The sequence below is a fragment of the Myotis yumanensis genome, unplaced genomic scaffold, assembly GCF_028538775.1.
Source record: "Myotis yumanensis isolate MYYU_CA2020_CCGP unplaced genomic scaffold, mMyoYum1.0.hap1 SCAF_20, whole genome shotgun sequence".
In the NCBI taxonomy this organism is placed as follows: domain Eukaryota; kingdom Metazoa; phylum Chordata; class Mammalia; order Chiroptera; family Vespertilionidae; genus Myotis; species Myotis yumanensis.
The window spans coordinates 691,723-807,566 of record NW_027223771.1 but is presented as its reverse complement, the minus strand read 5'-3'; the positions used below and the strand labels follow the sequence as shown (position 1 = coordinate 807,566).

The 115,844-nt window shown below is 48.7% G+C and overlaps 1 protein-coding gene across 1 annotated transcript; it reads left to right on the top strand.

The window, feature by feature from the left end:
- The first annotated feature begins 16,282 nt into the window (after nt 1-16,282).
- Nucleotides 16,283-115,092, top strand: PDE8A (phosphodiesterase 8A). The gene is made up of 23 exons (XM_070400581.1): nt 16,283-16,944; nt 72,022-72,078; nt 75,111-75,301; nt 77,146-77,202; nt 78,175-78,226; nt 84,345-84,433; nt 85,555-85,633; nt 87,321-87,458; nt 90,993-91,075; nt 92,454-92,505; nt 92,602-92,644; nt 96,326-96,403; nt 100,082-100,152; nt 100,408-100,572; nt 101,688-101,736; nt 101,921-102,056; nt 103,458-103,656; nt 104,510-104,727; nt 108,643-108,775; nt 109,358-109,525; nt 111,085-111,214; nt 111,970-112,081; nt 114,814-115,092. Coding segments are annotated over exons 1-23 (2,490 nt in total). The 5' UTR covers nt 16,283-16,755; the 3' UTR covers nt 114,815-115,092.
- Nucleotides 115,093-115,844: the final 752 nt, after the last annotated feature.

Here is a 115,844-nt window from a genome sequence, read left to right as displayed (position 1 = left end):
GAAATAATTTCTTTCTTTTTTAGTCCTCACCTGAGGAAATTTTTCTATTGATTTTTAGAGAGAGTGGAAGAGAGAGGGAAAGACAGAGAGAAACATCGATGTGAGAGAAACACATCGATTGGTTGCCTCCTACAGGCGCCCCGACCAGGGCCTGGGCCAGGGAGGAGCCTGTAACTGAGGTGCGTGCCCTTGACCAGAATCGAACCCAGGACCTCTTGGTCCACAGGCCGATGCTCTATCCACTGAGCAAAACCGGCCAGGGCAGCAATGCATCATTTATCAGAAACGAGAGCCATTTAGCACCGATCTCCTTTCTGTGTAGAGGGAGAGAAGGCAGCAGAGTGGGGGGCCCGGCTCTGCCACACACCCATGGTGTGACCGTGGACAATTCCTCTCCGGCCCAGAGTCGGTTTTCTTCTTTGAAAAGAGACGTCGAGTCACAAAATATTAGAGGTCAGGTGGCCTCGTATGTAAGGTAGAATGCTCTTGGCTGCAGATAACAGAAGATCTAACTAAACAGAGCTCAGCCCGGCCGGCGTGGCTCAGTGGTTGAGCATCGACCTATGGACCAGGAGGTCAGGGTTCGATTCCCAGTCAGGGCACGTGCCCGAGTTGTGGGCTCGATCCCCAGTTCGGGGCCTGCAGGAGGCAGCCGATCCCTGATTCTCTCTCATCATTGATGTTCCTCTCTCTCCCTCTCCCTTCCTCTCTGAAAGAAAAAGAAATATATTTTAAAAAATAAAAAGAGCCAAAACCGGTTTGGCTCAGTGGATAGAGCGTCGGCCTGCGGACTGAAGGGTCCCAGGTTCGATTCCGGTCAAGGGCATGTGCCTTGGTTGCGGGCACATCCCTAGTGGGAGGTGTGCAGGAGGCAGCTGATCGATGTTTCTCTCTCATCGATGTTTCTAACTCTCTATCCCTCTCCCTTCCTCTCTGTAAGAAATCAATAAAATATATTAAATAAATAAATAGATAAAAATAAAAAAGGAAAAGGACTTTAAAAAAATAAAATAAAATAAAAAGAGCTTAAACAACAGAGTATTCACCGCGTAACAAGGAGTTCAGCTGTTGGGTGGTCCCGGGTGGGTTAATTCAGCAGCTCTGTGGTTACACTCGAGGCAACAATGGTGCGGGTTCATCTTCCCGCTGTGCACCCTCACTGCTTGCGGTGGTCTGGGCTGAGCACACAACACCCCCGAGGTGCACCTATGCCACCCAGCGATCAGGACGCTGTGTGCACACTCCAGGAGCCCACACGCCTCATTGCTGAGCTGCTGGAGGTGCTGCCTTTCAGCCCAACCCGTGAAACTGCTGCCAACAGCCCCCCAGGGATGCTGCCAGAGCCGTAGTGGCCTTTCCCTTCCTGCAGCCTCTAGATCAGCCGTGGGCACACTACGGCCCGCGGGCCGGATCCGGCCCGTTTGAAATGAATAAAACTAAAAAAAAAAAAAAAGACCGTACCCCCTTTTATGTAATGATGTTTACTTTGAATTTATATTAGTTCACACAAACACTCCATCCATGCTTTTGTTCCGGCCCTCCGGTCCAGTTTAAGAACCCATTGTGGCCCTCGAGTCAAAAAGTTTGCCCACGGCTGGTCTAGTCTCTAAGGTGCCTCCCTGCCTGACCCTTTAGGAACCAGCTGGTTAGAGCTGCGGGTGGAAGGGGATGGACGGAGGCCCCAACAGGTCTCGTGTGGAACAGAACTCACAAGATGAAGATTAACAGCACGGGTTTCAGAATCAGGGAGGCCTGGGTTATGTCCTTACTCCCTGACCTTGGGCCGGTCACCTCTGTGTGAGATTTAGTTACCTCACCTGTCAAATAGGAGTGCTAACCCACCTATCTCGGAGTATTTTTGTGAAGGTTCAAAAGGAAGTTATTAGATAGCCCTGGCTGGTGTGGCTCCATTGGTTGGGCATCGTCTGGGCACCGGGAGGTTGCTGGTTTGATTCCCGGTCAGGGCACATGCCCGGGTTTCGGGCTCCATCCCCGGTGGGAGGTGTGCAGGAGGCAGGCAATTGATGTTTCATGCTTACAGCAATGTTTCTCTCTCTCTCTCTCTCTCTCTCTCTTCATTTCCCTTCCTCTCTCTCTCAAAATAAATAAAAAACCTTTTTTTTAAAAAAAGAGAATTATTATAAAGAGCTTTTAACACAGTGGCCAGTTTAGCACAGTGGCCAGCAGCTTAGAAGAGGCTCAATTTCTGCACATCCACCCTCCATCCTGTCACTCTAGGGCCTTTGTTCTCTGCACTTTCTCTTACATCTGCCTGAACGTTCTGTCCTATATTTCTTATCTCATTGCTTCTGACTCATTCTCCTAGTTCAGCCAGGACAGTTTTGGTTGCAAGAAACCGAAAACTAGAACCAAAGAGGCTTAAGCAAAAGGAAGTTATTTGTTATTAAAGCTGAAGAGTTCAAGCGTAGTCTTGCTTCAGGTGAGGCTTGCTCCAGGCTCAGCCAGTGCCATCAACACTCATTAACTGACTCCACCGGCGTGGCTCAGTGGTTGAGCATCGACCTATGAACCAGGAGGTCACGGTTTGATTCCAAGTCAGGGCACATGCCCAGGTTGAGGGCTCCATCCCCAGCAGGGGGCATGCAGGAGGCAGCTGATCTATGATTCTCTCTCATCATTGATGTTTCTATCTCTCCCTCTCCCTTCCTCCCTGAAATCAATAAAAATATCTTTAAAAAAAAATCAGCCCTAACCGGTTTGGCTCAGTGGATAGAGCGTCGGCCTGCGGACTGAAGGGTCCCAGGTTCGATTCCGGTCAAGGGCATGTACCTTGGTTGCGGGCACATCCCCAGTAGGGAGTGTGCAGGAGGCAGCTGATCGATGTTTCTCTCTCATCGATGTTTCTAACTCTCTATCCCTCTCCCTTCCTCTCTGTAAAAAAATCAATAAACTATATTTAAAAAAAATCACTCATTAACTCTGGGCTGGTTCACGTGCCCATCTCTCAATCAATGCCTGTGGCCAGGGAAGGGGCGCAGGCTAAACAGGGAAGGGGCACAGTTCCGCCCAGATCATCGGAGCTGATGCGAGGGGTGTCTGTGCTTCCCCAGGGGCAGGGCTGGCGAGGTTATAAGAAGGATGAACGAGCGCTGGGCAGGACAAACAGCGGTGGACGCAGATTTTAGGTCAGGACCGAGCTGCCTGACGCTCACTCTCTTCTGTCCAAGATGAAGTCATTTCCTCCTGACACGCTCGGGGCTCCTCGTACGTCACCACCCTCATGGGCCTGTAATTACACGCCTGTCTCCCGCCCCACATGCTGGGCCCCTGGGGCTATTTCTGTCATCCTCGTATCTTCAGGGCCCAGCCCAGCGCCTACACACACTACACACTCAGCAGAGTCTGACGTGAAGGGATGACTCTGGGGCCCTGGTTATGACCTGGCCCAGCCCGCTACCCTGACTTTTCCAGCCACACAGCCACTGAGGTCAGAATTCACACCCCCATGTCTTCTCCCCCTGCAAACAGACTTGGGGACACTTACCCAGGACGCGCTCCCCAGAGAAGAAATCGAGAACGAGAATTTCCCCGGGGGCGGCCTGTGACCCAGAATGTTGGGCAGAAATGACGTGATGAATGAGGAGAGGGGGGCGGGGTGGGGTGATAGGAGTTGGGGTTAAGCGCTTTAAGAGGAGTGATTCATGACCACTGCGGCCGGCAGCCAAAAAGCCCCGCGGGCTTTCGGTAACCGGGGTGCCGCTCGCATTTGGCACCACGTTGGTCCCGGGAATGAAGCAGCCCTCAGTGGCGCTGGTGTGCGTCCTATTTCACGTGCTGCTTCACCAGCCCCAGTGGAGTTTGGCCCCTCGGTTCCCTGTATGTAACTCGTGATTGCCAAAGCGTCTTTTCCTGTGAAAGCGGATTTTCATTTATTTCCCAGAAAAGCTCTTTCTCGCCGTTTCCTTTTGAGCCTTCACAACAATACTCCGAGGCAGGTGAGCTATCACTCCCATTTGACAGATGAGGAGACTAAATCTCACACAAAGGTGCCGGGCCCAAGGTCATGGAGCAGTGGTTCTCAACCTCCTGGCCCTTTTAAATATAGTTCCTCATGTGGTGACCCCCAACCATAACATTATTTTCGTGGCTACTTCATAGCTGTCATGTTGCTACTGTGATGAATCGTCATGTCAATATCTGATATGCAGGATGGTCTCAGGCGACCCCTGTGAAAGGGTTGTTCGACCCCCAGAGGGGTCTCGACCCACAGGTTGAGAACCGCTGTCCTAGAGTAAGGACACAAACCCAGGCCTCCCTCCCTGACTCTGTATGTAAGTCGTTTGCACAGTAGAGATGGGCTGGGCTTTGGTGTGGGATAGGGCACAGTTTGCAACCTGGTTCTGCTTCCTGTGTGATGTCGGGCAAGTTGCTTAACCTCTCTGAGCCTCCACTTTCTCTCCAGTAAAGTGGGGATCATCATGCCAACCTTGCAGGGCTTTAGGGGTCAGAAGGGGATGTTTCTGTGTAGCGGGAGCTCCAGGTTTCAGCTAACCTTTGGAAGGAGTGTGTTGTGTGGGGGAGGAGCATGGGGAAGTCCCAGGGCTGTGTTCTCTCTCAGCTCCGCCCAGAGGTGGGCGTGAGTCGGAGCCCCCAAGAGAAAGTCTATGTACAGAAGCTGGAAGGACTCCTTGCCCAGACGTTAACCCTGTAAGACGTAGTGTACAAACAGCGTGGCTTCGGGGCCTGGAGACAATGTAGGTACAGGGGTCCTCAAACTACGGCCCGCGGGCCACATGCAAATACAAATATTGTATTTGTTCCCGTTTTGTTTTTTTACTTCAAAATAAGATATGTGCAGTGTGCATAGGAATTTGTTCATAGTTTTTTTTTAAACTATGGTCCGGCCCTCCAACGGTCTGAGGGACAGTGAACTGGCCCCCTGTTTAAAAAGTTTGAGGACCCCTGATGTAGGATATCCTGTGTGTGTGTGTGTATGTGTGTGTGTGTATGTGTGTGTGTGTGTGTGAGATGAAGTATGTGTAGGGCAAGCGTGTCAAACTCAAAGGCTAACACGGGCCAAATAAACAAGGTTTAAGTGCATGTGGCCACAAAAGAATAAAAGCTTCAATTTTCATAGAAACGTAGGTTTATTTTGATAGAGACATGCTGAATGCAAAGGGCTGAAATAAATGAGTGGTCGTCAACATAAAATAATAGAACATTTTAATAAAAATTAATATTTTTCTTGAACATTAGCTTACCAGACATTGAATAACTGGACAAATTCATAAGCGTCACGCAAATAAACCTATTTTCCTTCTTCTCTGAAAGCAAAATATTTCCTGTCGCGCCCACCAAACAAGTCAGTGCAAGGCTAATGACGTGGAAATCGGCTGCTGAAATATTCGCTGCTGGTATTAGTGGAGAGAAATGGTGCGCCTGCGCATAAGGCGTGTAAGGGAAATGAATGCAACACGACGATAGTAATCCGTCATTAGGGAACGTTGTAGTTTGTTATTAATAACTAGGGGCCCAGTGCACGAATTTGTACACCTTGGGAGGAACTGTGGGCCGCAAGGCTGTGCTAGGCACAGGGGCGGGTCTCGCCCATCCCCCGCGCCCCCTCAGTGGAGAGAGCAGGTGCAAGTACTGGGCAGACTGCAGCGTGCAGGAGCAAAGAATTTTCAGTAACCACCAGAGGCTCACCCCAATGACAGTGACTGGTGCCTGGCCTTGGTCAGGCACCCCTGTTCACCTGCTCCACCATCCCGCCATGACCCATGACCACCATGTTCCGCACATGCCCCCTGGTGGTCAGCGCACATCATAGCGACCGGTTGTTCGGTTGTTTGGTTGTTCTGCTGTTTGGTCTATTTGCATATTAGCCTTTTATTATACAGTGGGGCCTTGACTTACGAGTGTCCCGACTAACAAGTTTTTTGAAATACCAGCTGTCTCTCGGCCGATTTTTTGCATTGAGTTGATAGAGTAATTTGAGTTAACGAGCTTCTTAATGAGCTCGGTCTCGGAACGAATTAAACTCGTAAGTCAAGGCCCCACTGTATAGGATTATGTATAACAGGATATTGTAAAAATTAAGTTAAGGAAATTTTATTAAAACGTTTTTTACATACCGTCATATTGGCTGGACTACAAAAATATTCGTTGTGGACTGCATGCAGCCCAGGGGCCGCGAGTTTGACATGCTTGCTGTAAAACATGGAAACATAGGTTTATTTCGATAGAGACATGCTGAACACAAAGGGCTGAAATAAGCCCCAAAATTTGGCTTCAGGGCCTGGAGACAATGTAGGAAGGATATCATGTGTGTGCATATGTGTGTGTGTGCATGTGTGCGTGCGTGCGTGCGTGTGTGTGTGTGTGTGTGTGTGATGAAGGATGTGTAGGGTGACCAACCAGCCTGGTTTGCCTGGAACTGAAGACTTTTAGGGTAAAAACCGGGAGAGACTTGGGCAAACAGAGACACGGTTGGCCACCCTGTAAGTGCGTCTTTTCCCACTGGGGCCTGGAGCCCAGAGGAGCTCCTGCACCCTGAGGACACCAGGGCCCCAGGAGTCAGGGCCAGGAGCCCAGCAACAGGGCCACGGAGGGTGACCTCACCTCCTCGCCTCACACCCACCTTCAGACACTCCCACAGTGATGGGGTGAAGCGCTGCAGGAGGCTGAAGGCTTGTCTTGGTAGAGGGGGGAAGAGTCAGCAAAATGTGGGTTATGGCTGCCATGGGGACCCCAGGCAAGGCCTGGGGAGACTTGGCTTCCATATAAGGGCCCACCCAGCGCCGGGCACTCGGGGTCACTTTTGTCATTGGCTTTCCTAACTGGTCATGGGTAGTCCGCACCAATACTTCTTTTTTTTTTTTTTTTTAACTTTGAATCTGAACACTTTAAAGAAATATTTCATCTTCATAACTTGGGAGTTGATTTAAAGCAGTGGTTCTCAACCTTCCTAATGCCGCGACCCTTTCATACAGTTCCTCATGTGGTGGTGACCCCCAACCATAAAATTATTTTTGTTGCTAGTTCATAACTGTAATGTTGTTACTGTTATGAATCATCATGTAAACATCTGATATGCAGGATGTATTTTCATTGTTACAAATTGAACATCATTAAAGCATAGTGATGAATCACAAAAACAATATGTAATCATATATGTGTTTTCTGATGGTCTTAGGCGACCCCTGTGAAAGGGTCGTTCGAGCCCCAAAGGGGGCGCGACCCACAGGTTGAGAAATGCTGATTTAAAGCATCTTGGACACAATGCTATGTTACCTGATACATTTTATCTCCAGTTCCATTCAGAACCTCTAGATCAGCGGTTCCCAGTGTGGGGCACACGCCCAACAGGGGGGCAACTTGATGTTTAAGGGGGGCAATTCGAGAATGAGTTATTAACAGTGAAATTTTTTTGCATTTCTTATGGTTCTAGGGGCCTCATATACAGTCTATAAATATATATTGTGACATATTTATGTATTTCAGGTCTCTATTATGTTTTGAAACTTTATTTGCTATTTTTTCATATCACTTCATATTAATATTTTTTAAAATATATTTTATTGATTTTTTACAGAGAGGAAGAGAGAGGGATAGAGAATTAGAAACATCGATGGGAGAGAAACACCGATCAGCTGCCTCCTGCACACTCCCTACTGGGGATGTGCCCGCAACCCAGGTACATGCCCTTGACCGGAATCGAACCTGGGACCCCTGAGTCCGCAGGCTGACTCTCCATCCACTGAGCCAAACCGGTCAGGGCCATATTATTATTTTTTGTAACAGTTTCTTAGTGATTTCTTCCTCAGTGTTCCACTCTCCTTTCGTTCTTTTATTTTTCTCTTTCATGGATGCCATGTTCTTTGGAAGCTTGTTTAGACCAAGTTCATGGCCTTTGAGGCTTCCTCCACGTGAATAGGAGTTCGCTTTAAAAAAAAAAATATATATATATATATATATATATATATATATATTTTATTGATTTTTTACAGAGAGGAAGGGAGAGGGATAGAGAGTTAGAAACATCGATGAGAGAGAAACATCGATCAGCTGCCTCCTGCACACCCCCTACTGGGGATGTGCCTGCAATCAAGGTAGATGGCCTTGGCCGGAATCGAACCTGGGACCATTCAGTCTGCAGGCCGACGCTCTATCCACTGAGCCAAACCGGTTAGGGCAGGAGTTCGCTTTTTGAATAATAAGAATGATATGTCACGGGGGGTGCATCAGGATGTTAAAGATGCTTAGGTGGGGTGTGGCCACATAAAGGTTGGGAACCACTGATCTAGACAATGCTAGAACAGCAGGGACGAGGCTGCTCTACATCTTACCTCTGATTCCCTTAGTTATGTTCCGTCAAGTGCTCCTTGGTCGTGGGGAACTCCTTAGAAGTGGCCTTGCTCGGTCCCAGCCCTTGGGTTGTAGTGCTTCCGGATTACATTTCTAGGAAGCTCTTAGTTGGAAATAAAAATGCTTCCTTGAATTAAAGAAGCACCCTTCTATTTTTTTTAATATTTCTTGCTGGTTTCCATTTAGTTTACATTTTTTCTTTTTTTTTAAAAAAAGATATTTTTTATTGATTTCAGAGAGGAAGGGAGAGGGAAAGAGAGAGCTAGAAACATCAATGATGAGAGAGAACCATTGATCGGCTGCCTCCTGCACACCCCACCCTGGGGATCAAGCTGGCATGCTGGGTATGTGCCCTGACCGGGAATCGAACCGCAACCTCCTGGTTTATAGGTGGACACTCAACCACTAAGCCATGCCGGCCGGGCGAAGCACCCTTCTATTTCTAAAAGTCTTTCTCTTAAATCTTTTTTATTGATTTTTTACAGAGAGGAAGGGAGAGGGACAGAGAGCTAGAAACATCAATGAGAGAGAAACATCCATCAGCTGCCTCCTGCACCGCCCCCCCCCCCCCCCCACTGGGATGTGCCCGCAACCAAGGTACGTGCCCTTGACCAGAATCGAACCTGAGACCCAACGCTCTATCCACCGAGCCAAACCGGTTAGGTCTAAGAGAGTCTTTATAAGGGATGGGGATTGGGTTTTATTAAAGCCCTGCATCAGCCCTGGTTCCCAAAACACCTCAGTGTTTTCATCTGCAAAATGGGGGCAGGGGTGGAGGAGCGGAGGATCACAGTACCCACTTCAGGGACTGTTATGGGGGACAAGTGAGCTCACACCCGTGTAGTGAGTAGCAGAGACCCCAACAGTCAGGCTGGCCGGTGTCATCGCTGCCACCTCCGAGCCCTCCTGACACACTGCTCTCATCCTCCAGACCAGGAGACCCCGTGTGGCTCCCCTGCTCAAGGAGGGGTGGCCGGCAGTACCCCTGGCCCCCCAGACGCCAGATGCTCTTTTCCGGTGTCAATTGGCTGAAAGCCACAGGCTGAGCGGTCCGGTCCGAGGGAAGGGCCAGGAGCTGGAGGGCCTCGGGGTCCTGGCCCTGCCCCACCCAGCGGGGTGATCTCAGCGCTTGGTGGGAAGGGGAGGAGCCTGAGGTTACAGGAATTAATAAGGTCTTTTAAAAAAAATAGATGTTTTATTGATTTTTTACAGAGAGGACGGGAGAGAGATAGCTAGAAACATCGATGAGAGAGAAACATCGATCAGCTGCCTCTTGCACGCCCCCTACTGGGGATGTGCCCGCAACCCAGGTACACGCCCTTGACCGGAATCGAACCTGGGACCCTTCAGTCCGCAGGCAGAGGCTCTATCCACTGAGCCACACCGGTTACGGCTTAATCAGGTCGTTTTGAGGAAGGGAGTCCACACTGGATTGTCCATCCCAGGCTCCAGGTGAACCACAAGTACCCAGGTCTGGAGACAAACAGAGGAGAGAAATGCAGTGCACACCTGAATTCTGGGCGTGGTCACAGGGGCTTGCTGACTCCGCCACCGTTCTGGCCTCTAGGGGGCGCTGCTCTCTCCTTACAGGTCTGGCCTAAGGGGGATCACCCAGTCCCTTCCGCATCAGCGAGAGACTGGGATATACAAGCCCACTTCACTAAAGGCTTGTGAGCACCAAGAGGAATAAAGATAAGGAGGGCCAGCCCTAGCTGGTTTGGCTCAGTGGATAGAGCATCGGCCTGCGGACTGAAAGGTCCTGGGTTCTAGTCCCAGCCAGGGCATGTGCCCAGGTTGTGAACTCGATCCCCAGTAGGATGCGTGCAGGAGGCAATCAATCCTTGATTCTCTCTCATCATTGATGTATCTATCTCTCCCTCTCCCTTCCTCTCTGAAATCAATAAAAATATTTTTTTTAAATGTTGAGTCCTAGCCAGTTTGGCTCAGGGGATAGAGCATCAGCCTGCGGACTGAAGGGTCCAGGGTTCCATTCAGGTCAAGGGCACATGCCCATGTTGCGGGCGAAATCCCCAGCAGGGGGCGTGCAGGAGGCAGCTGATCAACGATTCTCTCTTATTGATGTTTCTCTCTCTCCCTCTTCTTTCCTGCCCGAAAGCAGTACAAATATATTTTTTTAAATGTTGAAAGACTAATAAGTCTGCAGACTTATCCCTTTTCTAAAAACTAAATAAAAAAAAAGATAAGGAGGCCCATGAATATGGAGATGATCAACAGAGGCTTTGCATCTGGGGCTGGTTAGATCCCCCTCATCCAGGGCCAGAGGGGGAGTCCAGGGAGTCGGTCTCAGACCCTCAGCCAGGCTCTCTCTATGCCTTCATTTCCTCTCATCCCGCCTGGAGCAGGGGTGGGGGAGGGAGGGGTGGGGTTGGGGTGGAGTACACACTTTTAGACAAAGCAATTCAACTTTTAGGAGTCTACCCTATAGAAAAAAGTGTAATCAAGGATGTTGACTGCAGGCCTGTTTGTGATATTGCAATAGGTGTGTGTGTGTGTGTGTGTGTGTGTGTGTGTGTGATATGTTTAACACAGACATAGGTCTGAAAGCATATGGTCCAAACAATAGTTACCTCCATAGAAGGAAGGGAGTGGAAGTGGAAGAGAAACTTTCTTTTGCTTCTGCTCACTTTATATATTTCTGCTTTGATTTTTTTTTACTATTCCCAGCACATACTCATGTGTAAATTATAGAATGTGTAATTTAAAAACGACACATCTGCCCCAGCCAGCTTGGCTCAGTGGATAGAGTGTCGGCCTGCGAACCAAAGGGTCCCGGGTTTGATTCTAATGAAGGGCACGTACCTCGGTTGCAGGCTCCTCCCCAGCCCAGGCCCTTGTACGGGCTCATTCAGGAGGCAACCAATCAATGTGTTTCTCTCACATTGGTGCTTCTCTCTGTCTCTCCCTCTCTCTTCCACTCTCTCTAAAAATGGGAAAATATCCTCGGGTGAGGATTTAAAATCAATCAATCAATAAAATAAAAACAACACATCTTACAGAGTTTTGAATGAACAGGATGAAGCCTAATTCCAGACATTGGTAGGGTAATTGATCCTCATGACAGTTTCCCCGTCCCCAGTGTTCCCCAGCCATCCGGGGGCGGGCCCGGGGAAAGCCATGTGGAATGGACCCAGGAGAAGGTGGTGATCTAAGGTGCCAGGGCTCAGCAGTTATGCTAGGCATTTGACACCCATTCGCCCATTTAATCCCTGTGAGGTAGACATCACTAACCCTAGATTTACCAGGAGGAAATCTGCTCAGAGAGAAGACGACCGGAGGGCTGGGTTTCAGACCTCGGGATGCAGGCCCTCTCCCCCTTTCGGCTGCTTCCAGCTACTTCCGTGGGGGGGAGTAGGAAACAGTGCCAGGCGCACCATCGTTGAATGCTAACCCCGAGGTGGAGGAGAAGTGAAGCCAGGAAGGAGAACGATTGTTTAAAAGACTGGCTTAGCCCTAGCCGGTTTGGCTCAGTGGAGAGAGCATCGGCCTTACAGACTGAAGGGTCCTGGTTTCAATTCCAGTCAAGGGCACATGCCCGGGTTGTGGGCTCGATCCCCAGCAGGGGGCGTGCAGGAGGCAGCCAATCAATGATTCTCATCATTGATGTTTCTATCTCTCTTCCCCTCTCTCTTCCTCTCTGAAATCAATAAAAATATACGGGGGGCGGATGGGAAACAAGGACCAGCTTAGGTGGAAGAGGTGTAGAATCCGACAAGGTTTTGATTTTATTTTATTTTATTTTTTTTAAATATATTTTATTGATTTTTTACAGAGAGGAAGGGAGAGGGAGAGGCAGTTAGAAACATCGATGAGAGAGAAACATCGATCAGCTGCCTCCTACGCACCCCCTACTGGGGATGTGCCCCCAACCAAGATACATGCCCTTGACCGGAATCGAACCTGGGACCCTTGAGTCCACAGGCCGACGCTCTATCCACTGAGCCAAATCGGTTAGGGCAAGGTTTTGATTTTAGATGCACAAGGCTGTGTGGTACCGTGCATTTTCATGTCTCTGGTAAACTGGTGAGGAGGGCTTCGAGGGCTGAGGAGTCCCCTGGGAATGGACTGGGCAGTGGGGTGGGGGGCTGGGCACAAGCTGGCATCTGTTCCTTTGTTTGGCTCCTTTCCCAGCCCCACTGACCTCAGACTAAGTCCTAGGAGTAAGAACTGCAAGCCCACATTTAACTGTGACTCTGAGCCATGTGGGGGTCAAGCCGTTCAGTTTGGGGGTCCCCACAACCAAGGGGAATGGACTGGAGGAGTGGGGGTATGTTCTGTGTGCCACAGAGCTTTGAGGTGCCCACATGGCTGGCATAAAGGGGGTTCCCCCCCTCCAGCAGGACTGGCGCCATTGAGCCCCCCGAGACACCGCCAAGTGGTGGGATTCTGCATGGGGGCCTGAGAGTCTTGGTGAGCTGGTGGGTGGCATATGGGTGACTTTAATCAGTGTACACTCTTTTTCATATATATATATATATATACTGATTTCAGAGAGGAAGGGAGATGGAGAGAGAGAGAAACATCAATGATGGGAGAGAATCATTGATCGGCTGCCTCCCGCACGCCTCCTACTGGGGATCAAGGCCGCAATGCGGGCATGTGCCCCCGACCAGGCATCAAATAGTGACCTCCTGGTTCATAGGTGGATGCTCAACCACTGAACCACGCCGGCTAGGCCAATGTGAACTCTTTTGTGTCCACTGTCGCTGAGGCTCTGGGACTGGTATTCAGGGACCTCAAGGTGCAGGTTACGGCCAGGCCAGGGAAGGGGGGGGGGGGGGAGGTGGAGTGGAATTGATGTCAAGGGGTTGAAGCTGAGATGGGGGCCTGTGACTTCTGCAGTGTCCCAGGCTGGGTTCCTGAGTGTGAAAAAGTGTGCGTGTGAGGGATGGCTCTCTGTGACTCCAGAAGCTGGCAGCTGACGTCTACCCTTCCTGTCTGCTCCTGTGTCGTTCTTAGCCTTAGGTCTCTGCGTCCAGGGCCCTGAGTTGCCCACGTCAATGGGGAGGAGTAGGAAACTGGGTGCCAGGGGCACAGTCTTTGATCGCTAACCCCTGGATTTCCAAATCAGTCACTGCTGCTATCCAGCAGTTCTCTGGGCACAGAGAGGGTAACTGACCAGTTTGGGGTGGCACAGGGAGGCCCAGAAGGTCAGCGAGGTGGGGGCGGGGAAAAGCTCCCTCACCGCCCACATGAGCTCAGGCTCAAGGATTTCCAAGGGGAGCCAGGGCCCTGTGAGGGGAGGGCCCAGAGGCTGCAGCAGCCTGGAGCCCCAGGGGAGGCAAGGTCAGTGGAAATCATCAAGGCCAGACTTGTCAGAAGGCGGGGAGGGGAGGAAAGAGGGCGCATGGTCTACTGCCATGCACTCTGATGGTTCAAAGCATTTTCTTCCTGAATTCCTCTTTATTTTTTATTTTGTTTTTTTAAGTCCTCACCCAAGGATAGTTTTCCATTGGTTTTTAGAGAGAGTGGGAGAGAGAGGGGAAGACAGAGAAATATCGATGTGTCGATTGGTTACCTCCTGCAGGAGCCCAGCCCAGGGTACAGGGCTGGGAAGGGGCCTTGCAACCAAGGTGAGTGCCCTTGACTGGAATCGAACCCGGGACCCTTTGGTCCACAGGCCGACATTCCATCCACTAGGGCAATTCCTCTTTATTTAAGAGTCCAGATTCTGCCTGGAAAAATTACCTTCTAAAATCTGCCCAGAGCCCTCACCGGTTTGGCTCAGTGGATAGAGTGTCAGCCTGTGGACTGAAGAGTCACGGGTTGATTCTGGTCAAGGGCACATGCCTGGGTTGCGGGCTCGATCCCTCAAAGGCAAGGTGCAGGAGGCGACCGATCGATGATTCTCTCTCATCGTTGATGTTTCTATCTCTCTCTTCTTCTCCCTTCCTCTCTGAAATCAATAAAGATATATTTTTAAAAAATAAAATATAATAAAACCTGCCGCAAACAAAGGCAGAAAACACCCTACAAAGTAGGTGGAATAACGAGTGATGTAAAAAATCCTCTCCTAAATTTTTCCAGACCTCTTCTTTGATCGGCTGCTACTTTAATAAGGCCCAGAGGCATAAACATGACTATTGTTCAAAGTGCTTAAGCCTGATAGTGGATGGAGTCAGGGCGCTGGTGGTCCCGGCCCGGCTCAGCTAGTCATGAACGTGAATAGCACAGGCTGCTCTTGGGTTCCGGGCCTTCCTGCTGTGCCACTGTCGGGGAACCACTGCTGTTGGGGAACCGCCTGGTGCACACCTCCCACCTCAGCTGGAAGATTGAGGCTCGAGGGGCCCTGGGCTGCGGATCTTAGGGGTCCCCGGAGCCTGAGCCACCACCGGAGCCCCAGCCCCTGAGCTGTGCAAGCAGTCCCAGCGCTGCAGCAGAGACACCAGCCCTGAGCAGCCTCCGGGTCCAGGGCTACGTTAGGAAAGGCGAGAACTGCGGGGGTGGGGGTGGGGGTGGGGTGGGGGGTGGTGAAGTGGGGGATGGGGGAGAGGTCAGGGGCAAGCTCTGCGGGGGTCTTTGTGAACCCACAGTCGCAGGGAGGGCAGGGGCGGGGGTGGGTCCGAGGTGGGCCGCTCTGGGGTGCCACCCCATGGACACTCAGGGTTGGGGCGGGGGGGGGGGGGGCAGGCACAGGTTCAGTGACTCGCCCAAGGTCACACGGCAAGTTGGTCGAGGGGTGCATGAGGGTACAGTCTGGAGTCTTCACAGGCCTCTCCCTGCACAGCAGAGGCCTGGCTCTGCTCCCACAAGCAGGAAGCCCATGCGGTCTCCAGCGCCTGGAGCAACCCGTCCTTCGGTTAACTCCTTTCGTACCGCTCACGAGTTTTCTCGTGTTGCGCGTGCCACCTGTTGAGGACCGCTCACGAGTTTTCTCGTTTTTCACGCCCATGGAAAAAGGAGCGAATCTAGATACTTATGTAAATTTTGTTTGGTCCCTCTTCATAGAGGAAAATGTTTTACGCAGTAACATACGTTTAAAAAGTACTAGGAACTTTTATGGTTTAATTGTTTTTGTAAATAAAAATGTTATAATTATTGAAAAACGACACCTAAAGTGCATTATGATGATTTAAATAAAGGGCAGTTTGCCCGAAAACGTGCGGTCCCTGGTGTATGTTTTAGAGATTTCTATGCGGCACGAAAGTTAAAATGCGAGGAAGAGGGAGTGGGAGGGGGGCGTGGCCTCCCGCTAAGGCAGCTGCTTAGCCCCGCAGCCTCCCGGTGGCAGGTGCAGCCTGGCCTGGTGCTCCAGGACTTGGCTTGAGGGTTCGAGCGGCACCCTCGTGGCCCTCTCTTCGCCTCCCCCCATTCCCCCCCGCAAACGGGGGTCCTTCCAGGGCCTCTCTGGCTCCGAGGTCGTGGCCGGATTGAGGTCATGCCGCTGCGAAGGTGCAGAGCTGGGATCTGAACCCCTGCTGGTCTGCGTGCCAGACTCCCCAACATCCGAGTTCTGCGTGAGGGAAGGTTTATGGGTGGAGGAGGCGCCAAGAACGGGGGAGCCCTGGGCGTTCCTCCCACCCCACCTTCCAGGACAGACCGGGCTCAGGCTTCTCTTGGGTCCGGGCGAGGGGAGCATGGGAGGGGGGCAGCTTCGTAAAACTCCAAGGAACAAGATGGAGTCTCCCGGTGGCCATCGGGGTTTCGGGGGCTCGAGGTCACCGCCCTCCGCGCGGCTGATGTCCTTGGGCGTCCCTGCTCCCCGCTCCCCGCCGCGCCCGCGCCCCCCCTGCCCCTCGGGCCGCGCATGCGCAGTGCGGCGCGCGGGAGGCGGCGGCGGCGGCGCCCCAGGTGCTGCGCTCAGACGCCGGCCCCGGAGGCTGCCGCTCGGCGCGGGGCGTGGCGCTGCCTCCAAACCCGCGGAGCCCGAGCCGGAGCCCGCAGCTCCCGGGGGCGCGCCGTGTCTGCGGTTCTCGACGGCGCGGGCCGGGCCGCCCGGATCCGCGCTCCCTGCCTTTCAGCGGGCGGCCGCCCGACGGGCTCCCCTCAGCCCCGGGCCTCCAGGGCGGGCGCGGCGAGGCCGCCGGGGCGCTTCTCTCGGGGGTCGGAGCCGCGAGGTGTCGGGCGCCGCGGGGCTCCCGGCGGGGGGAGCGCGAATCTCCTCCCCGGAGTTTCCCGGAAGCGCGGCCGGCGAGTGGGCGATGTGAGGGCGGCCGGGCGCCCGGGGAGGGCATGTTCGGCGGGGCGTCCGCGGCGCCCCCGCCCCAGCGCCCCCTCCGCGCCGCCGCCCCGTGATAAAAGCGGCGGCCGCGCTTCCTGACGTGAGACCCGCGCTCCCGCCGTCCGCCCGCCCGCCCGCGCGCCCGGGCGGCGATGACACGGCGCTGGCGGTGGCCGCGAGGCGCCGGGCGGGCCGTTTGCTGACCGTTTTGCTGACCGTTTGGTGACCGGAGAGCGGCCGCCGCCAGCATGGGCTGCGCCCCGAGCATCCACATTTCCGAGACCCAGACCGTGTACCCGGGCGCCCCGGAGGCCGAGGACGCGCAGGACCCCGCGGTGCTGCTGCCCGCGCTGGCCGGGCCGGGCGCCCTGCTCCGTCTGGAGTCCGAAGCCTTGGCCACCACCAGCGGCGCCCTCCCCGAGGACCCCGACTTGAAGGTAAGGGCGCCGGGCGGGCGGGAGCTCTCCCTCCGGGCCGGGCGGGGCCGCCCCCGGGCCGCGGTGCCCAGGCCGGGCTCCGGGTGACGGACGGACGGACGCCCGCAGCCTGTCCCGCCGGGCAGCGACCGGGCCCCGATGGAGGGTGTTGTGGGGTGAGGACGCTGTGAACTTGTCGAAGGCGCTGGAGGCCGTTCCCTCCCCCCCCGAGCGGGACGGGGAGCCCCCGGAGCCGGGTCGGGGTGTACTTGGTTCCCGGTGGAGGGAAGGGAAGGGAAGGGAAGGGGGCGCTGCGGGGCCCGCGCGCTGCACCCGCCGTCCTGCCGGGCGCCCTCTGCGTGGGGACCACCCCCCGCGGCGCGTGCATTTGAGGTTCACGTCTCTCCGCAGACGTGTGTGTGCAAAGCGCATGGAATTACAGAGCCCGACCAGGAACGCCGGCTTTGAAACATTCATCAGAACAAAGTTAATTTTTTTAAATTAAGCAGTCTGACTGGTGGAACACATCTGTGACTTTATTGTCTTTTTTTTTTTTTTTTTTAAATAATTGAACGTCTTCTCCAACGTGTATTGCCTTGGCTATGTTTTGTCAAAGTTTCTGGGCCTTAATCTTTGCTAAGTTTTTTTTTTTTTTTTTTTAAAGAATGATCATCTTTTCTTTTCTTTTTTTTTTAAAGGGGAAATAAAGTTCAGTAGGGCACACAGCAGCAGTGTTCCGGGGCTCTGACTGGAACTGTCACAGCTGGAATGTATGCGTTGTTGATGTTTTACTAAACGAGGGGAGGCAGGTTGGTGCGAATGGTCACAGGTGGTTGAAGAGCAGCGTCCCTCTCTCCGCAGCTGCTCAGAGTCGAGTCGTTTGCAAACGTAACCTGCTTTTCTGTGCAAACGTAACCTGCTTTTCTTTTCAACTGAGGGCTGGGAGACCTCCGGAGCTTGAGGGCTGTAGCTGGGTTCGCTTTCTGTCTTAAATTTGCATCAGTAGTCATATTTTTTTTTCTATAACAGGTGGAGGTGGTTTTCCCCACCCCTCCCGTACATCACGTGAGAACTCACCTTGTTCTCGTTATCAGAAGGTGCGCGCGCTCTGGGTAGATTCTTCAAAGACACACACACACCAGCAGTGGTTTTAGCCAGTGGTTCTCAACCTTCCTCATGCCGCGACCCTTGAATACAGTTCCTCATGTTGTGGTGACCCCCAACCATAAAATTATTTCCGTGGCTACTTCATCACTGTCATGTTGCTCCTGTTATGAATCGTCATGTAAATATCTGATAGGCAGGATGTATTTTCATGGTTACAAATTGAACATAGTTACAGCATAGCGATTAATCACAAAAACAATATGTGATGATAGATGTGTTTTCCGATGGTCTTAGGCGACCCCTGTGAAAGGGTCGTTTGACCCCCAAAGGGGTCGCGACCCGCAGGTTGAGAACCGCTGTTTTAGACTGTTGACCCAAGCTGCTCCGCATATCCGCATAATGATTATCCATTAAGCCTACCTAACTGGCTTTTCTTTTCTTTTTTTTCTTTTCTTTTTTTTTTTTTTTAAAGCATTACAACAAGTGACGTTGAATCTGGAAACTTTTAACAGCTTTCAAGTTTTTTTGGCCCGAGTCTAATCTCGGTTTGTCTTGCATTAACTGATATTAAGCTTTTAGGCCATGACAGTAGCCTTTTTAGCGAGAGGCCTTTCTGTCTTAGTGGCCTTTCTGTGGCGGTGTGGCTGTCTTGAAATGCCCCTGGTGTCTTGTAAGCCTCTCCAGTGCAGCAGCTTAGTCTAAGTCTGTTATCCACAGGGCCCCGATGTTCCCTGACTTTCCAAGAGCCTTAAATTTTCTGTCCTGCTGTCAGACCATTGTCTTGATTTGGGTCCCACAAAAGTACCTTTACCATGACAGTGCTTAATCCAGTGGCATGTGTATAGTAGGTGTTAAATAAATGTTGACCGGGTTTGTATGTTGTTGTTTTTTATTGGTAACTGAATGTTGAAACATTTTCAGTCACTGGAATTTGATTCTGTAAAACCTCCAACATAGGCTTTAAGACTATATTATATTGCCCTCGCCAGTTTGGCTCAGTGGATAGAGCGTTGGCCTGTGGACTGAAGGGTCCCAGGTTCGATTCCGGCCAAGGGCACATGCCTGGGTTGTGGGCTTGATCCCCAGTAGGGGGCGTGCAGGAGGCAGCCGATCAATGATTCTCTCTCATCATTGATGTTTCTATCTCTCTCTCCCTCTTCCTTCCTCTCTGAAATCAATAAAGAAATATGGAAAAAATATATTATTATATCCAGGGGAGGGATCAAATTGTAAGTAACAACATCACAACCACAGACATACTATAGTCTCATGCTTGTGACTCACAAACTGTACTTGTTGATACCACATCTCAGTTACAGGTCTTTATAATTAGACATTTCCGGTAATAGGGCAGAGGTAAATATTGGCCTTTTTGGTTCAATATTGTTTCTTTAAGGGAATATATTAAATACACTCTGGAAATATAAAAATGCATGCTTAGAGAGGATAAACTGCCAGCAATTTAGCAAAATCGCATTATTTTACAATTAATTTGAATCCTTTTTATTAACATATCAAGATCCAATTTCTGTTCATTAAAATTTTTCTTCTTAAAAAATACAGTAAGCCAGCATATTGTTGAGTGATTTTCAGTAAGAAACTCATTGAGGGAAGTTTTTATATTCATATAGCATGGAGTAAACACCAGTTCATCAGCACATGCTTGGGAGAGTGGTAATTAATTGCATTTTCAGATTAATTATTAAGCAGTGTATTCCCTACACTGTAGTGTATCCCACATGTGTTCCCTGAAGCAAGTTGTGTACTCTTAATAAGTATTAAATAAAAAAATGGTTCACGGTCAAATAAATTTGGGAAATACTGGCTCAGACTAAGTCCTGCAGAATTCTTTCATGCCGGATTGGTCATAAAACTGAATTTCCAAAAACACACTGTGGCTCCCCAAATCGTTCCCCAAACTTGCAACATTCCCCAAACTTGTTTTGATTACGGAGCCCTCCTATCGAGGTGTATCTTAGAGGCAGGCCAGGCCACACATTAGAACAGGAGTCTTCAAAGTACAAGAAATACACTTAACAGTAAAGCTCAATAAACACAATATGCTCCTTAAAGATTCCAAAGGTACTTTAGGATCTTGTAATACACTAGGCTGGGTCATCTTTATGAACTTTATTTAAATATCCTCGGGTGAGGATTAACAAGAATAACAACAAAAAAAGAAGTTTAAATAGCCAAGTTTTTTTCATTTGCCCAATAAGATTCTAGGGGAAAAGAGAGTAGATCTAGAAATGAATGTCCTAAATAGCCAATGAACTGAAAAAAAACAACACAAATGTATGAAGAAATTACCCAGAATGCAGCATAGGAGCAAAACATGAAAAGCAGGTTAAGAGACGTGGAGAGTAGATTGATTAGCTCCAGGAAGAGTATAAATGAAGCTCCAGAAGAAGAAAAAGAATAATAAAGAGTCAAGATTTGAAGAAATAAGGAATTTTTTTTTCAGAATTAATGAAAGCCAAACCTGCTAAAGCCCTCATACAATTCCAGAGCAAGTTTAGAAGTGACTAACTTCAGAATTAATTGGAGCTAATACATACACTACAATTTCCAAGTTCCCCCCTGAAAGAATAGACACATAGATATTACATCTCAAAACAGGAGAGAGAGAAAATGGAATCAAGGCAAGAATGGGGGGAGGGAGAATCTCAGTTTAAAAGAAGGCAAGAAATGAAAACAGGACGACCTGTGCTCAGCTAAATTCATACTTAATCGTTATTTAATTAAATTCATTTTTAATTCTGTATTTATTGGTTATGATCAAAAACAGATATTTACCAACAAGTAACTAGGCTATGTTTTTGCAGGACAGATGTTGTTTTATTAGTGTTTTTACCCCAAGTATTTTTTAAAGCCTTTAATGAGATGAACTTTATTTAAATATAACCAAAAGTACTCTGTGACTGTTGATTCATTTCGGGAGTTCCTGCCTGTGTGGTTACCGATGCTGAATGCTGTGTTCCGTTTTGTTTTGTTTCCAATTGGGGTGAGCGTTAACTGTAACATTTCAGTGTCTTCTGTCAGTTTGGGGATTTCCCCTGATTTCCCTTTCCTTAGCTGGGACTTGGGTGGCCCCGAAAAGAGCTGAGTGTGTGGGGGAGGGTGTCAGAGGGGACCCTATATGCTCACCCTCCCTCCCTTTTAGCAAACACCCAAAGCACTGCCGTGACGGATGCCCTCCCCACCCTGTGTCGCTCGCCAGCTCTGTGGGGTGGCAGTCATGTCTGTTTCGTTCACTGCTGTACCCCACAAGCTCCCACAGGCCTTCACAGCCATTGTTAACGTGGAGACTTGAGTGCACCAGGCTGCCAAGTGGGCAACCCACCCAGCCCGTGAAAAAGGAGAAATAGAAACCAGCGCGGAGGCTGTAGAACTTGGATTTGATTTTGAGGAAATCTCTGGTTATTTGTACCCAGGGAACAATCTGTTTTCACCTTGGGGAGCAGAGTAGATTTTCCTATAAAGACTGAAGGGTCGGTGTAGTTCGGTGATGGCGAACCTATGACACGCGTGTCAGAGGGGACACGCGAACTCATTTTTTTGGTTGATTTTTCTTTGTTAAGTGGCATTTAAATATATAAAATAAATATCAAAAATAGAAGTCTTTGTTTTACTATGGTTGCAAATATCAACAAATTTCTGTACGTGACACGGCACCAGAGTTAACACATTTCGTACCGCATAGAAATCTCTAAGATATACGCCAGGGACCGCACGTTTTTGGGCAAGCTGCATGTTATTTAAATCATCATAACTACAGATCATAATGCACTTTAGGTGTTGTTTTTCAATAATTATAACATTTTTATTTACAAAAACAATTAAACAATTAAAGTTCCTAGTACTTTTTTAACGTATGGTACTGTGTAAAACATTTTCTAAAAGCGCCAGGAACTTGAAGACGAAGACTATTCGAATGACCAAAATACAATGTAACTGCATTGCTTTATGGGTTCGTGCAATTATATAGTTTTTCATAGATTGACACAGTTTCCACCAATGAGATCGCTTCATTTGATGTGGACAAGACAGTGTGTTGACATCTAAGGTCCATAACAGATGGCGCGCGAAACACGAGAAAGCTCGTGAGCGGTACGAAAGGTGTTAAGTTAGGGTTTTTCAAAATGCTGACACGCTGAGCTCAAAAGGTTGGCCATCACTGGTGTAGTTGGATGAACAGGGCACAGCAGGTGACAGAGAGTAGCCTAGCCACACACTGACCGAGGGCCACTGCCTCCAGCACCCGGAATCCTCTCAGATGGATTTCTGTTTTGGCCATGTCCAGTCTTCACTTCGTCTTTCTCTTTTCCTCACCTCCTATTCGCTCTCTCTTTTTCCCTGATTGCTTTCCCCCCCACTAGAGGTCATTGATCCTTGGTAGATTATATGCAAGTATAGAAAATTTCCCTCTGGAAATATAATTGAGAAAATGAGACACCCACCTCCCCTTTCTGTTTCTGAAATAAGTGACTGTAATTTATCTCTGGCGCTCCTGGGCTGTGAGCTCTCTCATTATCCTGCACTTACACCTTTCGGTATATAGAATCTTATTATTTTGCCAGGCCTCTTATAGAGATTTGGCTTTTTATATTTTCTCCAATATCTATTCTATGTATACAAAAATCTGCATTTGTACTGCATATTATGTTAGTGCTTAATATTTCCACCATCATTTTAACTGTGGTTTTTGAGATAGATGTTATGATGTCACAACTCTTATCAGCTCAGACCTGCGCTGGGCTGGCCTTGACCCTCTCCTTGCTGAAGGGACCACAGGCCCCTTCGGCACAAGTGTTCCCTGTAAAGGAGCTCATGACGCTGCTTTTCCCTGCACGCTTGCCCATTTGGCTTGGGTTCTTCAATAGAGAAGGGTCCTGATGGGAGGCCACAGGGGGAGGCAGACATCTCAGAATAACCTACAGTGTCTTAAAGGACCAGATATTTTTTAAAAATTGAAAAAAAAAAATCAACAGAGAGAGAGATTGCTCGGGACTTGAGTAATCCGTTGGTCTTGTCCAAGGCCAGTGGCTTCAGCCTGGTTTCTCAATGCACTGGGACAGCGGGAGGCATTGGGCTCCGAAGTTCTTAGAGTGCAGACTATTCATGTTAATAATGCCCACCATGTCCTGGGTGCCTTCTCTGCTGCAGGCGCTGTGCCGATGGGTGCCTTACAGATGTTACCTCATGGCATCCTTGCCGCCCCGTGAGGTGGCTGCCACCACTGCCTTTTTGCCAGACCGGCCGCTGATGTTGCAAACTCACCCAAGGCCATAGCCTTAAGCTGAGATTCAGATCCTTTGTTCTCTCACCCGCTGGGTGGTTGCTCTAACTACCTGTCTCCATTGCACCTCCCGTTCTCCTGCCGTCTGTGCGGCTACAGATGTCACCGGTCACCTGGGTTTTAAGCAGGTGCCTCAGTCTACCTGGTGGGGATTGTGTTAAGCCCTGAGTTCCCGGGGAAGTTGGTTCTAGCCCTACATTAGGCTCCCATGTTTGTGGGAGTGGCAGCTGTGTTCAGCCCTGTGCCAGTAGAGAGAACAAGATAGAAACATCGATGAGAGAGGAAAACATCGATCGTCTGCCTCCCGCACGCTCCCCACCAGGTATCCAGTCCGACACCCGGAAGTGTGCCCCAACCAGGAATGGAACTGGTGACCTCTTGGTGCGTGGGTGGACACTCCACCACTGAGCCGCACCAGCTGGGCTGTGTTGTATATTTTTTTTAACATAAAGCCGGTAAACCCTAAGCCAGTGATTAATCTGTGGGGTGGATAGTAAAGTTTTGCCTTTAAGATCTTGGCCGTATTAGGGTTGAGCATTCTTCCTGGGTCCCCGCCGCCGTTTCTCTCTCTGTTCTGCTCTGGTGAGAAGTGTGGTTGAATATGTTGTCGGAGAGCTGCTTTGACACGTTTTTCTTTGTTTCTGTGGACATTTTTTATATGACAGCTTCTCCGCTGCAGGCACCATCTGCAGTTTGCTCATCCACACAGACAGGAAGGATGCCATAAATTTCCCCAAACTTTGAGGGTGGCCCTAACGAACCCCAGGAGCGGGTGCTGGCCAGGCCTGTATTCTGTATGGGCTGGGAATAAACCTTCTGTGCGGTAGATTGATGCTCGGTTAGTGTCTCTGTGCGTCTCCCTTTCACGGCCCGCTAATGAGTACAGCAGCCACTTCAGCTTTTCTCACTCTGCCCCTGGGACACCCCAAAGGGCTGGTGGCGCGTCAGTGTCCACTTTGTCCTCAAATGTTTGGAGTTGACGGCAGCTCCCGCAGAGATGTGTTTGTAAGGATAACAGGTGAAGGAAGAGCCGGCGACAAAGGTTTAGGTCCAGCCCCATCGGGTGTTGGTTGTGGGATGTTTGCCCAGTTCTGACCCTAAGTTTTCTCGAGCATAAAATGGGGCTAGAATACCTGGGCCTTGGCGAGGACCACTCAAAATCACCGGCGTGGAAGTGTATTGTGCCCCAAGGCACTGTCACACCTAAGGATTGGTCTTTTCTTTCAGGCATCTTTCTCAAAGGCAAACTTGGCTCAGGTACATTTGCTTATTTAAAAAAAAAATTTAAAGTCTTGATTGTTTAAAGTATATTTGCTTATTTTTTAAAAAGCAGATCTCATCCTTTTTAAAATATATTTTTGTTGTGTGGCTAAGTTGGCTGGTTCAGTTCCCAGTCCAGACACATGCCTCGGGTGTGTGCAGGAGGCAGCCCATCCATCTTGGGCTCTCACATCTCTCTCTCTCTCTCTCTCTCTCTCTCTCTCCCCCCCTCTCCCTCCCTCCCTTCCTCCCTCCCTCCTCTAACCCTCTCGCCCTCCCCCTCTCTCCTGCCCTCCCCTCCCTTCTTCTCTCTCTGAAAATCAATAAAATGTGTTTTGTCTTTTCCCTAATATTATATTGTGAAAAATTTCAAACATACAGCGAAGTTGAATTACCTAGCTACCACCTGTAGCTAACAATTTCCTATATTGGCTTTATCACATCTCTCCATTCCTTAGTCCATCCAGCAGTCTGCTTTATTTTTGGATGCATTTTATTTTTTTTATTATTATTTTTTTAAAATATATTTTATTGATTTTTCACAGAGAGGAAGGGAGAGAGATAGAGAGCCAGAAACATCGATGAGAGAGAAACATCTATCAGCTGCCTCCTGCACATCTCCTACTGGGGATGTGCCCGCAACCCAGGTACATGCCCCTGACCGGAATCGAACTTGGGACCCCTCAGTCCGCAGGCCGACGCTCTATCCACTGAGCCAAACCGGTTTTGGCTGGATGCATTTTAAAGTAAGTTCACACATCAATATAATTAACCCTGAAACACTTTATTATGCATATTATTTAGGGTTCAAATTTTGTTTGTTTCTCTTTTTTTTGACAAAGGTATACATCTGTTTAATGCAAATTTGTCAAGATAAGAAAATGTTACCATTATTCCAGAAATTTCTCTGTGCTTCTCCCCCATTCCTACTCCCACCCAGTGGCAAACACTGTTCTGATTTTTTCCATTATAAATTTTATTTGCCTGTTCTAGGCTTCACATAAATAGAATCTTCAAGTATGTGTTTGGTGTAAGGGTTCTTTCACTCAGTGTAGTATTTTTGAGATTCATCTATGTTGCATGAGTCAGTAGGCTTTTTTTCCCCTTGCTAAGTAGTATTCTGTTGTATGACTAGATCACATTTCACTTATCCATTCTCTCATTGATGGATACTAGGGCTGTTTCTATTTCTGTGCACTATTAAGAATAAAGCTGCTATGAATATTCTTATATGTATTACTTTGTGGACATATGCTTTCATTTCCCTTGGGTAAATACCAAGAAGTGGAATTGCTGGGTATAGTGTTTAGTGTTTTAAGAAATTGCTTGAACTTTTTCCAAGATGGTTATACAATTTCATACTCCTGCCAACAATGTATAAAAATTCTGTTGCTCTACATCAGTGATTCCCAAAGTGGGCGCTGCAGCGATCCAGGGGGGGCGGTGATGGCCACAGGTGCATTTGGGGGTGATGAGTAACTGCTATTAAAATTTTTAAAAAATTGATTTCCAGGGGCTGAGTAATATTTTTTCTGGAAAGGGGGCGGTAGGCCAAATAAGTTTGGGAACCACTGCTCTACATTCTTGCCCCCATTTGGTGTTATCAGTCTTTTAATTTTAGCCATTCTGGTGGGTGTGTGATGGTATCTCATAGTTTTGATTTGCATTTCCTTAATGGCTAATATTTTGGAGTACTTTTTATGTGCTTATTGATCATTTATATAACTTCCTTTTGAAATGTTAATTAAAAGGAAATATAAATATTGTCATGACCTCTGGGTCCAGAAGGACTTATTAAACAAGGTACACAAACTACTTACCAGAAATAAAAGGGTTCATAAGTTCAACTACATTAGAATAAAGAACTTCTCATCAAAAGAGAGTGAAAATGAAGGAAAAACAAGGTACACAAACTACTTACCAGAAATAAAAGGGTTCATAAGTTCAACTACATTAGAATAAAGAACTTCTCATCAAAAGAGAGTGAAAATGAAGGAAAGCCGTAGACAGGAAGAAGAAATTTGCAACACATAATACCCACAAAATATGAGAATCCAGAATATACATAGAAGTCCTACAAGTCAATAAGAAAAAGACAGCCCATTTGAAAAGTAGGCAAAGCCTTGAACAGGCATGTCCTTAAAGAGGAAGCCAGATGGCTAATCAGTGTATGCAAAGTTGTTCACCCGCACCGGGGAAATCGAACAAAAACCACAATGAGGTAACATTTCACACCCATCAAGTTGGCAGACACTTGAAAGCTGACAGTGTTTTGAGGAACTCTTCAACACTGTAGGTACAAGTGCCAATCAGTGCTACCACCTGGGGAAACCACTGTCATCAAGGCGAGTTGAGCATATGACCTAGCAGTGTCACTCCTGGGAACTCTTACACAAATGAACTGGAAACATGTACAAGAATATTCATAGCAGCATTTTATTTTATTCATTTATTTAAAAAATTTTTTTTATTGATTTCAGAGAGGAGGAGAGAGGGAGAGAAACTCTCTCAGTGATGAGAGAGAATCATGGATTGGCATGAGCCTGCAACCTAGGCAGGTGCTCTGACTGGAATCGAACCATGACCTCCTGGTCCATAGGTCGACTCTCAACCATCAAGCCACACGGGCTGGGCAACAGCATCATTTTTAATAAGCAAACTTTTAAAAAATATGTTTTTATTGATTTCAGAGAGAGGAAGGGAGAGGGAGAGAGGGAGAGACAGAAACATCGATGAGAGAGAATCACCCATCAGCTCTCTCCCCACTTCACCTACCGGGGATCAGGCCCATAACCCGAGCATGTGCCCCAACTGGGAACCGAACCTCAACCCCCAAGCCACATTGGCCGGGCAAGCAAACGTTTTGATTAAACCGAAATGTCCATCAACCACGTAAATAAGTTGTGATATGCTTAAACAGTGGACTGACTAGTTTACAGCTTTGAAAATGAATGGATTGTAGCCACAGGTATCAATGCAGATCAATTTCTAAAACTTAATGTTGAGAGAAGTTATATAAGAACTTATGAAGCATAATTCCTTTTATTTAAAATTTAATAGCTAAGTAGTATATTCTGTGGGGTTGTGTATAATAGATACATAGATAAGAAAGCTATAAAGAAAAAATACTACAAAATTCAGTTAGGTAAAGAAACTTTATTTTAGGGACTAAAATGATTAGCAGGTTAATTTGAGTGCCTACTATAGAGAGTATAGGAGGACTATACCAGGCCCTGTCCTCAGGGCACAAGAAGTCCTTCCTGGGAAGGTGTGGCAGGTCTCCGCCCAGGAAGTGGTGGTAGTGCCACAGGAATGGATGGGTGCTCAGGGAACAGCCAGGAGCTTGGTCTGGATTGGTCATAAGGTATAGAGACAGGAAGGGAGGTGGGACTTGGACCTGGGCTAAGAAGGCTGGACAGGCGGGGGGGGGGGGGGGGGGGGGGGGGGGCACGACGGGGGGGAGGGGCTGGACAGGTAGACAAGTGTGAGGGTGGAGGGGTGGCTTGCTTTGCAGACTGGGAGGGGGCTGACCAGGAATAGGATGGAGAGCCTGAAAGCCAGGTTGAGGAGTTTGAAGTCCATCCCATAAACCTTAGAGAACTCCCAAAGGCTTTTTCACTTTCATCAGGGTAAGCACATTTTATGAAGATTAAGTTTCAGAGGAAACTCTTGCGTGTGGGGTGAGGAAGAGCTGGAGGTGGGCCTGCTGTAGGCACGAGGTGTGGCCAGGCGTAAGTAATGTTGTGGGGTGGCTTGGGAAGGAGGGAAGGAGGGAAGGAGGAGCTGGCAGGCTGAGGCAGACTGGATTTGGGGAGTGAGGGAGGAGGTAGCTGGAGGGCGACTGGGAGGTGGGGTTTACCAGCAGAGAAGGGCTGATAGCATGCCACAATTTGTGCAGGCCTTTATGGTTTACCAGGCGCTATTTTTATGCAGCGTCTCATTTGATGTTCCTCAAGCTCCTGTGACGCAGGAAGGAGGGATTTTATTTTCCCTCTGGAAGACCTAAAGAAGCAGAAATTTAAGGAGATCAAATGACTTGCCCCAGTTTGTGGTGACCGCTTCCAGAAACAGGTTCACTGTAATAGCATGGGGCAGAAGCCGGAGGAGAGAGGTTAGGGAGTTCTTTAAAAAGCCTTTCTGGTCTCTTGGTTCTGGAATCATTTTATAAAAGTAAACTTTTATTTTTCCCCTTATTAAGACAGTAATGTTCATTGCAGAAAACTTGAAAAATACAGAAAGGAACAAGGCTCACTTCAGTTGCACAATTACTTACGTTGCATAATCGGGAGAGAGCGTCCCATAAAGTGGTGGCGTGTTCCCTCCCTCCGTGTAGATGCCTTTAAATAACTGTAATTCAGAATGATTTTTAAAAATTGTTTTGTTCATTAGTCCTAGGAAACACTTAGCTGTTATTTCCTCAGATGTCCCCTTTCCATTTCCTCATTTTCTTTCTTTTGCCGCTCCCTCCAAATGATAAGGTTTTTTGTTTGTTTGAATATATTTTTATTGATTTCAGAGAGTAAGGGAGAGGGAGAGAGAGATAAAAATAGCAATGATGAGAGAGAATCATTGATCGGCCGCCTCCTGCACACCTCCACTGGTAATTGTGCCTGCAACCAGGCATGTACCCTTGAGCCAAATCGAACCCAGGACCCTTCAGTCCTCAGGCCGACACTCTATCCACTGAGCCATACCAGCCAGGGCCAAATGATAGGGTTTTGACACATCTTGGTCTGCCCTCCGTGTCTCTGCACTGTTCTCTCTCTTTTTTAAAAAATGATGATTCAAAGTCCCTGTTCTTTTTTTTTTTTTTTAATATATTGATTTTTTACAGAGAAGAAGGGAGAGGGAATAGAGAGTTAGAAACATCGATGAGAGAGAAACATCGATCAGCTGCCTCCTGCACACCCCCTACTGGGGATGTACCCGCAAGGTACATGCCCTTGGCCGGAATCGAACCTGGGACCCTTCAGTCCCCAGGCCGACGCTCTATCCACTGAGCCAAACCGGTTAGGGCTGCACTGTTCTCTTACTTCCCATCTCTGCACCACAGTGTGGGAGGGTTTTTTAGTCCACTCTTCCAGCTACTGACTCATTCTTCAAGGTCTGCACAGCCCTCTAGCCCACTGAGTTTTAAAATGGGGCAGTTTTTGTTTTCAAGATTTATGGTTTGTTCTCTGCTTATTCATGTTTTTTTTTTGGTTGTAGCATTCTACTCCCTTATCTCTTTGAGGATATAAATTATACACACTTTGAAGTCCTATTCTGATTGCTGTTTATTGAAAACATTTTTTGTGAAATTAAGAAATGCAGTCAGAAAAATGTACAAAGTCTTAAAGTGGGCAGCTTGGTAAGATTTTACACATGTATGATGCGTGTAACCGCCACCCAGATCAAGATAAAACATGGCTAGCACTCCAAAAGCTTGCCTCATGACTGTTCACTATTTTTTAATATTTTGTTATGAAAAATCTCAAATATACAGCATTCCCGGAAGAATTTTACATTAGCATTTTACTGTTCTTGCTTTATCATCTATTTATCTGTCTGTCTATCTAATCCTGTGTAGCCACCTCCTTTTTCTTTTATGCATTTTAAAGTAATTATAATCATCAGTACACCTCCCCTTCAATATTATAGCATGAATGTCATTAATTAAGGTTCATTATTTGTTTAGATTTTTTTCTTTTGAGGTGTAATTTACATACAATAAAATGCACAAATATTTATTGTACATTTGCTGAGTCTTGACAAATCCATACAGTTGCCTGTGTAATCAAAACCTCTCTCAAGTTATAGAACAGTGATGGCGAACCTTTTGAGCTCGGCCTGTCAGCATTTTGAAAAACCCTAACTTCACTCTGGTGCCGTGTCACATATAGAAATTTGTTGATATTTGCAACCATAGTAAAACAAAGACTTATATTTTTGATATTTATTTTATATATTTAAATGCCATTTAACAAAGAAAAATCAACCAAAACAATGAGTTCGCGTGTCACCTCTGACACGCGTGCCATAGGTTCGCCATCCCTGTTATAGGACATTGTCATCACCCAGAAAGTTCCCTCGTGCCCCTTCCCAGGCAGTTTCTCCCCGCCATCCCTGCAACTGTCCTTCTAATTATTTTCAAAAATGCCAAACAAGCCGGGGGGCATGGCTCAATGCTTGAGTGTTGACCTATGAAGCAGGAGGTAATGGTTCTATTCCCGGTCAGGCACATGCCCGGGTTGCGGGCTCAATCCCTGGTGGGGGCGTGCAGGAAGCAGCCAATTAATGATTCTCTCTCATCATTGATGTTTCTCTCTCTCTCTCTCTCTCTCTCTCTCTCTGTTCCTCTCTGAAAGCAATAAAAATATATTTTTAAAAACAAAATAAGAGAGTGACTTAATAAGCAATGATATATGAAATCAAATTGTATATTATCACCACATAAAGTATGTGCATATGAAAAAACACAACGGTAATACACACCAAAAATGATAACAGTTGTTACATTTGTGTTAATTTTTTTCCCATTGTAGATTAGCTTTGTTTGTTCTAGAATTTCATATAAGTAGAGTTATATGCTAGGTACTCTTTTTATGTAACACTTCTTTCAGCATTATGTGTTTTGAAGTTTATGGGTTTGATGTATCAGTAGTTCATAGTGTTCTATTAACTTTTAAAAGCTCGTGCTCATGGTAGATACTGTTAAAATGCCCTCCAGTGTTTTAGTGGCCTCTAGGCTCCCTTCTCCCTCACACAGAGAGCTCCAGTTTGGTAGGTTCTGTGATAGGGAGAGCACTGGTTCTTTACTGGATCAATGAAGTATTCCTTCATTCATTCAGCACGCATTCACTTTGTGCTCACTGTGGGCCAGGAGCTGCACTTGGCTTTTGTAAGTAATGTGGAGATGTAAGGTTCACCTTCTTGCCCTAGCCGGTTTGGCTCAGTGGATAGAGCGTCGGCCTGTGGACTGAAGGGTCCCGGGTTCAATTCCGGTCAAGGGCACGTACCTTGGTTGCAGGCTCCCTGGCCCTGGTCAGGGAATGTGCAGGAGGCAACCAGTCGATGTGTTTCTCTCACATCGATGTTTCTCTCTGTCTCTCCCTCTCCCTTCCACTCTCTCTAAAAATCAATGGGAAAAATATCCTCGGGTGAGGGTGAACAACAAAAAAAAGATTAGGCTTCTTTTTGGATGATGCATTCATTGGAGAGAAGACTTGTCTCTGATTGTGTGTGTCTCCCTGTCCCCCAATTCTGCAGGGCCTGTTCAGAAATCTGAACATACCATTGACTGTGGTACAAAGAGGGCAGGGGAATTGGAGTCAGAATTCTGGCGTTGGTACTGGTTTAACTGTGAGCTGGGCAAATCACGTCACTCGTCTGTGAGCCCCAGCTCCTTGGATGTAAGGTGAGCGTATGCGAGAAGGTGCGGAAAGAGCCCATAGAAGTGCCGGACTTGCCTTGTTTTCCTGTGGTTATTAATCAGAATTGTTTTCTCACCACCGGGTTGTTAGAGAAGGAAGCTCTGTTATAATGCGTTCAGTGCGGCTAAGTATACTGATAATGGAAAAATAAACAGGGGTGTACTGCCTTGCTGGCCTGTAAACCAGAAAACAGTGATTGGAGCCAAAGCTGTGTTTGTCTTGAGAGGCCAAGAATATTCCTGCCGCGTAGGTCAGCCCCGGATCCCACAGTGACTCGTGGGCCAGCGCGTGGTTTTGGTGTCGGCTCAGTTGTTCCTCGGGCTGGCTCTGCCACAGTGAGGGCTCGGTTACTCGGCTCACTTTCTGCCGGAGAACAGTGATGTCGGCCGGCCGGAGGGGCCTGCTGGTCAGGGCTGCTGTGGACTGAACTCGTGCTTCCCGGGTGCAGGCTGGCCCGCGGCGCAGCATGTGGTCCCACGCCGGCTCCTTCCCACCGGGTTGCTTTGGAGTGAGCAGTTTCTAAGTGGCGTGAGGGCTTTGTCCCGCCCCCAGTGTTCGCCTCCGCTGCTGCGGTACAGCCGGGCTGCTAAAGCAATCTACCTATCTCTCCCTCATTGGGACATTTTTTGGAATTTCTGCCCCACCTAAGCTATTCTTCTGAAGAACATATGTTTAGAACTCGTTTAAAAAAATCAATACTAATAAAAGGATAATATGCTAATTAGACCAAACATCTCCTGGACATCCTTCCAGACAGAGCCACGGTGGCAGGGGGCGAGGCAGAGGTGGTTAGGGGCGACCAGACCAGCAGAGAAGGGCAGTTAGGGGTGACCAGGCAGGCAGGCAGGTGAGCAGTTAGGTGCCAGCGGTCCCAGATTGCAAGAGGGATGTCCAACGGACATCCCCCGAGGGGTCCGGGAATGGAGAGGGTGCAGGTGGGGCTGAGGGAACCCGCTCCCCATGCACGAATTTTGTGCACCGGGTCTCTAGTATATATATATTTAAGGGAGAGGGGGAGAGAGAGAGACATCAATGATGACAGAGAATCTGTGGTTGGCTGCCTCCTGCATGCCCCCCACTGGGGATGGAGCCCTAACCCGGGCCTGTGCTCCAATCGAGAATTAAACCATGACCTCCTGGTTCATTGGTCGATACTTAACCACCAAGCCAGGCCAGACCTCACTGTTAAGTTCCCAGACAATCAGACCCCCCATATGCAGGAGGTCCCGATTTGCTGCTCTAGAAGCAGAGGTTCGAAGAGGGGGAGCAGAGTGATCAGCTGTCAATCCAGCTGTGCCATCTTCTGCTCAAAGCCCCTCGCAGCTTCCGATCGGCCAATCCAGACTCCTTCCCTTGACCTTCAGAGCCCAGCCCGTTGTGGGTCCCGGACCTCCCCAGCTTCTGCTCATGCCTCACACCCCACCCGCCTCCGGTACCCTCGCTCTACTGAGAATGTCTCCCCAAGGGAATCCGCAGAACCAGTAAAAGAACCTGGTGACGGCGGAGCTCTGAGAAGGAAGTAGGTAGCTGTTGGAGGAAGTATTTTACGTGTGGAACAAATGCCCTCAGATTTTTGTGTTTATGGAATTCATTCCATTAAAAAAACAGATTAAGATAGGATGCAGGGTTCAAACTGTCAAGGTCATGCCTGCTCCGAGGATAGAGAGGTCCCTGTGGGCTGCTCTGGGGCAGCGTTTACCCTCCCAGGGTGTTGAAGGACGTCCTTCCTTCGGCAGAGAATGGATATCCTAGGGACCAGAGGAGCGAGCTGGTGGCTGATGCAGCTTCTCCTTGCTAAGCGCCTGGGGGAGTCTGTGACTACAGCGGTAGGTCACCCTTCAGTGCAGGCCAAAGGGCCTCCGGGTTTGATGGCGCCCCGCTGCATGGCGGGTTGTGAGGGACAAGCAGGCTTTCCTGTGATCAGCTTAACTCCTCTGTTCATCTGGCTTGTTACCACTGAAACCTACAAAAACATGGGTCACTAACCTAGAAATAAGCTAAGATTGCTGTCACACACCAGTGACCACGGGTGGGATGCTGACCACGTACCAGGCACTGTTCTAAGTTACTTCCATGTATTACTGACTGAATCCCTAAGAACACCCAATGGGCTTGGTATCACCTTAATGGCTCACCTTTCACAGTAAGAAAACTGAGCCAGTGGGAGGTGAATTTGCCCATGGTTTCCTAGCTAGCTGCCTGGTCTCCGAGTCTGTACTAGATATTGCTATTTCTGTAGTTTTCATTTTACTTTTTGAGATTCATGAGATGTCGTAAATGGTTTTTTGTGTGTTTTTTTTTTTGAGACAGTTCTCTTGATTGTATTGGTCAGGATGCTTTTGACTGCAGGTGACAGCAACCTAACCCAGCTGAGGCCTAAAGGGAATCTGTGGGCACCACAGCCTGCCTTACTGACCAGACCCGGGAAGGACGGGCACGCCGGCCTCCGGGACAATGAGACCAGGACTCTCTCCATCTTCCTCTCTCACTTGTTTCATCTTCCATCTTCTGGGGCTGGTTTATTTCTGCTCAGCAGGAAGCAGGGCCCAACAACAGCCCCCATTTCACAGCTTCATCCGTGAGAATCTCTTCCTTTCGTTCCCACGTGCAAGTCCTGGGAAGGACCAAGTCGGGCCTGGCTTAGGCACCTGCCCGCCCAGCGGCCAATGGTGGCTTCTGTGATGTCGGGGTGGGGTTGGGGGTGGAGGGTGGGGGTTGGGGGTTGGGGGTGGGGTGGATGGGGAGGAGCAGCTCTCAGAGGAAGGGAAGGTGCTGGTCACAGAACCACCGCTGCTCCTGCCCTGGGGTTCAGCCCAAGCCCCCAGACGCTTTTCATCTTAAGAATTTATACCACTTTGATGTGTAATGAGGCTCGTTCTTAATTCTGATTGTGAGACAGTGTGTGTTCTGAGTTATCAGAGAAACTTTCCATTTATTCTGTTTGCTAGGAGAAGAAAATTTCAACAAGTTTTGACATAGAAAGGGCTTCCCAGTTGACCCTCTCCCTTGTGTATTCTGCTTAAGGATATTTAATGACTCTGTATTGCGCATTACTTCTCTTTTTATCCGTTGCTTTCAGGGTTATTGCTTGTTTTCAATTCTGTTTTTGCATTCCAGTGGTGAGATCATCGCATCCTGTGTTCTGGGGTTTCTTTTCATCAGCTAACTGTATCTTGGGCAAGCCACCCAGTCTTGTGGGCCTTCATCTCTTCACCTGTTAGGATAGGCCGACCGTCATAACACACCCAAAGTATACAAAAGTCTCAGCTTTTGATAATTGTCTCTCAGTCATGTCAAATCTGAAAGGAGTGTCCCCGATGAGTGGAGGACTCTTCTCGAGGTGGTGACTCAGGGACTGAGGCTCCCTCCATCGGTGGCTCCCAAGGTCACCGAGCATCCGCACGGACAAGCTTTCGGGGGGGGGGGGGGGGGGGGGGTAAGAGCACGAAGGGTCGTGGGTGAGAGGTTCTTAGGGGCCAGACCTGGCAGTGGTCCATGCCAGTTTGTTCCAGGGGTCACTGGGCCACACCTAGTTTCGCTGAAGCAGGGAAATGGGATCTGTCTGTGTGCCCAGGGAGAAGAGGAACTGGGCCTGGAAAGCCAGCCATCTCTGCCACACCTCTGGGGTAACTATTTTAGTCCTTCCCCTTTCCCCTGCCATGCACAGCATTTGTGAAGGTTGGTCCCTGACATTGTCTCGAGAATAGATACATAACCCAGGCCTGAGTCAGGCGTGAAATTCCTCTGGTCCCAGTGACTAGTCCTGTTGAATCTCTCCTGAAGCTCACAAGATCTCACTCCGGGCTTTGCATCTACATATGCCAATAAACCCACCTATGGCATAGTCATTTGAGGTCAGATTTCTAAAATTTGCAACCAAAAGCACCCTGATTGATACAACTTATGAAATGGAACAGGAGCAGGGAGAGAGGAGGGGTAGAGTCTGGATCTCCAAGTCCTGCTTCCTGCTGCCGCTGCCACATCTGGGATGCTTCTTTGGCTACTCAAACCCCCAAGCAGGGTCGGAGTTGACGTTATCCGAGTTTGACTTCCGGTTTCCTAGACTTACAGCTGGGATACCGTTCTTCGTTCCTCCGTCCTTAGACAATGATTTGTCTGTGGATTGAGTGATAGTTTCATTGAAGAATAAACAACCACATTCTATTTGTCTTCCACCAAAATGAATGGAACATAGTTCATAGGCTTTCTTTTCGCACATGTTGTTTTAGCAGCTTCTCTAAAGTTTGCCTTTTCACCGGGAAAGTATATGGAGTAAATATACACCCTGCAGAATGCATTTGGTTTATACTTGGGGATTATCTCTATATAGGAATTCTGTATTTCTTGATTTGGAATGTTCCAAGCCCTTTTGTAACTTGAACAGTTTGCCAAATTTGTTGATTTTGTAGCACCTCCATCTTGAAAAAAAATGCCAGTGCCACTAGTGGCCCAGGGAGGTGTCAGAAGCCAGGTGATCTTTTCTGTGTTGTGACGCTGAAATACAGGTTAATTATGTCTGTCTGAGTGTATTTGCAGAATTCCACCCTCCATCTGCTGATACCTACTAGGATAACAGCCTGCCTGGCTCCCTGCCACTGCCTTTCTCCTGACACCTTGGCCCCAGCAAACCGCCCCCCCCCCCCCCCCCCCCCATTCAGTTGGACTTTATTCTAGTTCCACGCTCCTCTGGGACTCAGTCCTATTTCTAATGACGGGCCTTGTTGCTGTGGACACAGTCTCACCGTAAATTCTTACAGCCTCTCCTGGTTAGCTGTCAGCACCTTGGTTTCCCTTTTTCTGACTCCAAGCCCCAAGGATGAGACCCTGCCCCCTGCCACGGGTTTCCTCCCACTGCTGATGTGTCTGTCTGCGACCCTTCCCACCACCTTCACCCCACCCGGCCCCACTCCTCCTGCCCTTGCTGGCCGAACCATCTGCCTTTTGCTAAATGTCCCTAAAGCAATGCCTGGCAGCCTTGTTTGCTGGGGATACGGTGGGGAGCTTCTCTCTCCAGTGTCTGAGTAGCCAGGCACCCACTCCACCTTAGAGAGCCTGAGGGGCTGCCCAGCCTCCTCCCCCCGGGTCAGCCTGTCTTTGTCCTCAGGGCTCCTGTTCTGGTAATGGGCACATGGGAGAGACAGGCTTGGAGTCTGAGTCCTGTTCAGAGGAAAAGGAAGTGTTCTTCACCCAACTTCTGCCTCCTTTTCCTCATTCGTCCTGGGGTGTGTGTGTGGTTGTGTGTAATGCTCTGTAGTTTAGGGCAGGGAGAAGGTGGGAGAGTCGCAGAGTATTTTTACGTTGTGATGGGAGGAAGCCTAAAAGCCAACCTGGAGACCAGTCTAGCTCTTGTCTCTCTACCTTCTCATTTAACACTATTGATGTAAAAAACAGGCCTTTTTTCTTTTCTTTTGTTTTTTTTGTTTTTAAATATATTTTATTGATTTTTTACAGAGAGGAAGGGAGAGAGAGAGTTAGAAACATCGATGAGAGAGAAACATCGATCAGCTGCCTCCTGCACATCTCCCACTGGGGATGAGCCCGCAACCCAGGTACATGCCCTCGACCGGAATCGAACCTGGGACCTTTCAGTCCGCAGGCCGACGCTCTACCCACTGAGCCAAACCGGTTTCGGCTCTTTTCTTTTCTTTTTTAAAATATAATTTTATTGATTTCAGAGAGGAAGGGACAGGGAGAGATGAGAGAGAATCATTGATCAGCTGCCCCCCTGCACGCCCCCTGCTGGGGATTGAGCCCGCAACCGGGGCATGATGTGCCCTTGACTGGAATCGAACCCGAGACCCTTCAGTCTGCAGGCCGGGCTCTCTCCTCTGAACCAAACCGGCTAGGGCGGGCCTTTTTTCTTTTGAAAGTGACTGTTAGAAAGTCACTTTGGGCTGCAAGTGATATAGAATGTTTTATAATCAGGCCAACAAGAAACTGTACCTGTACGTTTGTTTTCTGTGACCTGGGATTAAGGATGTCACAGATCTCTTTTGTAATGGAATTTGTTGTCCTAAGAGCTTACCCGTTGTAAAATTTAGGCATTTTGAGTGACAGATGATAAAATTCATCTAAAGGAGTACATTGGGGGGCTTCAGGCTGGAGAAGGACCCTTGGCCATGGTTTTCACATGGCCAATTTTCATCAAAAGTTTAGGTTTTCTCCAGACAGTGGTAGGTTATCTTGTCTGTTATTACAAAAACCAGCAAAACAAAACACAGATGTCATATGCCGTTGGTAGGAATGTAAGTTAGTAAGGTTATTTTGGAAAACTGTTTGGCAGTATCTGCTGAAGTTGAATATATGCATATTTTGTCTCCCACCAATTCTGCTCCTTGGTCATATACCCAGTAGAGGTGTGTACATATGTTTGCCACAGTCACATACTAGAATGTTCATAGCATTATTCACAACAGCAAAAAACTAGAATTCCAAAGTCCACTCAAAGGAGGATAAGTTGCGATAAAAGTATACAATGAAATGCTCTATAGCAGCGGAAATGAAAGCGCTATTGTTATATGCAGCAGCACGGGTGAATTTCACAGGTAAAGTGTTGAATGAAATCAGCCAGACAAGAATGATTCCCTGCTCCTACATGATTTGATTTATGCCGAGTTCAAACTCAGGCTGAGGTGTGGTGCTGGGAGCCATGATGCCCTGGCCTTTTGGAAAGAACCTGAGGGCTTCTGAGTCTGGTAATGCTGTTTCTCGGCCCAGATGGTAGTTAGACGGGTGAGTTTACTTTGTGTAATTCACCAAGCTACACACTTAGGGTGTACATATTTTTTCCTGTATGTTAACTTTCAATAAAAATGTGTATTAGAAACCTCAGTATGTGTCGTGTTGGAGCCAGGATTTTCATGAATGTCCTTTTAGTCTCTCGTCGTGGCATGTGCCTTTCCCTTGGTCTAAAATGCCTTTACTTCTCACTCAGTTCCTTCTCATGCTGTGGGTCTCCCCTGGGAAGCTGTCTCCCTCTTGCCCCACACATGGAAGGTCCAGCATCCTCTTATGTGCTCCATCAGCACCATGTCCTGGAGCCCAGCACGGCTTTTACATGTCTGTGTGTGCATTTGATGGCCTGTCCTGACGTGTACGCTCCAGGAGAGGGGCGCGGCCTTCCTTTGCCAGCCATGTGTCTATACCTACGGGTATTTGCCCAGGGAATGAACCTGGTGGGCTAGCTTCAAAGGAAGCAGCCTTTTTTCTCCACCCTTCTTCAACTTCTAGTTCAGGGTAGCGTGAGCTTGAGGGTCCCGAGGTTGAAGCCTCGGTGAAGATGATGGAACGTCGTGGAGAGCATACATGGTGAATTTAAGGTGTGACCTTAGGAGAACTTCCGGCTGGAAGAGCGAGGCAGTGTGAGTTCACCAGTCAGTGTCCCTTAACCTAGTACTGTGTTCGGTGCCCCCCAGTTATGTTCTTGAGAACAAACAGTTTATATGTGACTTAATTTGTTCTGCCTTTTCTCATGACAATTCTAAGGTCAAGCCTATTTTAAGCCTGAGAAACAGGCCCTGGAAGTTAGCTCCAGAGTCCCCACTTCCTTTTTCTTTCCTCAGCATGGAGATCTTGGCTAAACCCTCTCTCCCCTCCCCACGAAACTCTTCTCTGAAATAGTTCTAGAAGTAATGTCTGTATCTTCTAAACTCACTCTCTCTACGCTTCCATTGGTCTTTTTCACTTAGTTACGGGGAAATGGCACATTGTCGTTTGCCATTCTAACCTGACAGAATCAAGTCAAAAGTGGTCAGGAGCCCTAGCTGGTCTGGCTCAGTGGATAGAGCATTGGCCTGCGAACTGAAGGGTCCTGGGTTTGATTCCCGGTCAGGGCACATGCCTGGGGTTGTGGACTTGACCCCCAGTAGGGGGCATGCAGGAGGCAGCCAATCAATTATTCTCTCATCATTGATCTCTCTCTCTCTCTCTCTCTCTCTCTCTCTCTCTCTCCCCCTCCCTCCCTCTCCCTTCCTCTCTGAAATTAATAAAATATATATTTAAAAAAAGAGTGGTCAGGAGAGATGGGCTTTGGAGCCAGACAGTGTGGTCCGAGCTCCAGCCTTTGACCTTTGGCAAGTCACATACCTCTGTGGGCCCAAGCTTTTTATTTGTAAAACTAGAGGCCCGATGCACGAAATTCATGCAAGAGTAGGCCTTCCTTCTCCCCCCCGCTGCCGGCACCAGCTTCCCTCTGGCAACTGGGACCCGGGCTTCCCTCGCAGCCCCGGCTTCGTCTGGAAGGTAGTCCGGAAGGACGTCCGGTCTAATTAGCATATTACGCTTTTATTATTATAGATGGGTGTAGTTAAAATTTGATTAAATTGTGAATATAAACAACCTGTTCAGTGCCTAAAAAACTATAAACACTCTGAATATAAATATAGTAATTATCTATAATGGAAGGTTCAATTTTGTTATTAGAAAAATAATGAATTTAGTATATAGTATTTATTATACTCTAAAAAGTATTTAGGGCTTTCCTTTTAAGAATATATTTGGAAGTTAATTTTGGTGACTTAAATGATTATTCAATACCCAATTATACAATTTACCCATGGGAACAAGGAAGGAAATAGCGCATCATTATATTGGTTTGCATAACCCTTCACCCCCCACCCCCATTAGCTTTGAAAACAGAAGGGTGGTGGAGAATTTTGGAGAATCTGAAACCATTTCCTGAAGAACAGTCCCGTCCAGAATTTCACAGAAATTGGGGATGTGAACTGGAGCTTCGAGCTCCTGTCATTTCGCCTTCTTTCAGCAATTTCTGGTTGCTTAGCATTCACTGTGACACTAAATGACACTGCATTTGTTGGTGGGAAAAGGGGAAGCAGAGAATTGTTTTGCAAGAGATGGAAGATGGTACTGACACACAAAACTTAAAGATTTAGACCTTAGCAACTTTGGTCCTGAAGGGCTAGATGGAGAAATTATAAGGTCAGAGGGCTTTGAGATGTGGTGGGAAGAAAAGTTTCTGTATCCTGCCTCTGCCACTGTGTAACTTGAGCCAGTTGGTAATGTCTCTGAGCATCAATTTTCTCAATTTTGTTATTTGCAAAATAGGAATAATACATTCTACCTTGTAGATTTTTAAATAGGATTAGCTGAGATATCATATAATAACTTTTTCCTAAGAGACAGTGAGATATACATAAAAGAGTGAGTTTTTATTAGCTCTTCCTTCCTCTGCATCATTTTAACCTCTTGTCTGTTCTGACAAAAACAAGTGAATTCTGCTTAACAGATTCTCTAATTAGCTGGCTTATTATTTTGAAACATTTTATTGTGGAGAATCTACACTACTAAAAGACTAAGATGTTAATTGACCATACCTTCGTTACACACATCAGCCAATCAGAAGAGTATGCAAATTAACCCAACAAAGATGGCCGTTAAATTTGCATACTGCAAGTGGGGTGGCACAGCGCGATCCGCCCGCCCCACTGCCGGCCAGGCCTGCTGTCCATGTGCATGGCCCGGTGGGCGGCGGGGCGGGGCACCCGCCAGGCCTGCTGTCCGTGTGTGCGGCCCGGCAGCCAGCAGGGTGGGGTGCGGTGGATCGTGATTCGCCCTGCCGCCCCACCCTGCTGCCCACCGGGCCTGCCGTCCATGTGCGCAGTCCAGCGGCTGGCGGGGTGCAGCGGATTGCAGTCTGCCCGCCCTGCCCCACTGCCCACCGGGCCTGTCGTGTGCGGCGGGCAGCGGGGCAGGGCGGCGTGGCAGAGGGGAACGGGCTTAAGCCAGCAGGTGGTTATCTCCCGAGGGGTCTCAGACTGTGAAAGGGCACAGGTCGGGCTGAGGGACACCCCCCCCGCCCCGCCCCGCCAGTGCACAAATTTTTGTGCACCAGGCCTCTAGTTTTTAATATGTACAGAAGCAGAGAGCACAGTGTTACATTTGTTGCAGAACAAATTACCCCAAAATTCTGTGGGTCAGGAGCTAGAGAGCAGCTTGGCTTGGTAGTTCTGGTCCACAGCCTCTTGCAGCCAGGTGTTAGCCGGGGCCGCAGTCACCCAAAGGCTTGACTGGACACAGGATTTGCTTTCAAGGTGGTTCCCTCACCTGGCTGGTCAGGTTAGTGCTGGATGCCTTGGGGCAGGGCCCAGTTCCTCACCACGTGCTCCATCTCTGCTGCTCAAGTATCCTCATGACGTGGGTGCTAGCCTCCCCCAGGGCCATCCAGTAGGCCAGGACTGAAGCTACGGTGTTGGTCTGGAACTTGTATATGGTTGGTTCCACCATATTCCATTGGTCACATAGGTCAGCCCAGATTCAGTGAAGGAGAAGACCACAGAGATCTTGTGGTGACCATCACATCTTTAATTCATTCAAAGTTGCAAATGGTAATATTCCAATTCTATCACTCCTTTTTCATTTGGATATTATCTCCAGTGCAATGTTAAAAAGTAGAGATGATAGTATTAAATTAAAAAATTTTTTAATTGGTTTTAGAGAGAGATGAAGGGAGAGAAAAAGAGAGAGAGAGAAACATCGATTTGTTGTTTCTGCATTCATTAGTCGATTCTTGTATGTGTCCTGACCGGGGATGGGACCCAAAACCTTGGTGTTGTAAAATGACACTCTAACCAACTGGGTTACCAGGCCAGTGTGAGAAGATAAGTGTTTTGTTTTTATTATAAAACTAGAGGCCCGGTGCATGAAATTTGTGCACAGGTAGGGCCCCCTAGGCCTGGCTGGCGATCAGGACCAATCGGGGCCTTCAGGCTGCTGGCCAGGGCCTTCCTTCCGGCCTGGGGCCTCCCTTTCCTGGCTGCTGGTCCGGGCCTTCCTTCGTTCCACGCCACCCCCTGGTGGTCAGCGCACGTCATAACGAGCGATCAAATTCCCTGTCTCCCAGTCAAACTCCTGAGGGGACACTTTGCATATTAGCCTTTTATATATATCAATAGCATCTTATATTTCTAACTCTGGCAGGAAAGTTGTAGTTTTTTTCCATTAAGATTTAGCATACTTTTACAGTCACTAAAACAGCAGTTGGCAACCAGAGGTCTGAAAGGTTGGCGACCACTGCACTAAAAGGAACAGTGAAAGGAAATTATGTAGAGAAAGTGTTTGGGTTTTTTTTGTTTTTTTTCAAAGTATGAATGAGATATACTCAACATTTGGCAGTAAATGTGATTATACTACTCCCAACTCCATAGTATATTTTTCTCACTTTCTCAATAGTCGATGAAATTAGTTATTTTTGACTACTTGCCAAGGAAAATAATATATTTAAGTGATAAATATATTGGAGGACTGTTACTATGTATGTAATTCTGATTTTGAAAATAATTGTATAGGAAAATAAGATGAAAGGAGCTTTAAGAATGAATCCGCAGAGACTTCACCGTCTTGTTTCTGCCTTCTCAACACCTAGTTTCAGGGTTTGCTGTGGTAGGGACAGAAGATACTGGAGGGTTGGAACACCATCAGTTAAACGCTTCAGTGACACGTGTCACTTCCGCCCAATCTAGTCAATGGCTTAACTGCAGGGGATGGGAAGGGTAGTCGTCCTGTGCCAAGAAAGAAGGGACAGGTACGGGTGGGGAAACATTAAAAGTCCTTGCCACTGCCCGGCCGGTGTGGCTCAGTGGTTGAGCATCAACCTATGAACTAGGAGGTCATGGTTTGATTGCCGGTCAGGGCACATGCCCAGGTTGTGGGCTCAGTGTCCAGTGTGGGGTGTGCAGGAGGCAGCTGATCAGTGATTCTCTCTTATCATTTATGTTTCTCTCTCTTTCTCTTTTTCCCTCCCTCTATCTCCCCTCCCTCCCCTCCTCCTTTCATTTCTGAAATCAATTAAAAAACAAAACAAAACAAAAAAGAGCTCTTATGGCAGGGAAATTTGTGATAGATGATATTACAGGATCATTTTTAAATTTTGTTAGTTGTTATAATGGAATTGTGGTTGGGGAGAAAAGTCTGCGCGCACACACACAAACACACACACACTAGTATTTAGGGGTGAAAAATGTCAATTTGCTTTAGAACACTGTTGCAAAAAAAGGGATGAATGTAGCAAGTATGTTGGAATTATAATAATTATTGAATCTGGGTGATGGGCATATGGAGATTCTTTATACTTTTCTCTATTTTGTGTACTTTTGAAAATGTTCATCATACAGATTTTGAAGGGCTTTGGGCCTTTGGAGGCCTTGGGGGTGGTGACTTTGAGGTCCTTTGGCTGGGATTCTTCTCTTAGCCCCTTTTTCCTGGCACTCTGAAGGTGCTCTGTGATCCACACTGCAGATGGAGCCACCCTTACTGTCAGGAATGAGTCCAAGAAGGAGGCTCATTATTGCCCCTTATTTAAATGTTCTCGGGCATTTGCAGATGACACATATCCTCCCACAGGCACAGGTTCTGAGTATATCATTAAATCAAGCTCATTAACCTTCCAGATCCTGTGTCTGTGTGTGTTTGGAGGGGCCTAGTCTGCCAAAGAAGGAAAGAGGCATTTTCAAGTCCTCGGCCACAGCTTTGGTTTGGGACGATTTCTCTTTGTGCCTCCCACAATTTTGGGCTTTAAAAGAAAAGGAAAACTCTTTTTAGTTTTTTATTTTAAAAATATATTTTATTGTTGTTTTTTTTTTTTTACAGAAAGGAAGGGAGAGGGATAGAGTTTAGAAACATCGATGAGAGAGAAACATCGATCAGCTGCCTTCTGCACACCCCCTACTGGGGATGTGCCTGAACCAAAGGTACATGCCCTTGACTGGAATCGAACCTGGGGCCCTTCAGTCTGCAGGCCGATGCTCTATCCACTGAGCCAAACCGGTCAGGGCGGAAAACTTTTTAAATGTTGAAATAATTTCAGACTTAAAGAAAAGTTGAAAAAGGATAGTACAACGAATTCCTGCATACTATTTATACAGATTGCCCAAAATCTCAACATCTTACTGTGTGCTTTTATCATTCATTCTCTATCCATATTGTTGTTTTTGAGACCATTTGAAAGTCAGTTGCAGACATGATGCCTCTTTACCCTTAAAGAAATACTTTAGTGTGTATTTCCTAAAAACTGAAAATTTCTGTAATCAGTACAGTGATCAAAGTCATGAAATTAATATTGCTATAGTACTGTTATCAAAGCCATATCCTTTTCCTTATTCAAATGTCACCAGTTGTCTCACTACTTTCCTTTAAAACAAAAGAAAAAATTATTTTCTAATCTAGGATCCAATCCAAGATCACCCATGTTGCCATGTACATTAGTCTTCCATGTGGGGATCCCTGGGTATTTGTCTTTTGGGATCTAGGCATTTTTGAAGAGTAGAGGCCTGTTGTTTTGTAGAATTTTCTTTATATTAGGTTTATCTGCTGTTTTCTCACAATAGGTTCCGGTTATGCATTTTTGGCAGGAAAACCACAGAAGCGATGCCGTGTCCTTCTCGGTGCCTCAGATCAGAGGGCTCCTTGTGTCCCTTTGCCCATCACTGTGCTGCTCACTGTGATTCCTTGATGAAGCTGGTGTGTGCTGGGTTCCCTCGCCGTTTTTCCCTTTGAAATCAGTGATGTCTTATAGGCAGATACTTTGAGATTATCTATCCCTTTCCTCATTAAACTCTCACCAATTAGTTTTATCATCCATTGATGACTTTTGCCTGAAACAGTTACTACCATGATGGTCACCAAATGGTGAGTTTTAAATCCTGGGTAGCATGTGTTTTTTGTTTAAAATTAAAAAAAAAAAAATTTATTTGAGCCAAATTGATGACATATGTCGGGAAGCAAGATCTCAAATGCTCCCCTGGGTAGCATGTTTTGACATTTTGTTATTCAGCCACTCAGACAGCAGCCTTATGGGAAAGAACAGCTAGATCTCAGCGTTGGTCAGGACACACGGGTGCTTTGCAATTTTCCTCCGAGAGAACTTGGTTCGGTCCAGGTCCCACCCCTGCTGCATGGTTTGGGTATCAAGTTGCTCTGCCTCTCTGCTGCCCTGTTAGTCCAGCACCAATCCAGTCTCAGCAGCAGTGTCTGGATATTGGGAGTGGTTTTGTGTGATGTCTGTGACTCAGATGGTATCATATCCACTAGTATAAACCAGCTGAGGCTGCCTTTTCCAGAAAGGCCTATGGCAGGGTAGCATTTCATGGATTTATATCTAACTAGAGGCCCAGTGCACGAAGTTCGTGCATAATCGGGGGGGGGGGGCGGGGGAGTCCCTCAGCCCGGCCTGCACCCTCTTCCCAATCTGGGACCCCTCGGGGGATGTCCGACTGCTGCTTTAGGCCCAATCAGGCAGTCGGACATGCCTCTTGCAATCTGGGACCGCTGGCTCCTAACCAATCGCCTGCCTGTCTGATCACCCCTAACCCCTCTGCCTGCCTGCCTGATTGCTCCTAACCACCTCTGCCTCAGCCCGGCACCCGGGACCCAGGATTCCCTCTGGCCAGCCACAGGCACCTGGGACCCAGGCCGGCTTTGCCCAGGCCAGCCACAGCCGCAGGGGACCGTGGGTGGGCGGCTTCACCTGGGCTGCAGGCACTGGTGCTGGCGACCGCAGGGTGAGCGGCTTTTCTCCCTCTCCCGTGCCGCTGTGGCTTTGTCCAGATGGACGGCCGAAAGACATCCAGTCTAATTAGCATATTACCCTTTTATTAGTATAGATGGGTCAGAGGAAGATTTTGTCCTATATGAGCATGTTTACATGCTAAAGGGAAAGAGTCAGAGAAGGTGTTAGTGATTAGGACATAGGGGACTATTGTTGGGATCCTTGAAGAGGTGGGCCTAGGAGGTATGATTACCTGGGGGCAAGAGGAAGGGCAATTCTTTTAGGAAGACGGGGGAAGGAAGTGACCATGGGAATGAACACTATTGTTTTTGTAGATTAGGAGTAGGTACAAATTTTAAGGAGTTATTGCCTGATTGTCTCCTTTTTCGTTATGAAATAGTGAGCTCATAATCCCGAGAGTAAGGAGTTCAGTCCCGAGAGGGAGGGGGTACAGATCTTGAGGACATCACTGAGTAGGGAAGGGCTCATTGAAAGAGTCCCAGCTGGGGGTGGGGAGCATGAGTGTTGGTGACCTCAGTCTGCAAGGCCCTGTGATTTTCTCCAGCTGTACCCAGGGGCCCAGGTGTAGAAACAAGGAAGTGAACAGTTGCATTGATTTGCCACATATTGTAGTGAAAGGCAAGGAAGGGGAAGTGGGAAAGCAGAAGGTGGGAGGAGAGGTGGTTTGAGTGGTGGATCATGTGGTCTGTGCAGGATGGGAGAGGTGGTGAGTTGGGGCAGAAGTAGAAGAATGAAAGGATGGGAGGTGGGAGGGTTGTAGGAGAAGGAGTGAGTTCCCGAGAGCTGGCAGGGTAGAGAGAGGTGGGTGTCGGAGTTGAGCATTTCCAGTGTGAGACAGTCCTGGCTGATGAGGGGCTGGAGGGAAGCAGGGTGGAGGTGGAGGTCACGGCATTGTAATAGAAGGTGTGGAAGGTGCTGATGGGTTATTTACATGGACGTTGACACCCCAGATTGGTGGCAGGACGTTGGTGGGCGTTGGTGCAGCGGGGGTGAATATGTTCCAAATGTTCAGGAAGGTGCTAGAGCAGTGGTTCTCAACCTTCTGGCCCTTTAAATACAGTTCCTCATGTGACCCAACCATAACATTATTTTTGTGGCTACTTCATAACTGTCATGTTGCTACTGTTATGAATCGTCATGTAAATATCTGATAGGCAGGATGGTCTTAGGCGACCCCTGTGAAAGGGTTGTTCGACCGCCAAAGAGGCCGCGACACACAGGTTGAGAACCACTGTGCTAGAGGATTCTGGGAAAGAGGGAGAGTTGAACAGGAATGGAGCATGGTAGCAGAATGCCATGGACGACCCTAAAGGAAGTGGCATTTTGTCTGCCAAGGGACCAGGATGGCTGGATCTGGAGGTGTGCTGGCTCTCCACAGTCTCCGTCGATGCCTTGAAGCTCATGGAGAGAAGCATTTGCTCAGGTTTCCAAACGAAGATTGGTCTTTGGGTCTCTCCTTGTATTATTTCTTCCTGTAGTTGGTCCCCTTCTCTACCTGCTACCTCTTGCTTTCCTTCAACAGTCAGATCTGAGACCACTTCTTTCAAGACTCTTTCTTGAGGCCTCTGGTCTGTGCTCACCTGTAACTTAACAGGTAGCTCCCATGTCGTCACTGTCTGCTTGTACCTGGAGATGACTAACTTTCAGGAGGAGTGCTTGCTTAAAGATCTTCCCTTCCTGCCCGGCCATGTGCCTCAGTGGTTGAGCATCGACCCAAGAACCAAGAGGTCACTGATTTGATTCCCAGTCAGGGCACATGCCTGCACTGTGGGTTCCCTCCCTGGAGGGGGCGTGCAGGAGGCAGCTGATTGATGATGTTTCTCTCTTATCCTTGTTTCTCTCTCTCTAAATCAATAAAAATATATTTGGGAAAAAAAAAATCTCCCTTCCTATGGGGGCTTCCCTCAGTGCTCCCTTTCTGGCTGTCCTTTCTGGGAGTCCTATCCTAGTCATGAATTTCCTGTTTTTTCCCCTCAGGGCCAGCACTATAACATTAACATAACTAGTGACTTTAAAATAAAGAAACCAAAAATCCAATTAACCAATTAAGGTTAAGTTTCTGACCCCCCAGGCCTGCTGGGAACTCTCCATCCACCAGAAATGCTTCTTCACTCCCGCTCCATTTTTTTTTGTGTGTGTGTTTTTTTAAAGAATCTGCTAATCCTTAACAGATTGATCTGAGTTTTATATTTAGGTGAAAGTTATCCATTAACAGGAAAGTTTGAAACTGTTGACAGGGCTGACAGCATTGAAGGATAGAAGTTAACAGGCAACCTTCAGGCGGAAATGTTTCCGTGGGGCCTGGGCATCTTAAAGATCTGTTTTGGCCAATAGTTACTCAGGGACGTTGGACCCTCCTTAGGAAGCTGCGATACCACGGGACTCGGACCAGAACAGCGTGACCCACCTTTGCACTTCAGAGTTTGGCCCCAGTGAGTCTAAGCCTGTTTGATGCCAAACACCCCACTGTCTGCCTTACTCCACTTCACCCGTCCCATGCACTGCCAGTTACTAAAGTTTCAGCCTGGGTTTGTGCAGACTCAGGGCGACCGTAACTTCTCAGGGCTGAGTGCCAGGCTCCAGGTACTGAATCCGCAACCCCTGAACCAGCGGTTGTCAGGCTGCCACTCCTGGGTCATGACATCAGTTTGGCAGGTTGTGCCGGGCACCGCCGCCCCAGTTATTGCTGTGTGACAACCCTCCGTGCACTGAACACCAGCCTCTTTATGTTGCCTCATGGATTCTGCACAGGACTTTGGACAGGGCCTAGCAGCGAGTGGCTTGTCTCTGCTACTGGATGCCGGGGGCACGCCTGTGGCAGGAAGTGACCCGAATGGCCGTGACTTAGAATTGGTTGGTGGCTCCTTCACTCACATGTCTGGTCCTTGGGCCGGGGTGCCTTGAGGCTGATGGGCTGGGCTGGGATTGCTGACCAGAGTGCCTCTCTGGGCATCTCACAGTGTGGTACCTTGTTCCAAGAGAGAGGGTTCCTAAAGGAAGCATCTGGACAGCAAGGTTCCCTATTGGTTGAAGCAGGCAGGAGCCCGCCCAGATTCAAGGGGAGGGGACACAGATCCCATCATTCAGTCCTTCAATGAGAAGCGGGTCAGAACCTTTGTGGCTCCCTTAGAAGCTACTCTAGGTGACTTTTAAATGAGATGGGATGTAAAATAGCAGAGTACCTTGTATGCAGTGAGAATAAGTACTATGAAACGTGTGTTTCAGTTACGTGTGTCTGTATATTCTGGTTCATGATCTAACATTTTTCTTGCTGTGCATTACAAGTGTTTGTGTTTTTTTTTGTTAAACACTACCTAACCGTAGTAACATCTGATTTGGTTTATGAACAACAAATTTTGTAGGTAAGGACTGTCAGCCCTTTCTCAATAAATAGGTTACTATGATGTGGTCCTTAGTCACTTTGAAAGATGAGATCCCAAGGAATTGGTTGTCATTTGCCCGTAAGGACAAAAGAATGGTCTCTCCTTTTTGCATCTGTTGTCATCACCTACCAGAACTTCAAGGCCCCATTGGAGAGTCTCTGCACTTTCAAATGAGCCGTGGTGTGGACTGGCAGCCAGACTTCCCCCCCCAAAAAATTTGTTTTTTTAAATATTCATTTACTTATCCTCATCCCAGGATATTTTCCCATTGGTTTTGAGAGAGAGTGGAAGGGAGAGGGAAAGACAGAGAGAAACATCGATGTGAGAGAAACATCGATAGGTTGCCTCCTGCACATGCCCTGACCAGGGCCCAGGCCAGGGAGGAGCCGGTAACCCAGGCATGTGCCCTTGACCGGAATCGAACCCGGGACCCTTTGGTCCACAGGCTGACGCTCTATCCACTGAGCCAGACCTGCTAGGGCCTTCCCGAAAATTTTGATCTAATATTTGTCAATCTGTTTTCTAAAAGAGTAGCAAGCAGCCCTAGCTGGTTTGACTCATTAGATAGAGCATTGGCCTGCAGACTGAAGGGTCCCTCCTGGGTTTGATTCTGGTCAAGGGCACATACTTGGGTTGTGGGCTCGATCCCCAATAGGGGGTGTGCTGGAGGCAGCTGATCAATAATTGTCTCTCATCATTGATGTTTCTCTCTCTCCCTCCCTCTCCCTACCTCTCTGAAATCAATACAAATATACTTAAAAAAATAAGTAAAAGTGTAGCAAGCAGATATGAAAGGAGCAGGGCATACTGCTCTTTGCAGACGAATATTCTTAAGGATCAGGAGGCTGAATAACCAATCCATATGGAGAGACAGCCCCCTCTCTGAGGAAGGTGGTGTCTTAGGAGAGGCGTCCCACCATCCGTGTTGAAAACGGAATTAAATGCTGAGACTGGGCTCTGCTAAAGCAATCTGCGTTCCCTCCGTCCTCTGTCGTTGCTTCCACCCTTTGAAGGAAATGTGCAAAGATGACTGAGCAACAGTATTCACTGTCACCTTATGAAATGACTACATTTTTATTCAAATAGCTTACAAAATTTGCATGATTTTAAAATGTGAAATGATATATGTTCACTCTAGGCAATTAGAAAGTACAGATAAGCAAACACAAAATAAAGATCATCTGTTATTTTACCACTTAGAGAAAATTGTTGATTTTGTTGAATATTTCCTGTGGATATATATAGTTAAAAAAATAAACAAACGATGGTCTCTTGCAGTTCTCTCTTGCAGTTCGTTCTGAAACCTGCTTTTAAAACTTATGTGAACACATTCTGTGTCAATTAATGTTTGCAAACACATCATGGTATTACATTTCATACAGATAGTATTTACTTACTTGGGGACAACATTGGACTATTATAAACAACTAGAGGCCCGTTGCACGAAGAGATTCGTGCAATAGGCCTTCCTTCCCCTGGCTGCCGGCACCGGTTTTCCTCCAGCACCCGGGACCCAGGCCTTGGCTGCGGCCACAGCAGAGAAGCCAAGCCTCTTCAGTCTTCAGTTGTCTTAAGTCTTTGCTGGCGGAGCCTTCAGTCTTTGCTCTGTGCCTGCATATGCAAATTAACCACCATCTTTGTTGGGTTAATTTGCATACTCGTTCTGATTGGCTGGTGGGTGTAGTGGAGTGACACCAATTTGCATGTTTCTCTTATTAGTGTAAATGTTGTAGGATACATCCATATAATTATATAATTAAATATTTTTTCCCTTCCCCATAATTATTCTTAAACTTTTCCTAAGCCTTTTAAAAAATATGCAATATATGCACTTGGTACAAAATATCATTTTTCTTCAGGAGATGTATGTCTAACTTGAACTACTAAATCAAAGAGCTTGAACATTTTAAAATCTTGATGTTTATACTGCTAAATTGTTCTTTACAAACATACCAGCTTACACCCCTACTGACCTATTGAAAATATTATCTATTCCTAGTATTTGACGATTTGATAGGGACAACAGTCATTCCTTGCTTGCTTAATTTTGGGATTTATTTGGGTTATAACTTCCTCTGTGCCTTTTCTGCCTCTCACAATCTGCCTGCCCTTCAAGGCACATCTCAAATGCCACCTCCTGCCTGGCCCCTCCTTCACACCTGCCAGAAAGGTGAGGTTGCCCTTCTGCTCTGTCTTGTCCTTTCCAATTAGTTGTTGCTAGTTTACCAGCTGCTGGTGTTTGTCATCCGTTGTAACCTGGTATTTGTACCTGGTTACCTGATTGCAGCCCTTGAGACCTGCCAATGAACTGGGTTCTCTGTCACCTGCCCCTGCCCCCTCATCTGTGGCACCTTCCATCTCAACCACACTTAGCTATCTACTGTCACTGAGCATCCTGGGTGGACATAATATTTGTACATAATATTTTCTCTTTCTAGAATGCTCCTTTCCCCCTTCTGACCTGACAGAGCCCTACATTTCCTTCAAGATTTACCTCAGCAGGCAGCACTCTTCTGAAAACTTTGCTGATTTCCCTCATCCCCGCCCCCCCTTGCCAAGTTAATCAGTCACTTCTCAGTCACGCTCTGTACAAGCATTTGTTGTTAAACATTCACAAAGTGTTGTAATTATTTGTTAATATTTCTCTATCCTTTGATACTTAGTTTCCAGAAGATAGAATTCATATTTTTTAATATATTTTATTGATTTTTTTACAGAGAGGAAGGAAGAGGGTTAGAGAGTTAGAAACATTGATGAGAGAGAAACATCGATCAGCTGTCTCCTGCACACCCCCTTACTGGGGATGTACCTGCAACCAAGGTACATCCCTTGACCGGAATCGAACCTGGGACCCTTGAGTCCGCAGGCCGACGCTCTATCCACTGAGCCAAACTGGTTAGGGCAAGAATTCATATTTTTATTTCTATAACTTCAGCACTCATTATAGGTTTAGTGCATTTAAAAGTGCTCTACAAATACTTGTTGAAATGAATGGACAAATGATTGAACAGCTACTTTATATCCTCCTTACAATAGGAAATCTATATGTTAAAAGATTATAAATTATGAAAGACATAAGATATTGTTATGTTCCTTAAACCAGAATCTGAAAGCCCCATTACATTTCGTTCTCTTTTCATTTTTATTTACTTTTTTCTTTTTCTTTTGTTTTTTTCCCATCACCATGTATCCTCACCTATACCCTCCCCACCCCAGCAATCACCACACTGCTGTCCATGTCCATGAGCTCTTTCTTTTTTGCTCATTCCCTCCATACCGCCAGCTCCCCCTCCCACCCTGCTGTCAGCCTGCTCTCTATCTATGAGTCTGTCTCTATTTTGCTTGTTAGTTCACTTTGTTCATTAGATTCCATGAATTTTACCATTTGCGACAGCATGGATGGACCTGGAGAACATTATGCTAGTCAGAGAAAGACAAGGACTATATGATTTCACTCATACATTTCTTTTTAAAAACATTTTTTATTTTTCAATGACAGTTGACAATATTATGTTTGTTTTAGCTGTACAACATAGTGTGATTAGACATTTATATAACTTACAAAGTGATCATCCCAATGTCTAGTACCCATGTGGCACCATTCATAATTATCACAATATTACTGACTATAATAGAGGCCCAGTGCACAAAATTTGTGCACTGGTAGGGTCCCTAGCAGCTGGCAGTGGCCAGCCGGGTACTCCCTCCCTTCCCCTGGCTGCCTGCTGCTGGCCCAGGCCTCCCTCCCTTCTCCTGGCCGTCACTGCCCGCTGGTCGAACTCCTGGAAGAACTCCCAGTCGAGGGGAAAATTTGTATACAATGCTTTTATTATATAAGATTCCCTATGCTGTACTTTACTTCCCCTTGACTATTTTTTATAATTGCCAATTTGTACTCCTTAATCCCTTCACCTTTTTTACCCAGCCCCACAACCCTCCCTTCTATATGGCAACCATCAATTTGTTCTCTATATCTATGAGTTTGTTTTGTTTTGTTTGTTCATTTATTTTGTGTATTTTTTTAAAGATCTCTCATATAAGTGAAATCATATGGTATTTGTCTTGTCTGACTTGTTTCACTTAGCATAACACCTCTAGGTCCCCATGTTGTCAAAAATGGCAAGATTTCATTCTTTTTATGGCTGAGTCATATTCCATTGTGTATATATGTACTATATCTTCCTTATCCATTTGTCCATTAATGGACACTAAGGTTGTTTTCATACCTTGGTTATTGTAAATAATGTTTCAGTGAACACAGGGGTGCATATATCTTTTCAACTTAGTGTTTTGGATTTTTTTAAAAAACCCAGAAGTGGAATTGCTGGGTCATATTGTAGTTCTGTTTTTAATTTTTTGAGGAACCTCCATACCATTTTCCATACTGGCTGCACCAATTTACATTCCTACCAACAGTGCATGACGGTTCCCTTTTCTCCACATCCTTGCCAATACTTATTTGTTGATTTATTGATGATAGCCATTGGTGTTTTGATAGGGATTGCATTGACTCTGTAGGTTGCTTTATGTAGTATGGCCATTTAAATAATGTTGATTCTTCTACCCATGTGCCTGGTATATGTTTCCATTTACTTGTATCTTCTTCAATGTCTTATAGTTTTTCAAATACAGGTCCTTAACCTTCTTGGTGAAGTTTATCCCTAGGTATTTTATTCTTTTTGATGCAATTGTTTTCTTAATTTTTCTTTCTGATAGTTCATTATCTACACTAATAAAAGACAAAGATGCTAATTGACCATACCTTCGCTACGCCCATCAGCCAATCAGAAGAGTATGCAAATTAACCCAACAAAGATGGCCGTTAAATTTGCATACTGCAGGCAGGGCAGGACAGCACGAGCTGCCATCCGGGCCTCCCGTGTGTGACCCGGGGCGGCAGGGCGGGACAGTGCAAGCCGCCACCTGCCCCTCTGCCATCTGAGCCTCCCGTGTGTGGACATCCCCTGAGGGGTCCCAGACTACGAGAGGGCATAGGCTGGGCTGAGGGACCCCCCCAAGTGCACAAATTTTTGTGCATCGGGCCTCTAGTTGGAGTATAAAAATGCAACCAATTTCTGCATATTAATTTTGCATCCTGCTAGTTCATTTATTATAATAGTTTTTTGTGTGGAATCTTTAGGGTTCTTTCTATATAGTAAGTGCCATCTGCAAATAATGACAGTTTTACTTCTTCCTTTCTAGTTTGGATGCCTTTTATTTCTTTTTGTTTCTGATTGCTGTGGCTAGGATTTCCAATAATATCTTCTATAATAATAAAAGTGTAATATGCAAATTGACCAGATGGCCGAACAGTGGAATGACTGTCCAGATGACCTTCAAGATGAAGCCACAGCTGTGAGGGCTGGCCCAGGCAGCCGGGGCTGCGAAGGCCTACTCTTGCATGAATTTTGTGCATTGTACCTCTAGTGTTAAACAAAAGCAGTGAAAGTAGATTTCATTGTCTTGTTCCTTATCTTAAGGAAAACAGTGTTGAGTATGATGTTAGCTGTGGGTTTGTCATAGATGGCTTTTATTATGTTGAGGTGTATATTTCCTCTATTTCCTTCTTTGCTGAGAGGTTTTTCTTTTTGTTTTGTTTTTTATCATCAGTGGATGCTGAATTTTGTCAAATGGTTATTCTGTATCTGTTGATAGCATATGATTTTTGTCCTTCATTTTGTTTATATGGTGTATCATGTTAATTGATTTGTAGATATTGAACCAACCTTGCATCCCAGGAGTACATCCTACTTGGTTATGATGTACGATCTTTTTAATGTATTGCTGAATTTGGTTTACTGATATTTTGTTGAGGATTTTTGCATTTATGGTCATCAGGGCTATTGGCCTGTAATTTTCCTTTTTTTTTGTACCATTGCATTTCTTATTTGGCACCCTAGACCAGTGATGGCGAACCTATGACACGCCTGTCAGAGGTGACACACGAACTCATTTTTTTTGGTTGATTTTTCTTTGTTAAATGGCATTTAAATATATAAAATAAATATCAAAAATATAAGTCTTTGTTTTACTATGGTTGCAAATATCAAAAAAATTTCTATATGTGACACAGCACCAGAGTTAAGTTAGGGTTTTTCAAAATGCTGACACGCCGAGCTCAAAAGGTTCGCCATCACTGCCCTAGACTGAGTCCCAGAGTGGTAAGCGATTTACCTCAGGCCACATAATGATGAGAGGCAAGCCTGGTACTAGACTTCTGCCTTTGTCTCTCACACACCTTGTCTTCCAGTTTCTGTAACACCACCTTGCCAAGTAGTTTTGAGCGGATGGCAGGGTAATTCGCATCATCCATGCGATCGTCGAAGACTCTGCTCTGTTCTCTTCTCGTGTGTGCTTTTGCTCACAGGGACCATTGTCTGCCTCTTTGCTCCCCAGGTCCTCCCTGCCTTTCTAGACCCAGCCTGGTTCCTGCCTTTTCTGTCTACCTCAGTCAAAGCCACTGACCCCTCTGCTGTGTTCCCATGTTGTGTAGTACGTGAGGCAATACGTGCAGTGATAAGTATGGGCCTTGAGAGTCTACAGCCCTGGGTCCAAGTTCCACACCCCCACTTACTAGCTGTGTGACCCACAAGTAGATAACCTTGCCGAGTTTCTGTTTTCAGATCTATAATTAGGAAGAGGAATAGCAGTTTCTACTTTATACGGTTGATGTAAGAATTAAGTTAGATACTCTTGGGTACATAGTAAGTAGCCATGTGTTACACGCTGTTGTTGGTGATGCCTTGATTACTGTGAATACATCACCGAAGGCTGACTGCTGGCTTCTCCAGGCCCAGTTCTCCTTGTGCCTGGCTGCCTATTGCTGAATCCAAGGCTACCCAGTTTTGCAAGGAGCATATCCTAACTCAGAGGCTGCTTACCGTCACATACTTGTTGGAATATTTGGTGGATTACATTTGCCTAAAGTCATGGTACTCTGGTGTGTCACTCTGCCATCTGTAGTTTTGCTCATTTGTGTGGGGGATGTTTCGTTGAAAAAAATGGTTGTCTCTGTGGTCTGCTGAGAGAAGGAACAGAATGTATTCTCTGTACTTCACCGCTACAACCAGCTTTGAGGCTCAGTGCTTGTACAGCTCTAAGTCTCTATTAATTAAGGAAGTGGATTAGAAAAGACAGTTTAATGAAACTCAGATTGCAGGCAATGGCACACATTCCCTTGTTTGACTCCGTCGTCCGAGCTCACCTCAGGTTGTAAAAGCAGCAGTCTGTACTCCTCCTCCTGACCGTCCTCCTAATTAATAACCTGTAGAGATTGTCTGTCCTCGGTATAAGACTTGGATAATTTGGTTGTTTGGATTTTCTCTGTCTTGTAAATGAAAAACCAGGAAAACACAGCGTATTTATTATACAAGGAACAAAGGTCGTGGAAACAATAACTTTTAAAAAAGAAGCCTTAGTTACCTAGCTTTTACAGACCTAGGTCTGCTTGTTGTATTTCTAAACGCTGGTGGAATAAACCTTCATTTTCTCTGATTTACAAGGAAACTAATATGTGGAAAATTTGATCTTTCAAGGGCATGACTTCTGGTTTATGGGATAGTTTATTTTAAAAATTAAACATTTCAGTGTCTCATGATACTCTAGGTTAAAGGAAGTTCTCATGAATATTGTGTAGCTATTAAAATTATAATTTAGATCTTTTTTTTTCCCCCCAAGAAAATACCCAGTTTTAAGTTAAAAAAAAAAAGCATGGGAAAAGGCTGGTTTATACGCATCAGAATATGTGCTCATATGTTAAATGGGGATTATTTTAGGTTAATGAGATTTCAGGTAACAGCATTTTACTTTTTTTCTTGCATCCTTTCTGTACTCTCTGGACTTCAGAATGATCATGTATTACTTTACATTCAAGGATATTATAAAGCTGTTGGGGGTTTTTTGGGGAGGAAAAACAAGTAGAATTTAGGATGTGAACATGGTAAAGTCAGCCTTTCTCCATCCTGCCCTGGAAAATTATTCTGAGCACCTAGGAGAAAAAGAAACAGAGCTGTAAACTTTATATTTGGAGAAATTAGATGTCTGAAACCCCAAGCCAGAAAATAAGTGGACAGGGTTTTTGAAAGGTTGAACTAGGAGTCTGAGAGGAAGTGGATCAAAGTCACTTACAGCTGCAGATCTCGGGGAAAAAAAAGAAAAAAAACAACAAACTAGCAAATCATATTTTCCTAAGGTGAGAGATACACCCTGGGGTTTTATTTGAAACTAGAGGCCTGGTGCACGAAATTCGTGCTTGGGGGAGGGGTCCCTTCAGCCCAGCCTGCACCCTCTCCAATCTGGGACCCCTTAGGGGATGGCCCCCCCCCCCCCCCCCCCGCTGCTGGCCAGGTCACCCCCAACTGCTCCCTTCCAGCCTGGTTGCTCCTAACTGCCTCCCCCACCCCCCACCCCCCGCCGGCCTGGTCACCCCTTACTGCCTCCCCTGCCGGCCTGGTTGCCCCCAACTGCCCCCTCCCAGCCTGGTCACTCTTAACTGCCACACCCCCCCCCACCAGCCTGGTCACCCCTTACTGCCCCTCCCTGCCAGCCTAATCGCCCCCAACTGCCCTCCCCTGCCAGCCTGGTCGCCCCCAACTGCACCCCCCCCAGCTGGTCTGGTTGCCTCTTACTGTCCCCCTGCCGGCCTGGTCACCCCCAACTCCCCCCTCCTTGCTGGCCTGGTTGCCCCTCACGGCCCCCCCACTGGCCTGATTGCCCCATGCAGCCTGCTCGTTCAGTCGTTTGGTCGTCCCTCACTATCCCCCCTGCTGGCCTGGTCGTAAGCAGCCATCTTTGTGAGAGCATGAGGGTTAATTTGCATATCACCACTTTATTATATAGGGTAGTAGCAATGAGTACATGAGCTGGTGGCAGAGCTGCACAGGGTCCAGCTTGATCCCAAGATGCAGAGGAGCTGGACTGAGTGAGGACTGGTGCAGTGACATTTGCAGGGAGCATCTAACCTGAGGTGGCAGGAAGGAGAGATAGTCTCCAAAGCCTCCTTTATTATCCAATCCTTGCTTTCATGGAAGTAGTGTATGTACGTAACAGACAGTAGTACACACAGGGATTCCAGTTTAAGTGACATCTAGCAGTTTCTAATACTAGCTCCCCAAATCTTCAATTCGATTCTCTGAGGTTGAAAATTTATGGACCAGCCCTAGCCAGTTTGGCTTAGTGGATAGAGTGTTGGCCTGTAGACTGAAGGGCCCCGGATTCGATTCCAGTCAAGGGCACAAACCTGATTTGCAGGCTCAATCCCCAGTGTTGGGTGTGCAGGAGGCAGCCAATCAGTGATTCTCTCTTATCATTGATGTTTCTATATCTCTCTCTCCCTCTCTGTTCCTCTCTGAAATCAATAAAAATATGTTTGGGGAAAAAAAAGGAAATTATGCCACCAAAAACAGGCCAGTAGGGCCTTTTGTGGCTGCTGCTTTTAGTAGCAGTCAGGTATTGCATTCCTTTTCTTCCTCCAGCCTCCCCGTTGTCTTCATTCTCCATTCATTCAGACTGCAGCTCCTGACATACGTCTGAGCAGTGGATGGAGATCCTTTCCTGGAGGTCCCATAAGTAAAATGGGGGTGTAAACAGAAGACACCCCAGACATTAAAGGACAGAGTCTTCACCTCAGGCGGGCAGAGCCACCACCTGCCTGAAAGCCTGTTGGGCTTGAAGCTGAATGTACCAACCTTCCCTCCCACTGAGCAGTCACTAGTGGCAGCGAGCAGAGCTGTGAGCACAGCTTGGCTTCGGCAGGTGCTGGATGTAGAGAAAATGTTGACATGGGGTCCTTCTTAAAGGGTCCCTGCCCTCGATGTTAGCTGAGCAGGCAGAGGGGACCCCAGCACAAAGCCTGTGTGTCTATGCCAGGGTAGAAAACGAGGGAAGGCTGGACAAAATCTGGAAGAGAGGCACTGCCCGTCTGAAGGGAGTTGCAGTGGGAGGGACACAGCAGGAGAGTCTCCAGAGAAACAACAACAATGCTTTAAAAATCCATCACGCCCAACAGTGAGAGATTGTCTAGTGGCCCCTCCCTGGGCCTGTCCTCTGCCCCTGCCTCACGCACAGCAGCCAGCAGGTGAGGGAGGGAGTGAGGGGGAGAGAAGCCGCCCCCACCCCCTTCCCCACAGGCGTGCTGCCCCTGCCACTGGCCCTGCTGCGGGAGAGGGAGGCCTTTTCTTCCAGTGAAAACTGAAGTGCTGATTGGGTATCTTTTTAAAGTTAATGCAGTTAATATATGAATCATTAGTGTACAACTTTATGAAGTTTTCTCAATGTAACCAGCACACAGATCAAGAAATAGAACATTGCAGCCCGGCTGGCCTGGCTCAGTGGTTGAGCATTGACCTATGAACCAGGAGGTCATGGCTCGATTCCTGGTCACAGTACATGTCTGGGTTGTGGGCTTGATCCCCAGTGGGGAGTGTGCGGGAAGCTCTCTCTCATCATTGATGTTTCTAGCTCTCTCTCCCTATCCCTTCCTCTCTGAAATCAATCTGTCCCATATAATAGAAGGCCAGTGGCCATAACGGCGTAACGGCGTGTCGCTATGAGGTGCCTTGACCACCTCTTGGTCCCTCCCCTGCCAGCAGGCTCCGATCGCTGGATGTTGAAGGGAACCACGGGGAACCCGGGTGGGCAGCGGCACGGTGGGACTGGGGACTGGCAAGCAGGTGGAAGGCAGACCTCTTGGTCCCTCCCCCCGGCCCGCAGACTCTGATCGCTGGATGGTAAACGGGGAACCAGGGTGGGCGGTGGCAGGGCAGGACTGGGGACGGGCAAGCAGGTGGAGGGCAGACCTCTTGGTCCCTCCCCCGGCCCACAGGCTCCAATCATGGCGAATGGGGAACCACGGGGAACTGGGGTGGGTGGCGGTGGGACTGGGGACTGGTGATCGGGCTGAAGATGGCCCTGATCGCAGGCTAGGCCTAGGGACCCTGCCCGTGCACAGTTTTGTGCACTGGGCCTCTAGTGTATGTATGTATATGTATATGTATGTATGTATATATATGTGTGTGTGTGTGTGTGTGTGTGTGTGTGTGTGTATATATATATATATATAAAAACCTAAGTGACCGTGACGACCGGACAACTGGCTGGTAGCTATGACGCACACTGACCACCAGGAGGCAGATGCTCAATGCAGGAGCTGCCCCCTGGTGGTTAGTGCGCTCCCACAGCCAACCTCCCATGGCTGGCCAACCTCCCATGGTTCCTCCCCGCCGACCGGCTGGCCCCGATTGGGACTAGGCGAGACGGGTCAATCACTGGCCAGGCCGAGGGGCCCCGCCCATGCACAAATTCGTGCACCGGGCCTCTAATAAAAATATATTTTAAAAGTAATAATAAATAGAACATTCCAGGACCCTATTTGGCTTTGAATTTTCTCTCAGTCATTCCATCCCCACAAAATACACTATAGATTAGTTTTGGCAGATTTGAACTTTATATAAATGAAGTGGATTCATCACTTTTAATTACTTGAGGTTGCACTTGTGACTTAATGAGTATACTGGGTCCAGTGGTGTCCTCGCAAACTTAATGTCCACTGGACCCTCAGATTGTTGATCGTATTTGGAACTAGAGTTGTTGCAGATGTAAACAGTTAGATGAGGTCATACAGGGTTAGAGTGCACACTAAACCAATAACCGTTGTCCACCTGTTCTCTTGATCTTTTTTTTTTAATCCCCACCCAAGGATATATTGTGTTTTTTTTTTGTTTGTTTGTTTTTAAATACATGTTATTGATTTTTTACAGAGAGGATGGGAGAGGGATAGAGAGTTAGAAACATCGATGAGAGAGAAACATCGATCAGCTGCCTCTTGCACACCCCCTACTGGGGGATGTGCCCGCAACCAAGGTACATGCCCTTGACTGGAATCGAACCCGGGACCCTTCAGTCCACAGGCCAACGCTCTATCCACTGAGCCAAACCGGTTAGGGTGATATATTGTTTTATTAAAATTTATTTTTAGAGAGGAAGGTAGAAGGAGCAAGAGAAACATTGATGTGAGATACATCAATCAGTTGTCTCCCATACTCACCCCGACTAGGGATTGAACCCACAACCTAGGTACATAAGTAACAGATTCCCTGACTGGGAATCGAACCCCATGGCCTTTTGGTGTACAGGACGATGCTCCAACCAACTGAGCCATCCGTCCAGGGCAGTGTTGTTCTCTTGAGAAGGCCTTGGTGTGCTGGAAATCTGGGTGCTTGCCCAAGTCTTCCAGCTATCTGTTTACTGAGGACTTTCGGAAAAATCAACATGTAATAAGTGAAACCAGCCACTTGCATAAGTGGTCTGCTTTATTTTACTCTCTGAGCGTAATTATAACTTCGTGTATTTGACTTATTCCTTATCACTGCCACATATGTTTGACACCTTCTCTATTTCTAAGTCCTCTTTTTATTAGGAAAATTTTTGTACACTATTAAATCAGCATGAAAAATTTGAGTTTCATTTTGCTTGATAGGTAAAAATATTTGAAGTGTATATAGATGTACATTCAAAATTTATTGTTAATGTACAAAATATTTCTGCTTTTATTTTTTTATTTTTTTAAATATATTTTATTGATTTTTTTTTACAGAGAGGAAGGGAGAGGGATAGAGAGCTAGAAACATCGATGAGAGAGAAACATCGATCAGCTGCCTTCTGCACATCCCCTACTGGGGATGTGCCTGCAACCCAGGTACATGCCCTTGACTGGAATCGAACCTGGGACCCTTCAGTCCGCAGGCCGACACTCTATCCACTGAGCCAAACCAGTTAGGGCTCTGCTTTTATTTTTTATTGATTTTATGCTTTTTGTTTTTTTTACAAAATCACAAGATGGTATCCTAACTTTTTTTATATGAAAATTGTGCCTTTGATTGAACTAGAAGGCTTACTTTCTGTTTTGTGCGTCATGCTTCATATCAGATTCAGTTATGTGTGCTCAAAACCAGTGTTGTTTTTCACTTTTTATAATTTAAATGGGAAATAATTTTCAAAGGAGGCACATTCTAAAATATCAAAACAAAACATGGTTGAAAATAGCAATTGATATGAGGAACCAATATGCCCAAAGTAGCAACAGATGAGAATCTAATCACATAGAATTTTGTTTGAATATTTGGTTAATTGAGGATATACTCAACTGTAACTAAATTAAAAATTGCATCATTTCTTTGGAGACCTTTGAGAATGAGATAGAATATCCATTAACTGGAAAGATTTCACAGTGAAATGAGAAAAAGAGCAGAATGTTGTATAATGTAAACCAGTCAGGAAACCTAGCCAATCTTCATTCTACTCTAACAATTTGGATTATTCTGTTTTCTTAGCTAGTTCCTTTAGGAAGACATATCATCAAAACGTGAAGCAGCGATGGGGATGTCCGTTACTCGGTAATGGGTTCATTCAGCCTTTAGCAAACACTACCTTTTGGGTGCCAGTTTTATGCAAGTGAATAGAACTCAGAAGTCGTTTCGGTAGGGGAAACAGGATATGATTCTGCTGTGATGCAGAGAAACCCAGGGCCCATGGGATACACCTCGGCGTGACACCTCCTCCAGGTGGAGGTTGGGGCCAGAGGCATAGGTAGAGCTTAGCCTCTCTTGAGTCTTGAAAGATGAGGAGCAATTAGGGAGAATACAGGAGTGTGCCACGCCGAGGGAGCCACGTGGCCACGGCACAGTAGTGAGAGATGGGCTGTCAGGAGCTCTGAGTGGGGGTGGGGGGGGCGCAGCAGGAGCCTGAATGCTGTCTCAGAGAGTCCAGGCCTTATCTGGGGCAGTGTGGAGCCCCTGAATAGACTGTATTTATAGATCATCTATTTTGCTGCTTTTGAAAGTTAACATTCTGATTTTTTTGTGCATCAGATTAATAATTTCATGCACCGGTGTACAGTTTATCTGTTGAATTCAGGTAGTAACGACAGAAGGCAGACTAAACTAACTTTTGTCTTATCCAGACAGTGAGTACAGGGAATGCTTAAATGTAATAGATGTGAAATGAGCAAAAAATATTTTTAAGTATTTTGTGTTCAGTATGTTTGTACATCCTGTAGAAAAATCTGTCATTCACTACATATTTTGAGGCACTTGTTAAATTTGGGGGATAGGAATCCCATTTTAGGACTTGTGTGGATGCAGTCTCATGATTAATTATTACTGAAGTAAAGAGGAAATGATATCAGCAGATGTGCGGAGCCTTTATTCACACTGAATACACCATTCACTTAGACAAAAAGATCACTTCTCAATTCAGATCGGAATATTCTAATTTAAGTTGTGTCATAATCTCTATGGAAACAAAGCGTTCCACTGTGTAGTCGTTGCATAAGTAACTCATTTCCCCCCAAACACACAAGGAAGAGGCAGATGCTTCTTTTTCCATGTTTTTCTCAAAATTCTCTTACAATAGAGGAGACTCTAGCGGGTGACATTTGTTTTGTCAAATTTAAAATATCTGTTCAGATTTCCTGCTTAAAACTTATAAAATTGTTAAAACTTAGAGATCGTTGATGAGTTCCTTTTTTTCCCCTAGCTGAATCTTGATGCAGAGGATTACTATCCTTCTAAGTCAGTGGTTCTCAACCTTGACTGCACATTAGAATCACATGAGAATCTTTTTAAAATCCTGATTTCTGGGCCTCATCCTCGGGAAATTCTGTTTCTTTGTTATGGGGTGGGGCCACAACATTAGTAACAAAGAAACAGAATTTCTGGAGGATGAGGTCCAGAAATTAGGATTTTAAAAAGATTCTCAGGTGATTCTAATGTGCAGCCAAGGTTGAGAACCACTGTTCTAAGTCCTTAGATATTGGTATCATCTGCTTGTGCAAGGCAGTCTCCAACCAGGTGGTGGGTTTCTTCTTACTGATCTTCAATCATTCTTTATATACTAGTGGCCTGGTGCACGAAATTCATGCACTCGGGGGATTTACTTGGCCCAGCCTGCACCCTCTCGCAGTCCGGGAGCCCTTGGGGATGTCCAACTGCCGGCTTGGGGGAGTGGGCCTAAGCTGTCAGTTGGACATCCTTAGCACTGCCACAGAGGCGAGAGGCTTCCGCCACCACCGCTGTGCTCGCCAGCCGTGAGCCCTGCCCAGGCCTTCTGGCAGAGCAGTGCTCCCCCTCTCTCCTGGTGGAGGACACTGACCACCAGGGGCAGCTCCTGCATTGAGCGTCTGCCCCCTGGTGGTCAGTGTGTGCCATAGTGACCAGTCATTCCCATTGGTTCTGCTGTAGGGTCAATTTGCATATTACCTTTTATTATATAGGATAGAGGCCTGGTGCATGGGTGGGGGCCGGCTGGTTTGCCCTGAAAGGTGTCCCAGATCAGGGTGGGGGTCCTGCTTGGGTGCCTGGCCAGCCTGGGTTAGGGGGCTGATGGCTGTTTGCAGACTGGCCACAGCCCCTTCAGGGTGGGGGTTCCCCCTGGGGTGCCTGGCTAGCCTGGGTGAGGGGCTGATGGCTGTTTGCAGGCTGGCCAGCCACGGCCCCCAGCCACCCAAGCTCCCAGTGGAGGCTGGCTGGAAGCAGGTATCTGGGATTTATTTATCTTCTATAATTGAAACTTTGTTGCTTTGAGCGGAGGCCACAGCCAGCCAGGGCAGGTGGGAAGCTTTGCTTCCTCCATCTCTGGGGCAACCAAGCCTCCTGCTTGCTCCAGCTCCGTGGCTGCTGGCCGCCATCCTGGTTGGGTTAATTTGCATATAGTCGCTCTGATTGGCTGGTGGGCGTGGCTTGGGGTGTAGTGGAGGTATGGTCAATTTGCATGTTTCTATTTTTTATTAGATTAGATGATCTGAGCCCTTGGTCAGTTATATGTTCTGCAAATACCTTCTCCCTTTCAGTGGCTTACCTTCTCATTTCCTTACTGTAGGGTCTTTTGCCATGAGAGACGTTCAGGAACCTTAAATGCACATTACTTACTAAGTGAAAGAAACCAATCTGAAAAGACTACATACTTGTAGGATTCCAACTATATGTCATTCTGGAAAAAGCTAAACGGTGGCAATAGTGTAAGGATCAGTGGTTGCCAAGGTGGGGGCTGGGGAGAGATGAGTTCCAAAGGAATTTTAGAGCAGTGAAAAAGTACTCTGCATGATATATATTTTTTAAATATATATATATATTTTATTGATTTTTTACAGAGGAAGGGAGAGGGATAGTTTGAAACATCGATGAGAGAGAAACTTCGATCAGCTACCTCTTGCACACCCCCTCCTGGGGTTGTGCCCGCAACCAAGGTACATGCCCTTGACTGGAATCAAACCTGGGCCCCTTCAGTCCGCAGGCTGACTCTCTATCCACTGAGCCAAACCGGTTCGGGCTCTGCATGATATTTTAATGATGAATACATCTCATTCATTATACATTTGTCCAGGCCCGTAGAATGTACGTACCAAGAGTGAGTCCTGATGTAAAATATAGATTTGAAGTGATTCTGATGTGTCAGTATAGGTTCATCTTTGGTAAAAAATGTACCATTCTGGTGAGTGATATTGATGATCGGGGGAGCTATGCATGTGTGGGAATGGGAGGTATAAGGGAAATCTCTGTACCTCCCTCTCAATTTTATTATAAGCCTAAAACTGTTCTTTAAATAGCTCATTTAGCCCGGCCGATGTGGCTCAGCAGTTGAGCATCGACCCAGAGCCCAGGAGGCCACGGGTTCAATTCCCAGTCAGGGCACATGCCTGGGTTTCGAGCTCAATCCCCAGTAGGGGTAATGCAGGAGGCAGCTGACTGATGATGTTTCTCTCTCATCTCAGCGATGTTCCTCCCTATCCCTCTCCCTTCCTCTCTCTCTAAAAATCATTAAAAACATATTTTAAAAAATAGCTCATTTAATCGAGACACCATTTTTGCCCCACACTGTGGGCTAGGGGGAAAAGGGTCTGGATGGTTATACCCTGGCATGCGACTCAACTTTGTTGTTCAGTTAGGGTAACATATAAAAGGCTCGTTGTAAATATTTGCTGTTTAAATTGACTGAAGAGAAAATCAGGAACCGGTGAGGGGAGAAGAAGAGAGACTAGGACAGTGGGCATGGATATGCAGTGCTTCGCCTGCTCAGAGAAGGACCAGGGAAAGGGTTAGAAGCTATGCCTCAGAATAGATCTTAGTGCCATCTTGTGGGTGGATCTGGAAAGGACCAAGCAGACCCACACCAGCTTCTATTAGGATGCCTACGCAATACTGACATAAAACTGCAAGTCACACATCAGAACTCCGGTCTGATTTGATTGTGTCCTTCCATCAGCAAGTCCTAATCACTCTGCCTCCAGGGACACTGCCAGGCCCAGCTGCTACCCTCTCTCCCTTCGACTTCTCTGGAAGCCTCCTGACTGGTATCCTCGCCTCTATTCTCGTCCTCCCACTGTCCATGCTCCACCAGTAGCTAAAGGGATCTTTAAAAAAAGTAAAAATTAGGTCATGTCACTTCCTTGTATAAAACTCTTTAGTGGCTTTTCATGAAAATGGAGTGACACTCAAGCTCCTGTCCTGCTATAGAAAGCTCTGCATCTTACGGCTCCTGTCAGCCACCACTTCACTCCTGCCCTCTTGCTCTCCTTCCCTGCATTGCTCTTCCTGTTTCCCCCACTACCCCCCTTAGGTCCTGTGCACCAGCCGTCCTGTTCCCTCTGCCTGGGGCTCCTTCCTCTGTCTTTCCTGGCTGGCTCCTCCTTGTCATTCAGACCTCTCCTCCATTGCTGCTGCAGAGGGGCCTTCCTTGACTGATTCTTGACTCTGTCACATCTCTCCCTGTTGTCTGTCTTGTTCTCTGTTGCCTGCTCGGTGCCTAAAAAGCATCCTATATAATAAAGAGGTAATATGCAAATTAGGAATCCCACATTTTTCCCCACCATATTTGGTGCCCCATCTGTCGTGACTGACACAATTTTAAAGATATCAATGTTTAGGTCACTGAATGTTTTTTATAACAACCTTACATATTTCGTTTCCTGATATACTTATTGGCACTGATTCTAACTTTATCAACTCTTCTCTCATTGTGAGACCATCAGAATATCTAGCAATAATGGCCAACCGAGCATTTGATGTGACATCAGTAGTTTCATCAAGAGAAATCGAAAAATATTTACCACTATTTAAGTCTTTTTTAATTGATGTTGTACGGTTTTGTTAAGATCTATTATTCTGTCTTTGATAGTATTTCTACTGCGTGGTAACTCAGAAATTCTTTTAATAATATCATCTTTATTTTTCATATCGTGAAATAGAGCTGGTGCACATCTTAGAAATGTTTCCTTAATAAATTCTCCGTCACTGAGGCTTTTCCATGCTGAGCCATGGAGTGAGGAATAAAGTAACTTGCTGATGTTAAGTTTGTAGAGCATCTTACAAATTTAATGATGGAATTTGATTGACTTTTATAGAGGTGTAGCTGCCTAGAAATGTATTCCTTCCTTTCATCGATACTTTTTTTCAAGAGCTGACAATGATTAGTTTCAAAATGTCTCTTTACATTCCACGTTCTGCTTACTACCGTTTCATTACACAGTATGCACAATGATCTGTTGTTTTCTGTCGACAATCCCGTACATCTCGGTCCATATGTCTTGAAAGGGTCAGCTACTGCTACTTCCACTTCCTTTATCATTCAGTCTTGCTTTTTTATTTTTTTGATTCTCCATCACAAGGCTGCAAAAATAAATAAATATAAATCATGGCGTTTTTTATAAACGGTTGAGAGGTTTCTTACCTATTAACTTTTTGCAGTGTTGTTGCACTGACTCCTGGTGCAAAACAATTCAAAGAGAGTATGTATAGCCAACAGATATATGGTGCTGTAATCAATTATCCAACACGCAGAATGTCTCGTCGAGCACTGTTGCACTGTATATCTTTTTCTTCTAACCCTCCCACTCCTGTCTCCTAACGAACATGGCGATCAAGTGCATCCGTTTGCCGAATGCACCTGAACACATGGGAAGCTTACCTGAGGGACATGTTGACAATAACGAGGCCGTTTCCAGAATTGGGCATTTTGTCACTCGAGTAAAAAATAAAATGTCGTGAGTAAAGATTAATCTCTTTATAGTGCAATCCTTAACCTTTTTATATTAATGTCAATATTGGAACAATGAATCTTGGATGTTTTCACTATGTATCTTTGCTACCCAACACCGATGTACATGTTCACATCCGGTTTTAGAATTGCATTATTGATCATGAGTAACGTGAGTAATAATATTACTCAAGTGATGCCCAACTCTGGCCATTGCGAGAGACACATATTTGAATTATGCAATTTTTTGTCTCTGTCGATGCGTGTCACCCAAAATGAGTGGTGACACGCGTATCGTAGGTTCGCCATCACTGAGCTAGACAGAGGTGAGGGTCGGGTGGTTTTAGGTCTTTCTCAATGGAGCATGAAAAGACCACGGGAATTGCCCTGGCCTGTTTGTCTCAGAGGATAGAACATCAGCCTGTGGACTGAAGGGTCCCAGGTTCAATTCCGGTTGGAGACATATGCCTGGGTTGTGGGCTCAGTCCCCAGTAGGGGGTGTGCAGGAAACAGCCGATCAATCATATTCTCTCTCTCTCCCTTTTCTTCCTCTCTGCAATCAATAAAAATTAAAAAAAAAAAAGAAAAGACCACGGGAATTAAATCGTAGTGAATGGTGTCCTGTCCCCACCATTGCGCCTTGCCAGCTGTTTAACCACACCGCTCTTAGCTGCAGTTTCTTCACCAGTGGAATGGAGTTAGTGAGTTCACCTTACTCATAGGGTAAGGACTCAGTGGGATTTAAATGTGGTTGGAAGCAAGGCATTCAGCACACAACCTTCTTTCTCTGTTAAAAGTGAACCACGCCGTCATTGTTTATGTTGCTCCTGCCGCTACTCACCACTGCATCTAGTGTAAGAAACAAAAGCTGTAGATTAATTTTTTAAGAATTATGAATAGCAGTGGGTGTTTCACACACACACACACACACACACACACACACACACACGGCTGGATTAATGTTGACTCTTCTGAGCTAAGAACTGGTGTCCCCTGATTCTTGTCCAGGCTGTGTCCCTTTGATCAAATGACCACTCTTTGTTGAAAGAGAGAAAAAGGGAGAGAGAGAGAGAACGGCCGCTGGCTGTACGGCTCAGGACAAAATCTGACTTCAGTCTTCACTATGGTTCCTGGGTTTGTGTACAATTCATGTAAACTTCTCCCAGCATAGCTTTAGTTCCTAATAAAGGGGATGTAGGAAAGAGAGAGAGATCACATGATTCTCTTGTGGTAAGATTCCTTCCTTCATGTTCCTTTATGAAGTATACCCTGAATATGAAAATATTCTGAGAACTGGAAGTTCTATAATATGTACACGTATATGTAAAAGCTGGTATGAATATGATTTGTAGATGGATTCAAAAAGAGTAACTGTTGTGTAAACACTCGTTCAAAAATATTTTTTGAATGCTTGCCGGTGCCAGGCTGTTTTGGGTATTGGAAGTAGAACAACGAATGAAGCAGGTAAATCCCTGTCTTCATAGAACTTACATTCTAGTGGGAGAGACAGACAATAAAGAAGATGAATAATAAAATTAGTAACGTGGTAAATGGTGACTAAGAGCTACAGAGAATAAAAGCAGGCAAAGGAATAGGGAGGGTCAGGGTGTAGAAATTTTAGACAGGTTGGAATTATTTATTTCCTCTCCCACCCCTACCATGATCAAGATTCATAACCCAGTCACTTTGCCTTCTAGAGTCACATCTAAATGATAGGGCAGTTAGGCAAAAAAAAAAACACCCCAAAAGTCTGTGTTTCATCGAAACTTCTAATAATTTAGTTCGTGTTTCTGTCAGCCATATTCACAAAAATTACTTTAAAATATTAAAAATACAAATGGACATCATCCTTATCTGATAGTCCTAATTTTACAATCCTTTTTATAACTGAATCTTAATAAATACATAAATATTTAAAAATCCAAAAGACCAAATGCAACAACCTGTATAATTTACCAGCATCAGCCTAGGAACATACTGTTTGTTTCTATGTTACCTAAAAATACCAGTTGCTTTTGAAGCTGAAAGATTAAATCCAAGCGACATTACTGAAGTTAATTGGAAAATGATTTTCCCTTCTAAATGTTTGTGTAAAACGTAAATATTATTAAGAGGGCAGATTAGGCCAGTTTGATACTGATTTTCATACACAAACAAAGGGCAAATAGAAGGATTCCGGCAGTTCCGATCCCCTATCCAGAGCCGCTGGGAAGTTGTTTATTCTTTGAGGGCCCACGGCTGACGTCCGCTCACGGAGTAATGTCATCACATTTCCTGGGGGTGGTGATGGCGGGGGGGGGGGGGGGGGGGGGGGGGGGGGGCGGCCGTGGTAAGCAGTTGTTGGACTTGAGGTCCTGAGAGCCAAACATACCCCCTGGACAGGATGTAAGGTCAGCATGCAGTCTCATTGAGTAAATAAAGTGTTCGGTGGTAAAATAGAACTGCCAAAACAGTAACATCTTAAAAAGATATTTCTGAACTTACACGGAGGCAGCATTCATCATTCCTAAAAAGTTAACCTGTAGCTTGTTTTGTTTCTTGCACTGGATGCAGCGGTGAGTCGCTGTCATCGTTGAGACAGAAAGTTATGCTGTCCTTGGCCTGTCCCGGCTGCTGCCTCCCCCGTCCGGGTAACATGCACAGTCGTTCCCGGGAGGGAAGCTCTGGCCCTGAGCACACTTTCCTCTGGGCCCTCAGCTGGTGACCAACACCGTGTACTCACATACATGTATTTTTTTTTAAACCGTACTAGTCATTAGCATTTGAAATTGTCATTAATTACTGCCTTTAACTTTATTTTTTCTTCCTGTTTTCCTTAATGTTGCACTGTTGATTTTCTCAAACGGAGACTCGAAAGCTTACTTACTTAACTCTTGTTTCATGACAAGTCACACACAGTGAGGAAAAGGAAAGCCGGGACCCACTCAGTTCACTTCCCCTCCCTGCGCTGCACCTTCCCGGGTTCTGGGGAGACCCTGGGGTTCCTCTGTGTAATAATTGTTCACTCTCGGTAATTTTTCTCTAGGAGTTTCAGTTCCATCTGTAGCTCTGATTAGAGACAGAAAGTTTAAGCAAGTCTTTTTCTTACAGAAACCAACATCTCACGTGCAGTTTGGCCCCATGAGGTTTCATGCAGATCAACTCCAGGTAATTATAAACCCTGCTGCCATTGTCTCATGTTGGTTTTCTTTAAAGAGGTGGGGAGGGATAGGGCCTCAAGTTACACATTGAAATTAGTCTTCTGTGTCAGATAACAATATCAGTACTATAGTTATCTAAGAGTGTATGTTTCTTAGAAATGCGCATTGGACTATTTATAGATGAAGAAATATCTGTGACCTACTTTAAAAAGTTCAGCAGTAAAATAAAGAATGTGTATAATTGGGCGTGTGTGGAGTGAGGGAATGGGGGAGGGGGGGGAAGTAAAGGTGGCAAATTTAAATTTTTTTTCTTATTTCAGGGAGGAAGGGAGAAGGAGAGAGAGATAGGAACATCAATGATAAGCGAGAATCATTAATTGGATGCCTCCTGCACGCCCCCAACTGGGGATCAAGTTTGGAACCCGGGCATGTTCCCTGACTGGGAATCGAACAGTGACCTCCTGGTTCATGGGTCGATGCTCAACCACTGAGCCACACTGGCTGGGCAAAAGGTGGCAGAATTTTAACAATTGATGAAACTAGAAGAAGTGTATACTAGCGTTCATTGTCATTCACAACTTGCCTGTAGGTTTGAAATTTTCTGATATAAAAACGTAAAAGCATGTGCTTCCCTGTGTTTCTGAATAGCTGTTATCAGAGAAAAATACCTGTAAATTATTTAATCCAAAATATTAGACAAAAACAACCAATTGAAATTTAGCCCCAAAGTTCTTTGATGTTTCCCACACACAGACACATGTTCACTGTTTCATTTTTTTTAAATGGGAAGAGACTAGCAGAGACGTGCTCTCTTAGTTCTTTGCACTTGGAGTATTTGTGCACATGGTCAACGTAGAGGAACTAGTAAGCCTTGGGCACAGGGTTTCTCTCAGCTCTGCGGCCTCTTTCTCACAGGCTGCCCGTCCTCTCCCTTACCACCCTGGCTCCCAGGAGTCAGTCTGGGTCTAAAGGGGATGCTGCTTTGTGCTGCTGAACCACATCTATGGGGGGTGGGGGGGGCTGGCTGGATAGGGGGAGCAGCAGATCCAGGCCTCACCTCACCCAGGCCAGGCCTGGGGTCAGCCAGCGGCATCCCAGGCACAGACACTGCCTCTTGCTCCTGGTGCTATTCCTGTGTCACTTCACTGACAGGTTGTGAACTATAATATTTCTGTCTGCTTTAAATTTTCTCTTTTAATCAAAACTGGAGGCCCGGTGCACAAAAATGTGTGCACTGGCGGGGGGAGAGGGGTGTCCCTCAGCCCCACTTGTGCCCTCTCACAGTCTGGGACCCCTCGGGAGATAATGACCTGCTGGCTTAGGCCTGCTCCCCAGGTGGCAGATGGCAGGCCCGATCTCTAGGTGCCTGCCCCGCCTCCCCGGGTCGCGCACAGGGCAGGGCTGATGGGGGGTTGGGGTGCTGCCCTGGGTCACGCACAGGATGCCTGGGCGGGCCAGCAGATTGCTGCTGCCTCACCCGGCCGCCCTGGGTGGGTCACACACGGGACCCCCACCGCCCAGGATCGCAGATAGCAGGCCCGGATGGTGGCAGGGCAGGCGGGATGGTGCTGTCCCACCCTGCCTGCAGTATGCAAATTAGCCGCCATCATTGTTGGTGGCTAATTTGCATATCATGTTGATTAGCCAATGGGAGGCATAGTGAAGGTATGGTCAATTACCATGTTCGTCTGTTATTAGATAGGATTTTTTTCAACTTGGAGGAATTACATTGAGTCAGAACATTTAAGTACATTATATGGCCCTAACCGGTTTGGCTCAGCGGATAGAGCGTCAGCCTGTGGACTGAAGGGTCCCAGGTTCGATTCCGGTCAAGGGCGTGTACCTTGGTTGCGGGCACATCCCCAGTAGGGGGCGTGCAGGAGGCAGCTGATCAATGTTCCTCTCTCATTGATGTTTCTAACTCTCTATCCCTCTCCCCTCCTCTGTAAAAAAATCAATAAAATATGTTTAAAAAATAAAAACATTATATAAAGTATTAAGTGTTCCAGGAGTTTGAAATATTAGCATTTCCCATCTAAGGACTGCCTAGTAAACTTACTGTTAACTGAAACAAATATTTGTGTGGTTGAATTGGTTTAATTTCAAGATAAAGTGCTTGGTCAGTCCTTGGTTGCGTTCTGCCAGAGGTTTACTAGCAAAAGAAGGAGTATGTGATCCATGCACTAGGACTGTGGTCAGCAAACTGCGGCTCGCGAGCCACATGCGGCTCTTTGGCCCCTTGAGTGTGGCTCTTCCTAAGCCTTAGTATGGGCCGTGGTTATGGTGTTTTGGCCAGGTTCAAGCCTCGGACTAATGAAAGGACAGGGTCCTCTCATTGCCACGTGCAGGTCCCAGCTGTAGGGCAGGACCCTCCCAGCACAATTATAGCCAACGGCTGTGGTTGTAAGCTTGAACCTATGGTCCAAACACGTGGCCCCACGTGCCTCATGCTAGAGTTCAGGTGCATGTAGTTGAGTAGGGTTGGAACTCATGAGAATGCTATAAACAACGTGATCACGCCCCTACTTTGCCTCGTGGCATCTGCTATCAAATAAAGACACAGCTTGTGGGCGCTGGCGCTGTCTCCTCATCAGGGAGCAGCGTCCCACCGAGACCCAGCTTTCATTCTCTTGTCTGTCTTCTCCTTAATCCTTCCCCCGCCCCCACTCAGTTTACCTTTGGCCGCAACACCTTAGGAGGACCCTAATTAAGTGAATAACAATGTACCTACCTATATAGTTTAAGTTTAAAAAATGTGGCTCTCAAAAGAAATTTCAGTCGTCGTACTGTTGATATTTGGCTCTGTTGACTAATGAGTTTGCCGACCACTGGCCCTTGGACGTCCAGATAGAATAGCCCAGCTTCCCAGGAGCCGAGTGATCCGGCCCCTGAGTTACATCGGGGAGACGGTTTATATCAACAGATCACGTTCACAGCGGTGTGCTTGCCGTAAAACACATGGGAGTTCTCTGTGGCTGGTTAAGAAATGATATTCCAACCTCTTTTTTTTTTTAAGTGTTTATGCTTTTTTTGATTCAGGTACTTTTAGTGTTTGTCAGAGACGACAGCCAGTGTAAAGGATTCCGTAAGGCGTGTGAAAAGGCAGGGTTTAAGTACACGGTGGCCCTGGAGGTCCAGGCTGTCCTGACCTGCTTCCTGGCTGCCAATCACGACATCATCATCATCGACCACAGACACCCCCAGCAGCTGGACGCCCTGACGCTGTGCAGGTAAGCCCGAGACGCGGGCCCACGTGCCAAGTGGGCCGGGCGCTTGTGACAATAATGCCACCCAGAAATATATTAGGTTAAATTCCATGTCCCTTAAGTTGCCTTCCACGCATGTAAAGTAAACAAGACCATAGCATTATTTCTAGGACTGATCTTTACCGGCTGGTCTTTGCCTCTGGCTTTGTTAAGAATGGTAAGAAAGGATGAATTCTAACCATTAAGTGTTAGGATGAAATCTAATATGTAACCACAGCTGTCACCTGCATATTATTGCAACAAGTTATTATAACTTTCCATATGTTTGACAGTTGTCCTCTAGCGTTAGGTGAATGTGCCCGGTTTAAAATACTTGCAGAAGATCAGTAGTGTGAGAGAATTCTGGTCTTCTTTCCCATTGTGTCCAGGCCCAGCCCTAGCCACAGGCGTGTCTGGATGATGGACACGCTGCTGGGTCATCTTGTTGTAAAATAAAGGTTAGGTTATAGTTACGCTGCACTTCTTTATTGTGGTAAAATATACAGAACACAGAATTCTGCTCTACCTGCTAAGGGAGGAAAATGTACAATTGTTACACATTTTGGGAATTTTCTAAAAAATTGGATTAATTCATCCAGCAAATTTTTCTTGATATATAGATTAAAATTATATATAATTTTAAAATAAGGAATGTGAACGGGGTTGTTTCTCTGTGGTTTCCTAAGTCAGTTTCATCTTGATTCTGGCTCTTCCCTGGTTTATTTCCAGGCTCTCCCTCCTGATCCGCTCGCTCGCTCTCTCCTCGCCGACTTAACACAACTCCCGCGAGTGTCGCCCTGGCAGAGCCCTGCCTTTCCCATCAGCCTCCGTGTGGGCACCTACTCACACGGCCTGGGGAAGGCCTTTCATCAGTTGCTGACTTGTCTAAATGACTAGCTTTCACCTGTATCTCTTTGTTGGGGATGCTTATATCTCCTTACACTTGATCAGGTGCCTTGTGGAAGGCCAGTTACTCTGCTATACTTCCAGTCGAGAACCCTATCGTGCATGTCTCCTCAGTTCTGGGCACCATTTGGTATTGAAGCCACAGGGGTGAGGAGATGTGGGTCTTGCCTCTGAGGAGCGGAGGCCGTAGTTGGCAGGACCAGACAGTGATGTCAGCACAGGCACATCTATGCCCAGAGGGTGCACATCCAAGTGCTGCAGGGCACGTGTCAGGGCGGCTCCACACGCGACATCTGGGCTGAGTCCTGCTGGACGGGCAGGAGATTGGAAAGGAAGAGAGGGGGAAACGTTCCAGGTAGAGGGAGCAGCATTTGTAGGGCAGGCAGGGTATCTGGGGCGCCTCTACTCCGGTGGGTTGGATGGCTGCTGGGCCGGGCAGGGATGGGACGGGGCTCGGGCTACAGGCATGAGCCCGGTCATGTGGGCTTCGTAGGCTGAGCCCAAGGCCTTGGACTTCACCCTCGGCAGCCGAGACCTGGTGTGTTCTGTGCAGGTGAGCGGCAAGAGCAGAATGGAAGGTCCTTCCGGCCGCCAGCTGGGAGGGGCCGAGGCAAGTCAGCCGCTTGTGCGACTGTCACCGGCCATGCTGTGCGGTGCCTGTTGGCAGCACCTCCTCCCAGCTCCTGTCAGAAAACCCAGGAGGCAGGACTGACCCAGCCGTTAAAGAGCCAAAGTGAAGATGGCAGAGAAGTCGGAAGCCGGGAGAACGGAAAGGGCCAACGCAGCCAAGAGGGGTCCAGAGTGCAGGGAGCCTGTGCTCCCCTCGTCCTCTCCCTGCTTCCGTTGTTCCACCAGAACTGCTAAGCGTTTTTAGTTTTTAAAGAATTGTTTTAAATTCATTTTAAAATTTGTTTTTTTGATAGGTCTATTCGAGCCACAAACGTTTCAGAAAACACAGTTATTGTTGGTGTAGTAGGCAGGTAAGCTTTCTTTCTTTCTTTTTTTTTTTTTTTTACTTTGAAATTTGTGTGTTAACATCATGCTTGCTCTTAACAGAGGCCTGAGTAACAGCTTGCAGGCTGTCCGGCATGACCCTTCTAGTTTGGCCCTTTCTTTTTCATTCTGTCTTATTTCTTTTGCTTTGCCAGTTAATTTCATGTGAGAGTTTCTACTCTCATGCTTGGACTGCCTTTCACTTTAGAAATACGCACAGCATAGAGATTCCATGTTTCCCAGGGCTATCCTCCTAGGGCACCTAACTCCAAATATATATATAGATTTAGAATTATACATAAATGGAAGAAATCTTCCATTTCATCCTTAAGTTGGAAGTAAGGAAAGGATAAAAATACGTGAGAAGGGCAGTATTCAAATAAATGTTACTTAGCTTACGTATTTTTATAGATAGGAGAAATGTTGCTGTGCCCTTTATTTCTGTGAGTCTTGTTGGGGGGAGAAGGGCTTTTAAAATTATTTATTTATTGGCTTATAACATTGTATACATTTCAGGTGTGCAACATCTGTATATACCACATCTTGCTCATGGCCATCTTGTCTCCGTGGTTTAGTTTCCTTCTATCACCGTAGTATTGACCCCTTTACCTCTTTTACCTTCCCTATTGGATTAAAAAAAATAAACAGGCAGTAGAATAAACTAGGAAAGAATTTAGTTTAAAATGTTTACATATCAAATAGATAATGTGGTTACTCCTGTATTCTGGCTGTTAGTGTAACTTGCTATATTTCAACTATTAATATCTACTGTCAAAAAAGCTACATACAAGACTAAAACAGAAAACTTTTTAATTGTGTACTTTTGATTTGTATGTTACTCTAATTCATCTAACAGTACTCATTATAGGACAGTCACCGTGTTACGAGAATCAGTGCATGAAGAGGTGCACTGTGATCGGTAAGAATCGTCTCTAACCACTTGCTCTGTCCTTTTGAAGGCGGGACGGAGAAGAGTCTGTGATGTCGCTCATTAGCGCCGGCTTCACGAGGGTACGTACCCCTTCTTCATTGTGCGGGTGCGGTGCAGCGTGAGGGAGTATGTTATCTTAGTTCAGAGCGAGCAACTGAATGAATTTGAAGAGAAAAAATGTGTTGTCCTTGTGCTGTGTTCCATTTTGGTTTAATTCTATGACCTGGTAATGATTACATCTACAGTACCTAGCTTTCTTAGTCTCTCCAAGGTATGCCTGTTGCCATGGCTGTGTGTCTCCGTGGTTTAGTGTGTCGGCCCGTGCACAGAAAGATGGCAGTTTCAATTCCTGGTCAAGGGCACGTACCTGAGTTGCAGGCTCGACCTCGACCCCAGCCCCGGCCCTGATTGGGGCACATGTGGGAGGCAACCAGTTGTTATGTCTCTCTCACATCGATGTTTCTCTCTCTCTGCCTTCCCTGCCTCCCCCCTCTTTCATTCCCTCCCTTCCACTCTCTAAAAATCAATGGAAAAAATATCCTCAGGTGAGGATTAACAAACAAACAAAAGCCAAACAAAAAACCTATGCCTGGTAAAGTCATCTTTAATGGCATAGTCATTAAAAGTTATACCAGCCTGGCCGGAGTGGCTCAGTGGTTGAGCGTTGACCTAGGAACCAAGAGGTCATGGTTCAATTCCCAGTCAAGGGCACATGCCTGGGTTGCAGGTTCGATCCCTGGTGTGGAGTGTGCAGGAGGCAGCTAATCAATAATTCTTTCTCATCGATGTTTCTCCCTCCCTCTCCCTCCCTCTCTGAAATCAATTAAAAAAAATAGTTATACCACAGGAATGTTTTTATAATGCCTTAAAGTCAGTTCAAGGATCCTGGAAATAAGGCAACCCAAACACAGCTCCCTTCTCTCCACCCCCAGATCCGGTCGACTGGTTTCTCCTGAGCCCAAAGGCTAGAGGTGTTGGGCCGCTGGTTGCCCTGGGAATCAGGGGGAGAGAACCAGATTTGTAGCCCAAATTTATATCAGTGAAGTAGAGGTAGTCAAGAAACCTCAGCCGATGAATTGCGTTTCAAGAGTTCTGGGTGATAGTACCCCCAGGCCCCTGCAGGAGCCGTAAGATCCTCCCCAGAGGCAGACCCTGCATTGGCCTCCGAGGATCTCACCCACAGTGGTTGGAGGCAGCACTCAGTCACAGCTCAGCGCCCACAGGAGGAAAGGCACCAGGAGTGAGCACTGGTGGGGAGGCCGTGGAAACACACCCTCACGCTCCTCAGATACGAGGGTTATCAGATGAGACTTTAAAGCAATTATGCTCATTATATGTAAAGAAATAAAAGCTTGGCAATACCTGCAAGGGGTAGGAAGCTATAAAGTGACATAGCAGATTCTAAGCAGAGCATGGAATTTTGAGAAATGAGCACATAATAAATGAAAATCTTAAAACTTCGACAGTAAGTCAGAAAAAATTCTTCCACGTGTAGCACAGAGATAGATTAATAGCATATTGTTAGAGCCTGAGAAATGTGGAGCTAGAGATACAGGCTTAACAAGTACAGAAGGACAGGACGAGAATGGGCAGAGGTCATGTTGGAAGAGCATTTTCCAGGGTGGACGAAAGACTAATCCACAGACAAAAATTCCAACAAATCCAAAATAAGAGTCAATAAAAAGAGGATACATCATAGTGAAAAAAGTAAAATAGAAGAGCTTAAAGTCAGCCAGAGAAAACATTAAAAAGAATGACAGGCTAACAGCTAGCTTCTTAGCAGCGATACATGAAAATAGCACACAGTAAAATCATATTTTCAATGTGATAACATAACTGCCAACCTAGAACGTTATACCTGGCACAAATACCTTTCAGAAATGAGGTGGAAGTACAGACTTTGAGAAACAGGAAGCATGAGAGAGTCTGTAACTAGAAAATCCTCACAAGGACATTCTAAAGGCTGTACCCCGGGCAGAAGGATGGTGAATGCCAGGAGGAAGGCCAGCAATGCAAGAAGGGATGGCGAGCAAGAAAATGGTGAATGTGGGGTGAACCTAACTCACATTCCCTGTGTAACACAGTAATGACAACGTCTAGAGATTACACCTAGGAGAGGTGCAAGCTGAGAAGCATACCCCAGCCGGGTGGCTGGGCTGTTTCCCTCAGAGCCCAGTCTGGGGAAAATATGAGCAAGGACTCCAGCCACACAACGGATGAACTAGAACATGAGCTTTAAGATGAGGGAGGATGCAGTGGCAAGGAAACCTGGTGAGTGACAGACCTGCCCTGGGCACGTGCTGTTTCTTTTCTTCTCTGCATATGCACATACACAGGTGTGCGTATGTGTTATATGTAATTATATGACATTCGAGGCCCGGTGCATGAATTCGTGCATGGGTGGGGTCCCTCTGGGTGGCCTGCAGGGATCAGGCCAAAACCTACAGTCCAACGCCGCCTGCAGCTCCTCCCTGCCGCTCCCGCTCATCCCGGCCCCACTGTGCCTGCCGTGGGCTCGTACCCAAACAGTCCCGATCATGCGAGGCTCACACTGCTGCAGCGCTCGCCAGCCATGAACCCCACTCCCAAGGGGTGGCCTGCGGGATCCGGCTGAAACCAGCTCTCCAACATCCCCCGAGGGGTCCTGGGTTGGGAGAGGGCGCAGGCCAGGCTGAGGGACCCCACTGGTGCATGATCAGGCCGGGGAGGGACCACGGGAGGACTCCAGGGCATGTCCAGCCCATCTCAGTCCAGATGGGCCGGACCCCAGCAGCAAGCTAACCTACTGGTCGGAACATCTGCCCCCTGGTGGTAAGTGCACTTCATAGCAACTGGTCAACCTGTCTGCCCCCTGGTGATCAGTGTACATCATAGCAAGCGGTTGAGCAGCCTTAGCATATCATTAGCATACAAACAGCCCTCTGGTTACGTCAGACTCTACCTCGTTTCCTGGTTACATCGCCATCTCCCATTTATTTATAAAAAAAAAAAGTTCCGTCATTTCCACGTATGTACATATGTGCTTTATGTTTTTTATTATTTACCACAAGTAAAGGTAAGGAATTATCTTTCTTTTAAATTTTTTTTACTGTTTCACTTCATTATTGCTGTGTATGTGCTCCATGTGAGTTAACGTAGATGCTTATGTAGGTGGGTTCCGACTTACGGTGAAAATCACATTACGTCTCACCCTAGGAACGGATCTCCCTAGGAACGGATCTCCGACATAACCCGAGGACCTACTGTATTACGCTTTGTTTGGTTGTTTGGGTCTGTCATTCAGTCTATTTGCATATTACCCTTTTATTATAAAGAACTAGTTGCCCATTGAACGAAGATTCATGCAATAGGCCTTCCTTCCCCTGGCTTCCGGCACCGGTTTTCCTCCGGCACCCGGGCCCAGGCCTTTGGTCCGGCCGCAGCAGTGAGGCTTGGCTTCTCCGCTCCGGCTGCTCCCAGTCCCTCCTTTTTTTTTTTTCCAGCTCGAGTGGAGCCCAGGACGGGCTGGAGGCCTGGGTTGCCCCTGGGGACCAAGGCCCTCAGCCCCTCCTTGAGCGGAGTTCAGGGCCGGCGGGAAGCTTGGCTTCCCCTGTCGCTGGGAGCAACCCAAGCCTCGTGCTTGCTCCAGCTCCGTGGCCGCCGCCATCTTCAGTCGTCCTCAGTCTTCGTTCTGTGCCTGCGTATGCAAATTAACTGCCATCTTTGTTGGGTTAATTTGCATAGTCACTCTGATTGGCTGGTGGGTGTAGCGGAGTGATGGTTAATTTGCATGTTTCTCTTTTATTAGTGTAGAATATACATAAACAAAATATACAATGGGGCCTTGACTTACAAGTGTCCCGACTAACGAGTTTTTCGAGATACGAGCCCTCTCTCGGCCAGTTTTTTGCTTTGAGTTGCGAGCTAAAATTCGGGTTACGTACGAGCCAGCTTCAGATACTCAACGCTAGTTGGCGCAGCGAATGTCACAGTGATTTGACATACGAGTAATTTGAGTTACGAGCTCCATCACGGAACGAATTAAACTCGTAAGTCAAGGCCCCACTGTATCTGTGTAGACCCAGGTTAAACAATATAGACTGACATAAATAATACTCTTCTAACAGAAGGGACATACCAGAAGAGACATTTTATTTTTATTTTTTTATTTTTTAAATATATTTTATTGATTTTTTACAGAGAAGAAGGGAGAGGGATAGAGAGTTAGAAACATCGATGAGAGAGAAACATCGATCAGCTGCCTCCTGCATGCCCCCAGTGGGGATGTGCCCGCAACCAAGGTACATACCCTTGACCGGAATCGAACCTGGGACCCTTGAGTCCGCAGGCCGACGCTCCATCCACTGAGCCAAACCGGTTCGGCTGGAAGAGACATTTTAATAATGGCTCAATATTTAAATCCCTCAATATTTATATCTTAGCCAACCCTGTGTGTCCTCAGGGTTGTGGGAGGAGGTGGAGATTAAGTATTCTCATGGCCTTTATCGGGCAGACATAGAATGGGGGTGGGCAGTGAGTGTAGTCTGACATTTCGTCTTTGTGGGAAAGGTCAGATCACAGCATTGCTTTGGGGAGCTGCTTTGTAATTGGTATCCTGTTTTCAAGTAATAGTAATGAAATCTCTGTCTGCTTTTGAGGTCAGTGAGAAGTAAGTAACCATTAATAGAAGAGAAAAGTTTAATAAACCTTCCAAGCTAACAAGAGGACATAATAGCCCCAGCTGGTTTGGCTCAATGGCTAGAGCCTGCGGACTGAAGGGTCCCAGGTTCGCTTCCGGTCCAGGGCACATGCCCGGGTAGTAGGCTCGATCCCCAGTGGGGGGTGTGCAGGAGGCAGCCGATCAATGACTCCTTCTCATCATTGATGTTTCTCTCTCCCCCTCCCTTCCTCTCTGAAATCAATAAATTTTTTTTTTTTTTTTAAGAGGACACATGGAATTTACAGCAACTTGATTAAACTGGCAGACAGGAAGGGGAAACAATGGTGTGAACCCAGTCATAAACACAACGTGAGATAGGGGTAAAATCAGATGCATGCGAAGGGGCTGAATTTTCATTAAAAGATAAGGAGGGCCCTAGCTGGTGTGGCTCAGTGGATAGAGAGTTGGCCTGTGGACTGAAGGGTCCCGGGTTCGATTCCAGTCGAGGGCACATGCCCGGGTTATGGGCTTGATCCCCAGTGTGGGGTGTGCAGGAGGCAGCTGATCCATGATTCTCTCTCATCATTGATGTTTCTATCTCTCTCTCCCTCTCCCTCTCTGAAATCAATAAAAATATATTTTAAAAAAAAGATAGGGAGGAGGGAAATTGGAGACTGTAGGTCCTCATTCGCGCCAACACAGCCCTTCTCACCGCGGAAATCAGAGCGAGGTGCCGGGCCTCGCAGCCCCTCTCCTGAGAGGGGAAGAGTGCTGGGCTGCTGTTCACTCACCAGTCAGCCCTGACTCCACAGAGCACCGAGGAGCCTGCCTGCCTGCACAGGTGCCCGCTGCTCACCGCAGGAGGAGAGCCCCGGGCACGCCGCTTGTGCCCCTGCCCACACGACGTCAAGGCGTGGGAGGCTTGAGGTGCACTGGGGCCCCCAGCCCTCCAAGGCCTTGGCTGGCCTCACCTCCCTGGAGGTGCGATCTGGGGCCGTGGAGACAGGTCAGCAGATGGCCTCCTGTGCACATCCCTGGTTTTCACCGGGTGAGAAGATCCACGCTCTTCTACCCGGAGGTGGACGTCCAGGTTAGGGAGCACGTGTGAACCACAGCCTCTTGCTCCCTCTGTCTGGAGGGTAAGCTTTTGTCGGCTTAGTTGGGCCACGGTGAGAGGTCAGTGAAGGAAAACGTTGCTGAGTGGGGGTTACCTCGTGAAATCCAGGTGCAAAGAGAGATGCACGCATTTTTCTTGCATATTATTGGTGTGTATAACTTTAAAGAGGACAACATACTGCTCTTCAGTAAGTGAATATGCTCAGAAAGTTTGCGTAGGACTTTGGTAAATTTCTTTCTACATATTCTAGCCCAGGGGTGGGCAAACTTTTTGACTCGAGGGCCACAATGGGTTCTTAAACTGGACCGGAGGGCCGGTACACGATCCACATCCTCTTATTTCAGTTACCAAGTTGGGAGTGTGCTGGAAAGAATTACTTTACGGGTAGACATACTAACTGAAAGGCGCACGCTATTCAGCCACAACCCCCTTTCTGTCGCAGAGGTACGTGGAGAACCCCAGCCTCCTGGCCTGTTACGCGGAGCTGCTGCAGCTGGAGTTTGGAGAGGTGCGGTCACAGCTGAAACTCAGGTAATTCTGCCTCTGGGAGGCCCCCGCTCCACACAGGGCAGTCGCCAGTGAGCACCGGCAGGATGGCTGCCTTTTGGGGGTAACTGACCTCCTGCCAAGATGGATGGGGTGAGGGAGTGGCTCCTCTCCACACACAGGCGTTCGGAGTCTGCATGGGTGTCTCTGTCAGTGGTCATGTTAGCAACTGGAGACTCCGATGTAAAGATGGGGCTGCAGCCGGCCAGCGTGGCTCAGTGGTTCAGCATTGACCTATGAACCAGGAGGTCACAGTTCAATTCCCGTGGGCACATGCCTGGGTTGTGGGCTGGATCCCCAGTGTGGGGCGTGCAGGAGGCAGCTGACCGATGATTCTCTCTCATCATTGATGTTTCTCTCTCCCTCCCTCCCTCTCTCCGTCCCTCTCTCCCTCTCCCTCTCCCTCCCCCTCCCTCCCTCCCTCCCTCTCCCCTCCTCTCCAAAATCAATAAAAAAATATATTTTTTTTTAAATGGAAACACTGGATAAAAAAAAAGAGAGAAAGGACATGATCAGGCAGTTCATAGGGGATGTATATTAATTGCCAGTAAACATGAAAGGTGTCCAACTTCACCAGTACTAAAACAAATGAAAATTATATACCATGTTTTATTTATCAGATCTGTAAAAACTTCAAAAGGGTGGTAAAGCCAGTAGGGCTTCTCACAGATCCATCTTCTCCAAACTTGTTGCAACCAGAGGTGGGAACTTCTCCCTTTTTTTTTTTTTTTTTTAATCCTCACTTGAGGATATTTTTCCATTGATTTTTATTTTTTTATTTTTTTTGAGAGAGAGAGTGTGGAAGGTAAGGGAGACACATCGATTGATTGCCTCCTGCACATGCCTCACCCAGGGCCGGGGGCCAAGCCTGCAGCTGAGATACGTACCCTTGACTGGGAATCAAACCCTGGAACCTTCAGCCCAAAGCCTGATGCTCTGATCACCTCACACACCGGCCAGGGCTGTTCCCCTTCTTTTTTGAATTAGCATCCGTTACCTTTATAATCAGCCAAAAGACACCTTTAAATAAGTGAGTGTAACACCCCAAGGTTGTATTAGGTTTTGTAATGTTTACATTAATCCACCCTTTTTTCCTCTCCATAAAGGGCTTGTAAATCAGTATTCACTGCACTAGATAAAAGCCAAGATGCCATTAAAATCACGAGTGAGGACAACTACATACAGGTGGGTTGTTTGGGAGTTCTGTCCTTCTGGGTCTCTGGTTTTGCTTGTTCTCGTTTTTAGAATTGAAACCCTCCAGTAAGATTTTTCTTTTTTTTTTTTGAAGTTCAAGAGACCAGGTTTTCCATAGAGGATGATCAGAACGAAATCTCTAAGAGATGTAATTTACAATAAGTGCCCTCTAGATACGAAGAGGCCCAGTAGTTACTGTGTGTTCGAGGAGAGCCTTGTGTCCAGGAGGCTTGTTACTGGGGTTGGGGGTGGAGGGGTTGGGGGTGGGGAGTGGGTGGGGGCAGGAAGGATGCTGCAAAGGGAAAAGGCTCTGACGGTAAGGCCTGCGAGTTCTCACCTTCCTCGTGGCCTTTGATGTAGTTCACACTTACAGACATTTCTGAGAAACTACTCAGAATTTCAGAATAACGGAGTAATTTCTGAACAACTTGCCCATTATTAGCAAAGTGGGTTTCTGTCCGTGACGGGAGACACTTGTAGATACCAGGAGAGGGAGTTGTGCCAGAGAATGTTCCTTTTGTCTGAGAACAGCTCCCCTCTGGTGTGGCTCTGAGTACCCCCGGCCTCTAACCTAACTTGTGACTTTCTTGATAAAGAGCTGATGATGCCGACATTCAGGAATCAGTGCCCTCAGAGGTGGCACAGGGGCCAGCGGGTGAGGGCACAGGCTTGGTGTCAGACAGGCCTCACCCCTTCCGAGCCGAGCGTCTTTGGGCCAGTTACTTACTCTGCCTGAGTCTGCTCTCATCTGTACGAATGAGAGAAATATTAATACAGACAGCAGCCTCCCTCTTGTAAGGGTGCTGAGGACTAAATGAGTTAATGTGTGTGCAGTGCTATAGGCCAGGGACGGCGAACCTTTTGAGCTCAGCGTGTCAGCATTTTGAAAAACCCTAACTTAACTCTGGTGCCATGTCACATGTAGAAAATTTTTGATATTTGCAACCATAGTAAAACAAAGACATATTTTTGATATTTTATTTATTTAAATGCCATTTAACAAAGAAAAATCAACCAAAAAAATGAGTTCGCATGTCACCTCTGACACGTGTCATAGGTTCGCCATCACTGCTATAGGCCTTGGAAATAGGCTTGAACAGTATGATGATTTTGTCATCATCCTCACACTATTATTATTATTATTATTATTATTATTATTATTAGCACATGCACAGCCTTCCCTATACATTGTCTTCTAGGCCCTTTGGAAATTCAAGCATAAAGCCTTATATTTGCAAACACTCCCCAGTTCCCAGCCTGCTTCCCAAGTACATTGTTCATGCCCATCACGGGAGCGGGGAGATGTTAAACAGATGCGCAGTGGGCAACGTGGAGTTGCTCAAGGGGCTGTGGGGATGGAGCCGGGCTGCCTCCGATCCCGTCTGGTGCTGTGTCCCAGTTCCTGATCCTAGCAGCGCCTGGTCTGTCTCCACGGGGACCGGAGCCTCAGGAGAACATGGGAGAAGCCCGGCCAGTGACGGGGCAGCTCTCCGCACTCCAGGGTCCTGGGAGGGGGGGAGGGGTTCTCATGGCTTCAGAGCCGCCATGGTGAGCGCAGGCTCCTGTGCTTGGGGGGAAAGTGCCGGCTTAGGTGGAAGTCTGTCTTCATTGGACTCTTCAAAATTTCTTTTAATTGACTCGATGCTTTTTTTTCTTTTTGTTGTCTCCCCCGCCACAGTATGTAAATCCAGCATTTGAAACAACAGTGGGCTTTGAGTCGGGTGAATTATTAGGGAAGGAGTTAGCAAACATGCCTCTAAATGAGAAAAAGGCTGACTTGTTCAGTACTATAAATGCATGCATGAAGATGGGCAAGGTAAGTAAGAGGCTAGTACCTTTTTGACTTTCCTATCACGGGGGGGGAGGGGGGGGGGAGGAGATGGCGTGGGCACTGAGCATCGCATGTGCCAGATGCCCCGCCTTGCTCTTCACAGCAGGCGGAGGGGGTGGGAGTCTCCCTGTTGTTCCCAGTTTGCAGGTGAGGGCACGGAAGTACAGAGCGTGATTCGCCAGCAATCAGAGTCACTTGAATTGACACTTCAGGTCATGGTTTTCATCTTTATAATAAGTTGATCTTTCTAATAATTGACCGAAGTGGTGGACATGGGCACATGGTTCTGGGTAAAGGATTGCCCATGAGGTGACACATTCTCAGAACACACCTGAGCCCAGCAGTCCTCTGAGCCTCGTTCATTCATTCATTCAGCATTTTTAAAAGTGGCTGCTATTGGTCCTGGCTGGTTTGGCTCAGTGGCTAGAGCGTCGGCCTGTGGACTGAAGCATCTCAGGTTGGAACCCCAGTAGGGGGCGTGCACAAGGCAGCCATCAATGATTCTCTCTCTCTTTTTTTAAAAATATTTTTTATTGATTTTTTACAGAGAGGAAGGGAGAGAGATAGAGAGTTAGAAACATCGATGAGAGAGAAACATGGATCAGCTGCCTCCTGTACATCTCCTACTGGGGATGTGCCCGCAACCCAGGTACATGCCCTTGACCGGAGTCGAACCTGGGACCTTTCAGTCCACAGGCTGACGCTCTATCCACTGAGCCAAACTGGCTTAGGCCACCAATGATTCTTTTATTGATGTTTCCCTTTCTCCCTCTCCCTTCCTCTCTGAAATCAATAAAAATATTTTAAGAAATAAAAATAAAATGCCTGCTATATGCCAGGCACCTGCTACATTCTGGTGTAGAAAAACTAAACAAAACACAAAGCCCTGCCTCCGAGAACTCCTATTCAAGGGAGCAAAACAGACAGGTAAGAGGAATCGTTCCTCGGTCGTGTGAGATGTCACGTAGTCAGTGCTGAAGGCAGACAGGAGAGGCAGCTCAGTCTGCAGGACTGTTTCTCTGAACAGTAGCTTCAGGCCCTGTTACCAGGTTTTAGAAAGTGAGAAGGAGAAGGCTCCTGCTGTTCATGGCCCCTCAGGTTGTTTCTGTTGGGCTCATTTTCACCTTTGGAACTGGGTGGGGACTATTAACATGATTCTTGAAAAAGTTGAAAAATGCGTGACCTGCTTTTCTGTTCACCATGGAGGCCCAGGGGCAGTGACACCTCCCCTGTGCCCGTGCCGTCCTGGGGCAGGAGAGCCTGCCGTCGGGGCAGGAGGGCTGTGCCAAGCTTAAGCCCCACGTGCTCAGGACCCTCAGGGACCCCAGGGTGGCGTGTGTGCCTTCGCTTTGCCGTGGCTCTGAGCACGCAGGACGCCTGCAGGGAGAACAAGGACAGGCCTGTGCAGAGCCCCGTGGTCAGCATCAGGGAAAAGAAAGTGGGCGCTGCGCCACCTCACTGTACCTTCTGCTTCTGGTCCAGGAGGGAGGTTCCTTACTAGAGAGAGAGGAAGTCGGAGGCGGGTGCAGGGGCCCTGGGGGGTCAGGCGCACCACCTGGGGGAGCGCCGCGCTCCGTCCCTGGGGGCACGGCCACAGAAGGCAGGTGTGGGCAGCCGGGCAGCGTCACCTGAGGGCAGCAGCCCCGAGGGCTTTGCGTGGCCTTCCCACCCTGGCAGTCAGGTCCCTGCACGTTGGAATCAGCGAGTCTGACAGTGGCCTCTCTGTATCCCCTGTCCACGAGGGACCACCCCTGCCAGCCCCTGTAGCCTCTGCTGGTGCCCCAGGTGCCCAGCTGCCTGCACTGTGACTCCTGGGGTGGCTGTGGGCCCTCCCCACCGTCAGTCTCCTCCATGGATCCATCACTGAGCCTCCGACTTGGCCCACTGCCTGGGCCTGACCTTGTTCAGGGCCTTCTTTTAAAGAAAAAATTTACTGATTTCAGAGAGGAAGGTAGAGAGAGAAACATCAGTGATGAGAGAGAATCACTGATCAGCTGCCTCCTGCACGCCCCCTACTGGGGATCGAGCCTAGAACTGTGCCCTCCTGGTTCATAGGTGGACACTCACCCACTGAGCCACGTTGGCCGGGCAGTGGTCAGTCATGTTGGGCCTGTCACTCCCTCAGTGTAGATTCAGTCGCTTGGCTGGGTGCCGGGATTCCCACCGCGGCCTCCCTTTCCCATGCAGGAAGCAAAGCCCCAAGTGTCCTTTCACTGTTTACCAGGCACAAGCACTGCAGCCCTGGGGTAGGACAGGGGTGATGGTGGTTGAATTCCCACGACGATGGGCCCTGAGGAGGGACGGTCCCCATAGTCGGAGAAGCTGAGGCAGGAGGGAGGTGTGGCCTTCGTGCAGGTCGCCAGGCCCCCCACAGAGAAGAGTTCAGGATTGGCCGAATGTGAGGGTCTGGGGCAGGAGACCTGAGCTGAGCCACCAAGGCTCCCGGGGGTCCTCTTCCGCCTGCTCAGCTCCAGGTCCTGTGGGGCTCCAGACCCTGTGGGACACCCTGGGAGTCACGTCCTACAGTGGGTTTAGGATTTTTATAGTTGGAGCCCTTGGTGACTCTTGGAGAATTCAGAACCCTCTAGGTCAGGGGGTCCTCAAACTACGGCCCGCGGGCCACATGCAAATACAAATATTGTATTTGTTCCCGTTTTGTTTTTTTACTTCAAAATAAGATCTGTGCAGTGTGCATAGGAATTTGTTCACCGTTTTTTTTTTAAACTATAGTCCGGCCCTCCAACGGTCTGAGGGACAGTGAACTGGCCCCTGTTTAAAAAGTTTGAGGACCCCTGCTCTAGGTGGTAACAAACCCAGCTCCACTGCGGCTTCTCTGCACCACCCCCAAGTGAGCCCAGCGCAGGGGAGCCCCTGCAGCCCCGCCTCCCGCAGCCCTGGCCGCACACACCTGCTCTCCCCCAGTTCCTGTGGGAAAGAATCCCTATGTTTTGTCTGATCTGAGAGCTCGACTAACACAATTGCAGCCCTGGCTTGAAGCTCTCGCCAATTTCTTCCGCCTGAGCCCAGCCCTGGCTGTTTCCCCATCTCCCGCGCCCCACCCCCACCCCCGTCCCCACCCCCGTCCCCGCCCCCGCCTCCTGCCCAAATGCAGAGGGTCCCTCCCACAACCCAGAGGGCAGTGGCAGCCCACCATGCTGATGGCCACAGAGTGTTCCTTCTCTCTCTAGTCCTTATTCTTCCCCAGTCAAGTGCAGGGCCAGAGGCCACCCTCCCTCCCTCTCCCCCTCCCCCTCCCCCTTCCCCTCCCCCTCGAGGCAGGTGGGTGCTCTCCCCTGGGGAGCCAGCGGGCAGCCTGGTGGCCTGGCTTGTGTCAGCAGCCGGGAGGAGGTGGGCGGGAGGTTGAGGAAGCACTGTCAGATCCAGGTGTGTGGGTGTGTGGGGGTTGGGATGACTTCTGTGCTTATTCAAGTGGTAACTGAATCGGGACCTGGAGTGGGAAGTGTTCTTGGGTGCATGTTTTGCACACAGAGCATGACGATGCTTGCATTGCATTTACAGGAGTGGCAAGGCGTTTACCACGCCAAAAGCGGAGATAACGTATCACAGAATGTGAAGATAATTCCTGTCGTTGGACAGGGAGGGTAAGTGGAATAAACGTGTTCCAATCCACATGCTGTGTTTGGCCGATTGTAAATGTGCTGTAAGTGCTGAAGAGCTGCCTGCAGAAAGTGAAAGACAGACGTGTGTGAGGTCAGGTGCCACCCAAGAATGGCCTTCCCGGGGGCTCCTCAGGGCTGCAGCCTGACTCCAGCTGGCGACTCACAGCCCCAGATTCCGGACCCTCTTCTTGTGCTGCAGACACACCGGCCTAACGCATTGAGGTCAGAATATGAAATCAGTTTATGAAGCTGTGTGATAAGCACACGGACTAAACGAGTTGTGTCTAATCTGAAAGCCTGTGATTGCTGCGTAGACCTAGCAAATTAAGAATAATTTAAACACCACCACCTATGGAAAGGCATATCAAACAGATGTGACCACAGATTGGAAGGAAGTGTCTATCAGGAGCCTAAAAGTCTCCTCTGGTTTGTCTCGGAATCTAGTTTAAGAGGAACGATGGGAAAGTGTGAGTACGTTCTAGAACACCAGCCATAAATGCAGCCATGAGAAGTGATGGCAAAGGACATGACAAGGAAGATGCTTGTGTAAATGCACTCATACCGAGTGTGCGACCTGCTCACGGGATGACGAGGGAAAGGGCGGAGGAGGAGGAGGTGGTGTGCACACTCATCTCCTCCCAGCCCCCGCCCCCCATGTGGGCCCTGACCTCCGCCCTTTCCCAGATGAGGAAGCTGAGGCTCGGTGGCGAGGTTGCGGGCCCCAGGCCAGGACCTCTGCTGGCTGCGTGGCTCACGTGCGTGGTCTGCAGGCTCGGCTGGCGATGCCTCGGGGAGACGGGTCTGGGTGGGCCCTCGGTTCTGATTCTTTGCCTTTTTATGTCCTCTCCACATTTTTGTGTGATAAGCACATAGGGATTCGGTTACCAAGGGGAACAGAAAAATGGAAGGAACAGGAAGTAAGGAGAGCGGGCGGCTCCTGTGAGGAGCCGGGGCCCCGTGGCCTCTGGCGGAATGACTGGGTCCGATGGCTCGGGAACCGGAAGCGTGTCAGCAACTGGGGTCCTGAGCGCGAAACACGCGACGTGACTGCAGGCTCCCGGTCGGTCAACACGCAGCCCATTTTAAAAAACAGGTGTTTGTAATTGTACGTTAGGACGACTTGGGAGGATGGTGGTGTTTTTACTGAAAAGTCGACTTCGTTGCTGCAGGCACCAACGGGTGTTTGTGGAGACGCGTTGAGTGGGGGCTTGGCCACGGACCTCAGAGGTGCTTTTCTCAAAGCAGGTTGTGTATGTGGAGGCGAGATGCTCTTTTCACAATGAGAAATAGCAACGCGTCCGTCAGCACAGAGCCGTGGAGCACCGGGAGGGAGAAATAACACATTGTTTTCTACTTGCAGAAAAATTAGACACTATGTGTCCATCATCCGAGTGAACAGCGGCAGCAGTAAGGTGTGTCGGGGCCCTGGGACGGACGGCTGCCCCCAGCGGGATGCTCCTCCCCGCGCGCAGGCGGCCGCACTAACAGCTTCTGCACTTCATTTCCAGGCTGAGAAGATCACGGAAACTGTTCATTCTGACACTCCCACAGGTATGGCGCCCATGTTCCTCCTCCGAGGAGCTTGCCTGCTGCACGGCGGGTCTCTGCTGCCCAGGTCCCAGGTCCTGAGCCCTGGAGGGCGTTCTGACAGGCGTTAAGGGAGTCTGGGCACCTCACATGCATGAATTCAATGTGGAAGCGTGTTGAGTGACGTGTGGGTTGTTGGCTGATCTGTGCTCTAGGAACAGGGACAGCTTCTGACAGTCGCCACCGCCAGCAGACGGGGGCGCCGGGCCCTTCAGCCGGGCCTCCCCTCCCCGTGTCCGCTCCCACCCCCCGCTGGGTGACTGCCCACGGTCCCGTCTCGGAAGGAGACCATCTCCCGGCTCCGGCTCCCATCCCTTCAGCTTCGGGGACGTGCTTCCCAGCACCAGGCGGCTCATTCCCTCGGGAACGGGCCCTCGTGTTTCCCGAGCCGACTGCCCGTGGCCCTGTGCTGAGGGTAGACGTGTTGTAGACGAAGTTCCCTTTTCACAGATGAGGGGGCGGAAGGACTGACTGACGTGCCCTGGGCACCGTCCAGGAAGTGGTGGGCTGGCATGGCTGCGACAGCTCCCGTGGGCGCGGTGCCCAGGAGCACACAGGGCTTGCGTGAAAGGCAGAGACGCGGTGCTGAGGGATGCACAGCGAGTGATGAGCGGTGGGCGAGAAGGGGCCAGGGCCATGGCGCCTCAGGAGAGGGACAGTCCAGGCAGGGACAGTGGGTTTGAAGAAGAGGCCGCGGAGCCCTGGCCGGCAGCTCCGTTGGTTTGAGCGTCGTCCCGACGCACCAGGGGTGCGGGTTGCATCCCCGGTCGGGGTACATACAGGGGTCAGCCAGTGAATCATCAGTAAGTGGAACAACAAATTGGTGAAGCGCTCATTGGTGGCTTCCTAATGGGGAATGGGGCAAAACGCTCACCCTATGGTGGGAGGCACAGGACAGGGGCTCGGATCCTGGGTGTCTAGGAAGCCAACAGGTCCCAGCTCACGTCCCTTTAACTCTGGTCCAGGCCCGACCTGGTGTTAGGCCCCCACACGTGAACGCCCAGTGCACTGATGGGCGGCGGGTCATCTGAACTCACTGTACTTTGTGGCACCACACGGGGGAGGGGGTGGCCCGGGGACGCTTCCCAGAGATGGCGATGGTGGGAATGGTGCCTGGAACAGACAGAGGTCAGAGGACAGGAAGAGCATCGTGGAGGCAGAGAGCCCCTTTAAAATGCCAAGTGAAATGAAAGCTGCTTCGTCGCCCCCCACAGCCCGGTCCTGTCCTGTCCTTGGTGCACATGCCTCCTGCCTCTCAGCCACACGCTGCTCCCCCTGCTGGTTGCGCCTCTCCCTCTCCCCACTCCCCCCTGGGGCTCCCGCACTTCAGGACCCTGAGCTCCGGGCCTGTGACCCCTCTAGACCTTATTCCACTTCCCACCCCAGCGCCTGGTTAGGGCCTGACACTCGGTGCCCAGGAAGTGTGTGTGGAGTGGACAAACGGGGAAGGATGAAGGAATAACCCAATTCGTAGCCCAGCTGTAAAGGCAGGGGTGCGGCCTGGATCTCCAGAAGCTGCGGGAGGAGACACACTGGTTGGGAGGAGGAGTGATGGGAGGGGTGAGCCTGTGGAGCACTGCCGAGGCAGAGGCAGCAGATGTCAAGGCTGCTCCTGAGACGGAGGGGGAGCCGCTGGCCCAGCCTCATGTGGTCAGGGCCAGTGAGGAAGGGCAGGCTGTTGCACACACTGCTCCGGCCTGGCTGCCGCCAGCTGCTCTGTCTCGGAGGTGCCGGAGGGGTCTGAGTGAGGGGGCCGGGCTGCCAGTGGCTGCATCCGGTGGTGCTCACCTGTGCACAGGACTGAGCAGGTGGTGGGATGGCAGACGTGTGTCTATTGAGCGTCTGTTACGTGCTGGGCGGTGCTGCCACCTGGGAAGGAAAAAGGAAAACTCCTGCGCTCACTCATTCCCAGCTGGGGAGGAAGGCGGATGGAGCCTACGGTTACCGCAGTGTGTGTGTGGGGGGGGGGGGGGACGGGTACTAGGGGAGGGTGTCCCAAAGGTCACACCAGGACTGCATCTTCAAAGGAGGCTGGCTGTTAACCAGGTGAGAAGGTGGCCTGGGAGAGGCACGCTCCCCTGGAGGAAAGCCGTCTGTGCCAAGACGTAGAGGGTGGGGGGAGCCCAGCACAGCATAGAGGCCGTGATGGTGGAGAGGGGTCCAGGGATCACAGGGCCCTGGGGGCCACTCGGGAGCTTAAATCTTATCCTGAAAACCACGGTGAGCCGAGCTGTCGAGAGGTGTTGGTCGGGTTACTTTAGGATTGCTGCGCTGCCTGTAGAGAGGGGGTAGAAGGGGGCGAGGCAGGGACCACGGACTGTGACGGGAGCTGCCGTTATAATCCAGAGGGTCGGGTGCGGCTGCGGCCTAGGATGGGCAGATTAAAGGGGTGCTGAGATCAAATCCACAGACTTACCTGAGCAGCGAGGGCGTGGGGAGGAGGGAGGAGGCATGGATGCTGCTCCGTGACCTGGAACAGAGCGGGTTTGGGGGAAGAGAATGCGTTCGTTGGCGGTGCCTGTGGGTGGCCAGGTGCAGGTGGCCGTGGCCAGTTAGGATGCAAGCCCGGAGCTCAGGGCAGGACAGCGGCACGGGAGTGAGTCACAGCCCGAGGAAGGGTGGGCTCCTACGGAGACTTGTTTTCCAAGAAGAGAAGGGCTGCCAGACAGTGGGAACCGAGGGACGGGCTGGCTAAGGAAGAGGGACCAGGAAGGCAGGCCAGGAGGAGGACCTCTGCAAACGGGAGTTTCCAGAAGGAGGGGTCGGTGTGTCTGGGACCACAGGCCAAGTCGGGTCAGAATGGAATTGTCCTTCAGCTGCAGCAGTGCAGAGGCCAGCAGTGACCTGAAAGGCCAGGTCAGTGCCCACGCAGAGGAGAGAGTAGCAGACACCAGTGCAGACGTGTCTCGGGGGGAGCCAAGGGCCGGCACGCAGGTCCTGCTCGTGGGCAGGGCTGGTGGTGAAGCCGTGGCCGGGCAGAGGAGGTGCTCGCTGCAGCAGGAACCCTCCCCACACGCCGCCCCCAGGCTCCTCGCCTGTGACCTGGGACAGCAGAGGGAGGGCCGGGGAGGCTCAGAGCCACCCATGGCGCCAGCAGGTGCAGGAGGAGGGGCAGGAAGGCGGGTGCGGGGTCGGGGCAGAGGCCAGGCAGCCCGCTCGGAGCCCAGAAGAGTCGTGGTGCCTCACAGGAAGGGGGGCGGAGATGGAAGAAATGACACGGAGCCAACCCAGTGCCCCCGGGAGAGGCGCGCTCCTCCCCAGACGGCAGACCTGTGTTACAGAAGCAATTGCATAAAGGGTTTCTCCCCTTTGGGGCAAACGTGCATGGGACTCAAAAACCGCTCCCACTTTCCTCAGCCGCAGCAGCACGAGGAGTGCTGAGCTCACAGGAGTGCTGAGCTCCTTCCCGTCGAGACGGGACCCTCGTTACGGGACCTGGAGCCTGGGAAGCACTCGTCTGACTGTACACGTGGGACTCTGTGAGAGAGCCCCACGCCTCTTCATCGTCTGCTCTCTGCAGATTTTTGTTGCAACTTAGTGTCCAAATTCTTAAATTTTGTTTTAAAAATTTTAGATTGGTAGTTTTTCTTATGGTAACTGGTCGTTTTTCACCCCTTGATGAGGTGATTTATCTCGTTCCCACAGATAATCAATCAGGTAAACATAAAGACAAGAGGAAAAGCTCCTTGGACATCAGGAGTGTTGCCTCACGAGCAAGCGAAGGTAGGTCCCCAAGATCGGGGAGCGGTACCACCTGGTGCTGCACGTGCGGACCTGGCGCCCTCCCCCCCGCATCTCCGGGCCACTGCCCCCCACCCCCCCAGCAACCTGTGTCACTCCCCTCCTCATCCCCAGGCCACTGCCCCCCACCCCCCCAGCAACCTGTGTCACTCCCCTCCTCATCCCCAGGCCACTGCCCCCCACCCCCCCAGCAACCTGTGTCACTCCCCCCTCCTCATCCCCAGGCCACTGCCCTCCCTCCCCCCCAGCAACCTGTGTCACTCCCCTCCTCATCTCCAGGCCACTGCCCCCCACCCCCCCAGCAACCTGTGTCACTCCCCCCTCCTCATCCCCAGGCCACTGCCCCCCCCCCCCAGTCCCCTGCAACCTGTCACTCCCCTCCTCATCCCCAGGCCACTGCCCCCCACCCCCCCAGCAACCTGTGTCACTCCCCCCTCCTCATCTCCAGGCCACTGCCCCCCACCCCCCCAGCAACCTGTCACTCCCCTCCCCTCCGGCTCCTGCCAGTGGGCTCCATGCTGAGCCTTTGAGGGAGTCAGGGAATGAAGAAAAGGGCCAGTGTACTGTCTGTTGTCTGGTTGAGTTCCTCAGGTGTCACAGCAGGTCCTGGAGTAACGTCAGGTCCCTGCCTGTGTGGGGTGTGCGGTTCTCCCAGGCGGCCTGGGTTTCCTCCCGCAGCCCAGAGAGCACGCTGGGAAGTGTGTGTCTGGAGGTCCCATCCGAGTGGGTGTGGAGGGGGCCCCGCCGTGGAGGGGGCCTGCCGGGCCTTTGCTGGCCGGGGCGGCTGCGGCACCCTGGCCCTGAACTGGAATAAGTGGGTTAAAATAATGGCCTCACTTGTTTTTATTGGCCTTTCTTAAATATGTGGATCGCTCATGCTTATTTCAGTGTTTAATGTTAGAAGTGTTTGGGTTTTTATTTAGAAGTTTGGTGATGTTTTTGTGACCAGAAATATGTTGCAGGATCCAACTCTTGTTTATATCAATTAGCCGAGGGTAAAACTGGTTTCCGTTTTGCTGAAATACAAGTTCCTAATAACCGATCGATGGTTTTAAGTGAGCACCTACTATGCGTCACTGTGGGCAGGAGTTTGCCATAAGCTTCCCTTCTGGTGGGGAGGTGAGCTGTATTTTGGCAAGTGAGAGGCTTATTCTGCAAATATTATTTAAGTTCTAATTGGAATATACTTTCTAAAGATTATGTAGAAGTGGCCCGAATGACCTAATGGTTTATTTATTTATTTTGTTAATCCTCACCAGAGACTCTTTCTTTGATTTTTAGAGCATGGAAGGGCGAGGGAGACAGGGGTTTATTACACAGTCTAGATATGGGCCGCTATTGGATATATGTATCAAAAATAGATTTTCTGTGGTTTGCCTTTTCACTCTTTTAATGAGCACAGGTTCGTAATTTTAACTTTAATCCAGTTCACTGTATCCATGTCTTCTCTTATAGCTAGTGCTTCCTGTGTCCTGTTTAAGAACTCTTCCTCTGCTCCATGGTCATGAAAGTGTTCTCCCATGTTTCCTTCTGGAAGCCTGTGTGCACCTTAGGTCTGTGATCCATTTCAAGTTAATTTTTTATCAGGAGAGAGTAGAGACCAAGGAGGAATTTTGCCCCAACATTAAAACCCAGTTGGCCCAGCACTGCATTGGAAAACAGCAATACACGTTTTGTAGTAGCACCGTTGTAAATTCGGGTCTATAACACATGGTCAGGTCCTGGATTGTGTCACTGGCGGTTGGTCTGTGCTTGTAGCAGTGCCAGCGATTCCTGCAGCCTTAAGGGAAGTCTGCCACCTGAGAGTGTGAGCTTCCTCGAGATGCTCCTGGCCATTATTGTGGGTTCTTTGCATTTCTGTCTGACAGTTAGAACCAGCTTGTTCGTTTACACACACCATCTCCTGAGTTTTATCTTGGAGTCTCTTGACTCTATAGATCAATTTGGGGACAATTGAAATCTCAGTAATATTGAGTCTTGCAGACCATGAAATATTGTCTCTCTATGTAGCTTATTTTATCTCAGTAATATTTTGCATTTTCAGTGTATAAATTTTGAGATCTTTCGTTAGATTTATTTCTAAACTAGAGGCCCAGTGCACAAAATTCATGTACAGGCAGGGTCCCTGGTGGCTGCTGGCCGGGGCCTGCCTTCCATCCGCACTGCCCCTAGTGGTCAGTGTCCGTCATAGTGAGCCCGTCAAACTTCCGGTCTCCCGGTCAAACTCCTGAGGGGACGCGGTGCATATTAGGCTTTTATGTGCATAGAAGACACTGATGTTCTCTGATGCTGTCACATGGTGTGTTCTTACTTCAATTTCCGATTGTTTGTTGCTAGCATACAAAATTACAGTTGGCTCTTGTGTACTGACCTCGTACCGAGTAACCTTGACGCTTGCTCAGTGATGGCTGAGGTCTGCAGATGCTCAGGGACTCTGTGCACACACAGTCCCAACCATCTGTACATTTTCTCTCCCCGACATTACTGCATTTACACTGTGGTATGGTTTTTGTGAGCAGCTGTCACTATCACATTTTTAAATGAGAAAAAGTCCTTTTATGACATCGTGATAAAATAGTGGTTCTTATTTTTGGTTTAATGGCCACATTGGGAAAGTCAGCACCCATATGCTGGTCGCCAGCATTGAAAGCGTTTGGGAGCCTGGGGTTGGTTCGTCCCGCGGTGCTGCTGCTGAGGCTCCGTTTGGTCACAGGAAGCTCCCTCAGGCCGGGGAACACTGTGGCCCTTTAAGGTCCCTGGTACAGAGGTTTGGCCCGACAGTGGAGCTTTCAGGGGGACACACACAACTCTGTGTGACACTAGTTCAGTGATGGCAAACCTACGACACGTGTGTCAGAGGTGACACGTGAACTCATTTTTTTGGCTGATTTTTCTTTGTTAAATGACATTTAAATATATAAAATAAATATCAAAAATATAAGTCTTTGTTTTACTGTGGTTGCAAATATCAAAAAACTTCTGTATGTGACACGGCACCAGAGTTAAGTTAGGGTTTTTCAAAATGCTGACACGCCGAGCTCAAAAGGTTCGCCATCACTGCACTGGTTCTTGCTGCCTGTCACGGCCCAGGCTCCCCCCAGCGCAGACTCCCCCAAGGAGCCACGTCTGGCAGGACCAACAACAAAGTAAACCAGAGCTCGGAGTTGCCGCTTGCCGGGTGGACGTGTTGCCCTAATGAGTCCTGACTAAGCGTAACCGTGGGAAACAGCAAAGGTTTCTGCCTTGAAACCTTTGGCAGAAACTCGTGGGTTTCAGTGGGTGGTGAGCTGTATTTTGGCTCCGGCGTGTGTGGCACAAAGAGCCTGTGGCGTTGTCTCCCAGGGCCTCTTGCTCCTGGGTAGCAGCAAGCCGAGCAGTCACCGGCCTCGTTATAAACAGAGAGGCTTGTGGCCATGGCGTGCGGACTGTTTCCCGTTCTCTCTCTGACATCAGAAGTTCAGTCTGGGGCCAAGTGCATCCTAGTGCCTGGAACCGAGGAAAGCAGTGCTGGCTCTGAGGATGGGAAGGCAGCTCAGTGACCGGGTGGTTCTGCTCCTCCCCCTCCCCGTGCAGTACACGGAGGCCTCGGGGTGGGGAGAGGGAGGACACGGAGCCCTGGCTGTGCCGGCCCTGATCTCTGCCTGTGTGATCTCCCCGCAGTGGCCAGCCAGAGGCGACACTCCTCCATGGCCCGGATCCACTCCATGACCATCGAGGCGCCCATCACCAAGGTGAGGAGTCTGTGGCCTGTCTCCACTGAGCAGACCACCCTTGTCCTCCCAGCAGATTGCTTCCCATGAGAACCAGGGGCCCGCACAGTAACAGTGCCCTCCTGGCCATGGAGCCCTCCCTCCGGAGAGAGGACGTGTGGCGGGAACAGCTGGCTGGTCTTGGGTTGGCCCTGAGCACCAGGCAGCCTGACTCTGGGTTGCTTTCCTGTTGCTTTGAAGGCTCTGACCCTCGTGTCTCTTCTTCCCATATTGCAGGTGATCAATATCATCAATGCTGCCCAGGAGAACAGTTCCATACCTGTGTCGGAAGCCTTAGACCGCGTCCTGGAAATTCTGAGAACCTCGGAGCTGTATTCCCCACAGTTCGGGGCGAAGGAGGAGGATCCTCACACCAAGGACCTCATCGGGGGCCTGATGTATGTAAGTGCACTGGCCAGGCTGCGGCGGAGCTGCTGGTCTTGTTTGCCCCGTTACCTGTTCGTGGGCTGCTGCACAGGGCTCGCTGCACGCCTAGGCCACAGCCTCGCCCACCTGCCGCCTCACCCAGGGCTCAGCGTGGAGCAGAGGAGGGCAGACAGTCTGCTGAGCCAAGGCCCCATTTTTGCTTAGTGGTCCTACGAGCAATTTATTTAAATAAATCTTAATTGTTTTAAAGATTTTGAAAACGGGGGCAGAAAAAAAGAAAAATAAATGCTCGATGCTGCAGAAACAGGACGGGGCCCAGGTTCCCTCCAGACCCCCTGCCCAGGTCTGCGGCTTCACGGGGAGGCGGCCTTGTGCCGTGGGCTTGGGAGGCCCGTCTCGGATAGAGGTCTCCACGGGAAGAACTGTGTGGAAGACAGATCAGTCCGTCACTACTGTCACCTGTGTGTGGGTCAGAAATAAAACTTCCCTTCCCTCCCAGGTCCTGCTTTCTGAGGTCATCTGACATCTTAAACATTGGGCTTTAGCGGGTTCCGGTAGCCGCCTACAGCCCAATGTTATGACATCAGGACTGCAGAGAGACAGCGAGGTTCCGTGATGGGAATGTGTGTTGAGAGTCATGTCTAACATGGGTCTGGCCTATAGACAGAGGCCCCCCAGCCTGTGGGGAGGTGGACAGTGACACAGGAGGGGGAGGGAGAGAGGCCTGCAGGAAAGGGGGGGGCTGCTATAGGGGCTGGGAGCAGCTCTCACCCAGGCTCTGCTGGGCGGAGTTGGGGTGCTTAGAGGGCCAGGGAGACTCTAGCTTTTTCTAGAGGACACGGAAGCCTGGTGTCCATTAGGGTGAGGAGGGTGGGGTGGGAAAATGGTGGGGAAGAGGGGTGTTGTCCCTAAGAGACCAAACAGTCTGAGTGCCAGCAGGAGCGCCGGGCCTTGGGGCCTCCCTCTCAAGCTGCCCTCGCTGCCCCCTCCCTCCCCCAGTCCTAGTGCCAGGCGATGGAAGGGAGGGCCCCTGCGGGGGGTGTGAGGGAGAATCTGCCCTACTGCCCTCTGGGAGCGTCAAGTAAAGAACAGCAGTGACTTCTCTCTCTCGTTTCCTTGATTTTTATCAGGACGGTTTTCGAAGACTATCTGGTAATGAGTATACTCTCTCAACAAAAAGTACGTTTTCCTTTGTAATTTTTTTGATCATTAACATTACAGTCAAGTTTAAATGATAAAAATTAGTTTTCCCGATGGTTTGTCCTAAAAGCCCCGAAACAAAGCCCTGAGCCAGCACTGTGCCCTCAGGAGTGGTTCACGGGCAGAGCCTGCTAACACTGTCCTCCCAATCACCCCTCCCCAGACCTGCATCAAATTTCGGGCAGCTTACTCCCCTCCGAGTCCCTTCACAATATCCCACCGCGGATAACTGAGGCCATGGAAAACGATGACGACTGGGACTTTAACATCTTTGAGCTGGAGACGGCCACTCAGAAGAGGTGAGCCCACCTGGCGCTCAGCGGACAGCCCCCGAGAGCTGGTCCCTGGTCCCGGGCGGTGGGGGTCCGTGGGGAGCCAGGGAGGAGTGCCTGGTCATGACCCCGAGGAGACAGCAGACTCTGGGAAGCGGGAAAGGGAGCAAGTGCCGACTTCTCCGAATGGCAGGGTTTTCCTGTAAAATACAGGCTGATCTCCCCTCGAGGGGGTGATCTGCTGGGATCACAGCAAAGAGCCCCACTCAGAGCCTAGAACTGAAATGACAAATACACCAGCACAACAGGCGGCTGTGTTGGCGACAGGTATGGCGACCGGTGTGCTGGCAGGCGAGGGCACTGGGACTGTGCCTTTACCATTGCACCTGCTGGGAGAGAGCAGCTAACCAAGCGGGGGCTGGTTGGCACACAGGAGGGGTGCCCCTCAGGTGGAGGCTCTGGTGTGGGGGCAGGGCAGTCTCAGGGGAGGTGCGCTCCTGTGGGGTCACCAGGAGACAGCGTCAGGTCGCACCCCAATCTGGGTGACCTGTCCCCAGGCAGCCTGCCTGCCTGTGCTCACTCTCCTTCCGGGGCCCTGACCTGGCAAAGACCGTGGAAAAGAAAACCCCATGGCAGACAGGTCTTTAAGCTCCTGGTTGACACTCTAGTGACCAGGCTTTCACGTAAAATCAGGCCAAGGCAGGTCGGCTCAGGCCCTGCCAGCCCATTGCCTCTGGGCACTGCCTCAGCAGAACCACATTTCTTGACCTTCGAACCAAAAGCCAGGTCAAGGATTGGCCAGTTGCTCACCCTCTAAGGCAGCGGTTCTCAACCTGTGGGTCGCGACCCCTTTGGGGGTCAAACAACCCTTTCACAGGGGTCGCCTAAGACCATCGGAAAACACATATATAATTACATATTGTTTTTGTGATGAATCACCATGCTTTCATTATGTTCAATTTGTAACAATGAAAATACATCCTGCATATCAGATATTTACATTACAACTCATGACAGTAGCAAAATTACAGTTATGAGGTAGCAACAAAAATAATTTTATGGTCGGGGGTCATCACAACATGAGGAACTGTATTCAAGGGTCGCAGCATTAGGAAGGTTGAGAAACACTGCTCCAAGGGGAACCTCCTCGTACACGAGGACAGCAGAGGGCGTATGACTGTCTGGCTCTTGTGCGGTCACTGAACCCAGGCAGGATACCCAGCGGGTGGCCCACGCACAAAGGAGAACGTGGGGTTCGAGGCGGCACCAGTTTAGCTTGGCTACAAACTTGCTGATTTTGAGGAACTGAGTATAGCAGGCGTCCGAGCCCCCGCCCGGCTGTGCGGGCTCCCAGGAGGCAGGGCCCCGCTGCCTCGCCGGCTCTGGCGTCTGACTCGGCTTCCATGCTGTGACGGTTTCTCCTTACAGGCCTTTGACTTTTCTTGGCCTCAAAATCTTCACTCGCTTTGGGATCTGTGAATTCTTAAAGTGCTCGGAGACGACGCTGCGGCTGTGGCTGCAGATTATGGAAGCCAATTACCACTCCTCCAACCCCTACCACAACTCCACCCACGCTGCCGACGTGCTGCACGCCACTGCCTACTTCCTCTGCCAGGAGAGGATCAAGGTGCGCCGTGCGCTGTGACTGCCTCCCCCAGTTCCACGCAGTGTGGCTGCTCAGGAGTGACCCCCGTGTGCGGCCACAGGGGCCCGCGCCGTGACACAGGGAGTCACGGTGTCCGTTCACGTGACCCAACTGTTCCATGGAAGCAGAGGACGGGCTGGTCCCCAGGGAGAAAGGCAGCACGAACAGGAGGGGCTGTGCACTGGGCTTTCACTCTGAACCTAGAAGAAAGTACTGCCAACTCAGTGTTGGCTGTTGCCGCTTTAGGGCCCGCACGTGTCCCCCAAAGTCAGGGAGAGGACGAGGGCACGTCTGGCACCTGGGCGTGCTGAGCAGATGTTAGTTCCTCACCCTGCAGGGCGAACCTCAGAGCCGGGTTTTTGTTTTTAAAGAAAGATCATTCCCCAGGCCCGGGTAGAACAGGAGTCCCGAGGGAGCACTGTCATGAAGGACAGAATACAGAGCAGCATGTAAGACCCCACGTTCTGCTGTAACTTCCTGCTTCTGAACTGCTCTATAGAGAACACGTGCGCATTCAGAACGCTAACTGAAAACACTTCTAACGCGTCAACTAAGATAATTCACATCGTGCCGTTCAGCCATTCACGCCTCTCCGCTGAGGACACCTGTGTTGGGGCAAGTCCTTAACTTGTGTGAGTGACAGTCGGTAACATTCCCTGAAAAACATGCACAGATACAACTTTCACAGTAGCGACAGGGAAGCTGGGTTTGCTCAACAAGACGCTTTTCTCAGAAATCTGAGCTACTCTTACCGTAAAGTAACAGGGCAGGAAGAGAGCTATGCAGAGTCCTTGCTCTCGGTGCCGTGTGGTTCTAAAAGGTCTCTCCTTTTCAGCAAACGTTAGACTCAATGGACGAGGCCGCCGCCCTCATCGCAGCCACCGTCCACGACCTGGACCACCCGGGGAGGACCAACCTCTTCCTGTGCAATGCGGACAGCGCGCTGGCCGTGCTCTACAACGACTGTGCCGTGTTGGAGAGCCACCACGCGGCCCTGGCCTTCCAGCTGACCGCCAGGGAGGACAAGAGCAACATCTTCAAGAACGTGGAGAGGTGAGGATAACAAGAAAGGGTGTTGGTCCCTCTGTCTCTCTCTCCCCACAGCTTTATTGCGATAAGTTCACACACTATACCAGTGATGGCGAACCTATGACATGCGTCTTCAGAGGGGACACGCAAACTCATTGTTTTGGTTGATTTTTCTTTGTTAAATGGCATTTAAATATGTAAAATAAATATCAAAAATATCTTTGTTTTACTATGGTTGTAAATATCAAAAAATTTCTGTATGTGACACAGCACCAGAGTTAAGTTAGGGTTTTTCAAAATGCTGACACACCGAGCTCAGAAGGTTCGCCATCACTGCTCACCCAGTTGGAGTGCATGGTGGTCTTTATTCAGAGTAATGCAGCCTGACCACCATCACTTTTAGGACATGTTCATCCTCCTCTCAAAGTACCAAACTCAGCTTAGCCGGTTTGGCTTAGTGCACAGAGCAGCGGCCTGTGGACTGGAGGGTCCCGGCTTCGATTCTGGTCAAGGGCACATACCTTGGTTGTAGACTCCTCCTCGGGCCAAGCCCTGATCAGGGCTCATGCTGGAGGCAACCAATGGATGTGATTCACATCGATGTTTCTCTCTGTCTTTCCCTCTCTCTCCATTCACCCTAACAATCAATGGAAAGATATCGAGTGAGGATTAAAATACACAAATGAAAACAGCAAACTCATCAGCAGTCACTCCTCACTCACCCAGCCCTCCAGCCCGAGGCCACCACTGACCAGTTCCGTCTCCATAGATTGGCTGGTTCTGGATATTCTAGTGAAGGGGGCATCTCACTGGGTGGGCTTTGTGACTGGCTCCTTCCACTTAGCGCAGCTCCTTTGCATCCTGACACTTGAAGACAAGGAAGAGGAATGCTGACCTCGGGAGCCTTAGACATTCAGGGCGCCTGTCACCTGCCGGGGACACTCCCTCTGCCCAGCAAGCATCTCCTCGGTCCACACGTCATTTCCCTGGCCCCGCACACTCATTACTCGGTCCCAAGTCTCTTTTGTGGCACTTACCACATTTTTCATTATTTGTCTAATGTCTGATTCAATTTTTTAAAATATATTTATTGATTTTTTTACAGAGAGGAAGGGAGAGAAATAGAGAGTAAGAAACATCAATCAGCTGCCTCCTGCACACTCCCCACTGGGGATGTGCCCGCAACCAAGGTACATGCCCTTGACCGGAATCGAACCTGGGACCCTTCAGTCCCCAGGCCAACACTCTATCCACTGAGCCAAACCAGTTAGGGCTGATTCAATTCTTTTTAGAAATTTGATTGACTAGAGGCCCAGTGCACAAAAATTCATGCACTCGGGGGGGTCCCTCAGCCCGGCCTGCACCCTCTCACAGTCTGGGAACCCTCGCTCCTTACTGCCCATCTGCTCGCTGCTCCTTAGCAATGCCTTGGAGGCGGGAGAGGCTCCTGCCACCGCCGCTGCACTTGCCCAGCTTCTGGCTGAGCAGTGCTCCCTGTGGGAATGCACTGACCACCAAGGGGCAGCTCCTGCATTGAGCATCTGCCCTCTGGTGGTCAGTATGCATCATAGCGACCAGTCGTTCCGCCATTTGGTTGATTTGCATATTACCCTTTTATTATATAGGACTAGAGGCCCGGTGCACAAAAATTTGTGCACTCGGCGGGGGTGGGGGGGGTCCCCCAGCCCGGCCTGTGCCCTCTCACAGTCTGGGACCCCTCGGGAGATAACAACCTGCTGGCTTAGGCCTGCTCCCGGTTGGCAGAGGGCAGGCCCAATCCCTAAGTGCAGCCCCTGGTCAGGCTCAGAGCAGGGCCGATAGGGGAGTTGGGGCACCGCACCCTGTCACACACAGAGCAGGGCCGATCAGGGGGTTGGGGAGCTCCCCCCCCTTTCAGGCACAGAGCAGGGCTGATCAGGGGGTTTGGGCGCTGCCCCCTGTCATGCTGATCCCGGTGCCGGGAGCCTCGCTGCTCCGCTGATCCCAGTGCCGGGAGGCATATTACCCTTTTACTATATAGAATAGAGGCCTGGTGCACGGGTGGGGGCCGGCTGGTTTGCCCTGAAGGGTGTCCTGGATCAGGGTGGGGGTCCCCACTGGGGTGCCTGGCCAGGCTGGCTGAGGAGCTGAGGGCTGTTTTCCTGCTGGCAGTTGACTAAAAGCTCCCAACCGCTCCTTGTTTTCTTTTCTTTTTTTTTTTTATTCTGGGCCAGCTTTAGCTCTGAGGCTCCGCTGCTGAAAACATGGATACAGTGTTGCGGTCCGGGGCTGACTGAAAGCCTGTTTTGTTTAGCTTCTTATTTGCAACATAGTAATAGTTGCTTAGAGTTGCAGTTGAGAGTCCGGCAAGTGAGGCGGGGAACGTTGGAGTCTGCAGTTCCTGGAGGAAGCAAGCCTCCCTGCTCGCTTCAGTGCATGGCTGCCGGCCGCCATCTTGGCTGACAGTTAATTTGCATAAGGATACGCTGATTAGCCAATGGGAAGGGTAGCGGTCGTACGCCAATTACCATGTTTCTCTTTTATTAGTGTAGATAGGATTTTAGAGAGATATCCATTTGTTGTTCCACTTATTGATGCACTCATTGATTTTTTTTGTATGTGCCCTGACCGGGATCAAACCTGACCCTTGGCGTATGGGATGACGCTCTAACCAGCTGAGCTCCCAGCAGGGCTGAGCAGATTCCTAAGCTCTGTAAGATCATGGGGCCTTTTGTTCACCACTGGCCCCTTGGTGTCTAACGATAGGGACTGAACATCAGGGAAGAAGGAAAATGTATTCTGTCACGAAGAATACAGGGGTGGGCAAAAGTAAGTTTATTTTTGTATGTCTATTTGTTAATTATGGTATTACTAGAGGCCCAGTGCAGGAGATTCGTGCACTGGGGGGAGACCCTCAGCCCGGCTTATGCCCTCTCACAGTCCGGGAGCCCTCAGGGGATGTCAGACATCCCTCTCGCAGTCCGGCTCTCGCAGTCCAGGACCCCTCACTCCTTACCACCACCTGCAGCAGAGGCAGGAGAGGCTCCCACCACTGCAGCTGCGCTCGCCAGCCATGAGCCTGGCTTCTGGCTGAGCGGTGCTCCCCCTGTGGGAACACACTGACCACCAGGGGCAGTTCCTGCATTGAGTGTCTGCCCCCATGGTGGTCAGTGTGCATCATAGCGACCAGTTGTTCCACTGTTTGGTCGATTTGCATATTATGCTTTTATTATATAGGATTTCCCATATGAACAACTATACTTAAAGTATGTATCCATTTGGATTTTTGAGGAGAGTTTTAATGTGGGATTTTATAAAAAAGAGACTCCTGATTGTACTAAACTCCCTTTTGCCACATTCTCGCATTTCAGAGTGGATTTAAAGTAGGCTTTATTCAGAGACACTTGTGTGTGGATATGTACAGACCCGTCACCTCTGGAAAAGTACACAAGGCTCTGATAACTGACTGTTTCTGGGGAAAGGAACGGAATGACTGCACCGTTCTCTGCACCTTTTGAGTTTTTAATGGTATGGATTGCGTCCTCAGAAAATAGAAATTTGAAAGTAATGAGAAGCCAGTGCTGGGAAGAGGCGTGGAGCACTCCCTGGCCGTGCTCAGCCCTCAGGGCTGAGTTTCTGGGCACGAAAGCCGCTGGGTCCTTTGTGGGGCACATTCTCATAACCACGGGCCCCATGTTCAGTGAGACCCGGCTCTGCTCACCCGGCTGCGTCTCTTCTCTGTTCTGAGAACTGGGTGCCTGACGGGGATGACAGCGTCGTGGACACTGCATCTGGAAGGTCTTGCCTTAAGATTCTGATTTTAGCTTCTGTTGGGGCGCTCGCCTGTAACCTCCATTCCTGAAGTGCGCCCCCCAGTGATGTCAGGACTGTAGCTCCAGGTCACATTCCTGTCCGGTCTGGGTGTGATCTCAGCGGCCTCTCGTTTGTCGTCTGAAACAGGAGTGACTACCGGACGCTGCGCCAGGCCATCATCGACATGGTCTTGGCCACAGAGATGACCAGGCACTTCGAGCACATCAATAAGTTTGTCAACAGCGTCGTCAAGCCCTTGGCAGAGCTGGAGGAGAGCGAGGTGAGGGGGACTGGCTGCCACGCCACCTGTGCGGGGCTCCTCCGTGTTGTTGGTTCCTGGAGTTTATTCTGTCAGTCCTCACGGTGGATCTAGTGGAGTAGATTTTACAAGAAAGCACCGATTCTTTCCTGGACCCTCTTCCTCTGAGGCCCCCGTCTGCCCACCACCTCGCCCTGTGCACTGAAGCCCTTGCTACCAGCTCCCAGCCTTTCCCACCGCAGCCCAGCCCCCACCAGTACCCCGTCTGTGAGGCTAGGACCCCAGTTTACTTCTGCGCTCCTGTGTGTCTCCCTGGCTTTCTGGCTTATTACCCTTCGCACGTCCTGTCGAGGACTCGGCTCCCTTCACCTGGTCTCGCTGTCTGTCAGCCTCTGACTCCACCCTTCCCAAGGACAAGGGTTCAGACGCCCCTGCCCTGCCCCCAGGACAGAGTTGGTTGTGGCCTGTACCTGCTCCTGCTCCCCGCCTGCCACAGAGAGAAGCCACACGCAGTGCCTCGTGCTCACAGTGGGGGCAGCCGGGCCAGTGAGGCAGGCGCGGCACCTGGGCCCACGCTGATCGCTCTAAACGTCCATGTTCCAGGGGAGTGGGCTAAACCCTCGTGACGTCAACACGATGCTCCGGTCTCCAGAGAACCGGACTCTGATCAAGCGGATTATGATCAAGTGCGCAGACGTGTCCAACCCCTGCCGGCCCTTGGAGCAGTGCATCGAGTGGGCTGCACGCATCTCAGAGGAGTATTTTTCTCAAGTAAGACACTGCCTCTTAAGTGCCTCAATTTCCACTTCCCTGTGGTGGGAGCCGTATCTGTGGGGGTGGCAGTAGATTCGCTCTCACCGGTCACAGCCTCTCAGTTCTGAGAGCACAGCTTACACCCTAGTCACTGACCTGTCTCAGCACCGAGGAGCCCGTCCCGCGCCACCGCCCGCGCTGACGGCCTTAAGGGTGCAGCACTGTAACTCTGTTGAGGACCTGAGACCCTGGACAAGGACACAGGTCGTCAGGACCTACTTTAATGGGTGCTAAGGGCCATTGCCACTTCTCACAGACCTGCGGTCGGTGGGTCCAGCGTGGCCTGCACTTGGGAAATATTTTCAGGGTGTAGCGATGTAAAGCACATCAGTTCAGTGCAGGAGAGCAGAGAGGGTCAGCGGAACAGAAAACATTTCCAAAGTCCAAATAATGTTAAACACCCTCTTTTTTTTTTTTTTTTTTTACAGAAAGAAAGGGAGAGGGATAGAGAGAAACATCGATGAGAGAGAAACATCGATCAGCTGCCTCCTGTACACTCCCCACTGGGGATGTGCCCGCAATCAAGGTACATGCCCTTGACTGGAATCGAACCCGGGACCCTTCAGTCTGCAGGCTGATGCTCTATCCGCTGAGCCAAACCAGTTAGGGCTAAACACCCTCTTTTTTATGAACAACACAAAATTCCTTAATCTGACAACTGTTCCAACATGCACCAGCCAAAATCCCGTGGCCATGCCAGCCCCCGTATTTCTTTCTCTCCCTCTTGCTTTTCTGTTCCTACTGATCCTCAGGCCTCCTTTCCCTCCCTCCTGTCAGTGGACGTATGGTGACCTCGCCTCACCCAGTGGCTAGTTTTTCCTGGATCCTCCCAGTAAATCCCGATCAGCACTGGCAGCTTCCGTGTTCTATGTCTGTCTCCGGCGGCAGGAGGCAGGGAAGGGCTTGTACATAAAACCTGTGGTTCTGGGCAGTGATGTGCTAGCCTCTCTCCCTGCTCACCCACAGCAGCGCCCAGTCCTGCTAAGTGCCCTGCACAAGGGCACCATTTTTACCTTACGGAGATGCACAGGTAGCATTGTCTTATGGTCCAACGTGCCGCACAGGCTGGTAGTGTAGGTGCGCTCTGTGACGTCCTCCTAAGGACACGTGACTGCACATCAAGTGCTTCACCTCCGAGCTGATGTTTGTTCTGTTTTGCGGCACGTATCTCGGGGTGTTCAGAATCTTTCCAGATAAGATAACGTGACCGGAGATGAGAACAGCCACCAGACCCCATGCTGTGAGGGGCTGTGTCTCACTCGGCGCTGGGACGGTGGCAGCTAGTGGGCGCAGGTGCCATTCGGAATCTTAACTGAGGAGCTTCGGCAGGAGGCTTTCCGGTGCTGAGAATGTGGGTGGGGTGTCCTGAGGCCCTCCTGGCAGAGCCGGCCCCACTCAGGGAACAACTTGGAATCTGGTGGCAGGGGCTCCCAGTCGGCTTCTCACCACTAGCTCCCTGGGCTCTAGGAGTGGAGCAGACACTGAGATTCATAATTCTGGCATTTTCTGCTCTGCAGACCGAAGAAGAAAAGAAGCTGGACTTACCTGTGGCGATGCCAGCTTTTGACCGAAACACCTGCAGCATCCCCAAGTCCCAGATCTCTTTCATCGACTACTTCATCACAGACATGTACCACGCTTGGGACGGTAAGGACTCTTAGAGGACTTTCCCCAGATGGCAGGACAGCGCAGCAAGTAGCGGGTGCTGTATTCTGTATGTGACTCCGGCTCATGCTTGGGGCTTACACTTCCGGAAAGACTGAGATGAACAAGCTGTCGCCCGGGCCCTGAGGCCGGGGCATGTGCACATCCTCATTAACTGCCCCTCCAAGGGGCGGTGGTCATGCCAGTTTCAGAGGAGAGAGACGAACTGGGGCCACACAGAGAGCAGCAGAGAAACTAGGATTCACAACCACGAACACTGACTCCACACCCCACGGTGTTCCTGGAGCCATTTGCTCCAGCCGCTGCCCTGACAGAGGCACATCCTTTTCCGAAGAGGGGCCCCTCTGGGAACCTGCTCTGCCCGCCATGGGACCGCACCTGGGGGAAGGGCTGCAGGGCAAGGGGTGGGAGCACCCACAGGAGAGGGACTCGCAGCCTGCTGTCTCCTGGCATCGCCGTAAGGTGGGGCTCTCGATGCTTTGTTCCTGACAGCCCAGCCCCAAAGGTGCTGATTACGGTAAATTAAGCAGACGAGCCCCGTTTTACTGATCGGAGTTGTGAGCTGAGCAAGTCCTAGAGGAGCTGCTGGCAGGGGTGCAGGGCTTGCCTTTAGCACACGTGGGCCCTGAGCATCCTGCAGATGCCAGTCCTCCCCTCGTTCCGAACGCTCTCTCTTAGAAAGTCCGAGCCTCTAAGCTGAGGCTGTGAGAAGATCTCACACTCCCCTGTTTCTTCAGACTTTGTGGACCTACAGGAGTTACTGCAGCATCTGGACAAAAATTTTAAATACTGGAAAGGACTCGACGAAATGAAGCTGCGGGGCGTCCGACCACCTCTGGAACCAAAATAGTATGTGAACCCTCTTCCTTGTTTTTTTAAAATATATTTTATTGATTTCAGAGAGGAAGGGAGATGGAGAGATAGAAATATCAATGATAAGAGGTTATCATTGATCAGCTGCCTCCTGCACGCCCTACACTGGAGATTGAGCCCACAACCCAGATAGATGCCTTGACTGAGAATTGAACCATGACCTCCTGGTCCATAGGTCGACGCTCAACCACTGGGCCACGCTGGTTGGGCTTCCTTGGTTTTATCAGCATCACACAGAATAAGAAAGGAGGCGGTTGTGTCGTCAGTGAGAGCCACATTTTGTAGCCAACACTGACCTCAGACTCATTGTGGGCAGAGGGCTCCTGCCTTTACCACCATCACGCTCACCCACCTCCTACACCTCTGCCACCTCGATCCTCACCCTCGTGGTGAAAAGGGGTGTAGGTGGTAAAGTCCATAGTGAGGGTGAAGGTGATAAAGTTAGTTCAGGTCAAGATGAAGGAGGTGAAAATGGTGAATTTCAAGGTGCTGAAAGTCATTGTGAAGGTCAAGTTGAAAGCAGCAAAGGTAAGGAGATGAAGGGGTCAAATATGATCAAGGTGAAAATGGAAAAGTTCAATTGAGGATGAAAGTGAGGGAGTAAAGGTGATACAGGTAAAGGTGAAGGAAGAGAAGGTAGTAGTGAAGTTGAGGATGAAGGTAGAGGTAGTGAATGTGATGTTGAAGGTGGCAACAGTGGAGGAGGTGGGGTAAAGCTGTGCAGGTCAAGACGAAGGAGGCAATGGTGGTGAATCTCAAGGGGCAGGTAGTGAAGGTGAACTTTGCCAGTGAAGGAGGTGGTTGAAGGTCAATGTGAAGTGGCCACGGTGAAAATGTAGGTGGTAAAAAGGTGAAAGTGGTAAGGTCAAGGTGAGAGTGGTTAAGTTCAAAGTGAGGGCAAAGGTGGTGAAAGTCAAGTGCAACAAAGGTTGCCGTGGATGAGGAAGAGTGTGAAGGTAGTGTCAAGAGGAAGGTTGCAGCAGTGAAGGAGGTGAGTGAAAGGGAAGGCAGTGAAGATCAAGTACAGCAGTTCTCAACCTGTGGGTCATGACCCCTTTGGGGGTCAAACAACCCTTTCACAGGGGTCGCCTAAGACCATCGGAAAACACATAGATAATTACATATTGTTTTGTGATTAATCACCATGCTTTAATTATGTTCAATTTGTAACAATGAAAATACATCCGGCATATCAGATATTTACATGGTGATTCATAACAGTAGCACCATGACAGTTATGAAGTAGCAACGAAAATAATTTTACGGTTGGGAGTCACCACAACACAAGGAACTGTATGAAAGGGTCGCGGCATTAGGAAGGTTGAGAACCACTGATCAAGTAGCAGGTGGAAAAGATAAAAGATGGTGAATATGAAATTCAAAGTGAGGGTGAAGGTAGTGAAAACAGTAAAATTGTGGTGGACGGTGATGGTGGTGAAATGATCAAGGTGAAGATATAGGTGGCATCAGGGAAGGAATTGGGTAAAGGTGGTGAATTCAAAGGGTAAAGATGATGAAGGTGAAGGTGCTGAAGGATAAAGTGTAGATGGTGAAAATGGTAAGGAAGGTGATGGTGGGGCAGGTGGTGAAGTTGATATGCAAAGATGAAGGCGGTAAATGTGAAGGTGAAGGGGGTAAGAGTAGTGAAACTCGGGTAACAGTGGTGCAGGTCAAGGGAATGGTGAAGTTCAAGGTGAGGGTGAGGATGAAGATGGTGAAGGTTGCAAAGGCAAAGGAGGTGTGTGGAGGTGAAGGTAATGAAGGTTATGGAAGTGAAGATGAAGGTGAGGGAAGGTTGTTTCTGTTCAGGTGGGTGAAGGTAAAGGTTACGCGGGTAAAGACGTGTTGAAGATAATGAAGTCAAAGGGAGTGTGTAGGTGGTGAAAGTGGTAAAGTTCTTTAAGGTGAAGGTAGTGAATGTTGTATCAGTGAAGGAACAGTAGTTAATTTCAAATTGAGATGAAGGTAGTGAAGGCAGTGAAAGTTGAGGTGACGGGGGTGCAGGTCAAGGTGAATATACACCTGGTGAGAGTGAAGGTGTTGAAATTGAAGGTGAAATTCAAAGCAAGAGAAGATGGTGAAGGGGGCGAAGATGAAGGGTGTGGGCAGATAAAGGTGATGCACATGATGTTCAAGGTTAGGTGGGTCAAGGTGGTTGGTAGTGAAGGAGAAGGGTGAAGTAGGCGAAGGTGAATATATTGAAGGTCAAGGTGAAACTTGTAGAGGAACTGAAAACCTCTCAAACTTACCGTGAAATCCTGCATGTGGCAGTTTCTCACAGGGTTCAGCACTGAGAACCCCTTATGGCATTCTAACCTTGTTCCACATCATAGAAGCTACGGATGGTTTCTTCAACCACAAATTTTGAGGTGGATTACTAGTATCAACTATTAAAGTGTTTATTACAACTTCAATACTTTCTAAGAGTTTAAAAATACTTCAAAGCCAACTTTAAATGGTATGACCAACTTTACATGATTCATGTTCATTAAACATGTAATATTTAGTGTATATTATTTTCACATGCTTACTGATTTTAGAGAGGAAGAGAAACATCTGTTGGTTGCCTTCACCATACGCACCCCAACACGGAATCAGACCTGCAACCTTTTGGTGTCAGGATATGCTCCACCAGGGCCCTATAGAGATACTTGTACGTGTGAAATTTTTATCCAATTTATGCTAATCAGGAAACGCTGTTCCTACAGGAGAAGGCTCCTTCTCTCTGAAACTGGACCTCTGAAACTGCCCTACTCGCCTGATGTACTTTGCCAGTGATTCTACAAATTAAAAGAAATGAGGACTGAACACTTTTTCCAGAAGTTTGCCTTATTTTGTAGTGTTTATACCAAATATTGTCATAGAAACATAGCAAACAGAATATTTACTAAATTGACTTTTAAAAACCAATCTGTTTTTATTTTCACACTTTTAATAAATGTAGTACCGTAAAAAATGATGACATATCAAAGTATTTGTTATTTCATTTTAAACTTACATTGCTTTTCCAAGATAAAAATGCAATTAAACTATTTGTAAGAATTCATGATGTTTTATAAGACTGACAATATTTCATCTTTTTCGCCCTCTGAATGAAGAAGACTCCTTTATTGACAGAAAAGATTAATAGTTTAATGACTATTTCAAGTTCACAAAGGTCATGAATATGTTGAAAAATTCTCAAACTACATGGATATCAAGCACCCAAAAGAGATGACAGGGCCCACCCTGCACAGGTCTCTCCGTCTATGGAAAGAAAGACCCCCTTTTCCTGTTGGTAATTGTAGGCTGAGGTGCTAGGGAATGACTCCCACAAGGAACCGGCCATGGCGAGGTAAGAGAGCAGGCAGGCGCTGTCTGGAATCTGCACCACATACGTGAAGAGAGGAAAGAAGCAATAGAAGCCTCAAGGTAAGCCAACGTAGTTTACAGAACAACAGGGAGATTTCAAAAAGGACCAGATAGACATTCTAGATCTGAAGAGCATCATCATCGAAACAAACACACCTTTACAGGTTTAACAGAAGATGAGATTTTACTAAACACAGAACCTGTGAATCGGAAGGCTTAAGGTAGTCAGCAGGGAGAGATTAAAAATGGAAATACGAGGAAAGTTAAAATAGAAGGACACGTTTCCAAAAGGGGAGAATACATATGGACGTGCACCACGCAAAGGAAACCTAACAGGCCCTCAGGATTTCACAGAAGTAGCTCCTCAGATTTAAAGGGATCAATAAAA

What these genes read in the sequence shown, in the direction of transcription:
- PDE8A (XM_070400581.1), top strand. Translation starts at nt 16,756, where the DNA reads ATGGGCTGCGCCCCGAGCATCCACATTTCCGAGACCCAGACCGTGTAC. An exon ending in TTCATGCAGATCAACTCCAG is followed by an intron (nt 72,079 to 75,110) that starts GTAATTATAAAC and finishes TTTTTGATTCAG; the next exon opens with GTACTTTTAGTGTTTGTCAG. An exon ending in ATTGTTGGTGTAGTAGGCAG is followed by an intron (nt 77,203 to 78,174) that starts GTAAGCTTTCTT and finishes GTCCTTTTGAAG; the next exon opens with GCGGGACGGAGAAGAGTCTG.